The sequence below is a fragment of the Phycodurus eques genome, chromosome 22 (genome assembly GCF_024500275.1).
Source record: "Phycodurus eques isolate BA_2022a chromosome 22, UOR_Pequ_1.1, whole genome shotgun sequence".
NCBI classification, from domain to species: domain Eukaryota; kingdom Metazoa; phylum Chordata; class Actinopteri; order Syngnathiformes; family Syngnathidae; genus Phycodurus; species Phycodurus eques.
The window spans coordinates 3,325,603-3,447,498 of record NC_084546.1 but is presented as its reverse complement, the minus strand read 5'-3'; the positions used below and the strand labels follow the sequence as shown (position 1 = coordinate 3,447,498).

Below are 121,896 nucleotides of genomic sequence, written 5' to 3'. Positions count from 1 at the left end.
GGTTTGCCCTTTTTCTTCGGTGCCTTTGCAGAGGTCCACGTGCATCTCTAAAAATAAATCCCTTTAAAAGAAAGCAGAAATGCTGAGCATGTAATGAGGGAAAAAAAAAACAAGGAAATGTGGGCAGATGACACACCGCGATTCATGTTAGTATTTCATAGTCGCTGTCAAGCTATCCCGCCCCCGTCGCTCTCTCTTCTATCTCTTGCTCAGCTCCCCTCCCCTAGCTCTCTCTCTCTCTCTCTCTCTCTCTCTCTCTCTCTCTCTCTCTCTCTCTCTCCCCGGCAGTCTGCTGGAGCTCCACGCCAGGATTAGAGGGTTTCCGCCAGTGTCTGCTCATAGAGAAAAAGACAGAAGACCGAAAACAAATTATACGGAATATAAGACAGCCTTCACTTGACACATTTTGGCACTTCATCTCATTCCCAAGTGTCCGGCATCTAATTGCTAAAACATCACCTGGGGGGTGGATTAATCACCGCAGGGACTACCCTTCTGGACCTCCATACGGAGAGCCATGTGAGCTGCCCCCCATCTCACACTGCCCAACACTCTGAAGCTAAAGGGATCACACCTTGGATTCTTCCCCCTCCCTGGATCCTCCACTTTCCGGACTCGCCAAGAGGGAGTCTCCAGGCTCGGCGCTCTGCCCGCTGGAGCCGCTTGTCTTGGGGCGCCGTTAGGGCTGTGAGTGCCCCCCTGGTCCGGAGGCCAGCCGGCAGCACTCCAGCGCCATGGATTACCTGTTTGGCTTTGCGGTGCTGCTGTGCGGGGCGCTGTGGCCGGGAAGTGGACTCGAGCCCAAGCGCAATGTACCCAGGCTAAAGCTGTCATACAAGGGTAAGCCCATTTTGCTTTCACCCTCCAATCTCCTGGGTAATGTGGGACCTGGGCAGAGCGAGGCTCGTTTCGTCTCGTTTCCTTGTCAACGGGCACTCTGTCATGCTTTCTTTTCATCTATTTTTTGCTCATAAGGATTTTTTCTCTCCTCTAGTTTTGCATGGCTATTTAAGTCGCCGGTTGCCTCCAAAAGCATCTCCCATTAACTTCTCTGTGACTTTGCTTAGAATTTGCCATTCATGTTACAAATGCCCAGATTGGTTCCATATGCCCGAGGTAGATCGCTTGCCTGAAGTTAAATGTATATATTGGCCCCTGTCCCCACTGTGCAGCCTTGTTGAGTGCCCTGGACTGCCAGTAGAGCCTCTGTTTTAATGGCTTATGTCCCAAAATCTACCCTCAAAATAGGGCTGGTGATGGGGGGAGCTTCAGTTTTGACACAGAGCCTTTCTTTAAACTTGAAGCTATGTCTGAAATGTAACCAGAGTTTTGAATAAATATGTTGACAGGAGTTTTATTTTGAATGTTAAGTGGTGCGCATGTACATTTTTGGACGCACAAGGCAAACGTGTCATTCCCTCCCGCTGTGGTATTTTGAAGTGCGAGCGCCACTTCTTCCGAGCCTGTAGCCTCTTCCCTCCCGCTAAATCGGACTCTTTCTAATAGCAAACGTTTCCTCTTCGCTTGGAATAATAACATTGTCTGCATTCTTTCGGGAGGTTAGGAGGGAGGCTGATGTGGTTCTCGCCCGAAAATCCAAATCCAAATGATCCAAAGTGGCCGACATCGAGAGTGTGGTCTCTTTATTTTAGTCTCCCTCGTAAAACGTTCCCTTGGAAAATGTATGATCAATCGCCCTCAATTTGCAAGTGACAACAGGACTTTGTGGTGGATGGTTCCCTTGTGTGCTCTACTGCACAGACCAAATTGGTCCCTCGGATAATTTTACTCTTGTTTCGAAATATATTTAGAAATCTCGTGAACGGGGTAAATGTGATGTTTACCAGTCTAATTGATGTTCTATCTTTGGCTGACTTGTTTGCTGTAACTTATGTTTAGCGGCCTGCTCTATGACATGTTTCATCCTTCCGACGAAGCCCAGGTTGTAATTTTAGCGTGATATATTTCCCATTATCGCAGTTTGTGTCCACTCTTACCCTGCGCCTGGCCCCGATTCTCAGCCTTTTGGCGTGGACAGAGACGAGACGGCGACTTTTATAGAGTTGAAATAATCGCGGGCGGTGCAAAGTGGACGGTCGCCAAAGTTGAATTCTGTGCGGCTTGACTGGAAGAGAAGGACGACAGTAGCGGTGAGAAGTTTCGGACTGTATAGCTGTACATGAGGCATTACCTGGGTAACCGAAGCCTGGAAAGCTGACGAATGGATGGCTTCATGCGTGCATCTCGGAGGACACAAATAAATCTGCCAGGACTCACCTGATCCGAGTTAGACCTCCCCTGGGTGCCATAGCGGAGGCCGGCCTGCAGGCGTGATGGGAAAAATGTCATCCCTCCCTTGGCCATCTGTGTGAAGAGTGCTAGAATGGTTCCCTGACAGATACTCAAGAGAAATAGACTGTCATCCAGTATCTGTATTAAGTGCAGGAGTGATGAATAAGAGAGCACCACCTCTTTGTTTACATGCGATGGGACGCTGCACCCTTCCAGGGACTTGCTCGCGTATTTTTGTTTAGCAAGACGAAAATGTGTCCGGTCTTATAATTAGACACCTGGTTGCGTGTGCGTGTGTATCCGCCGACACATCTGTCGACTGATTGTGTGCGTCGCCACTCGCGTGGTGTCTCGGGCCCGCCAGGTCTCTCAAGGCGCTTTTGATGCCTGTCACGGGACTGGAGGGAGGGTTGCGGGCAAGAATTGGCAGCAAGACGGCCACAGACGGAAGGGAGGCTGGCCGTGGAGTGAGGTGTCACTCATCCCCTCTCCCAGGATAGTAATTAAGTCAAATAAACGACAAGGAAGAATCCTCTCGAGCGCAACGACCACACGGGTGCCGAGTGACGCCTCGCCGCGGTGGACAGAACAAGCGGGGCCTGTGATTTTGGGACTGTCAAATAAACAAGCCGGCACACGAAGCAGCTTCCTCAGAAGGGAGAGCCGGCCGACGACACCCTTCCAGTGAGAGTCGGGCGACGTCTCTGATTTTGCTCGAGCGGAAATGACACGGCGGCTAGCGGGCAATTGGCGACACAGAATGGCCCACAGATAAAATGAGCTCTCGCGGGACAGCTGGTGTGGCAAGTGCAGAGTGAATGATTTCCCAGAGGGGCCAGTTGGGACGTTGAGCAAAAAATGGCCTGGCTTCTCAGAGGGGATGATTGCGGGAGTTAATGATTTTCTCTCCTTGTGGATCAAGTACTTCTACTTCTGCTGACTAGTGCACAAGGGAAACGAAAGGAGAGAGCCGAATCCAAGCGGAGATGGTCTTGGGGATAGTAAACATAATGGTGGGCTTCCTGCTGTAATTAGTGACAGGTAGTGAGGACGGCGAGTGGAATGGAAAGGCGGTGAACCGACTGTAACAACATAAGTAACCTCGACGTGCTTATTCTTGTTCAGAAAAATGTGCAGCATGTGGAAGCAGCCTAGCGACAACAGAATTGATGCGCTCCTCGAACTGTGGGAACCTCACTCCATCCGCTAGCTCTGGAGGATGTACAGCGAACTTTTTAGGCTGGAAATCGTCTCGTTCGCTTCCTGTTTGGAAAGGTGGATCATTACTTTCTATCGGTGACTTCTCGTTGCGCTCGGCCGCTTCTACGAGCACAATGCTTTGCTCCCAGGGTTCCAAAGCACTCGTGCATTCCTCAACACAATGACCGCACAAGCCTCTCACACTGCGAGCTGCCAACGGGAGGAACACTGACCCCTATAGGTCAAGCAGTGCATCTGTGCGTGATAGACAAGCAAAGAGTTGACCCCCTTTTGATCCCAAGGCTAGAATGCTTTCAGAACCTGATCATTTCTGTCATCTTGGGTAATTATGGACTCCACCGCAAAGTAAAGAAGGCTGGGAATCTGGATCGGACTTCCAGCACTCCAAATAGACTCTCGGTGTGGAACCGCATTCGCTGCAGTCTGGACTCCATAATGAGCCGTTTTCTAGGATTGTGTCCTCGTCGGCCCCAAAAGAGTCTGGCGTACGTTTTGGGACGTCGGCTAATCGCCGAGCATCTTCCGTCTGTCTCGTCCGTACACCCTGCCCGTGCCGGATGCGGATAATTACAAGGTGTTCTCCGTACTCGCCCACTTGGGAGACGCCGGCCTCCGTCTCGCTCCTCTCGGCAAACCTCCTCTTCTGCACAAACCACAATACCGCCGACTTAAAGTACAATCTTTAAGCATGTTTTGGATTCTTTCGCCTTGATATGCTTGACTGTCATCTTGAGCGACCCTCAATTTTACACATTCCATGACACCAAACCCATGTTTTGCCGCAGCTTTTTAATTGTATTTTTATTTTATTTATTTATTTATTTATTTATTTTTACATGCCCATGTGCTCAGCCCAAATATATCACATGGTCGCCGTCTGATTCACTTGTGTATTTGGTCAGCATGCGCACACACCCTATGTGCCAGACATTCTACAATAATCTACTGGCAATGACTGCGAGAAGCAATGGGGAATCCAATGGAAGCGCGTCATTTGGAAAATGTCAAGTGTTTTATTTCGGTCTCGGGGAATGCCTCGTATATCTTAATTCACTCACGGTACCTAACCATTATTTGATGTCTGAAAATGAACATGATCCCGTGAGAATTTACTCGGGAATCAAGTTAATCCCAAAATGTCTCCTCGATATTATCGGCATTTCTATCCGTACAAAAATCCCACTGTTGGTTTGAGGGGAAAGGTAAAAGCATAGAATTCAAGTAACTTAAAAAAACCAAACAAAAAAAAAACCATCTTAACATATGCATATTAACAACAACTTGCATTCATTCACAATACTCAACATCATCCCATGAGAATTTAGTAGGAAATCATCCAAAAAATGTGAGGAATAAAAAAAAAAAACATTTAAGCCACAAAAATGGGGAAAATTCTATAATTTTATGAAAGGAAAACAGAAAATAAAACCTTTTGGGTAATCCTATAAGTATGTCAGTTATTTTGTACGTGTAAATGTTGTTAACGTGCCCTAGAAATAAAGATGAATTGAGTCAAATCTAATAAATTGATGTACAAAAATCCTACTGCTGGTAAACAAATAATCACAATGGCATAGTAATTGTATTTTCTTTATTAAGTCATTCAAAAAATGTTCAAGTGCGTTTCCTACTAATTACAATTGCTACCTTTCTGCGCTAATTCCTACTAAAGCCTACAGACGCGAGAACAACCCAATGAAAGGGTTAATGTGTTCAATAAATTAGCAGTCTGTATTCTGCTCCGCATGGCATCAACTGCAAATATGTCATTGAACTTCTGCATACGATATATATAAAAGTAGCATTCTGTCGTTGCCTGCAGTCTGGTGATGTTGTTGTGGTCCTTTGCAAACAAAGTTTGCTTAGAATGTTTGAATGACGGCGATTTGCAACGCGACCTCGCCGGCCACCGCGACGATATCCCGCGGAATGATACGCCCGACTACCGGAAGAAATGATCCACCTCGGTGCTGTCTTTGCATCTGCCGTGAGGGGCTTAGGTTACAGGCGAGGTGCCGATTTGCTGAACCGCGGGTATGAACGGGTGCTGCCACCTGCTAAGTCTCGTCAGTCACAGAGGAGAGGAGGGCGCACCGCTCGATCCCAGCAGAATCGGGTTGCAAATTAGTCGACGACGGACTGATGGACAACACGCGGACACATGGTTGATTGGAGGACAAATCTCGGACTCCTTTTTTTGTGGCGAATACTCGATTTTATCATCAAACTTTGATGCCTCGCTGTGCCCACGTTAGATGGCTTCGGCGAAAAAAAAAGAAAAATAAGAATTGCAATTTGGTGTCTTGGATCTCTGCTTCTGATTGGGACTCATTTGGGCGAATTGAGCCCCTAAAATGGCTGTTGCAAACCAAAATGGCTGACTTTCTGTACATATTCGGGCGTTGGTTGTTGAGACTTTTTCGTGCATCGTGCCATGATAGATGGGTCCACCAAATTTTGTCTCGCCCAGTGAAAGCGGCGTCAGGGGCTGATACACTTTTTGTAAGAAAGTACTCGCCCGGCAATTTGATTAGAAAGGCTGCTTTTTTACTTCCGGTTGAATTTCGCCCTTGGGCCTTGAGACTTTTGTGCGTCCTGTCCTGATAGATGAGTCCACCAAATTTCGTGTTGTTTAGTGCAACAAATATCAAGAGCAATTTTGTTTGTTTGTTTCCTTTTGACTTCTAACAAAGTGTGAGGCCTGCAGTTTGATCTGAAAGGCTTCTTTAAACCAAAAAACCTCTGTTGAATTTTGGGCGTAGGTCCTTGAGACTTTTTCGTGCATCCTGTCATGATGGCCACGTCCACCCCATTTTACGTCAATCCGCGAAACTGGTGTCGGGGGCAGGCAGATTTTTAGAATTTATGTTTGTTCCCCTCCAACTTTCGAGCTCTGCTTTTAACAGTCTCTCTTGAGTTTCTCCAGGCTGAATTAATTAGCGGCTGTTGCTATTTTGTCTCACCGGGCGCCCTCCGCCATTGTGTTTGCCGTCCACACTTTGCCCCGGCGCTCTCCGCAGCCTCGCCTCATTAGTCTGGAAGAAAATGTCAGCGGCGACACAGAGCAGACACACGTGACCGCGCGTATGTAACCGCAGCGTCCGCCTTCGATTCATCTGCGGAGCAGCTCCACGCCGCGCCGGCATTTGCATACAGACCCCATCTGTGTGTGTGTGTGTGTGTGTGTGTGTGTGTTAAATGAGAAGCAGAGAGCGTCGCATGAACATTGAGCGGTGTGCACGTATGGGCTCATTGCGGCGGGCGCCATCGGGCCTCCAGCCTGTCTGTGGTCAACGCGCTCGCTGTGGTCCCGCCGCGCAGTGACAGGAGGAGCCGCACTAATCAAATGCTTCCATAGTCAACCGCTATTTAGAACATGTGTGCGTGCGTGCGTTTTTCAGCTGCTCTCGTGTTAAATTGTCTCTCGTTTTGCCTCATTCGTCCATATTTGGCATAAACTAATGCTCGGTACCGTGTAATACAGGATAAACCCGGCGGAAAACATTTTGCTGCTTCCTCGATACACAGCATTGGGTCCACGGTGGTGTTCCTTATGTTTTGGCCATCCCATTCATGGTTATGAGAGTGGACTAAATATTAGGGACACCTCTCAACACATATTAAAAGAAATGTTCAAGAAATGCCCCAGAATTAAATATATATATATATATATATATATATATATATATATATATATATATATATATTCTAAATTTAAATATTGAATTAAGAATAAAATTTAACTCGGTTATAATACAGTGGGAGAAAAATGTTAATAATAAAGTGAATGATCACATTCAGGTAAAATAAAAGTAACGCGGTGATAAATACAATTTAAAGTAATATAGTGAAAACTAACAAGTAAAATAAATACAGAATAAACAAGTATTCAAAAAAAAAAATATTCAAAGTAACACAGTGATTAATAAAACTGTGAAAAAGAAAATAGTATTACGAAAGTATTATTAAAAGAACTGTACAAGTAGTCAAGTGAGATAAAAAATGTAAACAGTAAAGGGGAAAATATGTAAGTCATAAAAATAAAATAAAAAATAGATGGAAAATAAAAGATAATTTTAAAGAGAGAAAAGAAACAATGCAGTGAAAAATGTAAAAGGAAAATAAAAAGTACTACAGTGAAAAAGCAAATGTGAAATAATACGGTGACGAAAGATGACGTAAAAAGTTTTATCCTGACCAAAATTATTATTTGCATCAAACAAATTCATTTGATCATGACCAAAAGATCAACATCACTTCCTTGGTGTGGGTGTGAGAGAAAATTCATTTACTGTGTGTTAAAAAATGTATTTACACCTTGTTAAACACTGCATTGTAACCAATACGTTGCAAATGCACACATTTCTGACTGCGTGTGTGCAAACTCACGTGATCCACGCGACGCCAAGGGCCGAATGTTTCACTTGACGCGTCTCGTCCTTTTGCTGCGCTCTTCGCTCGAGCGCGCCCGTCGAGCCTCGCTGACGTCGGACACGCACTCGAGCTGCTCCCGAAGCTCACCTCGGAAAGTCCGATGCGCCAGACGTACGGGGACGAGAGTCGCGCGCGGGCCGTCGTCTTCGTACCCGGCGCCCGGTTGTGTTGTTCCCAGCGTCGCCACGGCAACCGGCCCACACCTGCTACTGTGCTCTCGCCGGGAAGGAGCGAGGAGAACTTTGTGTGGATATCCTTGAGCTTAGGATAATATTTGAACACATTGCGGAGCGCCGGGCACATTTTCCATACCTCTTTCTTTCTTTATTTTCTTTAATTTTATGCTTTTCCCGCCTCCCCGCACCTGCGTTTTGAGGCCGGAGCCTCGGCGAACACACAGCGAGAAGAAAAGGAAAGAGAGGCCGGCGTTCCTTCCGAAGCGGACGTTCGAAGACGCCAAACAAAACGCACGAGATGGGCACGTCTTTGCTTTTCTAAAGGTCGAATCGCGCTTGGAGGACGTCAACTCCCTTTTTTCCGTCCTCATCAGGACACTCCCTTCACTTGATGGAATCCTACTGCGTTTTGTCAAGTATATACTGTCCGCAATGAGGCCAAAACAAAAAATGCAAAACATATTGTGCAATAAAGTTGCCATTTCAAAATATGTAAAGAAAATGAGTACGGACGAAAACGTTATTTTATTTTAGTCCAATTGAGAAAAGGAAAAGAGTCAAATGAGAACATAGAGCCTGAAAAACGAGCAGAAAAAGTTCTTACAGAGAGAGAAAATATATTGAATATTAAGTCGCATGTAAAGTCTGAATATTATGAGTTACACTCAAGTCCTAATTTCAAGGCAAAAAAAAAATATTCTGAATGCAGTACTGGCATTTTGAAAATATCACAATGCAGCTGCAATTTCCAAAAATGGGGGGAAAAAGTCATGTACACACACATGCAGTGTGTACATTGTGCAGTGTGTGTGAGCATACGTGAGGTGATGCTTTCAACGTTGACGTGACGGTGTTGCATTAACCATCTGTTGAATCGCACTCCGCCATTCCGCGCACGCACGCACGCACGCGACACCCGCCGCTTCGCCGTCATTAGCGGGCGGCGTGCAGGCGTCGACGCCTGTTTGACAAATGGAGGGACCTCCGCGCAAAATGTCAATTCATTGTTTCCTCTTCAGCAAGGTGTGTGTGTGTGTGTGTGTGTGTGTGTGTGTGTGTGTGTGTGTGTGTGTGTGTGTGTGTGTGTGTGTGTGCGCGCGCGCATGTGTTTTGAGAATACAACAATGGAACAATAACGCTGTGGTTCACAATGAATGTCAACCATGTGTGTGGTTTGCTGCAGCTTTTGTTTTTTTTTTTGTTTGTTTTTTGCAACACACTACAGTACGTCCGTCATAATATCTCAGTCAGATGGCAAATATAGGTGACGTGTCCGTGTTTAGGTCGGAGGTCGCCCCACTTCCCTCCGACGCGCGCGCGCAAACAGGTGCGCGCGCACACGCGAGATCCCAGCCGTGATAAAGCGCTTCGGTGTTTTTTTTTTTGTGTGTTTCTGTCGTCGTGCGTTGTAGTTTTCAGTGTATCCGACTGAGAGTGGGTTTTCCTATTTTGACTGCCTCAAACCGCAATAAGAAGACAATCACAAATTGCAGCGCTACTGTATAGCGTAACATTGTTAGCGATAGCATGGAAATCTCTTAGGATGGAAGTGACGTTCTGCTGATTTGTGCTGATCGATGCGCATTTAAACAGACGGAACTGCTGCTTTAGCATGTTAGCACAAATGACAATAGTGTGCCAAAGTGGGGCTGTAAGAATAAAATGCACGCGGCTACACGCAGGTGTGCGAGGTTGTCCACATAGTTCTTAACGTGACCGCCATTTTACAGCAAAGCATCTTCCTGTTCACATTCTTTTGACCAATCGAATAGAATGTAAAGAATTAAACAGTGCATCATGATCGGTCAATGGGCATCGTGCTGCTACCTCTGTCATGTGCGCCTTGGCCACCAGAGGGCAGTATAATAGAGACACGTGTGTACGCAAAGAGAAAAATGCTCAGTAAGCTGCAGTAATATGAAGTAATAAAAAAACATTTGTGCTCGCATGTCTTTTTTTGTTGTTGTTGTAATTATTAATCACAAAATCTGGACTCAAATGTTCTCGTTTATTGGGTGGTGATAACATGTGCCACTCCCACTTCCTGCCGCATCTTTCCCAGCGTGAAACCCAAGACGACCTCTTGGGTTTCTGTTGACTGGAAACGGCATTTTCTTACACTCCTCTCTCCGACTCATTTCCTGCGTGCGTGTGCGTCATTGACCACGGCGTCCTTCAGCTGAGTGTCGGTGTGCACGGAATGTCCATTGTGGGAGCAAAAGCCGCAAACACACACACACACACACACACGCGAGCCCACACGCATACGCTTAAGCCATCTGCGGGCGAGTACAAAGCCTCACACACACACACACACACACGCGAGCTGCGAGCACCTTTCCGGGGTGATGCGCCTCCTCCATCTTCCCCCACGGTCGTCTTCTCGGTCGTTTGGTGTAATGTGGCCGCAGATGTCGGAGCGAGTGGGCGCAGATGGCTCCGACAGCGGCCCGACGATCACGTGGCCGTCGGCCGGATAAAACCGCGTGTGGAAATACGTGTGTGTGTGTGTGTGCGTGTGTGTTCTCCCATACGTGACGCAGAGCGTGATGGATGATGTTTCGCCGCAGAATGAAACGCACGTGCAAGTGAGGCGCGACCACGCCATTTGATTTATTCCGCCAGGCTCAAGTTTTGGATTTTTACATTTCACAGCACACCAGATGTCGTTACCACCCAGACAACTTGCAAAGAGTAACAAAAGAAAGATCCGACCGGGCTTAATTTTGGGCACTTGCAGATCCGCCTATTTGTGGGTTTTACAATTCATTTTCTAATTAAAAAATAAATTAAAAAAATGCTTTCCTTTCTCTTTTTTTGGGTGGGGTTTGTTTCCCCCAATGCAATTATAATGGGCAACAATTACCGCTCTCCGCAGAGTTTCACTGTTTGCTGTGTCGCTATCCCCTGCAAACAGTGGGGTGTCCACTGCATTATGATGATCACGATCTGTTAAAAACATGTCAATCATAATTTGTATATATTTATCTATTTTGCTCTTTATCCACAATACAAAGACATTCCACACGTTTCTTAGTGACGTCCTGTGAAAAACATGTACAGTAACCCGCGATTTGTATTCATTTGTTCATTTTTATCATTCAAAAAAAAAAAAAAACATTTTTTTTTTTACTTTTTTAATCGAAGTAAAAAAAACCAAGTGATTTTTCTGTTTTGTGTGTGTGTGTGTTTAAAAAACATGGAAATGCATGTATTAAGTCAACAAAATTAAGCAAAAGTTTTAAAACTCAGTCTGAAATAATACAATCTATATATCATTTATTCTAGAACATGTACAAGTTGATAGCAATACACAATGCCACAAACTCCCAAGTATTATTATCCCGGTTGAAGTTAGTGCCGTATTTGGAGGAGCGCTTTCTGAAGGTATGAGCATACACGCGTGACACGAATGGACAGAATGAGCTATGGCGTCGATTAAAAAGTGCTGGCGCTTCATTTGCGATCGCTACCGTTTGCATCCAACGCATCCATCCCTCGTGTGCGAAGGGCTCTTTTGCGCATGAAATCCTCTGCGCGCCCCGGCCAGCCTCGCCGTTTTAAATGTTAATCGGATGCTATGTCATAAGGTCGTGTCACACCGGGCTGCCGAGCGCGTGTGTGCGCGCGCAATCACGCTGCTTTGTCTTCATTTACGTCATACTGTTTATATACACACACACACATACAAGGATTGTTGATGAATTATTCAACCAATCACACAGATGAACACACGGAACCCTGATTGGGACGTGCTGTGATGTTCACGCCGGATGTTGCACGCATACCTGTCAGCTGTGCGTGTGCGTGCGTGCGCGTGTAATAAAACATGACACACAACAGGACCACTCGTGATTGACGGCTAATATTTACGTCGTTCCCCCCCCCCCCCCCCACCCCACCTCCTTCGGGGCAAGAAAAGCGGCATGTAAAATGTCCGCCCGCTTCCGTGTTGTTTCCAGAGATGTTGGAGTCCAGCAACCTGGCGAGCTTCTCGGGGCTGGCCGACAGCTCCGGCTACGACACCTTCCTGCTGGACGAGGAGCGAGGCAGGCTGCTGGTCGGGCGCCGAGGACCACATCTTCTCCTTCGACCTGGTCAACATCAACAGAGACCACAAACAGGTACCCGAGGCGCTGCGTGTGCCACCGAGGGGCTTCAAGGTCTATTCCTCTTCCGCCATAATTCTATGAGCCCACCTGCTCGAAGTTAACAGTCTTTTTATCTTATTTAAGCCACTGGAGCAGATGTGACCGCTTTTTTGGGGGGTTTTTTTTTGGGTTTTGCCTGCAGGCTGCACACTGATGAACAGAGGAACGAAAAGAGCATACTTTTCCACTCCCGTTCTAGTTGTCGTCAGTGCGGCATTACAATTTACAAGCGGCGATTAGGCCGGTCCAGACATTTGCAATGCGGATTCCCAACTCAGCTGATGGCCAGGATACGAGGCCTGAAAATAGACTGCAAGAATGTTTTCTTCACGGCGTGTTAACAACACAGGCCCCATAAATGCCGGGACGTGCCAAAGGCACAAATGTATCAAAGGCCAGACTCACGGATAAACATGGAGACGGTCACAGCTCCTCAAGAAAGCCGCAGCAAGATTACTTGTTCTTCACAGAGGATAAATAATATATGCCTATGAGTACTGTATTGTCGTGTTTGCGGTTGATATTTTGATACCACTATTCCATACAACTCTGCCTTTATTTGAATTGAATCAGTAATTTAGTTCTCGCGGCATTCACCCCACGGACGCAAACGGAGACGCTACGCTGACATGCTGCGCCGCGTGCTAACTATCGCCCGTTTCCGTCAGTAAATAAGGAGGCCGCTAACGACTCGCTCACGGCCTGTTTATAATCTGTCTGTTTATAATTCATGTGCGCACATATGGATTTGCCAAGCGGACCATTTGAATGCATTATTCATACTTTAGTGTATTGTCTGTTCCGAGGCGCTCGCTCGCCCGCCCGCCCGACTCTTCTCACGTCAGACGACAGCAAAGTGCATCCATATGTTACGCTACGGTAAAGGAGCGTTCATTAGAACCGTACGTCCTGTGCGCACACAGACGGCGTGCGTTCAGAGAGACTGCTGAGGTCAGACAGAAAAGAAACCCAGCTCAGATTGAACTCCCAAATTTTGCTTGAATTATACAAAGGTGACTCACGGCGTTCCTGTTTCATGAAACATTCAAACGCTCCCTCCTTCCTTCCTTCCCTCCCTGTCTTGTCTCTCTCTCTCTCTCTCTCTCTCTCTCTCCTCCTTTTTTTTTTTTTCCCTCCACTTTGGGCACCGAGTGACTTGGTGCACTTTGTCATTCGCTCAGATCACGTGGCCCGCCACCCCCTCCAAGCGGGACGAGTGCAAGTGGGCAGGGAAAGACCTCGGGGTAAGTTGTCTTTTTGCTTTTTTTTTTTTTTTTTTTTCTCTCAACCCCCCCCCCCCCCCCCCACAATGATACGTCTGCTCCACTGGACACAACATTAGGTACACATGCACACCATAATTACATCTCTTACAAGAGCTGCAACAAAATGACACCTTTCCAAAGAAGAAGTCGGTCATGTTCGTAATTGTGGTGGTTTTCCAAATGACACCCAAAAACAATAAACGCTTTCTCGCGATGCAATTATGCATTAACTGTAGTCCAGACAATTCATATTAGATTGTGCAGGTGTACCAATAAAGTGTCCCGTGAGTATGTTTTAAAAAAAATAAAATAAAATAAAAATTAAAAAGTATGTCGTATGTGCTGTGGGTAATTATTTTTATTTTAATTGGGAAAATAAAACATATTTTTTTGGGGGGGGGGGGGGGGGGGAGCAGGAGACAAATAACGATGTTTTTTTAAACATTTTATTTTATTGATATTGCGACCGCAAGTTAAAAAGGACTTGGGCAGTTTTGCTCTTAGTTTAACGATATGTTTTTTCACGTTTATTATGTGTATGCATTAACCAAACGCTGGTCAAAGAATTTATTTATAGTCAGAGTCATGAAAGCATTTTTTTGGGGTGTTTAATCTCGAAGTAATTACATACGTCTTCCCCGTGTATTGTGCATGCACGTATAATTCCCACAAGTGAATATTTAAAAGTACCACAGCAAAGCAGATGTTGTTTGTCAGTATTTAAATGACAAGAGGACGTTGCACACATTCACTCCCACTGAGCTGATTTATTGCTTTTGTTTGAGAGTATTTATACATGTATGCATGTTTCACGTGGGAGTGTGTTATTTCACTCGCAAGTTTGACCAACACATTTGCGGGCTTTGTTTGTGTCGTGTGTTTGGATATAGCTCCTCTTAATTTCACGCCTGGTTCGCGCGTCATCCGCCGTTTCTTTGTGCTTCAAAAGCTCGTGTCGGAGGGGGGGGGGGGGGCGGCACCTTTGCGGCCCCTGCGCCGTCGAGGCGTTTGCGTGCCGCGGCGGCGAAATGTTTACCCTTGAGAGGCAGCCAGCGGGAGCAGATGGAGCGGAACGCACCAGGCCTCCGTCGGGACAGTCCTCCCGACGTTCACGCTTTTCCAAAAACAATCCTCCACCGGCGCAAATTTACAGCAGCCTGCGGTTCGCACGGAACAGCTGCGGAAAATTGAGTCGGCTCATCCCAATATATACAAAATGATTTCCTTTAATGGGACGCTTTCGTATACAGTTGGATTTGAAATTCTCAATGGAAACTTTCATCATTGTTTAACTTCTAAATTGTGTACAGATCATGTTTTGAGTCACGTTTTAGCCTAGTTGAGTGGAAAATAAGTTAAAAATGATTGCATAAAAACAAACTTTGATGCGAGTGCATTCAAGTTTTTGCCATTTTCCTCTTAGCTTATCTCTGATACACTTGTGGAAAAAAAAAAGCAAAATGACTTTTTATTTATGACATAAAAATACGGGTGCCAAGTTGTCGTCTGGCCTTGTGTTGTCCATTTTGTTCATTTTTTGACAAATGTCCCAAACATATTTTATTTTATTTTGTTTTATTTCCTTCAGTTTTTTTTCTTTTCTTTTTTTATTTCAATTACAATTCAAGTTATTTCATTAAAAATTAAGTGTATGAATTCTTCCTATTTATATACTAATTTCAATTTGTGATTTCATTTGGTTCCGTATTTTATTAAAAAGAAAAATAGGGGAGTTTGCGAATGCCGAACTGCAAATATGTGGGCGTCCAGTGTAATTACAAGCAACTGGTTGAATTCCATTTTTTCCCCGTTTGAATTTACTTTTTTAAAAAATGTTTGAAGGCAAACTCCCATTTGAATATGTTTTCATGAATAGTTTTAGTATAAATGTCTGTGTCCGCATTCACGTTCAGGGTCCGTCTGCAGCTCCGTCTCAAAGATGATCAACTTTCCTCCAAATTGACTCATTTACGGCGTCCGCCGACGGCACCGCTGCCTCCCACATCGCTAATAAGTTCCACCCGAAGACAGCCGTGTCAAATTTTAAGAGGGGTCGACCGGGGGAGGTTTGATGTCTCAACGACGGCGCGAGAATGATGTCGAGCGCAGTCGGAAGCACACAGGGTAAAGTCATTAAGTGGCAGCGTATAGACTGCAGGTATATGCGGGGATGAGGTCAGCCCCAATTCATCAAGTGAGAACTCGGCAACGGCCGAACGTTTAGCGCGCTAGTCGGTCGTAAAAATGCCAAGAAGGTCTTATCTCGCCGTGGAACAAAAGTTTGTGTTATTTCATTTGCTTTCATTCCTCCATCTGTACTTTGACGTGTGGCTCGTCCCCATTGAGCGTTGTAGCAAACATGACGAGAGAACCGGCCATACGAATACAGTTTCCAAGAATTTGTGTCATGTGCAAAGATAAACGACCGTTGTTGAACTGTGGCGAGCACCCTGTTAGCGTTGTAACTAAAAGGAAAACAATCAAAAGTCGCCTCGTTCTGTCCAAGGCTTAAAAGTTGCTGTTCAAAGCATTTTTGCAAGAATCGGTGCTGTATATAAAGATAAACCGTTATTAAAAAAAAACAAAAACAGGGAATGCTAGCCGAGTTCTGTCCAACACGAACATAAAACGATTGTGGTCCAAGGTGTTCGGTCTCCACACGTTGCCCCCGATTGGCTTTCCCGGAGTTGAAACAGACGGGCCTGTGGTCCGATTGTTACCATCGGGGAGACTGTTGCTCGCGTTCACGCGACGCTAAGGGGGCCGTCTCTCCGAATTTAAATGACAGACGTTGTGCTTTCATGAACGAGGGCAAATGAGTACAACTTCAATGTCTTCAACACGTGCCCAAATCGACTCCATTCATAAACGGCATTCGTTAAACGACATGACCGCCGATTAGCATGACGCTAAACGGCCTCGCGCTGTTGGAAATGTCTCCGTGCGCCTTTGCGCCAAGCCAAGTAGCCCCAGCTAACTTCCAACACGTGGAACGTTCCTGACCTGAGGTGGATTTGCCGAAAAGGGAGCGGTATTATTTTGGAAAGTCCCCCCGTTTTGAATGGAATCCCACCTGAGTGTGTTCCAGGCCTCCCGCTGTCTCCATTTTGTAATACCACGTTTGTCTCAATTAGCCCGCATATAGTTTTCATAGGGGATCCCATTTTACGACTTACGCATGTGAATGTTTGCCTTTTCCAGAAAGAGTGTTCAAACTTCATCCGCGTGCTCCAACCCTACAACCAGACCCACCTGTTTGTCTGCGGCACCGGAGCCTTCCATCCCATCTGCGCTTACCTGGAAATGGGCAAGAAAGCCGAGGTAATGCGTTAGAATGCAATAGAACAGACTACGCACGCTGCACAAGCTGCGGTGTGTGCAACGGTAACTATCAGCAGGTTGTTTAGGGACCTTTTGATCCTTCCCGCCAACAGGACAACATCTTCCGACTCGCCTCAGATTTTGAGAACGGTCGCGGGAAAAGCCCCTACGACCCCAAGATGCTCTCGGTGTCGCTCCTGATCGGTGAGTCGGGTTTTGGGGACGTGAATATCGCAAAACCGCGACGTTCCGAATGACATCTCTTTTTTCCTCGCCAGACGGGGAGCTCTATTCGGGCACGTCGGCCGACTTCATGGGACGGGACTTTGCCATTTTCCGAACGCTGGGGGCTCACCATCCCATCAGGACGGAGCAGCACGACTCCAGGTGGCTCAACGGTGAGCAAACTGGAAATCGAATCCGGCATCAGAAGGCTTATTGGGCGCTATCGCTCAGCATCACGTAATAGAACCTTTCCCTCGAGCCGCGCCTCCCCCCTCCCCCCTCCTCATCCTTTTGCTTTCCCACACTGCTAATCCACTCTCAGCTGTTTTCCTGTTGTGGAGTCAAATTCCACTTCTTCTTCACCGCCTTCGACCATCATACGTGCCAGAAGCCTCCGCACCGCTGATGACATATTGTCTTGACGTTAATCCCTCATCCATCTTTCACCTTGTAATGGTGGGGATTACGAAAATCGGGGATATTCTATTTGGCATTTCTCAACGAGGGGTTCGCATGTCACAAGGGGGAACGTATCGGTCCAACCACAGGTGCTGAAAGTGGGAGAAAATAGGGATATGGATCATCAAACAGGTCCGATTTATGCCTTTATGGACCTTGCCCTGTGCACCCGGGAAACATAGCTTTCCCACAAACTCAGAAGCACACAACAACAAATTTCCCTCTCTGCAGGCTTGGGCCTTCAGTTTGTAATCACCCGCAACGAACTGTGCGACCTGCGTCTGTAATTTATGCAAGTGTGGCTTTAATGGCGCGTATTCGCGACGGGGGCGTGTGAGGTGTTGATTCACCGCAGAGGTCTCGCACCTGCCTCCAACGTGGGCTTATAAATCCCCGTCCCACTTTAAGGGGTCCGGCGCTGTCCCGCCTGCCTTTTTTCACAGCTCGTCTGAATCCCTGAGCGGCGTAACATGGCACCGCTTGTTTCACTGCGGCGTGCGACGCCTTTTTTTCCTCGCTGCTTACGAGCGGAAATCTCCCACCCTGGGCTTTGATTTCCTCCCGCTCTTAAAAGCTAAAGTACACGGTGCAATCGGAACCACGTGTCTCTGAGTGGATGCGGTTTGGATGCGCGGGTTCGCTGGGATTTGGCGGGCGGGATGTCATGCGGGATCACTTTCAGAGGTGTAAAATGGAGGTGAAATGTGTCCCTGCAACAGAGGTGTCTTTGTTTGACTCGTTTAATTGTCTTGAATGGCTCCTTTGTTCACTTTTTCCACGTTTAGACCCGAGGTTCGTCGGCGTTCACTTGGTCCCGGAGAGCGACAATCCCGAGGACGACAAGATCTTCCTGTTCTTCAAAGAGAACGCCATGGACGGCGAGCACACGGGCAAGGCCACCATCGCCCGGATCGGACAACTGTGTAAGGTAACAAAACCAAGCCACGACGGCGAGACTCTGCCCGTTGCTTAACCCTTATGATGAATGTACCCATAATACCCATGGCGATGAATGTACCCATAATAATTGTCGTTATCAAATTATCAACTGCGGATCTTTTCCAAATGTATCACTAGCCTGTCCGACATTAATAAACCAATGATTAGTGTTTCAGAGAAAGGGGAAAGTCTTTTTCATTTATGATTTACACTGCTCATTTTGAGATAAAAACATGTACTATCAAAAAATGTGGCGTCTCATTAAACTAAGACGTGGGAAAAAAGTAACAGCCATTATGATCTTGATACTCTTTCAGAGTTTCAAGATTCCCCCTTGAAACACCAGCAGGTGCACATTTCTTCGGTAACCTGTGGAAATGTGGTGGGAACGCATACAGTTCTTGGGACCGTTTCAAGCGCCTTCATAAAAACCGGAACCACTAAAAAATAACATATTTATGGCATGTACACCTGACCGGTTTCATGATTCCCAACAGTTTCCACGATGTGACACACATTGGTAAATGTAGAATCCATTTTAGTCGACACGGGTTCAACTTCATCAGAATCAGAATCATCTTTATTTGCCAAGTATGTCCAAAAGAAACACACAAGGAATTTGTCTCCGGTAATTGGAGCCGCTCTAGTACGACAACAGACAGTCGATTGACAGAGAACACTTTTCAGACATAAAAAGACATTGACAAAAACAGTCACTGAGCAATAAAGGTTGCTAGCTATTTGGTAATGCCGATACAATTTGTTATTTATTTATTTTTTGGACAATTGTGCAAAAAGATGCAGAGTCCACTCGCACTTAGAGCAGTTCGAAAGACTCATATTGCAATAGTCCGGTGCAATGACCATTGTGCAAAGGGCGCCGAGACTTCAAGGAGTGTATGCGGTTTAAAGTGACGAGTAGCAAGATAATCTGGGACGATGTCGATTGTGCAAATGGTGCAGATGCTACTCTGGCATGAGTGGCCAGTATTGGTCAACAACAGATATTCAAATAGTGCAGCGTGGCGAGACGACTACAGTGAGTGCACGAGTAATATATAATTGGCCCCACAGAAATGTGACAACGAACTCAAGACAAAAAAAAAATTGGCAGCATGTTGCAATGGAATTGGAGGTTAGGTGTTTAAGAAGTTGATTGCAAGAGGGAAGAAGCTGTTGGAATGTCTGCTAGTTCTAGTTTGCATTGATCGGTAGCACCTCGGGAAGGAGCTGGAAGAGCCGGTGGACGGTCGGAGAGGATTTTGCACGCTCTTGTCTTAGTTCTGGCAGCGTGCAAGTCCAGTAGGGGGGTACCGACAATCTGTGATTGTCCGTTGCAGTCGGAGTTTGTCCTTTTTTGTAGCAGCACCAAACCAGACTGTGATGGAAGAACGCAGGACCGATTCGATGACCGCTGTGTAGAACTGCCTCAGCAGCTCCCGTGGCAGGCCGCGCTTCCTCAGAAGCTGCAGGAAGTACATCCTCAGCTGGGCCTTTTTGAGGACGGAGTTGATGTCAATCGCCCACTTCAGGTCCTGAGAGACCCTAATTCCCAGAAACTTGAAGGTCTCGACGGTATTCACAAACTTGGTCGCAGCTGTACAAAAGAACACAAGTTTTAAATAGGTTTTTTTTGGTGTAATTTGCATCACATCAGTAAAGTTCATCCAATTTCAGGGTGAAAAAAATGACATTTTGGGTATTGCAGTCCAAATGGATCAAATAGTATGTCGATTCATCATCTGAGTCTTCGCTTACAGAACGACATGGGAGGCCACCGCAGCCTGGTCAACAAGTGGACCACCTTCCTCAAGGCCCGGCTCATGTGTTCCGTGCCGGGTGTCAACGGCATCGACACGCACTTCGATGAGCTGCGTGAGTTTCCCGCCCTCTTAAGGTTGACCAAAAAGGCTCTCAAAGATGTTGTTTACATATCCTTGTTTTTGCCTTTTTCAGAGGACGTTTTCCTGATGAGCTCCAAAGACCCCAAGAATCCGCTTATCTACGCCGTTTTCACCACGTCCAGGTACACCATAATCCAGATCTCCTCTTCTACGTGTCGTTTTACCACCAGGCGCTCGCCTTTGAGCCCCACCTCGAGACCTGGCTCCAGAGGGGGGCCCCGGTGACCCACGTCCGGGCAAAGGAAACCTCGATCCACACCCCAAAAATATCTGATTACGCTGTGATTTGAATACCTACACGTTAATTTTACTTCTTAGAACTTCTATTGTATATTTCAGACTGAGAGTCGCTCGTCCTGTGATACTTGTTTTTTTTGATGAGTTGCTAGGCGAATCGTAGCAGCTTGACATTTGTTTGACAAATGATTTCCTTCCAAAGGATTTTCCTGTTCCGTCTTTATTTCACATCCTTTTATTGTTATTTTAAGACCAATTCCCAGACGGTGCTCCTCACCCGTCCCGTAATCTGGATATCCTGGTTTACCTGCGCCCCGTTCCCGCCACCCCCCGCCCCGAAGCCCCATCAGATTACAACCATAATGGAGGATGTGCACACAGAAGTGAATGGCCCAGCTGGGTGCACTTATCGTGATGATAACTCATTTGCATATGGAGGAAACAAGGAGTCCAGTCCAAACACTTCACCATCAATCACCGCTAATGATACAATGGGTCTCCATGGAACGACAGAGGCTTTTATCAATTTTCTGACTTGTGTTTGAGTCGAGAGGTCAAGCCACACACGCGCGAGCGCACACAGACACACACACGCAGAAGCGCACGTTAAATTCAATTAAGAGGCATTGGGGAGTACGAGAGCCTTAATTGGTTTTCTAGGCGGCCAGTTTTCAGAGCTGAATAGAGCACAGCTTCTTTTAATATGGCTGCTAAATGGGGTGCCGCCATTGACAAATCAATGTTTGATTGACTCTGTGTGTGTGTGTGTGTGTCTGTAAGATGGAATTTCTGCACAAACAGATGTTCCTCTCAGGCAAAGACGCCACAGCGTCCTTTTCGTTAATTGAATTTCCTTTTAATCACCACCTCGGAGCGCTCGTCCATTCATCTTCCGCGCTTTGCCGACTCGACACGCGCCGGCTCGCATAATTAGTCCAACGCGTTTTTGAGACAAAAGAGCGGCACTGAAGGGTTTGCATTCCCGCCATCTGGCATAAAATTTGATGGCTGAATGGGTCGTGACTGTGCCACATCCACAGGAATAGCCCACTTTTGGAATATTCCGATTGCAAATATCGGTGCTTCTTGGATAACCTCGGACGGATCGTAAATCCGCAAGGAGTGCTTCCACTTTCTTTTCATAAGATTGACTGAGCTCACAAGTTTCTGGAGCAAGTGGAACCCACCGGAGTGACTTCCAGGGATGCTCTGGAAAGCAAAGTTCCGGGCCAGAATTCCAGTCCAAAAAAAATCATTCAATCTGGAAGCAATCAGAGACGTTCCGATCCCTCGCCGCTGTACTCACCCGCTCGTTTTGTCTTCTCTCCCCACCGCCCCGCAGCAACATCTTCAAAGGCTCGGCGGTGTGCATGTACAACATGGCCGACATCCGCAGGGTGTTCCTGGGCCCCTACGCCCACAGAGACGGACCCACGTACCAGTGGGTGCCCTTCCAGGGCAGGGTGCCCTACCCCCGACCCGGAACCGTGAGTGTCCTGTCAACTGGAATGTGAAGGGGAAAAAAACACACATTTTGGAGATGAAAAGACAATGGCAGAGCCTTGTATGTCATAGTACAATTTAAAAAATTCAATATCTTTTTGATGTTGAAATTGTTAAAATGGAACTCTGTTTAACTTTGAATGCACACTGATAATTATTCAGATTTCAGGAAAAACAACAATGTTAAATGTGATTAGCAGCAACAAAAGCATTAATGTGACTACTAAAACTCTCAAAACTTATCGAAAAATAGACGTTTTTGTTGGCATCTGGCCTGCACTCATCGTCTTCCTGCGTCTGCCCTCAGTGCCCGAGCAAGACGTTCGGGGGCTTCGACACTACCAAAGACCTCCCGGACGACGTGATCACATTCGCCCGGGGCCACCCGGCCATGTACAACCCGGTGCACCCCATCGGCGGGCGCCCCATCATGGTGCGCACCGACGTGGACTACCAGTTCTCCCAGCTGGTGGTGGACCGCGTGGAGGCCGAGGACGGCCAGTACGACGTCATGTTCATCGGCACGGGTACGACGTCCTCGTAGCTACCGCGTCTGAATGAAGAGTGATGATTAACCCAATGGGGATTACAGTATTTTATATTTTTATGATTATTTTTCTTGCAGATGTAGGCACTGTGCTCAAGGTGGTGACCATCCCCAGGGAGAGTTGGCATGACCTGGAGGAGGTGGTCTTGGAGGAAATGACCGTCTTCAGGGTATGATTGATAAATTACAATTTTGATGATGAAGCTGCGTAAATGCAATGATGCATCTGGTTTTGTTTCATTTCAGGAGCCGACCACCATCACGGCAATGGAGCTTTCAACCAAGCAGGTAAATTACACGAAAAGCTTAGATTGACGGAATTTCCTGTTGCATAGAAAAAAGCAAAAAAATAAATAAATCAGAATTTATTATGTACCTAGTTTGTGATATGGGTTCCTTTGGCTGAATTCGGTTGAATTACGACACTTGTTACTGGCCAAAAATGAAAGCTTTGAAGCAAAAGGCTGACTAGAAAATAAAATCCGCCCCCAACACCCGTGTGAAAGATCAACGTGAAATTGGGTGGACATGTCTGTAATAACAAGATGCATGGAAACATCTGCAGGACACACGCCCCAAATTAAAAAGGAAGTTGGCTATTTTGGTAAGAAGCAGCAGCTAATTCCATGAAAAAGGAGCCTGGAAAGTGAGAAAGGAATCACCCCCTGTCACCAGTTCCACCGATCAACACGAAATCAGGTGTCAAACATAAGACGCATGAAAAAGTCTCAAGGACCCATCCATCCATCCATTTTCTTCCGCTTATCCGAGGTCGGGTCGCGGGGGCAGTAGCTTTAGCAGGGAAGCCCAGACTTCCCTTTCCACAGCCACTTCCTCCAGCTCTTCCGAGGGGTTCCAGGCAAGCAGAGAGACGTAGTCTCTCCAGCGTATCCCGGGTCGTCCCCGGGGTCTCCTCCCGGTGGGACGTGCCCCGAACACCTCACCAGGGAGGCGTCCTGGAGTCATCCTAAACAGATGTCCGAGCCACCTCATCTGGGTCCTCTCAATGTGGAGGAGCAGCGGCTCTACTCTGAGCCCCTCCCGGATGACCTAGCTTCTCAACCCATCTCTAAGGGAGCGCCCGGACACCCTGGGGAGGAAATTCATTTCGGCCGCTTGCTCGACCCCAAGATATTTGAACTCCTCCACTTGGGGAAGGAGCTCATCCCCGACCTGGAGAGGGCACTCCACCCTTTTCCGACTGAGCACCATGGTCTCAGATTCGGAGGTGCTGATTCTCATCCCAGCCGCTTCACACTCGGCTGCGAAACGCTCCAGTGAGAGGTGGCGATCACGGCCTGATGAAGCCAACAGAACCACATCATCTGCAAAAAGCAAAGATGCAATACTTAGGCCACCAAACCGGACCCCCTCTACGCCTCGGTTGCGCCTAGAAATTCTGTCCATAAAAGTTATGAACAGAATCGGTGACAAAGGGCAGCCTTGGGGAAGTCCAACCCTTACCGGAAACGAGTCCGACTTACTGCCGGCAATGCGGACCAAACTCTGACACCGCTCTGTGGGGCTGTCCCAGCCCCGCAACATCCAGAGCCTTTAGGAACTCCAGGCGGATGTCATCCACCCTTGAGGCCTTGCCACCGAGGAGCTTTTTAACCACCTCGGTGACCTCAACCCCGGAGATAGCAGAGCCCGCCTCAGGTACCCCTGATTCTGCTTCCTCCTGGCAAGCTGTGTCGGTGGAATTGAGGTGGTTTTCGAAGTATTCTCCCCACCGACTCACAACGTCGAGGTCAGCAGCGCCGCATCTCCACTACACACAGTGTTGATGGTGCACTGCTTCCCCCTCCTGAGATGGTGGTGCAGAATTTCCTCGAAGCCATCCGGAAGCCTTTCTCCATGGCCTCACCGAACTCCTCCCATGCCCGAGTTTTTGCTTCAGTGACCACCAAAGTTGCATTCCGCTTGGCCAGCCGGTACCCATCAGGGGGGGCATTCCTCACCAATCACCCCCTTCCAGGTCTCACTGTCATTGCCCACGTGAGCATTGAACTCCCCTACCCTCTCGTGCACCGGGGTGAACCCCAACGTACAGGCGCCAAGTCGGGGGGCAATAAGTATACCCGCACCTGCTCGGCGCCTCTCGGTGTGGGCAACTCCAGAATGGAAGAGAGTCCAAACCCTCTCGAGAGGACTGGTACCAGAGCCCAAGCCGTGTGTGGAGGCGATCCCGGCTATATCTAGTCAGAACTTCTCGACCTCGCACGCCAGCTCGGGCTCCTTCCCTGTCGGAGAGGTGACATTCTACGTCCCGAGAGCCAGCTTCTGTAGCCGGGGATCGGATCGTCAAGGTCCCCGCCTTCGGCCACCGCCTAGCTCACACTGCACCCAACCCCATATGGCCCCTCCCACAAGTGGTGAGCCCATGGGAGATCTCAAGAACCCATGCGCGAAATTGAACAAGAAGACAGCTGTTTTGGTTGGAAGCAGCCATTTAGAGCCAATTTCACGGCTTTGACAAACTCCAATTCAGGAATTTGTCCAAATGAGCCACAATCTGAGTATTCCAAACATTTATATTTCAATAAGTACCAGAAATGTGATGAAAAATTCTTAATTCATCCATTCTAAACACTTAAACACGTATTTTTCTCCTCCTCCCCATAGCAACAGCTGTACCTGGGCTCGTCACTGGGCGTGTCACAGATGTCCCTGCACCGCTGCGAGGTTTACGGGAAGGCCTGCGCCGAGTGCTGCCTGGCCCGGGACCCGTACTGCGCCTGGGACGGCACAGAGTGCTCCAGATACTTCCCCACCGCCAAGAGGTACCAGACCGCCTCGCTTTTGACACCACACCTGGGAGTTATCAGTACAACAGGGGGGGAAAAAAAAAAAAAAAAAAAAATTTTTACAAATACAAAGCACGGCCAGAACATGACATGTCATTAGGTGTTGGGACATTGCGCAGGAACATCCCTACACGGCAAATTACAATGAGAAGCAGATGGGGCCAAGGAAGACACAAAGCGTGCAATTGCAGGGGTCCCACCCCTGCGGCCCCCCTCAAATGTTCTACTTTACATGGACCTTTTGGGCTCTGAAGTGCAATAATTATCTCTGTGGGGAGATGCAGTCGTACCCCTTTTTCTGAGCAGCTCTCTTTTATTTCCCTCACCTTTGGCTCACCCTGCCTTTCAATTTTTTTTACGAGCAACAGGAACAGTGCGGTAAAAGCTTGCCGATGACATTTCTCGCTATTGTCGTTAAAAAGAAAAAAAAAGAGACGACTTTCATGGAAGTGGCTCATCAGAGGCCACTGAAGGTTTACGGTCATTAAATTCAGCCCCCATTAAACACAAGCAGAGGAGGGACAAAAATGACACTTTCGTTGAGATCTTGCATTTGGTAACATTGTCCACTAGAGGCCAAATGGCAGCAGTGCAGGATTCAAGGCTGACATCGCTTTGTGTGTTCACAGGCGCACCAGACGGCAGGACATCAGGAATGGAGACCCGCTTTCGCAGTGCTCGGACCTTCAGCATCACGGTTTGTGTGGAAAACACACACACACTTTGGTGTTCCTCCTGGTCTAACGTTTGCGCTCCCTTCAGATGACGTCGACGGCCTGGGTGGAGGCGTGGAGGACCGCGCGGTCTACGGTGTTGAGAACAGCAGCATGTTCCTGGAGTGCAGCCCCAAGTCTCAGCGGGCGCTCGTCTACTGGCAGCTGCAAACGCCCGGCGGCGAACGCAAGCACGAGGTGCGCGCACGACACGGTCGATTACTTCCCGCCGTTTGTGTTCATTTCTAAATAGTCTCACTTCCTCAGGTCAAGATGGACGACCGGATTCTGCGTACGGACCAGGGCCTGTTGATCCGCAGTCTGTCGCAGTCCGACACGGGCGTGTACCACTGCCAGGCGGTGGAGCACGGCTTCATCCAGCCTCTGATGCGCCTCAGTTTGCAGGTCATCCCCACCCACAGGCTGGGCGACATCATCCCGGGGCCGCCCGGCTCCGGGGCGACCCCCGCGGGCAAGCAGCGCGTGTGGTACCGGGATTTCCTGTCCCTGCTAGATCACCCGGACCTCAACAGCGTGGAGGAGTTCTGCGACCGCGTTTGGAAGAAGGAGCGCAAGCCCAAGAAAGTGAAGGCGCCCGATGCCGACGGCCAGGCTAGCCCGCCGCCGCGGCCCAAAACTTTGGCTCTGAATGCGCAAAAGCTTCAGGCCGACCCACCGCAGGGCAAAGCTTGGCTCCAGCCCGGAGCCGAGGGGACTAACCAGAAAAGTCGACCCAACTTGGGCATGCTGAGCGTCCAGACGCCCAAGAACCAACCCAAACCACAGCAGAGCGGTCCGAAGGGGCAGGGCGCGGGCGCCCAGCACGCCGCCAAGTGGCGACGTGTGCAGGACAACAAGAAGGGACGCAACAGGAGAACCCACGAGCTGCAAAGACCCCCGAGGAGCATTTGAGAAGGGTGGGACACACACACACACACACACACACCAAAAGAAGCACAAAGACGAGCACATACACAAGCACGCACACACACACACACACATTCTGTAGATCGTGTCACCAGTGTAGGATTCAGTGACCTCTTCATATACACGCGCACACACCCATCAAGAAATGCACACATGAGCTGTGAATATTAGCAGCGGGAAAGCTAAGTGTAAAAACCTGTGAGGACGTGGCCGGTCGCCATGGATACGGCCCGACGGACACTTGCGCCTCCTTGTACATACATAAGCTAGTCCACACAAAAAGCGGGATTCAAGACGGGAAGACGGCGGACGATTCCGTAAGCGACAAAGAAGCACATTCTCCGCAGGACTCGAGCATGTGATCTCCACGGAATGAAACGAACTTTGTTTTGCTTGAAAGGAGCAAAGAACTTTCCACGTCGCCATTAAAGCATCACATGCGGTGGCAAGCATCGTGCATGTTGTTGTCCATCCATGTGTTAAATAAGCTGCTCAGTTTGGAAGCTTTGTTTTTGTTTTTACAGCCTACCTGAAACAATTTCTTTTTCTATAAGCCACACAACATGGCTGTAGCGATGTCATCGCTCCCTCTGTGTAACTTATTACATCTGCAACACACACACACACACACACATTGTTTAGTGTACATATATACGACAACCTTCTCTCTGTGTGTATATACAGTACAGGAAACACCATGTGATCTTTATTTATTGCTCGTTTTGTGAAAGGGTTGCATTTATTTTTTTATATTATGCTATGTGGGGGGGGGGGGGGGGGGCTCGTCGGTATGTTGGCGAAAATTAATAAAATCTTTGCACCAACTGGCTGGAATTATGTCATGGAATAATTTTCAGAGCAGATAGAAATACAGAATCTATAAGTAGCTATAAGGCCTAGCGACAATAAACAAATGTTTGTTTTATTTTCAGTACTTTAGTTGTTTTCTTTCCCCCAACATCTTTGCGCATCATTCATTTACATGTAAAATAATCCCCCTTTAAGAAAAGCAGTTCTAGCTGTGAATCTCTGTCAGAAATAGTGCAGACAAATGTCCAGTTCGCCCGACGAGAAGACATTATTGCATGTGAATGCTGCCTACAATACATTGCATCTTTTTTACTGTCTCAGTGTTTTTGTGTGACAGCGACACTTCCCTTCAAACGTCAACGATAATGTTGTTAAATAACAACGGCAAGGCATTATGAGCTGCCCCACCCCCCAAAGAAGAACAACAACAAAAAGTTTTCAGTTTGAACACTGAAAGAGACTGCAGCTGCTGTAACACAATTCTTTATGGCATGCATTCGGTTGTCTAAATAAACATCTCTGTTACAAACAAGTCAATGTTTTCTCTCATATTTCTGCCATACTTTAAGATGATACATGTTCATGACCTAGCGTGGACGGAATTTGTATTTTTATTTTAGGGTGGACTGTCTTGCAATGAGACAGTGCTAAAAAGGGCTCGACACAAAATTGCTATGGAATGCCGCCACCTTGTGGCTACATGGAGCAGATACAGCCTGCTGGTCCAAGGATGACGTCTATTAAAGAAGTATTTGTAGCTAACTGAGACAAATACGATTCAATAAAATACATTTCAGGTTCCGGTGAGTTCAATCCTCACTTTATACGCTATTTATATTCATAAAGACCATCCCAGGATAGTCGGGTGGTTTACGAGAATACTCTGAGGACTGAGACTCTTCAGGAGGACTGAGTTAGAAACGCTCTCGCTGCTCTGTTTATAGTTGTGCACCAATCGTCTCAGGTTTTTCGGTCTTCGTGCAGTGTTACGATCTTATTTAATTTGTTTGCGATCTTCATTGTTAAATAAAGTTTTTGGGGAAAAAAAACACAGGATGACGTCGTCAGCGGAAACCAATTTAAGATGCAACTAATTACTTGATGGGTTTTTTTGTTTCCTGCAGCAAGCTGAGCGACGGCATTGCGTCGCCCTCATCCACCAACTCAAATGTTTGCACTCTTCAGAGGTGGGAAGTAACCTACTGCACTCAAGTCGACTTTTCAGGGATCTGTATTTATTTTTGTGGCGACTTTTTAGTTTTACTCCTCACTCCTTTTTAAACAGAAATATCGGTACCATCTACATTTTTATAAAATGAGCTCGTTATTTTGAAAACCTCTAAAGTTAGAGACGACGCGACGTACAAAAGCAGGACATCGCAAAAACGGAAACCGGAAAAGAGCGAGTCGAGCGCTGTGAACATAGACATTATAGATACTTTGAGCCGCGTGTCTATGGCGTCGCTAAGGTAGTGGGGCAAGATATTTGGGTAGTGCATGTTGCTAAGCTAGTGGGGGCAAAGTGTTTGCTGGTGCAGGAAACATGGCGTCATGATCAACTTGCTGTCCAACATGCTGAGAGATGACGTCAGCTGCGAACAAGCTCAGGATATACGTTTGAGCGCTCACCTGCTTTTTCTTTTCTTCCCCAGTACAAACCCCGAGGAGGAGAACAACCCTGGCCACCAAGATCCTGTACCTGCTGAACAAGAGAAGAACATGAACATGCAGCGACAAGGAGACAGTCCATGTCATCCAACTTGTAAGCTGCTTTCTTTGGGTTTTGTTTCTGTTTGTTTTTTGGTGTGATGTCTGCCACTTAACATCTACTCTGCAAAACAAAATAAAAGCCTGATTATAACGAGAGCACATTTTGCCTGAACTCTTTATTCTGGTTCTTTAACATAACTCTTACGGGAGGAAGCTGGCACAGTAATGACAATTTTAAACTCGGCGAGGGTGCAGTAAAACTAATTATTACAGTTGAGCAAGTTATTGCACAGAAATGCTTGTTTTTTTTGTTTGTTTTTTTTTACATAAATATAGGTAATACTCGACTTAAATTTTACTATTTAAAAAAAATAGTTGTAAAAAGTTGCATATTTTTAGATGAAATTGGAAATATGAGAATAGGGGCATTTCATAAAAAATAAATCATGAGTTTGAGATTAGTTGAGAATACAGTTGTATAGTTGAGATTAAAGTCGGAATATTATGTGGAAAAACAAAAGTTGCAAAATCAGTCATGACTACAAAATTTAAGTAGCATATGTTCAATATTATAGTCGTAATACGAGTATCGTGGTATATTATTTAGTTATATAGGAAAATAAAATTGTCTACTTTGGGGATAAAACGTTTTAAACTTTCAAGATTGTTTCCAATATGATGAAAATAGATTAAAGATGAAAGTAAAATAGTCATGTAAAAAAAACATTTTCACTAGGAAAAAAAATAGTAACCGTATTTTTATATATTATTTTTTTACATGATTTTGTGTCGGTCTTTCTCGTGTTCCGTTTTTTTTTTTAGTTTCAACTTCCCTTCAGGGCTGTGAGACGCGAGTAGCGCCCTCTCCTGTTCACCACCAAATTTGGACTAATTTCCATCTCCAGCACATTTTCAAGTGACCTATCTGATATCACTGCGTTTACACAGAATGCATGAAACAACGCGCATGTGTAGATGCCCACATTCCACACAGAAGTACTGTAAACAATTACAAATAAATGATTCGAATATTAAATCTTAGTTTAGTTGAAATGGGCTTTTTTTTTTTTTTTTTTTACAAAAGGTAAAACAAAGTTGAAACCCAGCAACGGAACACTGAAAAAAAAAATAAAAACACTGATTGTCACTGAAAAAAAAGGTGCACATGAAGGGCCAATCTGAAGACTTACATTACGAAACTCATCGTGACATAAAAATACAGTATAACAGTATTTTTGTAGTCTGTATTTTTTCTATGCAATCTCTTTTACCGTCAATACATCTTTTTATGCGATGCCAAATGTCATTTTCAATCCCAAAAATTCATACTGCTTCAAACAGGTGTACCTCTTTTTGTTTTTAATGTGGAGGAACATGCTAAATAAAATACAATATTTGTTTTTTGCCCAAATAAAATCTACATTTTGAAGAGCATGCAAGTGCTAATGTGGAAAAGTGGAGCATGTCGCGATTTGTGGCACCTCGTCACAGGGCAGGTGCTGTTCGACTTGGAGACAACACTCTGTTCTTCTGGACTGCATGTTTCTGCTTGTGCCTGGAGAGTACACAAAACAACAATCAAGTCAGTGTCCTTGGTTTCCTTCCCCATGACATCTGTTATCATGATGGTGGTACTTTGATCGTTGTTGTTGTTATATTTGCTGGTACCTGGTGTAAAACATTTGAGAACCACTGAATTAGAGGAAGCAAATGATGTCAATATGCTTCTTGCTTGTGCAATGCGACACTTTTAACACCTTTAATTGAGTCATGAGTCAGTTTTGGGGGAATTTTTGCTACCTTGTTCGTATTAAAAAAAAAAAAAAAAAAAAAAAAAAAATTTATTTGTAACGTATCTTTGAGTATAATTTAAGTGTATAGTAATAATAAAATGCAGGTATTTAATAGAAATTATTATTAATCTAAAATGTATTTAATAGAAATTAATCATAATAATATGAACCCGATGTGTCTGGTACAAATTGTTTTTCAAAGACAACATTTACGTTTTCTTCATTTGAAAAAAAGTAATACGTGGGTTTATCACTCTACTGGTAAGCAAAAAAAACCAAAAACCTCTTATCTTAACGTCTTATTGGGTCGTTATTGATTTCGTCAATATCCAAGTTCCGTTCCGAGTTTGTTGACTTCCGTGGCGTTTAGCTAGCGTTAGCAATTATCTACCGTTAGCAACCGCGGTGGTGTTTGGCAGCTACATAGTTTGATTAAAGATTGCGTTCATGCCCACATTATTTGTTTTACCTCCGCTTTTCCACCGCTAAATAAAGGCAAAAACGGTGATGTTTAATCTGTTATTTGCACTTCCTACCGTTAGTCGGCAGCAACGAATGGAGCTCCGCGTCACACGTCACACCTGTCGTCCTTGCTACGTTGCCATTAGAAACAGCTGTGTCCCGATTCCTCACCTGAGAAGTGAGATAATTTAACGTTTGATTTGTAGCCCTTCTTTTTTTTTAAGTACGTAAATGCGTGTGCAAATGTAACTTTATTTCCGCTTTAATTTGCACGGTAAAAAGTAAAACAAATAAAATATATTTTTTTTAAAAAGCGTTCTTTTATACGGTGTGTTAGTGCCGCCGACCAGATGGTGGCGGTAGCGACTCCAACAGAATATACGGCATAGAAGAAGACAACGTCTGCAGTTTTGCTGAAAATGTCTGAAAATGTAATTCCAAATTGTAATTTTATGTCATTGTTGTTGAATTTGGCTAAATTAGCTCATTCATGCACGTTTATTTATTTTATTTATTTGTAAATACGGGCATGATTTGGTTTGTGATTGAGGTCAGTGTTGCGCATGCGCGACAATTCAGTCTAAACCAACAAGTGGTACATTTCCTTGAAAGATAAAAATAGCCACAATCCCCCATCACTTATGTTATTGCTGGGTGTGTGCTGGAACGATTCAAGTGGCACAATCAGGTGGATTTCGGCACTAAATAAACTGTTCTTGCTGCCATGGCAACCGTCCTTGAATGCTGCTCTCCATGAACCTGTTTCCTACAACAGTAAACACAATATTGCATTAAAACCTCACCAATACTAAACATTATGATCTTTTTAAAGGTGAATTCCTCCGGGGCATCGGGGGTCTCCGAGGTCCGGACATTATGAGCCGACATGCTGCTGACGTCACAAGTCGTCCAATCTGTCAGTCATGCTCCTCATTAGGAGCCCTGCAGGTGAGTGGCAGATGCTGCCATGGCAACCAATAGGGCTGGGTAAAATGACATTTCAGTCAAGACTAAAGGTTTTCTTTATGCACCCCTCTCGATTGTATTGTAATTTTGTAATATTAATAGACTGTTAAAAGTCATATTATTGCTATAAAGTTCCATATTATGGATCCCTCCCGCGACACGACCTCCAATAAGGTCCAGCAATTCTAATTTCAGAGCATTCTTCACTGAGAAAGAAAACATGCATTTTTTAGAAGATTCATGGATAGATACAAAAATTGTGAATTCAAGAAATTTTGGAATTTGTCAATAATATTCGATTAAATAATAAAAAGAGATAAGCACGTCCTCGTTGGAATTTTTTTGAATTACTCACCGAGAAAATTAGGGAAATGTTTTTAAAAAGTCTTCGAAATGTGATGGTTTTTTTTCCCCGTAAAATTGAATTAATGAAATTGTAACGCCAATACAATTTTGAATTTGCGATTTACATTACAAGGTACCTTTTCGAAACATTTTCTAGTCTGTTATTTGAATGAAAATAAATTGAATTGGCACATAACTGACGTGTAAAAAAAAAAAAAAAAAAAAATGTATGTAGCTATAATTAAATCTTATATTTTAATTAAATCTTACATTATAAATCTTAATTCTCATTCACTTGAATGTATAGGAGGAGAAAAATGGAAAAAAAGAATCCAAACACATACACAATGCAATATTGAATACTGTATACAGTAACTGTAATTGACCACCATTACCACTAGGGGGCGTAACTACACTCCAATTGTGCTTTTGTCCACTCGTGCATTGGAATGCATGGATTGTGGGGAATCCAGCTGCCCAGTGGCATATACTGTACTGTATTAAGGTAGTATATACGCATGTATTTCTTGGAGGGAGAGGTTTGTGCGGCTGTGTGTGTATTTTTGTCCCCAACTCTTGTCAGCATCACAATGCGCAGACGTTTTTGCGCTCTCGCAGGCGTGTGAGTCATTGGCGTAAGCCGCCGGGGACGCGATGACGCACCCACAGTGGTGACAACAGGTAGCAGGGGTTAATAATTCATGAACTTTGAGGAGGCTGCTTCACTCACTCACTCACTCACTCACTCACTCACTCACGCCGAGTATTTGTTTTGTTTGTACAGCCTCTTCGTCGGGATCAGCCAGTCAGATGGCAGCTCATAATCCCCTGAGAGAGTCAACGTGGAAGAGGAGCACATCATTTACTGGTGAGATTGATTTTCCTTGAGTTCTTAAAGAAAATATCGTAAACGCATCAACAACGAGGAAATGTGGAATCGTGCGATATTTCCTGAGAAATTCACAATATTTTTCACAGTTTGATTGTATTTGCCCATTAGCAACAAGATCATACAGACTGTATCTCAACCTAAAGAAATTACAGATTATTTTTTTGTTCTAAAAAAAGGTACAACATGCTACATGTTACCTTAAAATTAACTTCACTCGACTATTTTATTTTGATTCTTATTTTATATTATTTTATATTTTTCAATGACTATTTTTACTGTAATGTTATGAAAAATAGTTATTTTCAGTTAATTAATTTTTAGTTGAATTAGAATGTTATTTTTATTTTATTTCCAACGTTTATTTTATTTATATTATCTTATATTTTATTTCAATTATTTTTATTATAATTTAAGTTTCACTACTATTTTAGTTTAACTATTAGCATTTTATTTTTATTATCATTTGAGTTTTTATATTTCTTGATTTTTATGATTTGCTTGTATACAAATATGACTTTATTATTGTTTTATTCTTATTATTTCTTCATTTATATATATGTATATATTTTACATATTGACCCATGTCCATTTGCACAAACCAAAACATGCGTTTAAAAAAAAAAATAAAAAAAAAAAAAAAAATCAAAAGTGGATTTAAATTTGTTTTAAAATTATATATTTTTTAAAAATAATGGTTCAGCGATATTAGCCGTATCGATGAGGTCACGTGTAGAATCGGCAATCGCTGGCAGGCAAACAAATACATATATAAACCTTTACTGTATATCAAGTTGACCCTCAGTAATGGGATGAATGCAGCGAGTGCACAAGAAAACAGATTAGAGGTGTGTGATTGGCCTCAGGATAAAAGAGGATTAGGGACGCCTCTCAGTACGACTTCCTGTTCACCTCATTTTCTTACCGTCACGTGCCGCTGTTGACTTTCGTGCCGCGAGCCGTGTGGAGTCAAGTTAAACCGGAAGCCTCCTTTCTAACGTCACTTTATTTTTAGGGACAGAAACTGGCGGGCGACGACGAGGGCGGAATTAGCCGCTAATGGGGATGAGCGAGGCTCCGCCACAATGCGGCAGGGATCGCGCTCGCCCTCTCCCGGGAGTCGCCGCACGGATATCCACACATATGCAAGCCTGTCGGGAGTCCCAGGTATGTAAGTTTAAGATTGTAACCTTTTCGTTTGTTGTGATTGAAAGACATACGGTTTACAAACATATATGTCTGAATCTTTCAGTTTCTTCTTTGTCACATTGGGGCTATTCAAATTTAATGAACAGCGTGCGGTGTTTGTTATCGGGTTACCAGAGTCATGTTACACGGACACACACACACACACACACGCACTCACACAGTAGTGTGTCGAGTAGTCGCAGTTAGCTGGTAACATCATCCAGTTCCGTATGTTTAGTTGATAAATTGTGCGAGCAGAAAGGTTGGCTTGATCCTGAAGCATCAATACTGCAATACTAAAAATTCAATTTTATGATACAATGCTGATACTAAAGTAATCCAGCTATAGTTCCTGTACTTGTTTCAGATTTGTTTTACATAGAGTATTTTTTATCCTTTGCTGACAGAACCGCGCCATCAATGCTAGTTTCGTTAACCCGTCTATGGCGTTTCGCAATGTGTGTCAGCATTAAGCTAATGGACTTTCGTATAAAGCAGTGTGGTTGTTTTGAATGCCCAAAGCGTAATTGGATTTGTTCCATGTTGAGTATGACAGTAAACTTCAACGGCGCAGCAGGCGACTTGTTAGCATGCCAATGTCGTGGCGTTTTATGCTATAATGGCCACACAAAATGGACTTTTACTACGCTCTGACAGCCGATTCCCACCTCGAAGACCGAACAAATTGAACACAGAGCAATAGAACTTGTATTCATCCCTGGACCGTTTTTCACATTTGGCAGCGGTAATAACTAGACGTAGACTAGTCAGCCAGTGCGGCCTCCTTCGGGGCTCTGAAGGTCTCGAGCGTGGTGTGTTGCGTTCATGCATGCAGGACACGTGTGTCCTGCAGCTCCACACACACACACACACACACACACGCACACACACACACACGCATCAAATGAGCGTTCCTTCCGTGTCGTGTTGCATCACATCCGCTTGATGCTCAGTTGAGCTGGCGCTTTGTGTTGTTTGTGCTGTAATCTTCTCTGGATGTGAAATATGATTTCACCGCATTGTTTTATGAATGCCCGTCACTGTGTGATTAAAGGAATCTCATTTTCAGAGGAGATTGGGAATTCATCGAGATTGTGCTGCACATAAATATATTTTTGTCATCGCGAGCGGTGACACGTTCAATTGCACGCCCTCATCCAAGCCAAGGCGCTGAATTATTATTCATAATATGAGTCATCCTCTACAGCTACTGTGTATTATCTCTACTGTGGATATGCTGTCACTTTTGACATTTTGCTTTATTGCACTTCCCTGGCTCTTATGTGATATCCGCTTTTTTTGCACACACACTTGAGACTTTATATTGACTGCACATGAACTATTTTGCAGTGCCGTCCAATATTTCACACCCTTAAACATTAATGGGCCTCGTTCTCATGCATTTGTACGAGTTATTTCCCTTTAACGACACATTTTGCTCCACTGAAGAATGCAGTGCACCTGTCAGAGATCGCGCATGCGCAATCAGCACAGGGTGCGTCAAGCTGACAAGTGTTTCCAGGAAGAAGACGGAAGTGGTCCGTATCTTCAATCGTAATGTTTATTTGGGTTGGTCATGCGATTTGAAAATAAAATTACTGGAGCTATTATATGTTTCTTTACTGTGTAGCCCTTAGATTGGCTGTAAAAATATACATAAATGCGACTTAATGTAGGTTTTATTTTGAAATGACATCCGGATGTCGCCTTGAGAGGCTGCCCAGGGAGTGAAACGGACGACCCCCAGTCACGGAGAGCTGGTAGCTGGTGTGTAAAGCTGCAGAGATGCGCTACGGAGCAGCAACCACACGGCAGTGGTACGGCAGCTCTCCGAGGGAAAGTAGCCATTAAACGGATACAATCCGTGTGCGATGCAACCAGGCCGTTTCCGCTGCGCATTTCGGAGCTAAAAGCCGCGCCGCCAGGAGGGCTCGGGTCGCGGCGGCGCATCGATCCAGGACGGATACGGGAGGGGTCGCATCATGGGGAACGAGGCGAGTCTAGAAGGAGGAGCGGAAGGCCCGCTGCAGGGGCTACCCGAGGGGCTGGCACCCGACGGGGCCGGCGGCTTCGTGCGGGTCCCCGGCGGGGCTCCGGTGGACCTGGCGAAGCTGAGCGAAGAGCAGCGGAAGCAGCTCGCCGCGACGATGTCAAGGGCGCACGGCAGGCAGCCCGGGGGTGCCGCGGCTGCACGAAGGCAGGGCTTCTCATCACTATTTATACCTTTTCCTTTTTTTTTTTTTTTTTGGGTACCCAAAAATATCCACACGAGCAGAGCGGATGGATGTGTTGTGGCGGAGCAGGAGTCAGATGACGCCCATTTTTGTCATCCACCCAGGCGTGATCTCATGATTAAAGCCAGTTTCCAGGGCTTATCATCGACATCCGTGCTCATGAATGCATTAAAACGCCTCTTTATTCTTCATTGAAAACGATGCATTCGGCAGACTGCGCGCAGTTGTATGTCGATGCTGCATTTTTTTTTAAAAACAAAAAATTCTACAATGATGTCGGAGGCACACGACACGCGTAAATACGTTGAATAGGATGAAATCCGGATTGTTTATGTCAGATCAAAGGAGGAGACACACCTCCAGTATTCGTGCCAAATAGGTCGAAATGCCTGCTGGGTAAAGAAAAGTGTTTTTCTTTTTTTTCTCTCTATTCGAACGACATCACAAATGATAATACAAAATGGTCGCTTGAATCCACGTTAATGTTGCCAATTAGACTCTCATCTGCTAATGAATTTGGCCAGATTGGATTTTAATGGTGTGTGGCTGAAGAGGAGGAGGGGCTTGGAGGCTGCAAATGCCAACAAAATGCATGAAAAATGTCAAGAAATATACGCCACCCCCCCCAAAAAAAATGGGAATGCTTGATGCTATAGTCTTTCAATTGGCTCTATTTGAGAAATGTTATAAGTATGTTAGCTAGCAATGGGGGATGGATAGGATGCATCGATATTCATGAGTAAAAATCGAAGCACAGTGTTAATGTCACTGCCCTCTCAGACTTCCCTCTAATTTTTAGAAACCGGCTGTGGCCGCTGTCCATGGTGCTGAAATGTACATTGCAATGGGTTGCGCACTAGTGTACGATACAGCACCGGTAACGGAGGCCGATATGTTGCATAATGGCTACGACAGACAATTTGCTCCTCACACTGCACGGACATTTGTTGCCTCTCGCCTCAGAGCTAACAAAACCGCCTCATCCTCTCCGTGATGTACACTCGGTGTCATTCAGCCGTGTTCACGTACTCGTTAGCACTAGCCTGCGGCGACGGCGCGCTACAGATTCATGTTGACACGGCCGTTAGCTTATATTATTATTAGAAGAAGAGTGCTACATTAGACCTTTATGAACCAACTTTTCTTTTTGTCTTCCCCAGACCGTCAGAATCTGGTGTCCAGCAGCGTTCTCAGCAGCCAGGGGCCTCCAGAGGCCCGGCAGGCCTCAGTAAGAGTCGCACGGTAGACACCTTCAATCAGAGTCCGCCCGGCAGGCCCGCCGCAGGTCGCAGTCCCTCGTCCCTCAACCTTTTCGAATCCCGATTCCAGCAGGAGCCCAAAGACTCAGAAAGCAAGCCGTTCGGCATGTTTGGCTCCAGCTTCCTAAGCGGGGCTAAACCCCCTCAGTGCCATGTCGTCCATGACCTCCTCCGTGTCGTCCTCCATATCCTCCATGGGGGACTCGGTCAACATCCCCAAGTTTGGGCTGTTTGGGGATGAGGATGAGGATGAGGGTGCTACGCCTGAGTCCAATCAGGGAGGAAAGCCACCTAGGAAGGGCCCTCAACAAGGATCAGGTCCAAAGGCACCACAACAAGGAGGGCCCCAAAAACAGGGACAAGGCCCTACTGGACAGGGGCCCAAACCTGGGCAAGGACAAGTAAGCCCAGGACCTAAATCAGCTCCGGGACCTCCTGGACAAGCTCCCAGGCAAGGCCAGGGGCAGCCAGGACATGGGCCTCCTGGGCAGCAAGCACCTAGACCAGGTCAAGGACCATCAGGGCAGCAGGGACCCAAACAGTGTCAAGGCCCACCAGGGCAGCAGGGACCCAGACAAGGTCAAGGACCACCGGGGCAGCAGGGACCCAGACAAGGTCAAGGACCACCGGGGCAGCAGGGACCCAGACAAGGTCAAGAACCACGACCACCGGGGCAGCAGGGATCCAGTCAAGGTCAAAACCCTCTTGGACAGCAGGCACCAAGGCAAGGGCAAGGACCACCTGGTCAAGGTGCTCAACAGACACAAAGTGGTCCTGCGCAGCAAAAAGAACCTGACAAGCTTGGACTAAAACAGCAAGGACAGCCAGTGCCTGGGGCTCATCCCGGGGATGTCGCCAAGCCCACAGGGGGGTTCTGTCCGCTGTGTAAGACAACCCGGTTGAATACTGGATCGAAGGACCCGCCAAATTACAGTCAATGCACTGAGTGTAAGAACCAGGTCTGCAGCCTCTGTGGATTCAGCCCCCCAGACTCAGCAGTAAGATTTTGTTATTCTTGTTCAGTCGTAGACATACAGTATGTATCTTCTAACTAAGCCTCTCTCTAACTCACAGGGTAAAGAATGGCTGTGTCTGAACTGCCAGATGCAGCGAGCGATGGGGGGCACGGACCCCCCGGGCATGACAAATCCCAAACAAGGCTCGGCCCCGCCCTCGCCACAGAGACGGGCTTCGGGAAAGCCCGGCAAATTGCTCATCAAGCAGCAAAGCACCGCCGACCAAGGCCTGACGCCCCCGAGCACGCCGAGGCAGAAATCCCCGGGTGCGAGCTCACCAGGACCGCTTTCCCCGGGCTCCTCTATGGGAGGCTCTCCCAAGATAGATCCCAAGACCGGTCGGCCTATTCAGCAGAAGGCCAGCCCCCAGCAGTCGCCGGCTAAGGCCAAGCAGGAGTCCAGCTTCTTTGGGGGGTTGGGAGGTATCAGTTTTGGAGGCTTGACTGATTCAGCCAAGCCGGCCGGCGCTTCCTCACAAGCTGCCAAGTCCGTCACTGGGAAACTGTTTGGCGGTTTCGGTGGATTGATGGACTCGTCCAAGCCTCAAGCACCTGCGGCTCCGAAGCAGGAGGAGTCCGTCGCCGGGAAGCTGTTTGGAGGATTGGGCGGATTGTCAGAAGCGGCAAAACCTCCCGCCGCCGCCTCGCAGATGTTCAGCTTCGGCTCGTCCCTATTGAACTCGGCCACCGGTCTCGTCACCTGGTGAGGAAGAGAAACCGGCCGATTGTCCGCCGGGGTCGCCGCCGGACTCCCCGGCCGACTCCGGACCCGGTTCCGGCCCCGGCTCCCCGCCTGACTCGCCCTTCTCCGGTCCGGGCTCTCCACCCTGTTCGGATTCTGCCCCTGACACCCCACCGGCAAAATCCAGGAAACCCATCCAGGATCAAGTCTGTTGAGCGAGAACCTAGCTCGGACTTAGCATCCAAAACTAAGGAAAGATGTCCTCTCTGCAACACAGAGCTGAATGTGGGGACACCAGAAGCCCCGAACTACAGCCTCTGCACCCAGTGTCAGAAGAGTGTGTGCAACTTGTGCGGATTCAACCCCACTCCCCACTTAGGAGAGGTAAGAAACAATCACAAACACTACCTTTAACGCACACGTGTAACTACAGCGCGAGCAAGCATTGATGAATGACGCGGTGCTTTATCGGACAGTGAGGCCATAAGACAAATGAGCTTGTTTGAATGGCCATCTCGCTTGACACCCGACCCTAAGTGGGAATAGTGTTTCTGTGTCTGTGTGTTTGGTTAAACACAACTTTCGTAGTGTTTCTACGCGTCGAGCTGGGCGGACGGTGACACGGAAACCAAATGCCTTTGACCTGCTTCTCTTGTGTTACCACACTGCGTGTTGGCTCGCTAAGACCAGATAGAAGACGATGGCAGAGCATCAGTATGGAGAGGAAACGCAGGCCAAAAAGGGTTTTTGCTTGAGTGGGTTTGGCAGCATGCAGTCCCAAAAACATACTGACCTTGACTGTTTCCTGCATTGCAATGCTTCTTATTGTCCGTATCGGGGGATGTCCACTGAGGGCTGCAGACTGAAGAATGAAAGCCTGAATGAGCCTTCATCTGGAGCAAGCCTGGCTATGATGGGAATGACCTCCCGCAGCCAACACACCTCCGTCCTCACGGGAAATCAGCCCGCTCGTTCTCGCTTCTCCGTTAGCTTTATGGAAATAGGAATCATCAAGGTGTCCACGTTTTTGACTGAGTCAGCATTAATTGTCAGAAGGAAGTTGAGTTCCCATTCAGTTTAGCGCAAGTCTTTAATTGCAAATGTAATGAGGAGCCGAGCGATGCGATCAGTCAGCTGAGCACGATCGCGGTCGGAGGGAAAGTAATTGCGTCGGAGGAACGGGTGACACCGTAATTCTATCTAGGCCGCCACGTTCCCGCTCGGGACGAGTCTCAAAGAAGTGAAGCCGCGCTTGTTCTCATACATCAAATACATGCAGAATACGATTGCACCTGAGAAGCGCTCGTCATCTTAACTGATGGAGTCGGCGTGAAACAATGGAGGGGGCCCACGTACGAGCCACGTGGGCCGCTATAGGCGTAATCCCAGTTTCCGAAAAGGATTTAAAGGCCAATGGGAATCCTGTTATTTCTATGGGGGGTTGATCCTCCAGTCAGGTGTGTGTAATCCCCATCAATACCCTTTGTGGAACAAGGGAAAAGCACAGTCCGCCATACCCTTTTTTTTCCCGATTAGATTCTTACCTTTTTTCCCCGCATACAATCAATCCAGCTGTAAGGTTATCCTGCATCTGTCACCTTCCTCAAACCCTCCCCCTCTCCTCTCACGCTGCCTCACAGCACTTTCCTCATGTGCCCTGGAGGCCCGAGTGTATAAAAATAGTCGGTGGCCACAAAAGCGTAAAAGACGAGCGATTGCGGGTCAGCTCCTGTTACAAAAAACCCTGAAAAACACATACACACATTCTTTTCTATTGCCCCTTGCACTAATGTGTGCATGTGAGGTTATTTATGTCTATTCTATGCAGTAAATGTATTTAGCGGTTCGACCCCTTGGTGCTGGTGAAACAGAAGGCCTGTGCTTTGTAAAACACACACATTTTGGCACTGGTCACGTTTCGTTAGCACAGCCTGTTGTGTTTACATCCTGACCGCGCCACTCGCTTGCTCCCCCTCAATGCACTTAGCTGCGGTGGCAGAGCTCCCAGATTGGAAACAGTAAGTTTGTTGCGTGGACGGACTGTCTGTCATGCCATCCATCATGGAAAGAAACGGGACCGCGGCAAGCACAGAAATCGACGGAACTCTTTGCTAATGTCTAAATTTCTCTTCCCGTAGCTAATAAACAAGACGTGCGTAAGTAATGATAAAAGCTGTGGAAGAAACCTAAAATGTGAATATAGTACAGGTTTGCAGAGTTGGGCACTGAGAATAATCCAAAAAATGTAGGAAATTATTTTGCCTTGGATCACAACTAGGTGCATGGACATCTCCCCCGACCCCCCCCTCTACCCCCATCCCGCCACTCCCTTTGTAGTGCATTCATTTTGACTATATTTTGACGTGTGCAAGAGCTGTGGACATTGATGACAGATAGGACGGTCATGTGGCGTGGAGGAGTAGAGATGTTAAGGAGGATTGCAGGGTGTCAGGAAGGAGATGGAGGGCGGCCGCATTTTGCCTTTCTTCAGCAGTGGGCACCGCGACCATCTGACTGGTGAGTCACGTCGACGGCACCTTTGGGCAGCGCAAGCTGCGACATCCGCTCATGCGGAAATGGGAGAAATATCTGGGAGGGCCACATCACGCGGCGTCAAAAGCCATTCGATCCTACTGATCAACCTTTATTAACGGATAATGGTCATAACTTGCCACTTACATCGTTTTAAAAAACACCCCTTTTATAGTCTCTTTCACACAGCATACACGTTTGACTTGCATTAATCACATAGGAATTACATTAGCTCTATGCCGTATCCATACATTTTCAAAATTTATCAGCGTTAAGATCTTTTTTGGCCCATGCGTGTTTTCCCTCCGACAACCGCTGATCGAGATTTCAGACCCCGACTTTAGCTAGATTGAGTGCTGAGATGCTGCAGTAAGGACACAATAAAAAATTGCTGTAAAATGTTATGTTTCCTCTTGGCCCTTATGGTTCTGAACCGAAAGGCCATCGATTTGCGGATTAACAGCATCGTAATGTCGAGTGTGTGGAGGCACCCAAACTTTGTCCTTTAGCCTCTGTTCCATCTATTAATTTTCATTAATGTCATCCTCCCTGAGATCCTCATCTCACCCCTGTGTTGGTGCCAGCCTTTGTTTAAATTTAGACAGGTAAAATCCACACTGGATTCCGCGTCTTAATCAACAAGCTGAATCGACCTTCACCGTACTTAGTTTTATTTCAGATGGTCTGGGACTCTGACCGACCTGATGCGTATCCGGGCAGATTGAATGACTTGTCAGGCTTCTTATTGGAGCTCTGCATGTGTCATTGCTGTCGTCACAAGCTCCCGTGGGTGTTGTGGTCAAAACCCATGCATGTGGGATGCTGGGAAAATGTCCTTGTAGGTTGAAAGAGTGTGACTTTTCTTTGATTCATCCTCGCCCCAGCGACGGCGGAAGCTGCAGAACGGGTCACATATTAATAATTTTCTTGAGTTTTGCAGGAAGATAGCACTCGAGTCACATACAGCTTCAGGAAGACGTTAAGTGGCTTGGGCCTGGTATGCTTTAAGGCATGTCATGACGCTGCCTTAAAACGGACTTGTTTTACAGTGGCCATAATCTGTTCCAGGGAGCTGTTTGAACTTTGACTTGTGTATATTTTGATGTATGTAAACTAACGTATTTACACTTCCATCATTTTCATTGCAGAAAGAATGGCTTTGCCTCAACTGCCAGACGAAAAGAGCCAGTCAGCTAGACGACATGGCTTCCCCGAAGAAGCCAGCACCGTCTCCGGCTCCCTCCTTCACCCCCGCCCCTGCTGCTGTAGATAGCAAACCCGTTGTATTAGAAGCAGCAGCAGCAGACCAAACCCCACCCGCCCCCCAGACCAAGGTAGCAGCAACACCTACAGCAGCGTCACACGACTACGATGAACCACATCCCGCTGGCGCTTCAGACCAATTCCTAATAGCCGAGCTAGTGTCTCATTCTCAAGACAACTCTGAGAGTGCAGCTGCCAATGTAGCTGAAATCCAAGAGCAGCAGCAAGACAGTCCTGCCGAAACAGCGCAGGAAATCACAGCAATTGAGCAGCTGCAGCAGAGCAGCTCAAATGGTACAAACCCAGTGACAGTGCCGCCTAGAGATGAGAATCAAGCACAGGGTGATATTGTCATTCAAGCAACTGAGGCAAAGTCAATGACTTGTGAAGAAGGAGTAGGGAGCCTCTCTGAGGTTCAGCTGCCTAATACAGGTTTTGATGAGATGCCCATTGAGATAGAAAAAGACACAAATCACACTGTTCCTGAGAACGCAGCGCCCTTGTCAGAAAGCGGAATTAATTCGCGAGAGCCTGAACCTGCCTTGGTCACACAGGAAATCATTCCTCAATTGGATTCAGCAGTCGAATCCCGTGTAACAAAAGAAATAGGGAGTGATTTAGTTGATTCAACAGGGACAGCCAACTCAGACTTTAACAGACACGGTGGACAGCACTAAGAACACAGACAATACTCCAAAAACTAAGGCTGAAAGTGTCAGTCCAAAAACTAAAGCTGAAATTGTAGCAACTGAATCAACAGCAGAGGTGCATACAATCAAAGAGGATGCTTCTCCTCCCTCTGTTAAAGTAATAAAAAATGTACCACCATTATCTGAAATTGAGGGCCCTAAACATGACAAGATGCAGAATGAAATGCAGTCAAAATGCATAGAACCTTCTGTGATATCAGTTGGTAATCAACCTGACTCAGCTCTTAAGCAGAAATGTCTGGCTGATATATCAGAGCCGAAACTTGTAGAAAAAGAACTAGAAGCTAGCAGTGAGACAGAAACTAAGTCATTTCCAAAAGATACATTTGTAGAAAAAGCATTTCACAGTGCCTCAGAAAAAACTGCTAATCAAGAAATATCTCTGCAAGGCAATGAAGAAAAATCAGCTGAGCGAGAGACAATAAAGGACACTCCTGCAGTGATGAGTGTCAAAGAACAAACTATTGAAAAGGAGACAGGTGTTGTGACAAAGTGTGATGGTGCAGGCTCTGAAGAGGGAACGCTTCATGAAAATAGAATTTCCGAGGTGAAATCGGACACAATAAATCCGATTGAACAACAGGAAACTCAGGAGGTGAAAGAGCAGAAACCTGTTAGTGAGACAGAGCTAGTTTCCGAACATTCTTTTATTGAAAAAGAAAACATTTGTGCAATAGATAAAAGAGAATTGGAAAGTGCAGAAAAAACACTCCGTGACGCTCATAGTGTAGTCATACTTGAAGAGGCAGACACAGGAACAAATGATAAGCCAGCTCCTGTTCACGAGAGCCGTGTTCAAACAGCCTCCCTGCCAGAGAAGTCAACAGAGCCAGGAAAAGCTGTAGTTGAGGCTGAGAGTGTAATGCCGAAAAAGGAGCAGCAGCCACCTCCAGATATTCTGTCGAAACAACATGATTTTGACAAAATGGTGGTTCCAGATTCTGATGAGCGAGAAAAGGTCGAAACCAAAGAACCTTTCCAGAGTCGGACACAAGTCAGCGGTAAAACCCTTGAGGAGCTTGTCATCCCTGATGACACAGAATCTTGTCCTCATTTGACGGGCAGTCAGGAGAAGCCACTCGACAAATTGACTGGGGAAATAGACTCCATCAATGAGAGCAAAACCGGGGTTGACTCATTACCCGACTCGGGCAACATCGAGGAATCCATAGTTGGTGCCAAACATGGGACTGCTGAGTTTGATGAAGGGAATAAAAGCACATCACAGAGGGACACACAATTAGATTTTGAAAATGCCGACCTATCTATATTAGTAGCTTCAGCACCCGTAGCAGAACCCCAAATCCCTGGCTCTGTAGTTTGTGAGCAAAACACAGGCATGAATGAAGACGCTAATTTGATGCAGAAAAAGAAGGCCCCACCCGAGCATCAGGGCGAGCAGTGTGATGAAGATACAATGCCTGAGGTGACCATAGTGTTAATTATTAGTAGAGAGACTAGTTGTTCTGTGTGGTAGTGGTATATTGTTAAAAAAAACACTCACACAAAAACACTTGGTACAAGATATGTTGAAGTTCTGCTTTTTTTGACTTATCCTATTAATACCTTAATTAAATCCAACAGGTGAAAAAGTTGAAGACTCTAAAAGAACCTGGCAAAAGAGAAAGTCCCACCAAGGAGGGCAGTCCTACCAGCCCCTCTGACCTGGCCAAGCTAGAAAGCACAGTCCTGCCCATTCTTGAGGCGCAAGCGAAAGGCGATGAAGAGAAACAAATGGACACACTAAAGACCAGACGTAAACTAGAGGTGCTTCCCCTTTCTCCCGACTCACCCTCCTCGGACGATGACAGAGACGTTAGCAAAAGTAACGCAAAGAAAAAGCTGCTGGTGCCGCTAGACGTCAGGAACGATTCACTGGATGATAGCAGCGAAAGCTTCGGAAAAGAGAGCCCCGTTTCGGGAGATGATGAGGAATTCATCCGCAAACAGATCATAGAAATGAGCGAAAATGAAGACGCCTCGCCGTCCGATGAGGGAAACCTAATTCGGCAAAAGATCAGACATGATGAGAGAAAAAGAATGGAACAGAAGAAAACAGAGTCTGTAAACAGTACCACATCAGGAAAAGCCAAATGGTTATCCAAGAAGAACTCGATAAGTCCCAATGATGAAGAAGATAAAGAGCTGCAAAATTCTCTAGAAAAAGCTCAAGTCATCAAAGTGGATCCACCAGAGCTCAAAGAAAAAGAGGATCGTCAAAGCGGTACTGCAGTTCGCAAATTTCAAACCATGGAGCTGAATACAACCAGCAGCTCCATGTGTGTAACTCACATCGATATAGAGCCTGAGATGGAAAGTCTGACGGATTCACCAGATGATCGTTCTAAAGGGGAGGGTTCATCCAGTCTACATGCATCTAGCTTTACACCCGGAACATCCCCGACATCTCTGTCCTCCCTCGACGAAGACAGTGACAGCAGTAGTCCCAGCCATGTTCGCTCAAGTGAGAGCAAGCAGCACAGGAAAGCCAAACATAGACAAGCTGGACAAATGCTGCCGACTATTGAAGACTCATCTGAGGAAGAGTTGCGGGAAGAAGAGGAGCTACTCAGGGAGCAGGAAAAACAGCGAGGAGCTGGTAAAAAATCTAAGCGAGACAAAGAAGAGGTTCGAAGCCAGCGGAGACGTGACCGTTCAATGACGCCCCCAAGCAACCTTTCACCTATCGAAGACGCCTCACCGACAGAAGAATTGAGGCAGGAGGCGGAAATGGAAGAGATCAGGCGATCATCGTGCTCTGATTTCTCTCCAAGCATCGATTCAGACCCTGAAGGGTATGAAATCCACGCTGCAAAGATTGCAGCAGTGCAGAAAACATATCAATTGCCCACATCGGTATCCCTACACTCTCCAACAGAAGATAAAAACACTGATCAATCACAGAGAAAACCTCTCCGATCTGCTGATGAAGCTTATGAGGAGATAATACTGAGGGCTAAGTCTCCTACAGGTGAAAGTGTTGACTTTCCAGGAAAGGAGGCACTTTATGGAGGTATGCTTATTGACGATTATGCTTATGCATCTGTTATGGATAATTCAACAGATGATGTGGGAGAGATCGAAAAGATCAGCATTCCTATGCTGCCCAAGAAGCTAAGGTCACCAGATGAAGTTTATGAGGACATGATCAAGAAAAGGAAGGAATTTATGAAGTTAGAACAGGAATACCAAAACATGCAACCAAAAAATGAAAGTACAAACCCAGAAATTGTGTTGCAGCCCGATAAGAATACCCTTTCCAAAGTCACCACAGTAACTTTGGGAAAAGATGGAAAGCCATTGTTGGATGCTGAAAGTGCATACGACGAGCTCATGAAAAAGGTCTCGGCTCCTGGAACAAGTCCTACTCTGCGAGACCTTGATGTGAAAACCACTTCATCTGAAAGGGCTCTCTACCCAATCCCAGACCTGAAAGTCACAGAGTGTTCCTCAGGAGAGTTGTCCTCTGATGAAGAGAGTATCATTAAAAAGGAGGAAGAAATGGACAAATCAGAGACAACATCAGCTGTGGAAACTACATCTCCTCCGCCATCCGCATTAGACCAGCAACCGCACACACCCATCACAGCATGCCAGTCTGACATTGTAGACCTATCAAGTGCAATTTCAACGACATGTGCTCCTGTAACTGCAAACATTACTGTCTTGCCTACCGTCCCACAGTATGCACATGGCACTCCAAGCATTGTTTCAACCGCTCCACCTATCCCCCCTAAGCCAAATGTTCTGCGTAGGGCTAACTCTCAGGAAAAAGCAGATGCACCCGTCGAACCAACACTGCCTCCCCCTACCCCACAAAAACCGACAGTCTTTCCCAGGAAACCTCCAGTTCCACTCCCACCTCAGGCTTCAACCACGCTAGTCAGGCCAGAGACAGTAACCACAATTTCTCTTTCGAAACAATCAATAACTCCGACATACAAACCTCATGTTCCGCCTCCCGTTCCCCCAAAGCCTGTCATTCCTGCTGGCATCGGCGAAGGCCACAGACATGGTGTCAAACCACCCATTGCGCCGAAACCTTGCTCACAGCCATCCTCCCCTGGTCATGCCTCGCATCCAACAAGACCCACGGTACTTCCCACAGAGTCCACTGAAATAGCTTTGAATCTTAGCCCTTCATCTGAGAGCAAGCACTTTCAATCCTCGCCGAAGTCTCCTTCTTCTCCTAGATATGCAAGACACCTCCGTGATACGTACGTAGTTATCACACTCCCTTCGCAGCCGAGCTCGCCAGTGGACTGTATTTCAACTCAAGCCCCCTCTGACACTGACCCAGCATCTACTGCCCACCAAGCTCAGCCCCTAAGTTATCACCAAACACAGGCTCAACCACATTCATATCAGCAGTCAACACCACCTCATACAACTAGAGTGCCTCTGGCTTACACTAGAGTGACAGAATCCATTGAGAATCAAGAGATATGCGGCCCAGAAAAACATGTGTCAAGTTCTTGTCACATCATCGAGGCAGTATCAGCCTCGGCACAGCCTCCTGTGGTAATGCCAAACCTAATCTCTCAAGTAGTTACCACAGAGGTCCAAAGAACTACCGTCTCTGTTGTTCATGAACGGTCGCCTCCGCCTGTGCCAGTTCCGAGGGCAACTGGGATACCGATCTCATTGGAAAAACCAAAGACCCAATTCCCTGTACTGAATGGACAGGCGGTACTTCCTTGTGAGGTGGTGGATCTGAGGACCATGAAGGCCGACGCAGCGTCAGACACGAATGGAGTGGATCTGTCTGCTGGCCCGGACTCCAGACAGCAGTCTTTTGCAGCTGATGTCAGTCGCCAGAGCACTGCAGTACAGTCACCTGTCGTCAACCTCAGTTCTGAATCTTCCACTGTTTCGATCGTGAGTGACAGCATCACCATTGTGACATGTTCTGCTACAATCCAGACGTGTGACAGTTTGGAAACCTCTCAAGCATCCTCAATCCCCCTCCAGCTAACGAAGAACAAAGCATTTGAACCCGTCTCTCAAATTGTGTACCGGTCAGTGGAGTCTCAGCCTCCCACTCACTCTGGTGAAATCCCTATTAATCTCACAGTTGGTTCAAGCACAGGGGGTGGAACATTCCAAACACCCCCTGTAACAATGGCACCCTGTACTGTCGCTGGTTGTGTTGCTAATGGATTAACGACAAGCACCACGTCTGTGGCAGGAGCTGTTGACCTGAGCACGACAAAGCCATTCAATACTCTGGTATCCGTGGACGCCATTTCGACAGAGGTTGTCACAGCTGTAATCACGGAGGATGATAGCAAGCCAGTGGATCTGACTGCAGGGAAAAGAGTCGTATGCTGTGATGTTGTCTACAAGCTCCCGTTTGCAGGAAGCTGCACCTCACAGCAGCCCACCACCCCTCTGCCTGAAGACCGTTTTGGATACCGTGATGACCATTACCAGTACGACCGCTCGTCCTATGGCATGAGGGGGTTTGGCGGAATCAAACCATCTATGTCGGACACCAACCTGGCAGAAGCTGGCCTGTTTTTTTACAAGAGTAAGAACAGCTACAATTTCAGTGGCACTACAGATGGTGCTGTAGATCTTTCCTCTGCAAAGATAACTGATGCAGGTCAGTGCAGTGACATTGCAGACCTGTCTCTTAAATGTCGTTTTGAACTGCTACCCCTCATCCATGGCTAACATGGCTTTTTAAAATTTTTGCTTTTTTTTTTGCATGGAAATGTTGTTGTTTTTTTCCTTTTTTTGTGATTTTTTTTGTTGTTGTTGTTTTTTTTTTTTTTTTAGTGCCTGTATGTTTTGTCTTTATAGCCTACTTTGGAACTGTTTTTTCCCCCCTTTTTTCCATCACTTTATGATTTGGGTAAGGAATGGCTCACTTCATTTACTTTATTGACTGTAGTATACGAGCTCAACTGATTATTTTGTTTTTTGTTTTAATTCTAAACAGGTGAAGCAGTTGACTACTCCAAGAAAGGGGCATACGTGGGAATGACAATCCCCCCTTATTCCCAAACCAGAGTAACAAGTGGTGTTGGCACACTTTTTGGTACAAATAGTGTCCTGAGGTCATCCAATGGGGTGGTTTATTCCTCCGTTGCTGCACCAATTCCATCTACGTATGCAATAACAACCCAACCAGGATCCATCTTTTGTACATCCTACAACACTCAGTCGAGTATGCATACCAGTGGCACCATGCCATCGCTGTCGGACATTCAGAATTTGCCCCTGACGCGATCCCACAGCTTCCTGTCTACTGTCTCGATTACGACCGCAGATGAGCAAGGCGACTTACCGCTCAACCTCGAGATAACCAAAGAGGACGTTTCTGGTAATGCTGTCACCACAGCGACCACTTCTTTATCCCTCGACTACACGGATGAATCCCTTGAGGCAATAGCCGCCTCCCTGGAGGCTCTTTCCTCACCTATGCTCCCTGGTGATGGCCAGTATCACGCAGAGCGAGAGAGGCTCGAAATGGAAAAACTCCAGCAGCAGCACCTCGCCGAGGAGCTGGAATGGGAGCGTCAGGAGATTCAACGTTTTCGCGAGCAAGAGCAGATGCTGGTACAGAAGGAACTGGAGGAGCTTCAGGTCATGAAGCAGCAAATCTTGACCCAGCAGGAAGAGGAAAGGCAAGCGCACCTCATGATGCAAAAGGAAACCTACGCTCAGCAACAGCAGCAGCTTGAGCAAATTCAAAGACTCCAAGAGCAACTCCGCATGCAACTGGAAGAGCAAAAGCTTCGTCAGCTGTATCCAGGTGGGGAGATGCTCGGGAATGGCATCCAAGAGGCTATTGTCTTGGGTCCCGATGGCACCGTGCTGTCACGAAAGATCACAGACAGTGGTTGCCAAACTGATGAAGAGGACGAGACGGTAAACAAAGCTTACACAGCGGGGAGGAAAAAGAAAAGTGTCAAAAAGAGCGTTGACAGTTGTGTGCAGACGGATGATGAAGATCAAGAGGAGTGGGAGGCTCAGAAAAGCCGACAGAATCGGCCACGCACCTCAAGAGGGGACAGAGGAGGGCAGGCGGACATGTCTCTACAAGCGCACACTGAGATTTCTATACAAACGGATACAGATGGAAACATCAGGATGGATACGAGAACGGAGCTGTCCGACTCTGAAAGAACCTCGCCAAAGAAACGACCCACACCCTTGGAGATCGGTCTGTCTCGCGACCTCAAAGCTGAGTCCTCCACGCTTCAAGCTCCCCCTAAATCTCCCAACGTGCTCTATTCTCCCTTATCGCCCTGTGTTTCCCCGAGCAAATCACTTGAATTTGTATCTTATGATAAATCACTGGGTGATAAAAGCCCTCAAAAGCTCAGGGGAAGCCCAGATCCAGGAAGTCCAAGGGGACCAAAGCCCATGCAGAGATCCATGTCTGACCCTAAATCCATGAGTCCAACTGGGGAAGAAAGGACAACATCTGGCACCCAGTATGGTGATACTGTGAGTACACCTTCCTTTCATTGTTACTATAGCAAGTAATAGAGTACTCTCACTCCAACCACTTAGCATTTCTGATGTAATATCATAAATGTTACAAGCAAGAGCTATTCATACTATAGCTCTGATTGCGGTGAATGCCCGCTTTTGCAGCCTTTTTGCTTCTGGCTTACATATGCTTTGAAAGTCAAATCTATGCTTGGGTAACTTACCGTCGACTATCTCATACATGCATGAAAAGAATACGCTGGACTTGCAGGAATATATTCAGCAGTGAAATCCTCCATGTGAATAAATTACTGCTCTTTACACTACAAAGTGCATAGTTTTGACACCATATGGAACATACAGTGTGTGTGTATGTGTATACACTGTATGTGTATAGTGAGGATAAGCGGTACAGATAATGGATGGATATATATATATATATATATATATATATATATATATACATATACACACACACAGTATATATATGACTTAAATCTCACTTTTTTGGCAGGGGAAGGGCTCCAGTGGAACACCAACTGGCACTCAAAAGAAGGTCAAGAGGACTTTGCCCAATCCCCCATCAGAAGACGAGTCATCAACCAGTGGCCAGACCACGTACAGCACCGGTTCTGCTCGTCGACGAATGTGCCGCAATTCAAACATGGCCCGCGCCAAGATCCTGCAAGACATCGACCGTGAGCTCGATTTAGTGGAACGTGAGTCATCCAAACTGCGCAAAAGGCAGGCAGAGCTTGACGAGGAGGAGAAGGAGATTGATGCCAAACTGAGGTACTTGGAGATGGGTATTAATCGGAGGAAAGACGCCCTGCTAAAGGAACGGGAGAAGAGAGAGCTGGCTTATTTACAGGGTGTGGCTGAAGATAGAGATTATATGTCGGACAGCGAGGTCAGCAACATCCGAGAGACCAGAGATGACCACGGTGAGGATGAGGAAATAGAAAGCCATGGTCTGGAACGTCCTAGGACGGCTCCTCAATCAGAATTGGATGACTTAGTCCCACCTCAAACTAAACATGAATACGGAAAATACTCCCAGTACCAATACCCTCAAAGCCAATACCAGCAGTCTCTCTATCAGACCCCCCAGTCCTATCAGTCTCATTCCATGTACTCCTCTGTCCCCTCGCTCACCAGCTCCCAACAGCAAAGTTATCAGCAGATGCTCCTGTTGCAGCAGAAGGCTGCCAGACAAGCCGCTCTCCTCTCCGAACTGGATGCCACCAAATACGATGTCATTAGCCGCCAGCCCGATCCCACATCGTCGCCCTACCTCGGCGTGAAATATGACAAATATGGCAACCACCTCGACCTCAGAGCCTTGGAGGTGGGAGGTATAGCAGCTGATTCATACTACTCGGAAATTGATCACCACACGCCTCGGAGTTACCTGCTCCTGGAAGATGCGGCCGAGCTAGCTAAGACCTCCTCGGGTCTGTCGTCATCATACAGTCTTGCTGAGAGAGAGCTAGCCAAAGCAGAGAAGCTGCTCCACCACAGTGCTGCAGATCTAGGATCCACTGACTATCTTGGCTTCCACCTCCAGGCTGCATACGTATGGAAAAACTCCCGATGAAGAAGATCCAATGGAGGAACCCTACGAACTCAAGCTGTTGAAGCAGCAGCTCAAGCAGGAGTTCAGGAGAAGCACGGGTGGGACAGAAAGCTTTGACCCTCTGACAGCGCTGTCCCAGCACTACTATACCCCAAGTTCCAGCATCTCCAGCTACTCCCAAAGGCACTATCCAAAGTCAGACAAGTACAGCATCAGTCGGCTGACTCTCGAGAAGCAGGCAGCGAAACAACTACCAGCATCAATGTTGTACCAAAAACACAAGACTCCTCTACTGGAGCCTAAGATCTCCTCCAAGTATTCCTCAATTACTGAAAGCAGAGGTTTGGACATGGACTATACAAGCTATTTGGGGTCTACCAGTGGCTCCCCAAGATCCAGCCGACTCATGCAGGACGAGATTACCTTTGGCCTTCGGAAGAATATTGCAGAGCAGCAAAAATACTTGGGGTCCACCTTAGGGGCAAACCTAGGCTGGTTCGCTAAATCTGGGCCAGAGCTTGGGCTTGGACTCTGCTTACCCGAGCGGCAGCCGCTCAAGACCATCATCCAGGCCTACATCTTGCTATGGCCTAGACCTGTCCATTAAAAGAGACCCTTCCAGCTCATCGCTGAGGCTTAAAGGGGACGGTGAAGCCTCCACAGACGGGCCCAGCTTCCAAACTCCCTCTGGTCGGACCAAACCCACCAGCCTCCCCATTGTGCAAAGCGGGCGTGGGAGAATCCCCATCGTAGCCCAGAACTCTGAGGAAGAGAGTCCACTGAGCCCTGTCGGGCAGCCGATGGGCATGGCCCGCGCCTCCGCAGGGCCTCTGCCGCCCATCTCGGCCGACTCCAGGGACCAGTTTGGTTCCTGTCTGTCCTTGCAGGACTCTCAGCAGCAGCACATCAGAGAGGAACCGAGCAGGGGTAGGGCTTATGTGCTGATGGATGACCTTCAGGGCACCATGTCAGATAGCGAAGGTAAACGGCACAACCATCCTGTTAGTATCTTTCTGTTCTTATTTTTGCTTTCCTTTTGCATGCGTTGGCTGCCACTCTGTGGAACTTTCAGGACTTGTGACGATCTGCATGTATCTGTTGCTTTTTCTTCGTGCTGTCACGCTAATCAAAATGTTGCCCATGTTGTTCTGTGTTCACGAGCCATGCTTGAATGTATCGTTTTATGCATGTCTGTGCTTCGGTCTGTACTTCCGATATTATGTAATATGTGGGCATAACTTTATGTGACTGTGTGGGAGGTGTTCTCCTCAAATAGTGATCTAACTAGTACAGCATGTTTTTTTTTTTTTTTTTTTAATAGAGGGATTCATCTCGTCTTTTTGTCACCTTTTAAATGAGATATTTGACACTGGAGGAATAATTTTTTTCAGTCCTGCTTTTGAGGCGGACAAATCTCGGGTTAATCCCCCAGCATTCTGTTTCCCACCAGTGAACTGGCAAGTGCCTCCCACATCTTGGAAAATCTTTACAATTGCTTCCTTTTACAGTCACGGAATTTTAATACAAGCTTGTGTCACATCAACTTAAGTCAACCATAGACTTTATAAAAACATCCACCGAAAAATAAACACATTTGTCAACAAATAAAAGCATGACAATGCCATTAGGGGGGGAAAGATGTGCTGGTTTTTTTGTGTGTTTAAAATGCATGTTTGTTTAAAGCAATAATAAATATAAAACTTTGATGTTTGTATGCCGTGCCTGAATACTTGCATGTATGTCTTCTATTTATTGCTTGCTTTATCATTATATACAGCTTCTGTAGTATTTTTAAAACGTGCTTATGGCCCCACACGTCATATAGTACGTTTACTAGTACGTTAAACCTGGCGAAAATGTGAAAGAAAAATATTTGTTTTAAAGAACATCCCTTTTTTTTGTCCCTCCTGCTTTACTGTATATTAGGAATATTTTATTGAAGGGCTGCTCAGTTGTAAGCATATGTTTATCTGTTCGAAACCCTCACACTCCCAGGTCTGAGTTTTCTTGATCGCATCATCAGGACATACTGTATTGATCGATTTGATATGGATTCCGCCATTTCGCCGTGTAAACTCGTTTGCCTTGATTGCAGCCCTAAGTGATTCCCTGATGCCTTTGAACAGAGACCATGCAGCCAAGGGTAGAGTATTATTAGTTCACGACATATAAACATGACATATTAACCTACACAGCAATTATTCAACTGCACAATCATCCGCATGATATGATGTTTAAATGTTGGGAAAGTTTAAAATGTACTTATTTCTTCTGTGAAAGCACATGTGTGACTTACGTTTGGACCAATTCGAAAAACAATGAGAAATGCATACAGTGCATACCCAACATTTACAGTCATAGATATGTATCACTGTAGGTTTAAATAACACTACTCCTAATTAACTCTACTTACTGTGTCAAACGACATTCCTATAATCCACTTCATTTTGTAACACAAGTGAGCAAACACCCTTCATTGCTTTTCATTCTTTTCTACATAAAACATGAATTATGCGACATTGACGCTGGCCCTTGTATTGCCATTCACAAGCTGATGTTACCTTTCCATGAATAGCATGCATTTATTTTTGGAAATCCTCACTAGTGTGCCGTGTTAAGGCAAACGTTCTTAGACTGCCTCTGCTTCTTTGTCGCTGAAGCCTACCAGCTGAGACGAGAGGAGACCGACTGGTTCGACAAACCCAGAGACGGACGCTCGGAGAATGGACACGACAAGAGACCGGTGACAAAAAAAAAAAAAAAAAAAAAAAAAAACAACCTTTTGTATACCTGCCAATCAACATAAACAGTATGTAATGTCATGATGATTGTGTGGGCCACAGGATAAAGGTCCATACTACCCCTTCCCTCACCTCAGGGTCAAGCTGCAGAGAGATCCCAAAGACCGCAGTGTCTCAGGTAAAATAGCTCCGTTATTGACAAAAGACAGTTTTCTAGAAATATAAAAAAAATAAAAACTAGGTCGAATACGAAATCTTTTGTTACTTGCAGAGTGGAGAAAAAAAAAAAGGCCTCAGTCGTGTCCCGTTGGTTGTTTCTTGGAATTGAAATCAGTCATGATCAGCTTTTGGGATCAAATTAGTGCAATCAAATGTGTGTTGTGCTCCTTGATGCCTCTATTACCAGTCATGATTCCAGGCAATGTTTCTTAAGACAGAACAATCTGGATTTGGAGGAAGTGCCCAAATCAAGATAACTATCAGGATTAGAAAGGAGATCTGACACAATATTTCACTGATTAAAGTACAAAGGCTGCTAATTTTGAATCATATCTGCGGTTGCTGTGGTTTTAGGCCATATCTGGACATTTTGGTTAGCAGTCTATTGGTTGAAAGGATCCTCAAACCGGGACCAGGTTGGGATCAGTTTGACTAGTGCACCACATGTCCTTTTTTTGGACTCCCATCTTTTAAACAAACTGGCAAGCAATTTCACCCGTCATTATCCTTTGTCAGTCCGTTTAAAGCGTGAAGCAGATACAGTATTTCATCTTCTGGCATCCCTTTCCGTTTGGCTCGCCTCCAGGCCCGGCAGCCATTGCCGTGCTCAAAATGGCGCTGGGCCTCACACTTAGGATTATGTAATTAACACATGGAACATTTGGAACAGAGCTTTTGTGCTTGTATTACGTGCCATCTTTCTGCGTTTGTTAGGGAACGGTCTGGGTATCCGTGTCGTCGGCGGGAAGGAGGTGCCAGGCGGTAACGGAGAGATCGGAGCCTACGTTGCCAAAGTTCTACCCGGTGGAGCAGCGGAACAAACGGGGAAGATTCTGGAAGGTGAGTGCCCTGACTCTTATCATTCATACCCTAAACCAGACATGGGCAAAGTATGACTAAGGGCTATACAAATAAAATTAGGGTTTCAACCTTAAATGTGGCCCTTGAGGACAAAAGTTTGCACACCCCTGCGCTAGACATTCGCAACCTGCCTTTAGACGTGTAAATAATAACAACCAAAATTCGAATCACGGGTCCTTGGCGCATGGCTCTGAAAAGGCAAATGACCTTTTTGCTTGACCCTTACACACTTCTGGCTTGTTGCCACCATGGGATGAGCTGCCGCTCGATACGTTCAAATCAGCGGTTATTGATTCTACACAACGGCAGTCTGGGAGCAGTTAACCCCTCCGTGCCTCTCCCCTCACAGTCCATCCGTCTGCTCGCGGCCGGACTCTTATGTCAGCGCGGGGTCAGCATCGAGCGTGTCGGGACTTTACGGTCTTTCGCCGCTGATGTATGGCCGCGGAGAATGACACTAGGCCACTTTGAAGCTTCCATAGTGAGCCATCCATCTGTGGCAAGTGGTAGATGATAGCGCTAGACTCCTGGGATTTCACACCATACAAATAATTTCGTCCCTGTTCATCAGACAAAACACATTCGAGCTGCTAATTGAAGTGATAATATTGCTATTGTCGTCAAATCGGCGAGGACATCTCCAGCGCAACCCTGCACAAAGGCTGCGGAACATTCCGGAAGGTGCGAAGATGGCAACGATGTGTTTTGTGTGTGACGAGGCCGCTAATTTGTGTGCAATACACGCAGTGCGACGCAAGCAGAGGACGCTACTGATGAGCTGCTTCAGACCGTGTAAGTTTCCGCAGCCTGGCTTGTGCTGTGCTGTGTGAACAACGAAACGCCTGGCGTGTCTTTGCACATCTTTGTGTTTTTGTTGCCGTGGGGGTTTGGGTTGTTTGCGTGCAACTTCATGTCTATAGTGTCACTGCAAAAACTCTAATCTAACCCAGTCGCAAATCAAGGTGAACTATGCTTGTTCTTTGTCCTCCAAGATGTTTCTTCTTCCCAGGCCGTGTCTGTGTAAGCATTTCAAGCATTGCAATGCTTGCTTCAAGCATTTTTTTCCCCCCTTCAAAAATTAGAATTAGGTTTTGTGGCTTGTTTTTGAGATAGCATTACTAATTATGAATAAGTATAGTTTAACATGATAAGAAATACCACAATATTATATGTACATAAGTTTTCTTTTGGCAGATCATTTCGTTACATTGAATAACATATTCCTTATTTCTTTATCCCCCCCCCCCAACCTTATTGTTTTTCAAGCTCCGTTTTTGCAGTGTAGTTATTTTTCCCATAAAACTGTGGTGAAAATCTGCACATGAATCATGACAAAATATCCCCTAGTCACCTGAATCTAATGTCTGTTTTCCAACAGGAATGCAAGTCCTGGAGTGGAATGCCGTTCTCCTGATGGGAAAAACATACGAAGAGGTGCAAGGGCTCGTTGGCCACTCGTGCAGCGAGGCCGACTTGTGTGTCAGACTGTGAGTATAAGATCAAATCTCGTATTAAAGTGTTGCACAGGTACCTTTTCTGAGCGTTGGTCTTCTTTTCTTTTCAGAGATCTCAACATGCTGGCAGAATCCGAAGGTTCTGAGCACCTGTCCTTCCAGGAGCCAAGTAAAAGTGAGCCGTTGTAGTCAGACATGCAGTCAAAACAAGATGAATAACTATTACATACGTACAGGTGACAGGCCGCCCAGGTCTCCGGGCGTGGACCCCAAGCAGCTGGCGGCGGAGCTGCAGAAGGTGTCCCAGCAGCAGGTCCCGTCCTCCGCCGCCTCCTCCGCCAGCCTCACGGCGACCACCTCGGCCACCTCCAGCCCCGCCCAGCCGGGCTCGCCGTCTGTCAGCAAGAAGCGGCACAGTAGCAAGGCGAGTGCTCAACGAGGCTTTCTTGGTTTCTCTCTCTGTGTCTGAGTACCTTTTCTTCCCTTCCAGGCTGCAGATGGAAGCAGAACCCCGTCACACCTCATCACCGGTGACATACAGGTCGGTGACGTCTGCTTATTGCAAGACTTAAAAGTAACGTTGCTCGTGGAAATGCTAAATCTATCAAACGTTACCTCAAAGATTTCTCGCAGCAGACGAGCTGGGCCTGAATTCATTGGAATTCCTATTGGCAGAAAAACATTGAAGATGCCTCTTTTTGTTGCAGCTTCAAATCCACTATGACAAGCAGCTGGGCAACCTGATCGTGCACGTGCTGCAGGCGCGGAACCTGGCGCCGCGCGACAACAACGGCTACTCGGACCCCTTCGTTAAGGTGTACCTCCTGCCGGGGCGAGGGTGAGCGCAAACCTATATTTTCATGCGGGCTGCTTATCCAAAGAAAAGGCCCCGTTCATATTTTTGGCTTCCGATCTCTGCTCTCAGCACCGTGCCGTTGTACTATAGAGGTGTAAAAAAAAAAAATCTATAGCGCTGGAATACGAGCGCCATTTTCACTGTAATTGCACTGGAGGGTAATCGAGCCGCTACCCGTTTCCACGCTCTTGCTGGATGGAGGCAATTTTGACACCCACATGAAGGGGAAAAAAATGATGATTGCTGTTGTATTGGATCTTGTCGATGCAGGTGTCCCTAATGAAATGGCCCTTGTGCCATGCCCCCCACCTCCCTCTTGACACTGAACGCAGACCCCAACCCACACTTCACACACTCACTCCCTCTGACTATTGATTTTTTTTTTTTGTATGTTCTCTATATTTAATGCATGCTGGACCCCCCCCTCAGTCAGGTCATGGTTGTCCAGAACGCCAGGTATGTGATTGATTTTGACACTTTTGTGTTTTCTTGGTTGTCAGTTTGGTGGGGGTAAAATAAAAAAAAAAAAAGAATAATAATACAAATTGAAAAAGCTCATTGTGATCAAATATAGGTCACCCTTGTCCTAACCAAACTAACCCTGCACTCTACACCCCAAAAAAAGAATTAACGCTAACGAGCTAACACTTGTTTCTCAATCATATTGCTACATTTAGAATGAGCTTATAGCAAGCTAGTGGATTTAAAGGTGCAGTCTCTTTACCAACCCCGCCATCGCCGCACGCCACATTGTGCAAGTTCCCTAACGATGTGCATCCCGTCCATTCTCACCCCGTCCGCCCCAGTGTCACGTGGGTCCGTTGTGCTGCGTATGTTTTGCCCGTAAGTAATGAAATGGACGGTGTGTCTGCCCCCCCACCCACCTTCCTCTCCTCGCCCCCCACCAGTGCTGAAAACAAGAGGAGGTCCAAGCATGCGGGCAAGAGCCTGAACCCCGAGTGGAACCAGACGGTCATCTATAAGAATATCCACCTGGAGCAGGTAGAATATGGTCTTGCACGTGCCCCGTTGAGGAAGCAGACAAGTCGGGCTTGAATTTGCTCTCCTCCTTAATGGTTGCTCCAAGACATACTAATATAACTTTGTTGATATGAATGATGGTTCTATCACATTTTGTTAAAATGGTCTTGCTTAGACTTTGGAGTGCATAAATTGTGCCCTCTCGTGGTTAAGAATTAGCAACGTGGCTGTTGTTCCAAACGCTTGATTCATCAACTGTAGTTTTTGGCAACAAAACAAGTTTGGCTTGAATTCAAAATGCTCCATATTGCTTTCTTCAAGGTCCTGCAGCATAACCTTGTTGGTCCAAAAATTAGAACTGTCAAAATGTGTTAAAAATGGCCTTGAAGCAACCTGTTCAGGCAGAAAACAATTAGATATACTTTCTGTGGCAGTGAGTTAGCATTTTCTGACGACTGTTTTTTTGTGGTTGAAAGCGCATAAGCAAGACGTTGCCCAATTTTCAAAAGGCACGTACAATTCTGACTGTCTGTGTGTTCAGTTGCGGAAAAAGATGCTGGAGGTGAGCGTGTGGGATTATGAGAAGTGTTCCTCCAATGATTTTCTCGGAGAGGTAAGTCGTCATCCATCCAATTGGTGCCGATTTCTCTTTTCACTGTTTCATTACCTGATTTGTTTCGCTCACGGACGTCCAGGTCCTTATCGACCTGTCCAACACGGCCCAGCTGGACAACGTCCCGCGGTGGCTCGCCCTCAAGTCGCAGACGGAGGGGGAGCACCACCGCCGCTCCCACCAGGGCCGACACGGCTCCTCCAAGGTCTCTTCGCAGCACTCGTCGCCTAAAACCGCAGGCTCCGCCCAGGAGCAGGACTCCCCCAAATCGTCGGTGATCAAAAGCCGAAGCCACGGCATCTTCCCGGATCCGGCAAAGGGTAGGAAAAAACAGGTGTTCCCGCTCGCTCACACCTCCCGCTTGATGTCTGCACTCCCACCATCGTAGCTTCAGCGTCATGCTTTTTGCTTTCCCATGGTCTGTCTGTCTTGGTCGCCATGGTCACCCAGCTCCGAGGCCTCGCGTTAGCCAGCATCAGGGAAGGTTTTGGACGCTCGGAGTCAAATTTGACACCGATGTTATGTAGATGCCCCGTAACGATTGGCTAATGAGGGCTGTATTGTTTCGCCTTTAACTTTGGCAATCTAACCTTACAAAATAAACATCTATCTAAGTTACCTTCAAATTGTCTCGCAGCAGAAAAGTTGGATCTCAATCCCGACAAATCAAATTTTAAGAAGTAGTCCTTTTAGGCAGCAAACAAATTGGGCCTGAATTCACGGCGTCTCCTATTGTTTGCGTTCAGACTGAGCAGCATAACATTGTTGATAACCACATTAAATCCTTCAAAGTTACTGCCCAAAGTAAACATCATCAGCAAACAAATCAGAAAAAAAAATAATAATAATTACTGTCTCCCTTTGGTTACTTTACATAACATAATCATGTTAAAACATAACTCAGTTCATTACAAAATGCTCTCGGACAATCTGAATTCTGTCTTCTTGAGTCCTGTAAGACTTGGCCACGTAACTTTGTCGCTACAAATGGTAAATCTGTCAAAGTTATTTCAAACTGGTCTAATACCCAATCCCATTTCGGTAGCTTTTATTTTTTTGGTTAATTTGGTGAATGTGATTGTTTTAGACACGCAGGTGCCCCCACTCGAGAAATGTCACAGTAGCCCCGGCAGGTCGAAGCCGTCCCCGTCCGAGGGCCAGAGCCAGAGCCAAAGCTCCAGCCGCGGACACGTGCCGCACGCTCGCCCGCGCTCCTCCAAAAGCGCCGCATGGCAACAACGCCATCAGGACGGCGGCGTCGGGAGCGACCGGGGCGTTGCCGTAGCAACCGCAGCAACAACGGGCGACACGGGCCCGACGCAGCAGCAGCAACCGCCGCCGCAACGCCTCCAGCCAAGTAAACCAAGACGCAAATAAACGCCACCGCAGCATGGCCGCCTCGCACTCATCGACCTTTTATTTTCTATTCTGTTTGATTCTGTTTTACTTTGTTTTTGCCCTCCCCTAATTTCACTTGAGTGGTGGTTTGGCACCTGTCAGCCGTCACCTCCAGAAGCGCCACTAGAGGAAGCCAGAACTTTGTAGAGACACCATGATCAATTGTAGCAACATAAACGTCTTCAATTCGTAAAGCCCCTGCAGAATAATCAGGTTTTCTAAAGTATAGATAGATAATTAATCATGTGCTTTTATCATTTATTTGAACTTTTATGAACAATTTAGGTTTCCCTCTTTTTTTTTTTTTTTTTTTTTTTTTTTTTTTAAATATATACCAAAAACATGTCCAAGGCTCCTCCTGAAGGCTGTGCATGCAGTCCTCCTTTTTTTAATTTAATTTTATTTGTTTTTATTTGGAAAAACTACGGGACCCACAATGCACCTCTTCAGCAGCTGCCTGCACACCACTGTGCATGTAAATGACAGACAGACAGACTGACAGATTCTCCTCCTCTTCCCATCTTCAACTTTGACCCACAAACTTTGTATCCTGGGGTCGGACCACCCTCATCCCCCGTCCCAACAACTCCCCACGCCGCCCCCCCAAAAAAACAATCACCTCCAGGCCCACCAGGCCGCCAGAGACACAGCGTAGTCGGCGTGCTCACCATTCAGAGAGGCCAATCCGATTGGCTGCCATCGCCGGCCAACGGGAGCAGAGCGGACGGCCGTCACCTGACCCTCAGGAAGGCCGTGTCGGAGGAGAGGCCGCACGTCGCCCGAGGTGAGCCCCACCCCCCACCCCCCCCACCCCGAAAAACCCTCCCCTCCCCTCCCTGTGGTGTGAGAGGATGCTACTAACCTGCAGGCAACGAGAGAGGACGGCAAGCTGAGATCCATGCAGCGAGATGCACGCTTTGTTTCGTGAGTCAGTGTGTCGTCGCCATGGATAGCGCTCAGCAACACAACAAAAAAGCTCAAATGTAACCTAGCTGACGAATGATGTCCTGATTGTTCTCACGTACATTACATAACGTGCGTTGTATGTCGTCCATGTTTCATTATTACCGTGCTTTTCATTACCAGTCTGTCTACGTCGCTCTCCTCCCGTTTGACGTTAACCGCGCTCACGGTTTGATTGTATCCCGTAGCGCGCGCCAGCTACAGGTCGGGCGAAGCCCCCATGACGGCGGCTTCGCTGGACAGCGGCCTGAGCGGCAGCGCCTACAGCCTGCTGGACGAGGACGGAGAGATGAACGAGGTGGACAGCGCCATCTTCCAGGTGCCCCGATTGTGAGTCCCGCACTTTTACAGCTTTAAAAAAAAAAAAAAAAAAAAAAAAAAAAAAGTTATTTATAGTTATAATAAAACTTTTTTTTTTTCATTTTAAATAATAGATTTAGAAATATTTTTTATGACAGTTATAATTTTGTTATAATATATATTTTTCTCTATTTAGTGGGAAGGATTACAAATGGAACAGATGGGATGAAATCATCCTTGGGTGATTCTGACGGTAAGACAAAAAACATTTTTAAAAAAACAAATGTAATTACCAATGTTAGATGAATGGTGAGTTTTTTCCAATTGAAATATTTTTTTGTAATATTAACTTTGCTGCATGCTAAAAAAGAAGAATTTAATATAATTTAAGATGATGATTACTATTTTGTTCCTTTTATTTTTCATCTGATACCGTAAAGGAATTGCCTGTAATTTTTTAAAGCCAAATGTGAGTTGTTGCGGTGTGTTGTCATTGACGAGCTCTGGGATCAATACATTGTATGAATAATATCACATTAATAACTTTGTCCATGTGTAGGTAAGTCGCAGGTGATGGGCGAGATAAAGATTGCGCTGAAGAAGGAAGTAAGGACGGAGGGAGACCACCTGGTCCTGGAGATTTTGCAGTGTCGCAACATCACCTACAAGTTCAAGACTGCAGACCACTTGCCCGGTAAATATCCTTTTTTTAAAAAGCATCATACCATTTCTTACTCTGATCAAATAAACATTTCGATGTACAGTATGTGTATATTATGAATATGTCAATATTTGTGTGCGTGGGAGGGTTGTTTGTGCCGAACTGGAATATATATAAAGTCTGTTTCATTCAATAAAATGATGAAAACATGAATTAATTGAAATGTGGGAAAAAAATAAATCATTAATTCAGGACTTTTTTTTTCGCAAGTAACTTATGAAATAAATACAAATTTTATGAAATAATTAAAAGATCAATTACATGGATAAAAAAAATTCACCAAAAAGTATTGTACTTCAAAATGTAATTTATTAATGGCCATTTTAATTATTTCCTACAAAATAAAGATGTAATCTTTATTATATACCCTTTTGTTTTATTGATGATTGTACACAATGCTAGTGTTTTTAACAATAAAATCCTAAACACAAAAATATAATATGTATACAATAATTCATACATTCAATAAATTAAACATTCCAACAATGTTACAGCAACTTAATATTTATACTTTAAAAACTGTGTCAGTTTAAAATATTTTACCTAAAGTAATGCAGCTTTTACATTTATAGATATAATTAGATGTACATTTATCTAACGTTGCCCCCCCCCAAAAATAAATAAAACACCCCTTCATCCGTTCTGTCAAAGGCTGGGAAATACTTAAAAACAAAACTTTATTGCGGGGAACACACATGAAGACTTGTATTGTCCTGGCCCACGCAGACCTCTACGTAAAGCTGTACGTGGTGAACATCGCCACGCAGAAGCGCATCATCAAGAAGAAGACGCGCGTGTGCCGCCACGACCGCGAGCCGTCCTTCAACGAGACCTTCCGCTTCTGCATGAATCCGGCGGGGCACTCCTTGCAGGTGAATCCCGCGATTTGGGCCGGAGGGTGGGGAGGGAGCTCAAAACAAAGCCAGCCACAGCGCTTGCTTTGCTCTCTTTCCTTCGCAGCTTTTCCTGGTGTCCAACGGCGGCAAGTTCATGAAGAAGACGCTGATCGGCGAGGCCTACGTGTGGCTGGACAAGGTGGACCTGCGCAAGCGTGTGGTCAGCTGGCACAAACTGCTGGCCAGCGCCACGCACATCCACTCCTAGGTGGCGCGCACCATTTGGAGACACAGGGAGGGGGGGCGGTGGGTGGGGGCGGGGGAGATTAGATTCATTTAACTTGCAGAAGTCGCTGCGAACCCGAACACTGAAGTGGACCACGCAAGCAAGCAGGTAGAAAACACTCGTCATCATCCACGTACTAAATACAGGGACACACATGTACAGTAAATGCGCCTTCACCCCCTTTGAAAGCATTTGATCAGTGACTCAATGAGGACTCGTATTTATTTTTCTATTAGAAGCATCGATCTCTGTTGGTTCTTCATGTGTGCAAGAAGGGAATTCATTTATCGAATACGCACTACCTAGCTTTCCACTTCGGGACCTCGTTTTATGTGAGCAAACAGAGTTCTATTATGATTTATTTCAGAATATTGATTTATATCTCATTGGAAGAATTGTGCGATCCGGTGGCACATACACCTTGTACAGAGCAAAATGTCTTAGCTGGGATGATTAAATATATAGATACATATTTATATAAATATAGATATAATGATCTTTATCACAGACAATCAAGTCTTGATGATTGTGACGTTCAAGTCCTCCCCAAACAGTTTCTCAATTGACAGTCGTGTGTCTTTTTTTTGTGCACTTTTCCCCCCTCGAATGTAAAAGCGACTTAGCAGTAAAAAAAAAAAAGAAAAAGGTGAGATTTAATTATATTATCCATGTTCTAACATATTGCGCATCGTGTTCCAGAAATATTATCTTTTGATTTCTATGCAACCTCGACAAGTAACTGCGACAAGAGAAGGATTGAAATATGACAAATTGACACATTTTTAATATAATTTGCTATTTATTTTTTTTACTATTTATTTATTTATAACCATTTAATGGTATTTCATCTTTTTTTATTTAATTGTATTTTAGCATTTTAAAAGTTTTACATATTTTATTATATTTAATATAATTTTTACTTGTATGCATTTAGGTTTTCATGTATTCTATTTGCGTATTTATTTATTGATTGAAATTTGATGGTATTATATCATTCCAGCGAGACCATTTATTTCCAAGCAAAAACAGATCTAATCTACTAGCAAGTTTTATTTATCTATTTATTTTGTATGTATTTATTGCATACAATTGTGTTATTGATTCCCAGTGAGAGCAAGTATTTACCACTTCTCAATTTTCCACCAACAGTGGACTCAAACGACACAGAATTTTAATAAATCCATTTTTAAATTTTGACTTGATTTTTATGGATCTGAGTTTCCTTTTTAATGGTATATTTCCCCCCCCCCCGGTAAGAGCGTTTATTATGTCTACAGTGCATATCGAGTGTGTTTTCTGTATACACACATACGTAGTGCTTGTTTACAAAGTTTAAGTTCCAAAGGTCTGAAACTCAGAGAATATTTCCCGTTTACAGAGAATTCCTCGCTTAATTTCCAGCAATGACCAAAAAGACACTTTCCCGATTTTAAGGTCACCGTGAGTGTGCGTCTTTATTGATTCATTTTTTTTTATCGATTCTGTGGCATGTCGTTGGTCTGTCTTTAGGAATGATCTATCAACAGACACACTCGCACGCACCTTTAAGCGTGTAAATGCATCGCCTTTTTTTGTTTTAAATACACCGGGCTTTGGGAGCAGCAGGTCTTTTAATGGACGAAAAAAAAATGAATAAAAAAGACCAATGTGTGCGCTCATTGATTTTTCCTGAGATCGATGTACAGTACAACGTTTACTAACCACACACAAGCGCGCGCACACACTTGGACAGCTGGAGTAGTCGCAGGAGAATCGTCAATGTGCTCACACTGGATGTTGCATGTTTCCTTGGTGGCTCATACTATTTTTGTGTCCATATTATGATTAGTAATAATAATTAAAAAAAAGAGAATGACGTGTAGAGAAGGATCTCGAACAAAATGTTATTGGTGAGGCAAGGGTCGGGGGGGCTATTGATGATATATGCTCACTGTACAAAGATAATGATCGTCCGGTTCTCCCCCCCCCACCCATTTGTAAGTATACGGGGAAAAAAAACTATCTATACTGTCATGGTTTTGTGATTGTATACAGGAGGTATTGATAAATTATGCAAATTGTGCTGTAAAAAAAATGGCTGTTGCCCGCCACGTCTAAATATTAAATATGAGTACAAATGAGGGCTTGTTGTGTTGTTATTTTATGGGTGGGGTAATGCTGTGTTTAGAGGACAAGGGTGTAGGGTTTAGGGTTCTTCAGAAGACTGGTTCTTAAGGTAAGGTTTCAGGTGATTTGTTAGATTTTGGGGTAGGGTTTTAAATCCTCCAGATAGTTAGGGTATAGGGTTCGAAGTTTGTAAGAAGTTTATGGGTAGGTTTTCAGGTGAGCACTAGGGGTAGGATTATGGTAGATAATAATTTGCCGAGGACTAGGGCTAGGTTTTCAAGCTCTTCAGCGAACTAGGGAATGTGTTGGAGGCGCTTTATATGAATTAGAGTAGGGTTTTAGGTGTTTCTTTAGAGGATATGGGTAGGGTTTGGGGTTTTCCAGATCGTCAGAGGTAGGTTGCAGGTTGCTATTTATTAGATTTGACTGGGGTTTTAGGGTCTCCAGATATTCAGGGGTTAGAGTTAGAAGTTCTTTTGAGGTTTAGGAGCAGAGTTTCAGATTTTTCAGAGGATTCAAGCTAGGTTTTGGGTTCTGCAGACGACTAGACTTTGTGAGAGGTTCTCCAGAGTCATAGGAGTAGAATTTCAGTTTTTTTTCTAAGAAGTATGTTCGGGGTACGTTTCAAGGCTCTTCAGAGGACTCTGAGTGGGGTTAGTGTCTTTAGAGGATAAGGGTAGGATTCCAGACTGTTCCTGAGAGGATTTGACTCGGATTTTCTCATCTGCCCAGAACTAGAGGTCATGTTAAAGGTTTTCCACCGTACTAGGAGTATGACTTCAGGTTCTTCAAAGGTTTAGGGGTTCGGCCATAAATTATTTGAAAGATTAGAGCAATGATTTAAGGAATCGGCAGATGATTAGGGGTAGGATTTTAGATTATTTTGATGGTTAGGGCTATTTTATAGGTTCCCAGATAGTCAGCTTTTAGGGTTAGAAGCTCTTTAGAGGGTTAGGGGTGGGATTTCAGGTCTAAAATTCAGATTCAAATTATGTTCCAGGATCTACAGAAGACTAGAGGTAGGGTTTTAGGTCCTTCAGAGGACTGTGGGTTACGCTCAGATGTTAGTCAGATAGCTAGGGCTACTTGTTCTTCAGTTCTTCGGGTTTGGGTATGGGATCAGGTTTCGTTTAAGACATTGGGGTGGGCAGTCCATGTCTGCTCTTCAGATGGAAATCCGCAGATGTGAGGTAACTCGTTGATCAAAACACGATGCCAAGTGGTTTCGATTTGACCATTAAAACTTGGTAGGTTCACTGTGGACTGATCAGACTGTGTGGAGGATTTGATTGACAGCTTCTCTGCCCGGTGGAAAAGCGCCATCTAAGAAAGGTGAGGGGAAGCAAACTAAAAAACTTTGAATTCTGTAATTTCAGTGAGCTGCTTCCCCCAAAATCCTTGCAGGATTCTGGATCGCCACCGGGAAGATTTGATTGCCCTGCCGGCCCACATGGCATCTCCTCAGCACAGTCACACTTCTAGAGTTCCGCCAGCAGAGGGTATGAGAACCAAATGTAGTGTTCATGTCTTTGAGACCTTTAACCATGCTTTATGTGGGTCAGCCCGTGCCTATTGGACTCAGCCGCTGTGAATCCAAACCACCAATTCCATCAAGTGCCCTTTCCTATGGGCACCAAACTCCAAAACATTGGCATATTCTTGTCTTTCAAGGTCATTTGGACATTGAGATGTGGAAATACAACAGTCGCGGTTGGTTCAAAGGACCTCTAATCTCTCTCTGTTCCCTCTTTTCTTTTATGTCTGCTACATTGTCATTAATTCCTTCTGGCCTCTTTCTTTCTGATCCATCCTTCTGATCGCCACTTCTGAAGATGTTTGTTCTCTGTCGCCTACAAAGACATTGCTTGAAAACGCATCAATAAAGTCTACTTGAGTTGATAGCACTAGAAGAACAAATACGAATGAAACTCCTTGAAAATCATAACAATGATGAGAATCAAACCAGCGTTTCATCTTTTACACTAAATTCACGATGGACGCCAACTGATGGTTCCATTTTGCTTTTGGTTTGAACATCCTAAAGCAAAACACTGACGACGGCGCTGAGCTTTCATGTCCAATCGCCTCCGATTCCCCCTGTGAGCCAGCTTCCTGTCACGGGACACCGTCGGCCGGCCCAAACTTTCTCATCCTGACAACTCTGCTCGGTCTCACCGTAATGCGATCAGTCGGCAGGCAGAACCCAGCGAGGCCAACGACATCCCGAGACGAGACGTCATATCGCACACGAGCGCTCGCTATCGCTTGCATGTCAACGAGGCGACATTATGACAGATGCAAAAACTGATATATATATATATATATATATATATATATATATATATATATATATATATATATATATATATATATATATTTATTTATTTTTATTTTTTAAAAGATGACCTCCAAAGTGTCTGATAGCGATCAAGTCAGCACTGAGTGTCACGTGCAATGTGTCACAAACCAGACAGTGTCTGAATATGAGCGGATGCTGCGTTTGATTTAGAATTGGGTAGGGAATAAAGATTGAAGACTTGATGGATCAGATTTAATTTTTTTTTTTGTTTCATTCCACAAATGAGATTTCTAGAATTTTAAAATGTCAGCAGCTATAGAATGGAGTGGTTTCTTAAAAATGTTATTTAGAATTTTGGCTCAATTGAAAAGACCAAAATGTCTTCAAATTTATATATTTTTTCAAATTTGAATGTTTATTTTTCTTATTAAAATAGTTTATTTCTAATTGCAGATTCTTTTCGATAAAATAATTTCTATTTTCTACATAAGGTTTAGTTTTTATTTTGCCCACTCAAAAAGACCAAAAAAACAAATCAGATGTTTTCAGATTTTAATGTTTATTTCATAATTCAATAAAAAAAAAAAAAAAAAATTCAAATTTAAATAAAAAAACATTTTGAAATAACTTTTTCAAAAAACGTTTTAGTTTTTTTCCCCATTTAAAAATTAAAAAATGTAAATAAAAATAAAAAAATGTAGATTTTATTTACGTCCAATTCTTTCAAATTTTTTAAATTTTATTTTACAATTTAGTTTGAAAAAAAATCTTTTACCATTTTGCAAAATAGAAAAGCTCTTTTTTTTTGTTTTTTTACCATATTTATTTTGAACATTTTTTCAAAGTCCCCTTTTTTTTTCAAATATTATTTCTACCAAGCAGGATGCTAGGAAAACACATTTAGGTTATTCCGGGCCAAAAATCCGATTTGACAGCCAGATATGACAAGAAGCGACCCAGGATGCTGCACTCTGGAAGCGCTCGTTGACATTTTTACTTCAGTGGCTCCCAAAATGATCACAGAATGCAGCATGTTCTCACATTTAAAACGTCCAAAAGGTCGGTTTGCGGACACTAACCTCTGATGTGATATTGAAAATAACTTTATGTTGACTTTCTTTTCTGAATTGCAACTCATACGTTTACTATTTTATATTGAAAGCAACAACAATAGACGTGAGGAGTTGGCGTGGCAACGATGTACGCATGTAGCCGTTGCTATGGCGACAGCAGCTGAGCCATTCCCTGGAAAGGTAGGTCGAGTCGGAGGCTGGTGACAAGGATGCACCTGCACGCCACACAATCATTGCCAATTCGCTCACAAATGCGCAGCTTATCTTTCACATGCACGCTCACGTCGACCTTTTTGAGAGACTCGACATTGATCACTCAGCAAGGTCAACGCTTTGTCAGTAAAAATAAAATGAAAATGAACTTTTTAAACTATTTTAAAAAATATATATATTTTAGTCCCAAAATGGAAATGTGTTGTTTATTAGTCCAGTTTCCAGACTTCCGTCTGCCCAGGCACTTTCCCCAGCTCTTCCGAGGAGATCCCGAGGCGTTCCCGGGACGTGCCCGGAACACCTCACCCGGGAGATGCTCGAGCCCACTCATCAACATGTTGCAGAGGCGTGTCAACCAGGACAGCCCCAAAACATCCAGAGCCTTTGGGAACTCCAGGCGAATCTCATCCACCTTGCCACCGAGGAGCTTTTTAACCACCTCGGTGACCTAGGAGAGCCCGTCTCAGACACCTCAGACGCTGCTTCCTCATGGGAAGGCGTGTCGGTGGAATTGAGGAGGTCTTGGAAGTATTTTCCCCACCGACTCACAGCGTCCAGAGTCGAGGTCAGCAGTGTCCCATCCCCACTATACACAGTGTTGATGGTGCACTGCTTTCCCCTCCTGAGACGCCGGACGGCGGACCAGAATTTCCTCAAAGCCGTTCGGAAATTGTTCTCAATGGCCTTACCGAACTCCTCCCACGTCCGAGTTTTTGCCTCAGCAACCACCAACGCTGCATTCCGCGTGGCCAGCCGGTACCTATCAGCTGCCTCAGGAATCCAACAGGCCAAAAAGGCCCGATAAGACTCCTCCTTCAGCTTGACGGCATCCCTCACCGCTAGTGTCCACCAACGGGTTTGGGGATGGCCGCCAAGACAAGCACCAATGGAGGCGCGGAACATGGTCCACTCGGACTCGATGTCCCCCGCCTCTCCCGAGATGTGGGTGAAATTCTGCCGGAGGTGGGAGTTGAAACTCCTTCTGACAGGGGATTCTGAGAGATGTTCCCAGCAGACCCTCACAATACGTTTGGGCCTGCCACGTCGGACCGGCATCTTCCCCCACCATCGGAGCCAACTCACCACCAGGTGGTGATCAGTTGACAGCTCCGCCCCTGTCTTTCCCGAGTGTCCAAGACATGCGGCCGCAAGTCCGATGACGCGACCACAAAGTGGATCATCGAACTGCAACCTAGGGTGTCCTGGTGCCAAGTGCACTTGTGTACAGCCTTATGCTATATGATATGACTATATCTCGTCTGAATTTTATGACCTCGCACGCCAGCTCGGGCTACTTCCCTGCCAGAGAGGTGACATTCCACATCCTTTGAGCCAGCTTCTGTAGCCGGGGATCGGATCACCAAGGTCCCTGCCTTCGGTCACCGCCCAGCTCACGATGCACCCGACCCTTATGGTCCCTCCCACAGGTGGTGGGCCCATGGGAAGGGGGACCCACGTTACCCTTTCTGGCTGGGCCCCATGGGTGCAGACCCGGCCACCAGGCGCTCATCTTTGAGCCCCACCTCCAGGCCTGGCTCCAGAGGGGGGCCCCGGTGACCCGCGTCCGCGCAAGGGAAGACGTGATCCAATCATTTTTCTCATCATAGGGGCTCTTTGGAGCGGTGCTCTGTCTGGTCCCGCACCGAGGAGCTGTTTGTCATGGGTGACCCTGCCAGGGGCATAAAGCCCCAGACAACTTGGCTCCTAGGATCATTGGGACACACAAACCCCTCCGCCACGTAAGGTGATGGCTCAAGGAGGGGCTAATTATGACTTTTTTTTCTGTATTATAATAAAATTACATTTTTTTTCTGCTTAGATTCCGCCAGGTAGAAGCAAAGAGTCGATTCAGTTCTGCTTAGCAACAAGTGACCACATAGGAAGAGGAATCCGGGCAAGCCTGTTGGGCATTTTTTTACAGCGAGTTACGTTTGATGATTAAACTTCTTATGGAGGATAATTCACAACTTTAAAAGTAGTGATGTTTTTCCGAATACAGTCTGTCGCCTCGTTTAGCTGTTGGTGGTTAGCCATTTTAATTTAAAAATTACAAAAATATCGCTCAAGCTAAAAAATTGTAGATCATTTATGTACACTTTTGTAAAAAAAAAAAAAATAATAATAATAATAATAATAAAGTGTTATTTATTTATTTATGTTTTTTTTAATATCCAACAGTTGTTTTGGGTGAATATTATTGCAGCAGGCATCAGCTGTGTGAGCGGGGGGCGGGCTGTGTGGAGAGATTTGTCTCGCGTGTGCGTGCACACGTTTGGCCGACGAGCAGCAGGACGCGCGACGCCGTGGATTTGTGCAGCTGCTGTCCTTTTTATTTTCCCTTCTTGTTTTTGTTTTGTTTTTAGGCTTTGCTACGATGGATTACTGCGTGTGCGTACTTTTGCTGCTCTCCAGCGTGTCCTGCGTGTCCACCGGCCAGTTCCCCAACGCGCACATGTGAGTACTATAGTGACATTCGGTTGTTTTTGTGGGAAAATGTTCAGTACATTTGGGGCGGGAGGTGGGGTGCCGGGACCCAACTTGTGAAATGTGATATTTGGGTGGGGGGGGGCTATTTTCTGCACAGCGACGATCATGGGTGTGTTACTGTAACTTTATCTACTCGCTGGATTTTGGTGAAATGTGATTTTTGTTTTAATTTGGACCCACAAACTGAAGCACAAACACACTGCATATTGTTTTTTAAACATGAGTGTGCTCGACTCTGTTTTGGGGTGTTTATTTGGACCTAGAAACACACACACACGTACACACACACTGTATTTTTTTGAAATGGGTGTGCAAGTGTGTGTTTTTGTGTTTATTTGGATGCGTAAACACTGTATTTTTTCCAAACATGACTGTACAAGTGTGTGTATTGTTTGTTATTGTGTGCTTACTTGATGCACACAATAATTTCACAATTTCTTTTCAAACATGAGTATGCCCGTGTGTGTGTGTTGTGTTTTTCGTGTGTATTTGGAGCCACAAACAGACACAGACACAGTATTTCTTTTCATATGAGTGTGCAGGTTGTGTGTCTTGTGTTTTTGTGTTTATTCAGAACCACAAACACACACATACTGTATTCTATTTAATTTTTAACTTTTTTCTTAATAGCTTTTTTTAAAATTAGTGTGCACTTCTTGTGTGTTTTTGTGTTTTTATTTGGACCCACAAATATTTTAACAAATATGGACGCATGTGTGTGTGTGTGTTTTATGTTTTTGTGTGTTTGGACCCACAAACACAGTCACAAGCTGCATTTTTAAAAAATATGAGTGTTTCAAGTAGTGTTACTTTATTGTGAGTTATAATAGTAGCAGTGGTGTTATAATATTACTAATATTGGTAGTCATTTTCCCTATTAGTTAAATTTTAGCACGACATACTGGCAATATGTGGACACCACTCCACCCACAGCAAGTGGAACATAAACAGAATCTGCTTTTTCCTCACCAAACTCATCCGAGTTTTGTTCTGTTTCATCACAGAACGAATAAAGTTGACTCAACGGGTTAAAAAAAAAAGATCGTTGATTCCGAGCCACCGCCCTTTGTCTTCCTCCCGTCCTCTTCCTCATCGGTTGTGGTGGTGAGCCACCATGGCACCCAGCCTAATGGCCCAAGTGCGATGATGTCAGACTTGCAGAGTATATTTTGCTAAGTGGATTGATCCGTGGCTCAGTTGCGCAAGACGGGCACTCAACATGGCCGCTTCTATAGCTGTATTATTTTTATAACTTGGCTATTTACGCTGTTTGATAGCAGCTTGACAAAACACGTCAGGCGGATTCTCGAAAATGATGTATGTAACATACCGATCTAAGCTAATTTAATGTAGCTTAGCAGTGCTAGATAGTATCACTTTTTAGAACAAAATGTAAGGCGGAAAAAACATGTAATAAGCACATTCATACACAAACTGACAGCCACAACTCACGCCGAGTCACTCAACAAGCAGACTTGATAACGGGTTAGCCAGTTAACACATTCACTGCCATTGACGGCTTTAGAAGTCAAATATCCATGTTAACTGGGAAGGCTGGCAATGAATGAGTTAAGAGCCAGCCAAATCAACGCTCTCATTTGCTGATGCCACGCCAGGTCCCGCCTTTTAAGCCATACACACTCAAAGTCACAGATACTACAGTAGAATGTGAGGATGGCGACCCCAAGTGGACATAAATAATACCTGCACCTCACCTGCAGATATTGTGTTTGATTATCATTATCTAAAATAAATGTGTATCCGATTAATCGATGGGATAATCCGTAGAATCATCGATTCCAAAAATATCCACACTTCATCCACTCTGAGAAGTCATGATGTCATTGACCTGCCACGCAGTGGGTCAAATGATGAGGACACATGACTAGAAGACGAGACATTGTCTCCTTTCTGCATGTTGTGGACACGGCCCTGTATTGATTCTCACTACAAAACAAGACCGGATCCTCTTCTTCTCGCAGCCATTTCTACCACTCACCCCCCCCCCCCCCCCCCCCACACCCCCTCTTTTTTTTTTTTTTTTTTTTTTAAAGCCTAACTCGATTTCATGCTCAGCTAAAGAGCCATGCCTCTCTGGTCGCTGTCTTGTTTCTGGCAATCTCCACTGTAATGTGAGGAGGCACTTTATATGAACACAACAACCCCGAACAGGGATGGGTCGGGTGGAGTCAGGTTGACCACATTTCAAACATGGCGACAGGAAGTTTAGGGTGAGATGATCACAAACTGTGTGTAGGACTACACCAAATGATCATCTTGACCTCAATCTTTGGTAGGCTGAAAATAATGCCGGTTACTCTATTGTTTTTATGTCTGAATAAACCTTCAAGCATCTGATAGAAACACAGTAGCTTTGGCTGACTTGTCGTAAGGAAAGAATTAGCAACCAAAAGTAATTCATGAACTTTCTCACACTCCCACTTGAATCCTCTTTGCCCTCGACTGAACCCGGTGGGATTTATTGAGACGAGCGCCCGTCTTTGAGGAAGCGGGCGTCGACCTGAACCTTAACTCGGAGGGGCAGCGGGATGTTGTAAGCCTCAAAAGTTTCTCATGGCAGATTTTTATGGGAAGCAACCCATGTGCGTACCTCACATCCCCTCTCCGCACGAAGGGAATTTTTCCACTGCTCCGTTACCAAGGCAACCTGGGGAATGGCTAACAGCTGTTTGGATGGCAGGCCTGTCCAGTGCAGGAAGCACACTTGTATACTCTCATATAAAGCGCGGCAAGGTTTTCTTCTGCAACTGTGTTTTGTTGACTGTCCTGACCCGAACACTCTTTTTTTTTTATGTTGAGATTTTTAATCTCACTGAAGTTTTCCTGGTTTAATAAAGGTTGAATAAAATGAAAATGTACCGCCATTGAGAGTTGTGCTGCTTCAGTGGAGTGGATACTCAGATGTCAAACATGATCCAGGAAGTTGTTTTGTTGGCTTTCAAATGAACTTTCCTGATTAAAAACAAAAAAAAAAACATACTGTTTTAGTAACATTTTAACATTGGGAACTATCAGGTAAGTGTAAAATGTTATGCAAGATGCTCTGGTTAGTAGTCACACTTAAAAATGGGAAAACCTGTTGCTGGCCTTAACTTTTGCTGAATACCGCTTACGGAGGTTATTACCCGTTTTTCGATGTCACTTATCATCACTGATTACAAAAGGGGTCACGGAAAATCTAGAAATTGTACGTTGAATTATTTTGCCCTAAAAAGTTTTGCATGAACTTTTAGCATGTCCACAGTATGTCCCGAAAACGGAGGTACCGTCAAGCTTTACATGTCGAATCAGCCCAAAATATCTTTTGAGTAAATTGAGGTTGTTATCGCCTAATATCCGCTCAAGCGCATCCCATTAAAGCATCTCGTCAGGCACTCGAGGCGTTAAGTGCTTAAAATGTCTCTGGGGTGCTCGTGGGGTACGCAAACAGAAAAGTGGGCTCTTGACGGTGCGTGATGGCTTCAGCGAGAATCCCCCTTAATGGATCAGTAGTGCCGTTTAATACTAGAGCTCACGCGTCAGGGAATGAGTACCCACTACTGCACGGACGTGTAGACTTGCAGTTAATTGGACATTTTGGCCAAAGAGGGTGGATGGACGAGGCAGGTTCTCTAATCTATTTATCCACATGGGTGGAAATGGTGTGTTTTTGTATATGTAGCGGAGAGCGGCTAAATGCATGGATTTGTGGTGACATTAAGCCGAATCTGCAGAGGTGATGGGGAGCCTGTCCCCATGGTGTTCTCGGAAATGACACGCAGCAAAGCCAAAAATGGCTGCAGGACAGAAAAGAAGGCAAAACCGTGGCCCTGTTCACATTTCACAGAGCTGGCAAGGCACATTTCCCCATGAACTCATTCACTGCCGTGAACTCGAATCCAAACGTGAGTCGCCACTGACGTATATAGACGTCAAGTACGGTTTTCAACAGGAAGACGTGGAAGATTGTCTCGCCCAGCTTTTTCTGTGAAATTCAGGCTCGAAAAGTATTAGTATGAGCATTTATCTGCTTGACATGTTTCTTGACACAAAAAGTCAAGAAACAGAAACAGTTTTCGCCACTAATTGGCCAGAAACAGATGTTTTTTTGTGCAGGCAACTCATGTTCTACTGCTGATTACTAAATGTTCTACTACTGATTACAACGGTAGACTCAAACAATTTTCTCTGGTGAAAGAAGAGAGCCTACTCTTTGGTAGAGTCGGTGCTTATATTGTCACACAACACAATATTCTGTGGATATTAAAAGATCAGTTAAAATGATCGAAAACGGCTGGCAATTTGGGGAAAATAGCAGGCAGTGAATGAGTTGAACACCTTGTATCCCACTGCAAAACCGACAGGATGCTTGCTTTGGCTACTGTTGACTCATTTCAAACCAATAGAGAGCTTCTACCACCACATACAAATATGGCCTTTGAAGTCCGCGTCCATTGGGTCGCTGCTGACGTAAGTGACCTAAAACCTTTGACATCGGAAGATAGGTTGCCAGTTGTACTTTCTTCCAAGACAGTCACCCAAAGCATTTCGTTTCTTAAATGATGGGAAATGTCTGGTGTAAGCCTAAATTTGGCTTGTCCGCCTGGCTGATTTGTTGAAAGAACATCAGTTGTTTTCCGTCTGGGATGATAACAAGGCCGTGAGACATTTACAAAGGTGGCAATTACTGTGTTATTGACCTTAATACAAAAGGTAGATTTTCTTGCTCGTCCCTTGGTTATACTTGTACATGGCAGCTTTTATTATGCACACGTTCTTGCTATATCGTGCTAAGATTGGCCTTAATTATGTTGACTTCTTTTCAATAAAAAGGTTATAGTGCTAGGAAGCAAATACCCGAGGACCATGTGTGTTTTTGTCTCCCCTAATTTGGATGGCTTGCGGTCTGAGCTCTTTTTAGGGATCCCCAAGTGGCTCTGCTACTTTCATCCCCATCAATCTCCAAGAACTGATGAGGAGTCTCAGTTAGAATCATCAGACGAGGATTTCAGTTTTCAGACCGTCCCCCCCAGGAGCCGCCGGGAACATAAAAAGAGTTTACTGTCTCTGTGACATCAAAAGCAGTGTCTTCTGAGTATAAAAGTATGAGGTAGTTGGAGTGGAAAATCCCAGATTGGATATTGAGTCTTGGCATGTTTTTTTTTTTTAACTTCGAAACAAGATGGCTCACAGTGTTGTGGTGTCTAGCTATGACGGATCAATACCGTGGTCATTTGTTCGGCGGCGAATGTTTACAAGCGGGGTCGATCGCCACCCACGTGCTGTCCGTAAACCGTGGTGTTGCGGTTGTTGTTGTAGAACTGGGGGTTGTCACGTCCAGAGGGCGTTCCTTGGAAATTGTTTTGATCGTTTGCGTGGTAAACAATGGTTATGGGTCAGTACAGCTGCTCTTGTAGACTACAGCAGGTGATGCTTTGTAGTCTACGGACATTTGTCTGCAGTCATTGACCAGAACTAAAACACTTTGATGGAACAAATATTTTATAAACCCGACATTTTCTAGCTTCTGTTGTCATAAAACAGATGTTGGTAATCATCGCTCATAATTGACAAGCCTTAAAATAAGTGTACCAAACGTCCGAACAGTGTGACCCACACCAGCAATAAAATCCCAAAGATCAAAGTCCGACGTGGTGGAGATCGTCGTCTGGTTGTCCCATCACTCAAGTGGATTACATAATACTCCCCTCCTGTACACTAATTAGTTCCACCCATCTCATTACCTTAAAAGCTTCTCTGAAGAGGCGACACCTGTGTGGACGACCTTCGAACCCGGTCGGTTTAGCAGAAAGCTTCTCGTCACTGGCTATTTGCATGGAGTGGGAATCATAGACTAGCCTTCAATACAATATCACCGTATTTTGCCGTCGAGACTGATATTATCACAATACAGTGATCGTGTGATAAACCATAGAAAACCTATGAAGGTTACAGCATGACATCAGAATAGTACTTGAACATTGGACAGCTATAATATTGATATTTGACACATGTATCATGAGAGAAAATGATATCACATTATCAATATTTTGCTCCACCCTTTCTATTTACTAGTGTTATGATATATTCTCAGATCTTTCTGCCTGCAGATGGTCAAATAAAGGCCTGATGTAGGCCGCGGATGCTTCATAAGTTGGCGTCATTAGTGACTCAGTGACAAACATGCGAGCGAAAAGACGCCTAGCGGGTTGCACGCTCCGATGACTTTCATACGGATGCCCTCGACGTAGCTGCTAGCGCCTTTCCTTTCGTTGTCACCTTCCCGATCTCGCCTGAGGGAGAAATTCCAGCGAAGGGGGCAGGAGCGTGAGGCGGGGGTCGGGCGTGAAAAGAGCTGAGCAAACATTCAGACAAAACACTCACAAAAAACCCTCCCAGTTTCCTTTGGTGCGCTCTCACAGCAATCAGCGTCCACCGGGGAAGTCACACATCCCGTTGTTACACAAGTGGCGTTGATGGTTATTTGTGGAAGTGGCTAATTAGTCCACTCAGGATGGAGCCTATCCAGTTAAACACATGCCTTGAGGTGTTACATTTGCCGTCACAAAATACTACTTTTGTTTTCCCTATTTGCAATTTGAACTTGAACCGTGACGTTTTGACATCTGAACCCCGACATAATTCTGAGGTGACACCACCGGTGGGTGTTATGCGCTGACGGGACAATCTATCCTCTATCTGCCCCCAGCAACAAGCAGCTGTCCCCCTGCAAGGCTAAATATTGCCGGCTCGCGTTACACTGTATTTGCTTTAAATATAATAACACGGTCAGTCAGGGGTCCTGTGTCAAAGCCACACAAATGGTGTGCGCGGGAGCTGAGGTTAATTTTTCTTTATGGAGTACGGTAACATTTTTAGCCAACAGTTCTCATAGTGAATGGTAATATTTTAAGTTAGTAGTTCTTATCGGCGGCACGGTGGACGACTGGTGAGAGCATCTGCCTCACGGTTCTGAGGACCCGGGTTCAATTACCGGCCCCGCCTGTGCAGAGTTTGCATGTTCTCCCCGTGCCTGCGTGGGTTTTCTCCAGGCACTCCGGTTTCCTCCCACATCCCCAAAAACATGCATTGTAGGTGAAATGACGACTCTAAATTGCCCGTAGGTGTGAATGTGAGTGCGAATGGTTGTTTGTTTGTATGTGCCCTGCGATTGGCTGGCAACCAGTTTAGGGTGTACCCCGCCGCCTGCCCGATGATAGCTGGGATAGGCTCCGGCGCGCCCGCGACCCGAGTGAGGAGAAGCGGCTCAGAAAATGGATGGATGCATGGATGGATAGTTCTTATCGTGAACCTGAACATTTTTAGCCAGCAGCTCTTATAGCGAACACCATCATCTTTAGCCAGCTGTCCTACGAGAGAAGGCTAACAGTTTTAGTCAGCATTTCTCATTATTTATTTGATTCTTTTTAAATAAATGCTACGATTTGTAGCCAGCAGTTCCCATGCTGAACATTTTTAGATGTTTTTTTCGATGCTCCAAAACAACACAACACCATCTGAAGCTTTCATGCTCTTCTGCTTGTTGTCAGCTGTTGTCTCTGTGTGTCCTCTCGTTTCTTTTGGGAAGAATACATTTGGCGGCCGCGGCATCCCACCGCCCCTGGACGTGACACTCACACTGTCAACAATGAATAGCGCTCTCCTTCATGCACGTGCAGCTTATTCACTCGGCTAAACATTGTTATTTCACGCTTCCCCTTCAATACATGCTAGCATACTGAACACTGTCATGCCGTGCGGACGGACGCACACAACATGTCATTCATTTCAGTGGCCTGATGAACGAATTGAATGTGCTCTGTGTGTGTTTGTGTGTCCTCAGGATTAAAGAATGGGCGGACCAGATGCAAAAGGACTTGATCGAGCTCACGGACAAGGCGAGCGGCATACGAAGTCTCACTCAGGTGAGGCGGGTCAATCAAAGTCTAGCCAAAAGTGCATTTATGAATTTCTACGTTAATTACCCTTGAGCTCTCTTTCAACGACCTTCACGCCGATACATTATACCACAACTCTATATATAGACGCTTCTCATTAGCGCTAATGCTGCACTTTAACTCACCTCATTCTTGCAGACCGCACTGATTGAAAAGCTAATAATAATAACAGTGTGTGCTTGTAAAAATGCGCTGTTGTTAAGAAGTCATCATGAAACGATGCAAAACTTTCATTTAGAATGTATTTGTTAATAGTGTGCCAGATTTCAACTTGCACAGCATGCAGAGTTTAAAAGCGGGCGGCTTGAATGTTAATTAAAGATCAGGAATGTCTTCCAAAAATTGTTTGGTGGGTGCCCAAGGTCCCTCATTGTAGGAAGTCTGTAAAAGAAATAAAGAAAATGGATTCGCCTTAACTACTATGATATAATCAAGTAAATAACAAACTCAAAGAAAACGGTGATAATGGTAATGTTACTAAAGACATCAATACGGTAAATATGAGCTTTTTTGTGCACGTTTATGTTAAACGTTGGTGGTACAATTCAGGAAGGCAAATAGCCCGCAAAAGCACTGTGGCGTCTGTTTGTCACTGCAAATGGCATCAAACCCAACTAAAACTGGTTGTAGAAAATAGATAAAATAGTAAATAGTTCGGTGACATTGCATCGGTGATAACATTGCTTATGCCGCAGTGGAGTTGCTCTTTCATATTGTTCACCACCGAGGGGCGAGAACCAATAGATGCACTTGCCGTCTTGAACGCTGGACATTGAAAAGGCCTCCAGGCTGCAAAATAATTGTCTCGGTTTGGCATTTGTGCGCTTTTCTTTCGCTTCTTTTGCTCCAGCATATTCCACAGCATACTAAATGTCTTTTAGTATGATGACGTAACCTGACATTGCCGTTCAATCACTCCCTCCCCTTTTTCGTTGGTCAGTAAGGACTGATTGAGACTGTATGTAAATGTCTGCCTGGTTCAAAATATATGCAGTAGGGTGGAAGGAAATATTCTGTAAAAGACAGAATATCCTAAAGTTTGGGATCATTTCACACTTTTTCACAAAAAAAAAAAAAAAAAAAAAGAAGATAAAGTGCAATCTTTACCACAACAGCACGCTGTCCAAGGTAATGCATTGATGTTAGCTAATTTCATATAGCCTAACATCGCTACTTACGCAAAATCAGTTTTTATCTGATTAATCGATGGTATAATCGGTAGAATACTCAATTCTATTTCTGCTGCTGACCAAACATCTCGCCTTTGAGCTTTCGTCCTTGGTGGAAGTCAGCGCAAGCAGATTCTTCATTGATACCTCTGACTGACTGTTTGATGGTTTTTTCCTTGGCCCTTCCTAAAATTTCCATGGAAAACGTTTCAGGCTAGTAATGCTAACAGTAATAAAAATAAAAAAACAAAAAAATAACATCAGCAATCCTTTTGTCATCAGATCTACAACAAACATAAAACGCACTTCAGCGTGGAGACCAATCGCATCGAAGAGCTGGTGGCCACGGCCGCCGGGAATATCGAGAGATTGCTGGAAAGCCGCTCCAAAGCCCTCAAGGTGACTGCACGCACGCAGGTGTCATCATAAAACCTTTGGTTCTTTTTGTGTTGACGGAGATTTGACTCGCATGTCAACGCCGGAGGGACTCCCAATTCAAGCCCCTGTTTCCATGGTTACGTTTTAAATGATTACGCCCATCAACCCAGCCGAACGGTATGCGACACAGAAGCGAGAACGCTTCAATTGGATGCTTTCTTTTTTCGTTATTTGTTGTGAATCTCATTGTCTTTCTTTTTGGTTGACTCTTGAATGGGAAACATAAAAATACATTAAAGGAGACATATCGTGATTTTTAAACAGTCCCCAGGGGTCTCTGTGTGTTTTTGTCAAAATACCACCAGGATCAAGAGTTATTAAGCACTTATCACCCAATTTTCTTGTATCTTATTTCGCGGAACTCTGCCTGTTTTGAGGGGGCGGTCTTGTCTCATGCAAATAAGCCTACTGCGGGACCAATGCCGAGTACTACCGGGGTGGAGCTGAGGTGTTGCCACGAGGCAAGCGGCTTCAAATTACGGTGGCTGGATCCCAGAGTCTGATGTGACAAGTGAGGACCCATAAAGAGAATAAAAGCATGGATTGTACTTTCACTGGTGGAAGCAGCACTTCGTCATCAAACTGTTGGACTCAGTCAGGGTCAATTTTCCACATTTAAGTTGTTTGGCATCTGTAATCACAAAGTTTCTCGAAGAGAGAGAGAAACAAAGACAAAAGACAAAGCACGAATTGTAAACAGGATGAGAGAAGTAAATCATTACATTATCTACAACAATGAAACATTAAATATGAGTGTTGCATGGGGCTGTAGTGCTACACCCTGTGAGGGAAGGACAGGACAAGGTAGAACAGGACAAGGATAGGAGAAGAAGCATGCAGGACAAGGGTCGTGAACCCGGCTGTACAACTGAAGTGTGGTGGCATTAATTATGTAAATTATAAAAGTCTACAGGACGAGAGTATAAGTGAGGGGATACTCAAGCGATTTGCATATTCATGAGTTATTTATTGCAGTAAGTGTGTGACCCCACACCCAGTGAAAGAGTCCTAAGGGTGTGTGCCTGCAGGTACATGCAAGTAAATTGATACCGTGCACAGACTGACAGAAGTGTCCTGTGATTGCTGTGGCCGCACCACGGCGGCTGAGGACCCCACCTAATCAATCGAGGGGCGGGATCAGGCCCAGGGGTCCACCCGAGAGCAGCCCGGCGGATGGGACACGTCCCACACCGAGGGACCCGGAGCGGTCCGCCGGCCCCACCGAGGCGCCCCGACAACCGGCCACCCAGCGGGGGCCGCAGGGACCCAATGCCACCCCTCCAGCCAACCACCACATTTTTCCCAGAAGTGGTGTGTAATTTAGATTTGTTAGCTCTGTGAGTTTTGACAAAATATTGATACCTAAACACTTATTTCCTATAGGAATAGGGTACTCTTGGATTTGATCTGCAGTAGTCCGCAGGTTTGCTGTTATTGGGAGTATTGTTGATTTTGTCCAGTTAATGGAGTCGTCTGATATTTGTGAAAATGTTTTAATGAGATTGAAAACTGCCTGAAGAGTGAATGAGTTAATAGTTGGGTTCCTGTAAGTAAAGAAGAATATCGTCAGCATCTAGATTGAGTTTGTGTTCTGTCACTCGTGAGCAGATACCTTTTAATGTTAGCATTCTGACGTATAGCGCCAGCAAGAGGTTCAATAAATATTGCAAATAGCATTGGTGAGAGTGGACATCCTTGTCTGGTTCCTCTTTTTGAAGTGATCCTATTTGTGGTGACTGTGGCTTTCGGCGAATTGTATAATGTGGCTATCCAATGTATAAATAAATCTCCAAAGCCAAATTTGCGAAATATTGCAAACAGGAAAGCGCAGTTAACTTTATCGAAAGCTTTCTCTGCTTCAAGTGACGTGATGATTGCGTTTAGATTTTTAGGCTGCGACATGCTTATTCAATTCAACAGACGTCTGACATTATTTGTGGAACTTCTTCCTTTAATGAAGCCTGTCTGGTCATAGTGGATTATCGACGGAAGTACCTTTTCAAGTCTCGCTGCGAGGGCTTTCAAGATAATCTTGATATCTACATTAATCAGTGATAAGGGCTGATAATTGGCCGGGAGAGTGGGGTCTTTACCTGGCTTTAGTAATAACTTAATTGAAGCTGTGTTCATATGGCTACTAATTCTACCTTTATCCTTTAACTCATGGACTGTTCTGAAAAATAGAGGCGCTAGTATTGGCCAAAAATGTTTAATGAATTCAACAGGGATTCCGTCCGGGCCAGGCGCCCGTCCCGGTTGCATGTTTTTTCATGCGTTATGTAATTCTGTGATAGTTAAAGGAACATCAAGGCTGTGTTTAATTTGTGTATTTAATTGAGGCATAATTGTGAGGATAAGCGGAATGAAAGATGAATGAATGAATGAATGTTTAGATCCTTAATAAAAGGTTCAAATTCTTTTTGGTCTGGGTTGTTCGAAGATGCTTATGAGCTGCTATAAAAAAACATTCATTTCATTTATTTCTCATGGTGACTGTGTACAGTTGCCGTTTGAATCTTGAATGGCTGTAATTAATGATTTCTTTATTGCGCTGAAGTTGGTTCGCAAGGGATTTTCCTGACTTATTGTACTCAAAGTTAGTGTATCTTAACTGTTGTTGCAGAAAATCAGTTATTTTTTACAAGCTAACGTCTAACTGATGTTTTGCCTTTTGAAGTTGGTTTCTAAATGTATCTATCGGATTAATTGCATATTCTTATTCAAACGCTCTCATCCCTAACGAGTATGTTTTTATTTTTACACCGTTATATTTAATACAGTTTGGGAATCCTTTGTCTCTAAAACGTGAAACAAACACTCCAAAAATTCCATGAAATATACACGGGAACACCTTGTGATATCACCATTTGATCGATCAAAATGTACATCATAAAAAAAACATTTTTATTAAATAAAAGTAAAAGTCAACACATTTATCGGACCCCTCGTTAGGAGACTATTTTACGATCCTAATTTTGTCTTTGAGGCAACCTGAAGGTCATTCTTTACAAGAGGCCGCTCAGAACTCTCGTTCACCTTGAGGAAGTCTCGTCGTCCTTTTTGGGATTGGCGGCAGGAGCGCCCACACAGACCAAGACGGGCAGCGGGAGAAGATGGGCGAGGGAACAGAGAGCAGACAGCCAAAGATGGGGCTCTTTGAATAATGATCGGGGTTATTTTAAGGTCTCGGATTGCATTAGAGCTGGCAGTCGATCCGAAAAAGGCTTTGGCCGCCCACCGGAGGCCGGGCCGCAGTCGGCGGCCTCTCTTGGTGGCTCGCCATTGATGGAACGCCTCTTCATCTCTGATGCGTGGGCTGCCAGGGGAAGCAGAGCCCGGAGATGCGGCGGGTTGCCACGACGCCAGGCAATCCGGCATCATATAAACGCAGAACCCCCCCCCCCCCCCCCCCTTCGTCGTTTAATCAGCGGCGAAAAGTTTCCCCGCGAATCCTCGCAGCTGCACTCGGGTGCTCATTAGGGTGTCACCTGAGTCACGTCCCTTTAAGCGGCGAGTTGTGTAGTGGCGCGTAATTACAGTGGAGTCACTGATCTCTTCTATGTGTGCGTTATTAAACTGACACTAGTCGACATGCCTTGAGTCGTTAGACGCGGCTGTTTGGACGCCTTAATCACAGGCCATACACTCATACACAAACACGACGACACTAGCGCATCGTCCACTTACTTCATATATTGCAAACACATGAAAATGACTGACAAACAGGAGAGTTGTGACTAACATGTTGCCAGTCACAACAGCAGATGCTTGGGGTTTGGTCTCCCGAGCCCCGCCTTGCACACTGGCAGGCAGGGGGGGGGGGGGCTTTGAAGTGTAGACGGGTGCTCGGGTTGGAATTACTCGCAAGGCGATACCTTTGTGAGAGCCAAAAAACAAGTGGCGAGTGTCGTGGTACATGCTGAAGCCAGCCAAGATTCCCAGCCAGTGCCCCAAAGTATTTTTTAAAATACAGATGCGCCTTGACTTCAGAGTTTCCAGTAATTCATTTCAAAACACTCTCAATCATTTATCCTTGTAGAAATGAATTGGAAATAACATGAATTTGTTCCAGCCACTTTAACCACCAGGGGGCAGTAGATTCCAGTCATACAGATGTAAACAAAGAAGAGTTTTCCAACTGGCTCAGTAAGCTGCAGTAATGTTCGTCATTTTATGGCGGGGGATAAAGAATATATGCCTGTGAGGATTGCTGTATCGTCTGTCTGCATGTCATGTTGGACCGTTTGTTCCAATTTGCCACATAGATTATATATTCATACATTCATTAGCCTACGACATTTTGTTAGAAATCAATTTGAGGTAGAATTAAAAATATACATTTCTACTGACCTTCATTTTATAATTGTTTCCATTTATTGAAATATGCTGTTTATTTCTTTTTCATTTTTCTTTTTTATTTGAGTCAGAAGTTCACTTGTCAATCTGTCTCTTGACCCGGTTTTCCCCGGATTACATCCTTGTTTTTAGATTTGAGTTTTAGTTTTGCGTTCAATATTTTCAAACCCTCTTTTTCCAGTAGCTTCGGGCAGTTGTGTTGAAAAGTCACACCAGTGCATCGCGTATCTGCCTGGTAATCAGCGATAGGTCGCTCACATGCTTCGGTGTTGGAGTGTTTTCTAGCCCCAATGCCTTGCTTGTCTCCTCGGACGAGTGCAATTTAGCATTTTGAGCACAATTAAAAGAGCCCAATGGAGCCAAGAGGCACAAGTTGTTTGCGCTCGTGCCAGCGCCGACTTTGAGCGGGTGACCGATTTAGCCCAGACGTCACTTAAGCGTGCCACCACGAATTACAATGAATTATGCAACGATCACAGATAGCCATAATTTATGTTGTTTCTGTGTACTTTCTCATTCACCAGTCGAGTAATTTTACATGTAAGTGGGACAGTGGCTTCATGAGTGAGGGAGAAGAAACAAAAAAGCGCTCGAGGGTTGCGTGTTTGACGTCCGCCGAGTCCTAATGGGACGCCGTGATATTTGCAGATGTCTTGTTGAATTCCACTCGACGACTGATGATGATTATTTTTTTTAACCCTCTTCTTTTTTTTTTTTTTTTTTTAAAACACCCACTCCCTTTTCAAGTTCAAGTCACCGTCTTGCCCGTGAGAGTTTCTCACGGGAAATTAATAGTACAGTGCCTATGTGGACCAGGTACAGATTAAAAGATGGGTGCATTATAAACCCATTAATCAAGTCATTATGCCCAAATATGGGAGCGTGTACAATAGTTGTACGAGGAGGGGGTTTAATTATAGCACGCGGCGCGTTCTAATTTACAATGCAAGAGCTGCATCCAGAATATTAGTCATATTTATTTTTGTCTTTTTAGCGACTGGCAGAAGAGGCCGAAAGCCTCCAAATGGCTCACATATGGCAAGTCAACAGCGAGGTGAGTCGGGAATTTATTGAAAAATTGCTAGTATGTCGACGCGAGAGTGTTTGACGACCCTGTGAAGTGAATTCGGAGATTTGTTTGGAAATACATGATTATACATGATGTTGGAGAGTAATTGATGATTGAGTGATCATGTGCTACTCCATGTATACTCAAATTTGGAGATCGCGTTCTTGACCTTCAATTTCTACTTGTTTGTTATTTTATTTATTGAACTCTCCATTTATATTTCCTCTTTAACGGTGAATGTAGTTCTTAAGCCTCTGGCCTTCTGGCAACCTCTTTAACCAATGACCAATCATATTTTGTCTCCCACTTCACCGTTTGTCTTACGAACATGAAAAACAATCCATCTTCAGACGAAATGAGCATTTTCCATGAAAAGTCAATTATCTGCATATGATTTCCTGGGTGCAATATGTCTGCCGTAATACGATTGCAAATGTAATTCATTTTTTGTTTTGGTCTATCGTCATTTCCCACTTGTCTCCCGTCTTTTCACAGCCCGACAAAATCACCTACTACAACGCCAAAGACAACGTGAGTATAACATTGAAGTGTTGTGTGGCTTTATTGAGGATTTGGATAACTTTTAGTCGCGTTCGATTCGCCTCCCCCCTGCGGCCTCGGACGTCATCTGTCGCCTCCGATAAGCCGGGATCGGCGTCTCGTTCCCGTGCGCTGTCGCGGTGAGAAAGCAGCGTGCTCACCCACAGCACACGCCTGTCACTCTGTATTTGACGGACAGAACACACCCCTTACCTCTCTCTCACGTTCACGAGGTCACATTTCGATTTCTTAATACCATGTCTGCAGGAACTTGTAATTTACTTTAATACAAATGTAATGATCCCTTTGTTTTGTTTGTTTTTTTCCAGCTCTGGGGTCCAAAAATTATGAAATCCTATTCAAGTGCATGGCAAGCAACAGGTGGTGCCATCAACTAAAAGGCCATTTTAGCCAATCAGACGCATGAGGAAAGTCACTTCTGGAAAAGACGCAACAACAACATTGGCAATTGGAAGGAAAAAACACTGAGTCTCTTTTGTGATAAACTTATGAATAAACTTGGAGAAAAATGTCAGTCGTGTCGGAATGGATGGATGCCCAAACTGCAAATTTGAAAAATACTCATCGGTAGATGATTCTCGGGGAGCCGGGAATCGAACGCGCGTTCGATCACAGCGCCCGACAAGAGCGAACGTGCGTGCGGCGATATGTTTTGTAACTTTTGAAATCATCGTTCTTGGTGCAGCTCAATCAGACGGAGAAGAAGAACCGCTACGTTCCCGAGGACTTCCACGTGGACCCCGACTTCCAGCGTCTGGTCTCGTACAACACCACGGCCGTCCACATTCCCACCGACATATACGAGGGCTGTAAGTGTTGCTGCCTATGTCCGTCATCACTGCATGCGCCCGTGTGGGATTATTTTGGTGCCGATGTTAGCGTTTCGCCCAAATAGTCTCCATAGCCATTTCGCCATCAAATGTTAGCATTTAGCCGAACTCATCCGTACCTATTTTTGGTGCTCATATTAAAATTTGGTTCAAAGCGTCACAGTGCCTTTTTTACTATTTTATTAATTCATATATATATATTTGTTGTTGTTTTTTTGCTCACGTTAGCGTCATCTCAACTGAATTTTTATCGCATGGCATCTCCTTGCCGTACTGGGGCGGCATTGGTCCCTTTGTTCCCTCCCCGGGAGGACAGGCAGCCGTATTGACACCACTCAGGAGAGCTGGCGTTTCCATGGCAACGTCACGAAGACGTCCGCTAACTGGATTTACGACGACTTTGTCTAGACCAGGCAGGCGTCCTTGTCGCCGCGCTCCTCCCTTTTCCCGACATTTGCCACTTTCCTCCACAGCTAATCATCTTCTCCAATCATGGTTATTAATAGAGGGAGACAAAGTTGCCCCTCCTCCCCCACCCACCCACCCCGGCCTCACTACTAATATTCCATCTTATCCCACATTAGTCGTGCTTGATTGGATTCTATTTCCCTCCTGATCCAGCGAGAGGAATCCATCTTCCCTTTCACGCGATGAATCCCAGCGTGTGCGTGTCACGTTCCTCGCACGGTGCCCGTCCTGTGCCCTCTCCGCTCATTAGGCAGATCGGCGTGGACGCACGGCGCGAAAGGAGGGCCTCGGCGGCCCCCGCGGCCGCGTATCTGATGCCCGTTTGCGCCGACGCTGTGTGGCACCTGTCAGGCCGAGGCGGGCGCGCGGCGGTGACGTGCCGCGATACTGCCACGCCGCCACTGCGTGTTCCCGAGCCGCCTACCCGCGGCCCGGCTCGCGGCGTGGAAATAGATTTTTCCTTCTTCTATGTCCGCTTTCATTTGTGACTGAGGCTAAACCCGGGCAAAAATATTGGGCTCCTTTTGACGGTGACAAGTTCACCCCAAGTGTGTCCAAATGTTCTTTTTTTGAAAAACATATATCTATGTCATGTTTTCATTTGTGATACAGCTACAAATTGACAAAATATTGGGACACTCAATGGTGGGGAAGAGTTTGGACAGATTGACATAAATATTGGGACACCTCCACGTGGTGACAAGTCGAGGGGACGTCCCAATACTTTTGCCCCTCCCGTGTTATGCAGCGCTTGGCACGCCTGCGGCGCGTCCTTGCCAGGACTTGACCTCATCAGCCGACGGACACGTTTGAACTCTTGAATTCACGGCCCCGTAGCAGTCGTGTGTCTTTCTCCGGGATTTAAGATCACGTGACGGGCTTTTTAACACGGAGACGGCGGCAGTGCACGGCGTCGTGATTGCGGTGGCTGACAGCGAGCAGACGTGACGACGGGGCGCCTTTTGCCACTTCCCTTGCCGCCGCCTAATTGCCGTCAGCAGCGCGTGGGTGGGCGACAACGCGCAGACAGACGAGCGCCCCCCTTTTGTTGACCTCAGTTGTAGTTTACGGTCGATAAAGCGATGTACTGATTGTCCAGTCGCACTGTTCCAATGTTGCTGTGATAATTCTGCATTGAAATGAACTCAATGCTGATTTATGACCAGACTCCGATGCAGCAACCTTGCCACGCGGTACCATTTGTTGGTATTTGTGTACTCATCTTGTGCGGGACTGCGAGTGAGCGTGATGTCATCGGCGCGCATTCGTCCGCAGGGAGCGTGGGAGAGTCCAAATTGCTGAGCGTTTATCACAACGGGACGCACGCTCTGCTCCACGGGGAACACTTGAAGGAGGGGCCTCGGGTGTTTTTATACCCTACAAAGCATGGAATGTCAGCCTGGCTCCACGGTGGCGAGGAGGAGGATTCCCCCACGGAGAGAAGTGGAAAAAGATGATATTGTGGCGCAATTTAGAGCCCGGTCCTGCTTGTTGTGTGAATGCTGAAGCAGTCTACATTTCTGTGATCAGGTTTCAATGATATATATACTGTACGTCTTTCTCGGGGGGGGAACGACGCAAAACTACACTTTTTAAATTAGCACAGTGGGAGCTGACTCACGACTCGCAACGTAACCATCGATCAAATATGTTTTAGGGTGTTTGTGTCAGCTGCCTGCATGCGTGTGTGTGTGTGCATGTGACCACGTGTGTGTATTAGAGGCGCCATCATTCGAAATGAGTTGACTTTAGCATGTGTCGACTTTCTGTCTCTGTCGGTATATTCCAACCACCATCATTATGAATGAACTCAACTGGATCAAGTGGGTTTTTTTGTCAGTTGTGTCTTTTACCATGTGTCAACTGCATGTCTGTTTTCATGCTTGTGTATTGCAGCCACCATCATTCTGAATGAGCTCAACTGGACAGAGGCCTTGGAGGAGGTTTTCCGGCGGAACAAAGAGGAAGACCCCACGCTCCTCTGGCAGGTGTTTGGTTCCGCCACCGGACTGGCTCGCTACTTCCCGGGTGAGCCCCGAGACGGAAGCCGCCTCACCGACCTTGACCTCGGCAAAGTCATCTCAAAGACTGTACAGTGTGTCATCACGTTAGTGGCGCGCAAACGCCTCCGTCTTGTGACTTTTGGCACCGACGGCTCACATTGTGACTCATTCGCAGTGTCGAAACCTCATTTTCTTTTTTCTTTTTTTTCCTCCTTGCCGCTGAGTTTTTCAATTGTGGCCTCAAAAGTCCAAAAGAATGGAAAAACACGTCAACAAAACTGGCGTTGGGGCTCCTCATGGCCACGCTTGAAACGAAATGACTGTTTCTTTCTGTCAAAACGCAGCATCTCCCTGGATCGACTCCAGCAAATCGGCCAATAAAATCGACCTCTACGACGTACGCAGGCGGCCGTGGTGAGTGCGGCCCGACGTATGCTATGACGCCGGATCAAAAACCGAAACTGTCATTGTCGTGTGATTACCCACCAGGTACATCCAGGGGGCAGCGTCGCCCAAGGACATGCTGATCCTGGTGGATGCGTGAGTGAAAAGCTTATGATTCAACACGCACACGCTCAGAGAAATGCTTTCCGTTGGAGTCCCTTTGACTGTTGACCTTGCGTCAACCAGCGGGCGCACACGGGGCGACTCGGCCATTTACAGTCCACACAGAAGAAAAAAAAAAAAAAAATGCCCTCAGGTAAAATGCCAGGTTATTTTTGGACAAGCGAGAGCATTTGAAGTGCAGACCTCTGAAGTCACACAGTACCATTTCGATGGCGAAAATGAGGCACGGCTTGTGCGACACGTTAGCAGTTTACATGTGAGAAGATTGAACGTTGTGGTTTTTTTTAATGCATTCAAATTGATACAAATCTGCAAAAGGGATTGGTTTTGTTTTCAATTTGTTTTTATCTAAATCTATAGCTAAACATTAGTTCTGACTCTGACTACACATACAAATTACATAGTTTAAAATATATGTATTATGAAAACATTAAAATACTGTTTTATGTACTTATTTTATGATGTAAACCATTTCAGATATATTTTTTAAATGGAAAAATACTTTTCTACACATTATATTAATCTGTAAATCACTTGCAAAACTGTTTTTTTTTTTTTTAACATTACAAAACTAGGGATTATTGAAATATTTATTTGTTCATATACATTAATTGGTATATATCTTTGAGGTATTTTATTTTTTACATTATCAAACTAATGTTGTCCACCTTTTACATCCTCTGTAAATCACCTACACTATCTACCTGCACATAAAAAAAGGACAGTTTTTCAGCACATTACAAAAAATAAATGGAAAACATGATATTGCTATATATTTGCCATTATTTTTACTTTTTTCCCCTATATTTTCCCTTCATTTTTTTAACCTTGCAAAACAACTTTTGTCCCACACCTTTGTAAACCATTTCTTCAAACTATAACATCTTCACTTCAATAAATGCTCACAGCTAAACTGCGATCACGTCAGTCTTCTACTGTAAATCCAAATCATATCTTTACCACGCGGCATTCAATATCAATTCTGTCGTGTAAAACGCGACGATGTCGGCTCCCTGCAGGAGCGGCAGCGTGTCGGGCCTCACCCTCAAGCTGATCCGAACGTCCGTCAGCAAGATGCTGGAGACGCTGGCGGACGACGACTACGTCAACGTCGTCTATGTGAGTACTGCGTCAATCATTTTATTCACATGTGAACGCTTAGTGTATGAATTTGCGCAGAACTTAACCCCCCCCCCCCCACCGTAAAACGATCAAAGCTGAGTAGGGCTGCAGAAATCAAATGTTTTTAGAATCGGTTATTCTACCGATTATCCCATCAATTCGATCCAAATGGATTTTTCATTATGAAACAACAAAATGTGCATGTTTTGCGCAGCCATGAGTACTGTTGACTTGAGGTTGGTCGTCCTCACGTTCTACACTTATTTGTGTCTTTAGAAGGCGGGGCCTGGCGTGGTGAGTGACATGGGTGTCGGCGAATGAAAGTAGAGTTGTCTATTGCGAGCTGCAGTAACACTAGTCGGTCATCAAATAATTGAAGTTACTCGATGAATCGTTGCAGCCCCTATCGAGCATTGTCATCGTGCTTAATTTGGGTCTGCAACAACATCTGTCGTTTAATTTCGGATCTCTTTGAGCTTTCTCGTTGAATAGCTTTCAATTGCCGTTTGATTTTCGTGTGTGCGTGTTCACATAAACTGCGAGTATGCGAAGCAAGTTATGTACTGGCATCTCATCGGCCCAATAGATGACAAGCCAATGACCCCGCATAGCGTGCGTCCAATGTAAGAAACACGCTAAGTCGGCCACAGATGCGTTCACCGACACTGGGAATATTCGTCATTTGAAGTGATTTTTTTTCAAATACGGCGCCTCCTTGGAACGGGCTTGCGGGTGGAAATAAATCCGCAAATCCCCTCGTGAACGCCAGTGACGTTTATTTCCGTTTGCGCATCAAAGCAGCCATTGATCAGAATTTCCTTCGCTTTGCCTTGATGGAGCCATGCTTTTTGTTTGGATGTGTGTGTGTGTGTGTGTGTGTGCGTGCGTGGTGCCTTCAAATCAGCTAAGAGCTTTTCAAAGTAATGCAATTAGTCAGCACTGCAATCACAATATTGATGCTTTTTTTCCTCTCTCTCCAACCTGCCGCAAGCTGTCGTAATAGAATAGGCTTTTGGTGTGAGTGTGCGTGCGTGCGTGCGTTTGTGTGTGTGTCGTGTTTATTCATTCACTAAAAAAAAATATCGATATATTGTTTATTAAATGGCATCATTATTATGAGTACACTCAAAAGATCAGTGATAATAACATTAAACATTCCAAATACCTTTAAGAATAAAAACAATAAATTACAAATAACACAAATATATTTACGATGACGCTCAAAAATAAAGGAATTGAAAAATTCAGCATCCTGTACTAAATTTCCCTTCAGGGATGATTCATCTAATATAAACATCATAAATGCCGAAATTGATAGCAGTCATGATAAAATAAATAAAATGAATAAAAGATACATTGAAAAAAAAAAATTGCAATTAAATAAAGTATATTTTAAAGTGCACTCCAAAATAAAATGTATAAAAAAAGAATAAAAAATATGTACATTCACAAATGAATTCAATTAGTTCGGTGGCCACAACATTGGGTCCACAGTTTTGATTGACAACGTCAAGGATCTATTTCACCAAATTTAGTATGTCCTAATTAATAGTACGTCATTTATTATTGTGGTTGTCTTGTAATTTCTCGAGCCGAACTCGATAAGACTGCCAAAATATTAGGAACACCTCTCAATCTGATGCAGAGCAGTTGTAACATCATTTCACCATAATTCCTAACTTGCGTGTGCGGAACTTGACTCGCTGCGCATCTACCTTGACCACTGTTGAATCGTTTGAGCTTTCCATCATCAATATTTGTGTTGTTTTTGCTCTTGGTTTTCCTTCCCGTTCCCCTCGCCGTCCTTCCTTCCGCTCCTCCAGCCTCCTTCGGTCTGTAAACCTTTACCTCACCTCCACATTTGATGACAAACACAGCGCTGATAAATCATAACTGTGCTCATACTGGAGATATGACCCAGTTAATGTTCCACGAGCTGACCCAGAAGCAGTCTTTATTGTGCATGATGAAGCCCCGCCACATATTTCCGTGACAAATATGTGCCCGTGCCTCTCCTCCACGTCCCGTCATCCCGCGTGCCGTCTCCCTCTCTCTCCCGTCCGAACTGCAGTTCAACGACAAGGCCACGGACGCCGCCTGCTTCAAGAACCTGGTGCAGGCCAACGTGCGCAACAAGCGCATCCTCAAGGACGCCGTGCAGGGCATCAGCGCCAAGGGAACCACCAACTATGGGCGCGGCTTCGAGCTGGCCTTCAACCAGCTCGCGCAGGTATATGGAGAGGGTTCGCATTGAAGATTCTACAGAAACGCAACAAAATACAAGATGATGTGATGAGAGTTTTTGCATATTTTGTATTAAATGTGAAATAAGTAGGAATCTTGATGAGCTCTGCTTGATATTATTCTAATTTTAATTAGATTTTTGATTGAATACATTTTTTATGTCATACATTTATTTATCTTTATCCTTGCTTGAAGAACTTACCGAATTCAGTGCAATTCATTCGATTTTAATTTATTAACTATTATTGAAGTCATTTTATTCTCTCATTTTACTCTATTTTAACTAAGGATATTTTGTTATTTAGTCCAGTTCTTTTAATGTCTTTTTATTCAAAATCTTTTGAAAATATTAGTGTGAGCATTAAAATCCAATTTGACAAATAAATCGTATTAAAAATGTAATTAATGACATTTTTGTTCCCCTATTTTTATTTATGTTCCCCTATATATATGTATATATTTTAATGGTTTAACTGTCACCAAATGATCATGAGATTATCCTCCAAAAATATCCTCGTCAATTTATCCTGTTGCATCCGTGAGCCTCTGTCTCCCTCTTGTGGCCAACACTTGCATGCACCCACAACGCTCTCCCCCACCTTCCGATTGTTTTCTTCCTCTTGCAGATGAACGTGTCCAGGGCCAACTGCAACAAGATCATCATGCTCTTCACCGATGGAGGCGAGGAGCGTGCCGAGGAGATTTTCAAGACGTACAACCCCAAACAAGCCGTGAGTGACCAAACAAATGCAACTTTTTCATTTCATTTGAACGACATTCCAATCCGATTGTTACACTTTCCTCTCGACACAGGTGCGCATATTCACATTCTCAGTGGGTCAACACAACTACGACAAAGGGCCCATACAGTGGATGGCATGCACTAATAAAGGTATCGTTGCACTTGGGTAATTTTGACCCCAATTCTTCATAATGACACAAATGTGCTCTCAGGTTACTACTATGAGATCCCGTCCATTGGTGCAATCAGGCTAAACACTCAGGTAAAGACACACACACTTCTGCAATGTGGCCACTAGGGTACACTAAATGTCATGTTTGTGTATTGTTTGTTGTTGCTGATTTGCAGGAGTACCTGGATGTTTTGGGCAGGCCCATGGTCAAAGAGGACCGCAAGGCCAAACAGGTCCAGTGGACCAACGTGTACCAGGACGCACTGGTGCGTCACATCGACTCTCGTAAACTAATGCGGATCAGATAATACTGGAAGTAGTACACGCTCAGAGAAAAGCGTTCACGTTCATGCTGTTGTCCACATAAGTGGATGATAAATAATAATCATTTAAAGTCATATTTACAATGAAATGCAATGTATTTTAGTGAACTTAATTCATCCTTTTATCTCATTCTATTTACTTGTATATATTTGAATTGTATTTAATTTGAGATTGGTTCCATTTAATGTTTTTTCTTTTTTTTTTTTTATTATACTTAATTTTCTTTACCAATACTTATTCACATTGATTATGATGCCTTTATATTTATTTTAATTTCATTGGATGTCATTTTCTCGACTTGTAATTATTTGATTTTTTTTTTGTTTTATTTCATTTAATTTGGTTGCATTCCATGTTATTTATTTTTATTCCGTTTTATTTGATCACACTTGATTCTCCGCCATTGTATTTTTTTTATTTACTTTCACTTTTTTTTTTTTTTCATATATATTTCCTTTGATTCATTTTTGCTGCTTTTATTAAGCTGCATTTCATTATATCCAATTATATGTTTGTGTCTTTTATTTTTCATTTTCTTATGTATTCAGTCGTTTCGATTGTCGGTATAATCGATTGTATTTTGAACAGCACGTTTGCAAAAGAATGATTGAAGAATAGAAAAAAGAAACGATGCCGTTTGCGCAACTTGCTCCCACTTTTCGGCACATTTGTGTTCCAAATTGGCCCTAAATGCACGAAAGCCGACAAAGAGTTCTTGCCGACATGTAACAGACAGAAAACAGATGACACAGGGCAGTACCGTTTCGGAGAGAAAAACAAAACGTCCATTTTTAAAAGTCCAAATATTTGCTGTTTGTTATCTGGCTCAACTCGCTCTCAACCCTCCGACAACCAAGCTGATGGATGAACTTTTTATTTCGCCGCACTGCGTCCGGCGGCGTGTTGCTCGTTTAAAAGCGACATCGCCGATAAGAACGCGGCGAGGCGAGATGGAGGCCTCGTTCGTTTGGACTGATAAGACTCTGACACAAAACGTCTCTGGGCTTCATTACTGGGACAAGCAGCTCCTTTTGTAACACTCAACATGCTGAGAACTGCTTGTGTTTTTTTCGTGTGTTGGTGTTGTGTAACTTGTACGTGTTCAACAGGAGCTGGGACTCGTCATCACTGGAACCCTACCCGTCTTCAACAAGACCAACACCGGATCCAAGGTACGAGGTTTTCGTATTCTGTCAATGCCACGAGACGCGCATTCACGCTAATGCTATGAAGTCAGATTTTGATTTTGATTTAGATTTTTTTTTTTGTTTTGTTTGTTTTTAAAACTAGTAGACGGGTGCTGATTCGACGCAGATCTAATTGTTTTGGCTTATTCAAACGCTGCAAGACGAGCATTCACACAAATTCTTACCTCATCAGAATTTTGAGAAAGTTGTTCTACAAATGCTGGGAAACGAGCATTGAGTTGAAGACATTGAGTTAAACTTGATGCCATGGTGTGTGTGTGTGTGTGTGTGTGTGTGTGTGTGTGTGTCAAAAAAACAAAAAACAAATCTATTTTTGCCTAAATGCTGGGAATCAAGCGTTCAGCATCTGTCAAGCATCTTGTAGTGGACGAGTGTAATTTTCATTACATCCAGTACATGCGATACTTGGACTCCGAGGGGACGTTTTAACTCGTCCTTGACGTTTCCGAGCGTCTCCCCCCGCGCGTTCTCCCGCTGTCGAGGCCGGCGGCACAGGACGAGGGGATCAAACCCCCGGCTCAGCGAGAGACAAATGACGGCGCGACTAAAGTGGGTCAAGATGAGTTTACGCGCCGGGTTCCTTTCCGCCGCCGCTTGGCTGGAAATACCTCGGCGCTGACTCATGGCGGCATGTTAGGCTTTTGGGAATGAAACTTTCCAGATTTCGATTGCAGCTCATTTCCTCGGAAGGAGGACTCGGAGGAGCTTCGTAATTAGGGGCTAATCTTGCAGTGCGTCGCGGGACTGACTTGTTGATTTATTTGTTTTTTGATAGAAATCTCAGAACCAGCTCATCTTGGGCGTCATGGCCATCGACGTCTCCCTGGAGGACATCAAGAGGCTCACTCCGCGCTTCACTGTAAGGAGGTCAAAATACGAGAGTATATGAGATGCAAAACGACCGCAGTTGCGACGTAGCGCTGCACGTAATAAAGATGGAACGCAAAACACAATCAATCATAAAATCGTTGTTATAATAACAACGACATAATAACAGGGATGACATAGTCTCGAAAAGCAGACTCCTGCAGCGCCTCCTCTGTTTCTTCGACCGAACTGTCACAGTTCAATGTTCGCCGCCTGCTGTTCCGCCAGCATCCTGAGAGCTGGATCGCCGCAAATCACCATAACGGGGCTCCGATTTTGATGAACACCGATGATAGTGAACCCCCGGCATATTCCGATTTTTTTGTCTTCTTTAATCTCCGGCCAGAGTAATGGAAGTATGACATTCGCGCCACTTGTCATCTTGGTGCCAGGGAACTTGAAGGGAATTGAAGGGCTTCATTGAGACACAATGAGTGCTTTGCCACCTTCTCGTGGCATCCAAGGAATTGTGTTGAAATCAGTTGAGGAGCTTCATTTGCACAAAAGTAGTGCTTTGCTACCGTCATATGGCATCTCGGTGCCAAGCGACTACGTTAAAGTGAGTTGAGGAGTTTCACTGAGCTAAAAGTAGTGCTTTTCTGCCATTTTGTGGCATTTATAGGCAATTATAAGCCATTTTGGGGGTGTGAATTCCATGTGGATTTCCGCGATTCACGGCAGGTCTCGTTATATTTGGAGTTGACACCATTCCTCTGAGATCACGCGTGATACGCTGTGCTGGTCCCCCCCACTATTGGATCCGGGGTGTACCCAATGAAGTGTCCTGCAATCGTAAATAAAGTAAATTAGCCCGTGTTTTCTTTCTGCTCCAGTTCGGACCAAACGGCTACTACTTTGCCATCGACCCCAATGGATATGTGCTGCTCCACCCCAACCTCCAGCCGCCGGTACTTCCTGTTCTGCGGTTATAACAACAGTGCCATTCGGCTGATGTTTCTGGTGGTTTGCCGCAAAATTGGCCGATTGGACGCTGATTAGTTCAAACAAACAATTGCGGAAACTCTGGGACTTTTCTGCGCAGACAGCCGAGTTCCACGAGCCTGTGACGTTGGACTTTTTGGACGCCGAGCTGGAGAATGACATTAAAGTAGAGGTATCGCATCACACGTGCGTCAGTCACACTTGGAGGTTTTAAATGCACATTTTTCCGCGGAATATTTACATTTCCAGATAAGGCGGAAGATGATTGATGGCCTCACGGGGACTTACCCCATATCTGCTCTGGTCAAATCGCAAGATGAGGTAACTTTGTTGAGAATACGTTTCATAACGATACGATTACCAAACTATACCTGACTCGTGCTGCCCTCGTAGCGTTACATTGACCTGGGCCGGAGGACCTACGCTTTTGCGCCAGTCAAGGGCACCGACTACAGGTAACAACACCGCAGAGCACACGTCCACTCTTTATTTAATCCAGAAAATGCAAGAAATAAGCCTCATTTTCAATTGAGGGAAAATTAAGTTAAACCAAGCGGGTTTTTTTTTTTTTTTTTTTTTTTTTTAACATGAGGTTTTGTTTTTTGTGCCAGTCTGGCACTGGTCTTGCCCGACTACAGTTCGTATTACATCCGAGCCACCATCGGCGACACCATCACCCAAGCAAAATGTAAGTCTCCCGTTTCCTGCTCTTTCTTCCACACTTGAGGCCTGTACGGCGTCTTAACGACGGAAAAAGCGTTGACGCTACCGTTCGCCGTGTAAGGCGGCGGAGTCGCTTCAGCGCCTCATCCGATGGTCGCCATCCATCACTTCCACGCACACTGTATACAGGTCGCCTCTTGTGTTTGGCTGTTGGCAGAGCCAGGCTTGGTCACGGTGCGGCTTCAGAGTTGCAGACAAGTGTGTCTCCTTCCACACACACGGAATCGCTCACTCGTCGTTTAGTGTTACACAAAAGACACTTGTAGTGTTTGCGTGCACCTACTTAGAGCAGCAAGTAGCCAAAACAGAAGGACTCGGCCGCTGTAATTCCACACAAGAGAAGCTTGCTTTTTATCGCATTGGATTTTCCTAGAATTCCCGCCAGGTTGTTGCCAAAATCAACTGGCACGGGTTCTTAGGCAGCGCTCGACACTGGTAAATCCTCTCAGCGCAGCAGCTTTCCATGTCCTCCCCTTTCATCACCTATTTGTTTGGTCTAAATCTTCTTCATTGGCACCTTCGACATCGGCGGAGGAAATGTATTTGCGCAACGGGGGGAAGGAAAAAGGGTGCTGTAAATTCTACGTTTCCACCGAACGGTGCAGTTCAGTCCATGCGCCACGGTACGGTTTGGAATGGTGAGTCCTGCTTTGGCTCTTAGTAGCTAGCTACGGCTAACGTTGGCTTCTTGATGTTATGGCTCTTGAATTCAAGCTCCGCCCCTTTCGTTGTGATTCATTTTATAACCTTTTGGGAACACACAGTTACATGTACCTTTTGGAGCCGGAAAGGAACAAACAGTGCAATAATTAGTCCTCTGGAGTACATTAGTGTGTAAAAAAAAAAAAAAAAAAAAAAAAAATTCTTACTTGCTTTTTAGTGTTATTTTTCCCACTTGTGTCTCCAATATTCTTATTCACTTTGAATAAAATATTGTTTAACCCTATTGTTACCCCGCTCTCCTTTCCTCCCTCTTCCTGACCTTCTTCTCATCTCCTGACCCTGTGGCGTGCCGGGATGCCTGCAGCATTTTTGGGCAAGTATTCTCCCCCTGACCTCCATCCTGTTTTTTTCATTTAACAACTTTTTCCCGGTGATGAATAATGACAGTTTGTTGCGAGGCCGGCGTCCGCTTGGCTTCGCATGCGAGCGCTGCCCACACAGAGCGCTGAGTGTATGCGTGTGTTGAAACCCCCCCCACCTCACTCTACCCCACCTGTTCCACGAGCCCTCAGATGTGGTTTTGGCGCAAGCGGCAGGACAAGAGCGCAGGATTTTTGCCTTACTTCAAGGTGCAGCCGTGAAGGAGAAACACTGGAGTTATTAGTTTCTAAACATTTTCACATGTCATTAAATGTTAACTGTCTCTTATGGACACTTTCGGGACATAAAAATACATACATACAAATGTTCCAAGATTTTTGGTTTAAGGGAGACAATCTAGTTCATGGACCCTCAATTGACAGATAAAGTGTCCAAAATGCTAAAAACCAAACCAAAAAAAAAAACAAGTTAGGTGGCTAACACAACTATTAATTGCTTATTCTTAGTCATTATTGCTGAATTGAGTTTTTCATGTTCAAATACATCGGCGAGATGCCAAGTGCAGGAGCGAGCAGCCCGCCTCACCTCAGATTGCGCAATCCCTCACGAAAAGCAGAGATAGCACAAGGCACCAGCAACGGAATGGGGAAAATTACAGTAGTAATTCATTCTCCGTTGTATTTTGTTTTCCAACACATTTAATATGGACAATGGAAAATCTCCATTGTCCGGCTAATGTGTTTCATATTTGTTACATATTTAATTTGGCTGATGGCATACAACCGCAGATAAAAGCTCAAGGTGAGGCAGACAGTTTCCTGCCTCATCAAGGCGGACTTGTCATCAGACAAACACATTTGATTTCCAAGGGCCACAAAGATTTCACAAAAACCAACAAATAACATTTTCTTTGATTTAAAGCAATTATTATTGTTTTCGTCTTAATTCACACGCTTAAAACAAAAAATACTTCGTCATCATCACTGCGAGTGCTCCTCCCTCGTTTTTCGTGCAATGGACTAGTCCGTCTTCTGACAGTGCATGTTCAAATATTAGTTCAGAAAATACCAGTTTACCTGTATCTAATGTCAAGCTGCTAATTTAACGGCAAATACACAACTCTGTGTGGCCCGTGGATTTGTAAATCTGACATTGTCAGTGTCTCACCAGCCATAGACCTCAGCGCACGTCACTGGTGCCGTATACATGGAATTAAGGCTGGAACATAGGCAGGCCACAAAGGGTCCAAAATGTGAAACAAATTCAGGTTCAAGGGCAATTTAGGGGCCTAGCTCAACCACTAATTGATTAAAAGCCATGCCCAAATACTTTTTTGGTTCTGTTTTTGTGTTGTGTGTCGTGAAAGAATGCTATAAATGAATGCTCAAGGGCAAATAAGTGGCGTAGCCTGCAACATCATAGAACTGATGTCTGCGGTGGGCGTGAAGACCCGCGCCTTCAGTCGAATGCGTCACTCGTCGTCAGTCCATCACGGCAACGCATGAATGAGTGCGGCCGGCTACGAAAGGAGAAAAGCACATGGCTGCAATTACTCGCCGGTGACCAGCGAGGACAACAGATTGGCCGTTATCGTCATGAGAACTCGACGTGCGGTCGATGCCGCGTTTTCTATTATCATGCTAATATGCCCGCTTGCCGCTAAATGCTCAAGGAACTCCAGACCCGCGTTTTTATTTCTTTCTTTTTTTCATCTTTGCAATATTTCTATTCAGGACTGGCTCTATGAATAAAATATTGTTACCTTTGATCGTGTTGTGGTTTCACCCATTTCCTTTTCTCTTCCCTCTCGATTCTCCTCGCTCACCTCTCCCTCCACTGCAGGGAAAGATGGCAAGTACAGTATTTTCCTTTTCATTTTCTTTATTAGTTTTGTTGAGGCCAGTTTGAAGCCGTACATTTCTCTCTCTTCATTGTTGTGTGAATGCTTGAAGAGCCATGCTTGTCCTTCCACATTTCTCAACTCACTCAAACTTGAAAAACCAGGACATCCCGGTTATGACTTCCCACATTCCAAAATGTCCACTTTTCCCACAATTCTCCCCCACCCCAAACTAAATCAATAAATGCATTTCTTCCGGCATTTCTACCGTTCCAAATTCAAACTGTTCAGCTTACTCGGAAGATCCGTGCAACTATTTTCCACGTTCCAAAAATTCCCACGTTCACAAAATGTAGGAAATCTTTGGAACTCTTTATGACATTCCCAAAACTCCCACATTAAAATATATTTTGGATTTGTACCTCCTCCTCCCACATTTCTTGACTGATTCAAACCGTTCCAGCTTCAAACTGTTCAGCTCATTCAATATATACATTTGCCAAATTCCCTACCTTTTACAGTAAAATTCCCAAATTTAGAAATTCTTTCACATATTCACCGAATCCGTCCACATTTCTTGACCGATTCACACGATTCCGTCTTCAATTCTCACATTCTACATTTCAACGATTCTGCTCTTCAGCATTCGCAAGCAATTTCTGCTTTGCCACATGAATTGCATTTTAATTGACATACGGTATCTCAACATATTTCCGCTGAGTTGGCAAAAAGACAACTCCACGTGTTCCAAAATTCTGCCTCCTTTGTAATATTTCACACCTTTCACCAGTTTCTGAGAGCCTGCTGGCAGACAAGTTTGACGAATACGGCTACACGCTCATTGCGCCAAGGTAAGACGGAGCACGTTTCATTTTCTAATTGACATGACATTTATTTCTCCACCGTCTCGGGTTTCTGTCTCGTTAATTACCCTCGCCGGTTTTCCGCAGGGTGTACTGCAAGGATCTGAAGCCGCCCGACAAGGACAAAAGCAACACGGAGTTCCTCATGGAGTTCAACAACTACATCGACACCAAGACGCCAAACAACCCGATGTGTGAGTGCGGACACTTGGCCGAGCGCTGACGTGCGCCATCAATAACGCCGTGTCCCCGGTGGCCAGAGAAAAATAAGCGCAAAACGTGCTGATTCTGCTCTATTCCCACCGACTGTTGCAAAAGTACACCGTATGGGCAAACGTATTGGTCCCCTTTAAGGCGCCTGTAAGAATACGTTCTTCTGAGAGGGACATTTTCGAGTCGGGATTTTCAGCCATTTGTGGTTTGTATTGCTACGCTACCAACCGTATGATAGTCATGATACAGCTGCGGCGATGCGATATGATGCATTTCACTCCAATTGTGAGACATTTTTCTCCAATTACGATGCCATATGTTTTTCTCTCATAGGCATACAATTGACTCCAATGACAGTATAATGTGATACAATTTGCTCCAATTGCGACGTGATGCCATATTGTGTGAGTCACTCCAGTTGCGATACAATACTGTTTACTCCAATCAGGTTACAACATTTGTTCCAAATGACTTGCGATACATCCAACCTCAGCACAATACGATACAAAAAGAACGATTTGATCGAATTACGAAACCATTTACTCAAATTATGATACAATACGATTCACTCCAATTACAATCCCATTTACTCCAATTACGATACAATACAACATGATTTACTCCAATTATGGATCCAGTTACTCTAATGATGATACAATAAGGTTTACTCCAAATTACAATACCCTTTACTCCAATTACAATGTGATGTAATTTACTACAATTTTAATGCCATGTGGTACAATTTGCTCAAACTACGATGCGATGTCATAAGATCTACTTCGATTTGATTTACTCCAATTTGCCTACACTTTATAGCACCGTGAGTCTTGTCCACTCTGTTGATGAATCCCAAATGTAGCCAAACACGTAGTGTCGTTTTACTTATAAATATGTCCAGGTGAGACATCTGGCTCAAGCCTGTCGAGGAGGACCCATCCCCTGAGCCTTCATCCCCACCCCCTCATATTCTCGTGGTCTGGCGGTACAGTTGGCTGTGCATGACCAGGCAAAGCTTTTGTAAAGTGGACCCCCCCCCCCCACACCCCCCCCCCCCCCAACTTTCCTCACGTCGCCCATTTGATGCTAACTCTAAAGGTCTGACCATCACATGCCTGAGCGCACATGTGTGAAGCACGCACACTCCACCTATATGGCCGCTCGACCCCATCCAATTATCGTGTGTTTTGTGACAAAGAGCAGGACGCGTCAGGCCGAGAGCACGAGTCCGGGGGCCGTAAAACACAAATCAGGGGCCAGCGGGACATCTGACCAACGCATTAATGACCGCTCGCGTCCGCATCGCCTTGTTTGTCAGCATTGTCGCGGCTCGGGCCCTCCAAACACGCCTCCAATAAAACGTCTCACTCCATTAAGTGATTACTTTCACCGTTATTAGCTGCGTGTTTAACAGGGGGGTACGCGGGGAGCGTGGGGGGCCCGCCGGCGGGCCCGCTTTGCCTGGTTAAGCCACCGCAGTGGCGAAAATAGAGTACATTAAGAATTCCTGGGCTGCCTTCAATAAAGGCCCCGTAATGAAAACCACCGCGGGCGAAGGGGTGGTGGAGGGCCTCGGAATAAAGCGTTCGAGCAGCTGTTCTCTGATGTGTGTGCTGTGTTATAAGGCTCGCATGAGGTGGCGGGGGTGTATCAGCGAGCCTCCACGTTAATGGGCTGCAGCGGAGGTTTCAAAGCGACTTGGAAAACAACAACAAAAACCAGAGCCTTTACCGCCTGTTATGTTTGTCATGTGGTCTTGTCGGAGGTCTCGGCAAATCATTTGTTACACCGAGCGGCCGCCTGCAGCTTGGCAGCCTCCTCGCGGCGATGTGTTTTGCCGCTATCGTCTTCCACGAGACGTTTTGCTAAATTCTTACTCCGTGGCTCCAATATTTGTTGACATTTAACAACCCGCAGATTTTTATGTCGAGAAAATGTAAACCCTGGCTTGTTTCATCGATTAAGTCATTCACTAATCAGAGGTGCTTTAAATGAAAGTCAGTGTAAATACAAAGCTGATTCCCAGCTTTTTCCCCGTCCCTTCTCGTATCGTTTATAGTCCCGTTTATTTTTCTTTCTGGTTTTATTTTATTGCTTTTCCATCGTTTCTTTCCCCACACATCATATTTCATTCCATGTTGGCTATCGATACTCTGCATGCATTTATTTAACACATTCCTGCAGATAGCTGTTACGTTCCGGGCCATTAGGTTCCCAAACCCAAAACTACAACATTTCCCTCCACCGTCCCCACAAAGATGTACAATCAAATACATTACATTTGACAAATTTTTGATCTGTCAGCAGTACAGGCGCAAATGGCTCTGGCAGATGTGGCTGATGCTGTTTTTGCTCTTTAGGTAACGTGGAGCTGGTGAACCGATTGCTCCTGGACGCTGGCATCACATCAGATCTCATCAAGATCTGGAAGGGGAATACGTTGCAGTGAGTACAGAAAAAAAATATACTGTCATTTCATCACTGCAGAATTTGTGTAACTTTGTGTTTTGTAGGCCCGGAGTCACCGCCAGATTTGTTGCCACCGATGGAGGGATTACCCGAGTCTACCCAAAAAGGTTGGAGAAGCTTAATTTTAAGTTGAATACTTGGCTCAATATTGACCTGGTCATACTACATATTAGATGACGTCACTCGATGTATTGTAGGTGGTGGATAATAACATTTTCCAACATTAAGCCGTCAATTGCCCGTCATCTGAGTCTTGGAGTCATTGAATCCCCAGTATGATGGCTCTTACATCGCTTATCTCCTGACTTTTCTGCGATCAGATAGGATGTAGATCCCTGGCTGTTTCTGTCCATTTTCCACTTGCATGAGGTTTTTGACCTTGACTTGTTTCTTCCAATGCGCATATCCCCTGTGAATCCAAAACAAATTGAGAATGCGGTCTGGATAAATGCTTATTTTTGTCCTGTAATTGCATAAGGGATGGTGCTCAATGAAAGCCACAGTGGTTCTAAAACAGATCCCTGAGGTGTACCCCCAAAGAGAGAGGTGTCAAAAAAAATATATTTTGGGATTGATTTGGAACCCTGATGAACACACCAACTAAACTTTTAACTACTTCACTGGTTTCTTTCTACCAATGTCCATCCATTCACGCACACCACGCCACAGCGCTGGCCTGAACTGGAGGGAGGAGGCTGAGACGTACGAGTCGAGCTTCTACAAGCGAAGTTTGGACAATGACCTGTACGTCTTCACGCCCACGCCGTACCTCGCAGACAACAGTGAGTACACGGCGACTCCATTTCGTATGCGTTGGATAGAAATACACTGTGCAGGTGTATCTAATGAATTGTCCTGTGCATTTGGTCGTGAACAACGTGCATTTTTTAAAATATATATTTTTTTATCCCTCCCCCTGGTAGCGAGCGACAACTCTGTCCTCGTGAGCAGAGCCGTCAACCTCAAGATCGACAACAAGCTCCTCAAGCCGGCAGGTAAGACCACACTAAAAACGAAACTAAAAACGCCATTTGTCGTGTTACATGTCAACGCACTCGCACTTTAGAGGCTTATATTTTTGAGCCGACTTGTCACCTGCTGCTTGACACAGACACCCATCACACGCTTTGTCTACTTCCTGTGACACACCCACACAAACCGCACATCAAGCTGTCCGCTCCCTCTGTGATCCCCGGCCAAGTTTTCCCCATTACCTCTCTCCTCTGTTCAGGGAGTAAAGTTGACACTAGGGTCCGACATGATAGAGGGTGTCTGGGTGTTTTGTGTGTGTGTGTGTGTGTGTGTGCGTGTGTTTGATCCCCAGTGGTCGGCGTCAAGTTGGACGTCAGCGCCTGGATGGCGAGCTTCATCAACACCACGCTGAGGACCAACGTGAGTTAGATCTCAGCCACAAAGATCCAAAAATGAGAGTCTAAGGTTGTTGTTTTTTGGGGTGACAGTGCACGGATGAAATCTGTGGCTGCCAACGCAATAATATGGTGAGATTGAATTTTTTTTATCATTATGACTATAAGTTTCGTGTTCAAGCATCTCTGTGATTTCAGTATGTGGACTGCGTCATTCTGGACGATGGCGGCTTCCTAGTCATGTCCAATCAAGACGAATACATCGATCAGGTCTGCTATTGATCCACATGTCGAAAAATGTGCTTTTATGTGTAAAAACATAAACTTATTTCAAATATAACATTGTGTCATGGAACATTCATCTAGATCAGTGGTCGTACTCATGTACGCAGGCTCCCTCTAGTGGTATGCAAAAGAATCACTACTGAACTACAGTTCAGTTGTATTTAACTTTTAAGCTCAAAACATTAGCATTTAATCTAAATAAATATTACACACTGAAGAACAAAAAATAAACATTGCATTTTTTACTCTTGTACTTATTGGTAAATATATATATATATATATATATATATATATATATATATATATACATGACTCTATATTAACTATATGTTCGCAATTTTATGTCTATTCTGAAGAAAAACAGCAATTCCATTATATCAATTGACGAAGGTATCGGGACACACTTCGTAGTTAAATTACTCAATCGGGCCAAGTTGAAGACATTTTGTACAATTGTTATTGCTAACTGTTTTATGGAAGGCCTTTTGGTCCCACATGCTCGGATGACTTTAGTGTGGAAGATCTCGAGACACCTGACCTCAACCCACCAAAAGAAAGTTCCAAAATTGCTTATAAAGTCTCCCAGTTAGTTCATTTTCACAGTGGGATGACCAAGTGCCCCAGTACTTTTGTTGTGCATGTGTGATTGGTAGGGAAAAAAAGAGGAATACAAAGTCCACCTGCCGTCTGTGCCATCAAGATGGTAGTGAAGCTTAAAAAAAAAAAAAAAACATCTGCAAATAAACAAACCACAGCACCCGAGCACAATCTGACTAATTTGTTGACATGCAAACGTACCCTCAGCTCCACTGGACTTTTCTTAAAAAGCAAAAAAGGCGCGCCGGGCCCCCCGTTGCGGTTTGCCTAAATGTTTTTTCATGCGCTGGCTAATCAGCGCCGGGCGTGCGCTGGATAAATCAGGCGCTCTCTGAAGTTTGGCAGCAGCACTAAAAGTTGAGGCCTCGTGTGTGCCCTTCCGTCATTTATCCAGCGGGGACGTCTCGGCAGGCTTTTCTCCGCCTCTTTATATGCGACCCGCTGCCGTTTCTTTTTTCCTGGCGTGTCCTCGGGGAGTCTGCGGGCCAACAGGGCGGCGACTGTTCATTCATTGGAAGTGTCGCGTGCGTGCTGGGTCGAACCGAAACCGACTTAGGCAAAGACGTTTAGGGGTCGCGTTAACGGGATGACAACAAAGTCCATCATGCGTTTGCTTTTCAGGTGACACTGTAATTAAATAAGTCACTGCCAGGCAAGGCGCAAAATTGCAACTTTATTTGCATAATTTCTTGGAAAACGATTAAATATTTGAACATGACGTTTTCCAGTCAGAAATAAATGCCTTTTTTTTCCCCCCCGTAAATCCACCGTTCCAGCCAATCGGAAGCCTGAAGAAAGTCACTTCCGGAAAAGGCGCAGCACAATTACTCTGGGAAATGCAGTCATCAAATATATTAAATGTGATGTTTGCATCCCTTCCCTCTCCTCTCGTCGTTCAGATCGGTCGCTTCTTCGGCATGATCGACCCCATCCTGATGGTCAACCTGGTCAACTCGTCGCTGTTCACCTCCAAGAAGTCCTTCGATTACCAGTCGCTGTGCGATCCCGCCAAGGAGACCAAGGCGGCGGCGGGCCTCCGATCTGTCTACGTTGTCAGTCACATAAGCCAGAGCCTGTCTACACACACACACACACACACACACACACACACACACACAAACCGAAAATCGCTGGGGTGCCATAAATCGACACGGTGCAGATGAGAAAGGGAAGCAGAGGTCCGGCGAGTGGGAGTTGTAACGCTAACAGGATTAGGTGGTCTCGCATGCTCGGCCGACGCGCCAAGCGGCAAGCGCTGCTTTTCATCAACCGGCCGTTTTATTTCCAAACGCTGGACTTGGGAATTCTCCCAATTTCCCCTCGGAAATATTACAATACAATATTTCTTGGGGTTTTTTTTCATCACACGACAAACTTTTTCTTGAAACTGACTTTTTGAATATAAGTTATAGTCCTGCGTTTTTTCGTAACATGACAACCTTTTTACGTTCAAATATTACTTTGGTTTTTATTGGTAACATTTTTACTTGTTCCGTGAAATGACAACTTTTTTTCACGTTAAAATAGGGCTTTATTTTTATAACCTGACGACTTTATGGTCTTGATTTGAATTTGTTGCCATAAATTACAATTTTAAGAAAAAAACGTGAAAGAAACAAGCACATGCTATAGCACCCTCCACTGAGTTTTATAAGTAGTTTTAGAGTCAACATTTAACTTCCTGCCTCACATTTATAACAAAAAAAAAAAAGGAGAAAAAAAACCCTCAACTGCCTGCAAAGGTTACCCTGACACGAAAAGTCAAAGGATTAAGTGGCGAATGCAGCACGCGAAATAAGCAAGCACCTGGGAACTTCCCGATACGGCTCACAAATGAGTAAGAGCGTTCACGTATCATCCATGTGATCAAAGTCAACCACGTTGACTTCGCGTGTGACTCAACATGCTTGAAAGCTACGTGACTGATTGGCCACAACGACGTCCTCGCATGCTAGCTGTAATCAAAACAACATGGCCAACAAGCCTTTTTATTCAAACCGTCTGTTTTCGGTTTTTGTTATCTGTTTGTCGTAACTTTCATTGCGTTTGCTCCTTCTTAGCCCTCCGTCGCAGATATTTTGAATGTCGGCTGGTGGGCCACTGCTGCAGCCTGGTGAGTCATTTTATGTAGCTCATGCCTTTATTTGGAATGATACATTTGTGGGGAAATTATACATAAATTAAAGGGCACACAAATATTTCAATCCTAATAAAAAACAGCCCGAGGCCTTCTTGAGTTAACAGCTTGTTTTACACCAAGCACACCCATGCTTTCTTTCGATGACATTTGCAATTCATACTGTATGTGTCAGTGCATTATTTTCCCCCCACATTACTAAATTTCAAACTTTATTCCAATAAAATTACCACATTGCATTAAATTGCAAACATTTTGTAATAGTCATTTTATTCCCATGAAAATATAACTGTAAATGTTTTTTTGTGTCATGACTTTTGAATCTCAGAAAATGTATTTGCTTAATTTAGTTTTTGCTAAGAATTAGTCCGTAAAGTACGTAATGGCGTACTTAAAGTAAAACAACGTAACGTATAAGACTTGTTTTTTTCAGTAACATTACTACTTTGGTTTATTTGCGTAATTTCTGTTGGTAGTATGACTTAATTATTGTGACATTCGGACTTTTAGCATAAAAATCTTTGCTTTATGTTTCTTGTAGAAACACTATTTGCATAACATTACTGCCTTTTTTTTTTTTTTAACTTAAATGACTTTTATTCAAACTTGCCTAAAATTCAAACTTCATTTGCATAAACTTGCAGCTATTTTTTTGTTTGTTTGTTTTTTTTCCCATAACACTCCAACTTTATTTTTTCCTCAGGTCGATCATGCAACAGTTGCTGGTCAGCATCACGTTCCCAAATTTCCTGGATGCAGGTGAATCCCTTCCCAGTCCGCCTTCAATTCATGTCACGCCTCTCCGACGGCGTCGGTCAAAGCTAATACATGAACTAAAAAAGCTTTGTACACAGCCGACATGGAGGAGGACGTGTCCGACGACGTGCATACAGAGGTGTGCATCACGGAGCAAACGCAGTACTACTTCGAGACAGGCGGCCTCTCCTTCAAAGGAACAATCGACTGCAAAAACCGCTCCAGGTAAGGAACATTCCGCCTTAAACGAAGTCCCCGTCAACGCTACGCTTGTAAAAAAAAATCACATGCCACGAAGGTGAAGTCAAGTCACTTGTGTGCGGACCACCGACCTGGCACGTCGCCGCCCCACTCCCACAGACACACACTAGCCCCTTTGCGTGCGTCGTTTTAAGGCCCCCTCGTGCCGCATGCGGCGCGGCGTTCCCGCACATTAGCCGCACACGTTTCCTCTTAACGAGCGCCATAAAAAAAGCAGAGAAAATCATTTGTGCACTCCTGACATGGGGATTATTTTGGGGGGAGCTGGTGTTCCTTTGAGAAGGAAAGCATAAAAAAAAAAAAAATCACTTCCTGTTTAAAACGATGTCACTTCCTGTTTTTGGGCCATAAGCGTTAAGATGTGAAATGAAAACTTTATCCCCCGTTAAATAAAAAAAAAAAAACTTAAAAATGCTATTTATTTGCAATTGTTTTTCTTCTTGTGAAATTATAAATAGGTTCCAATTTTACAATAACACATCTATTGTAAGATTAGACATTTCCATTAAATTACAAAATATTTATTTGCATAAAATAAAAATAAAATTTTAAATGACAAATGCATTAACATGAAACAAATTATTTTTCTTACAATTACAGATTGATTCTTTTTTTTTTTTAAATGCACGTAAAATTGCAACTTTTCTTTTTTCTTTTTCTACTCCTTTTTTTCTAACTGCACTTTTCGCAAAAAGTCGCTGTGTTTTTGTTTTTTTTTTGTTAAAATTATAGCTTCATTTGCATAAAATCACAACAGTTTTTTTTCCCCCCTACCACAGTATTTCCTCGTTTCTTCTGTTGTGATGGTCATTTTCAGACTGTACCACGCCGAGAAGCTTCCCAATACCAACCTGGTTTTCGTTATTGCCGACGCCAAACTCACCTGCTCGTCCTGCGACACCAAGCCGCTCGTACAGGATGAACAGCAGTGTATCCTTTCGCCTACTATTATAACCTATTGAAATGAGCTCGGGGACTCCATCGTTCTGCTGGGGGACTTCAATGCTCACGTGGGCAATCACAGTGAGACCTGGGAGGAACGGCACCCACCGATCAGAACCCGAGCGGTGTTCTGTTATTGGACTTCTGTGCTCATCACGGATTGTCCATAGCGAACACAATGTTCAAGCATAAGGGTGTCCACACGTGCACCTGGCAACAGGACACCCTAGGTCGCGGTTCGATGATCGACTTTGTGGTCGTATCATCGGACTTGCGGCCGCATGTCTTGGACCCTGGGGTGAAGAGAGCGGCGGAGCTGTCAACTGATCACCACCCGGTGGTGAGTTGGCTCCGATGGTGGGGGAAGATGCCGGTCTGACGTGGCAGGCCCATACGTATTGTGAAGGTCTCTTGGGAACGTCTGTCAGAATCCCCTGTCAGAAGGAGTTTCAACTCCCACTTCCGACAGAACTTTGCTCATGTTCTGGGGGAGGCGGAGGACATCGAGTCCGAGTGGAACATGTTCCGTGCCTCCATTGCTGAGTTGACCGACCGGAGCTGTGTTCGGTGCCTGTCATGGCGGTATTCCCCGAACCCGGTGAGGGATGTCGTCGAGCTGAAGGAGTCCTATCGGGCCTTTTTGGCCTACTCAGGGGTGCCGGTGAGGAGGGTCCGTCGGGAAGTCGAATCTCAGATTTAGGAGGAGCAGTGTGGTTTTCGTCCTGGCCGTGGAACAGTGGACCAGCTCTACACCCTCGGCAGGGTCCTCGAGGGTGCATGGTGAGTTCGCCCAACCAGTCTACATGTGTTTTGTGGACTTGGAGAAGGCGTTCGACCGCGTCCCTCGGGGAGTTCTGTGGGGGGTGCTTTGGGAGTATGGGGTACCGAACCCCCTGATACGGGCTGTTCGGTCCCTGTCCGACCGGAGTCGGAGATTGATCCGCATATCCGGCAGTAAGTCGGACTCGTTTCTGGTGAGGTTTGGACTCCGCCAAGGCTGCCCTTTGTCACCGATTCTGTTAATAACTTTTATGGACATATAGGGTGAGATCTCAGAGTAGAGCCGCTGCACCTCCACATCGAGAGGAGCCAGAGGAGGTGGCTGGGGCATCTGATTCGGATGCCTCCCGGGCGCCTCCCCGGTGAGGTGTTTTGGGCACGTTCCACCGTCACGACCCAGGACACGCTGGAGAGACTACGTCTTTCGGCTGGCCTGGGAAGACCTCGGGATCCCCCCGGAACAGCTGGGTGAAATGGCTAGGGAGAGGGAAGTCTGGGCATCCCTGCTAAAGCTTCTGCCCCCACGACCTGACCTCGGCTAAGCGGTAGAAAATGGATGGATGAAATGAGTGTAAATCCCAGGCTTTGGTTGATATTCCTGAATTGGCGATTTTAGCTAATGGCCCCGATCCCTGCGAGCTAGCTCAGAATCCTCGCTACAGGAAAGGACCTGCAGTGTGCTTCGATAATAACGAACACGTAAGTCTTAGCGCAACTCAGCTGCTTGTTTTTTCAAACAAACCGCTTGCCTTGTGTGGAGTTTTGTGCTTAATTGTTTCCTGCCAAATTTGCTTGTGCCTTCACTGTATGTTAGCTAACATGCTGAAGGTTTCTTATCTTTCATATCCTGCTTTGAACTCTTTTTAACCTCAAATAAAATGCCTAAGATTAATTCTGCCCGATATTGTCCACGAATTGTGTATTAAAAGTAGTGAAGTCAGCATTTTTTTTAACTTTTTTGCTGTGGTACATTTACGGTAAGGTTGAGTTAATCACGTAGTGTTTGCACATATGCTAATTTTATTGCCATGTAAAATGCTAACACTTGTTAGCATTTCACATGGTAGTCAAATGAGCATTTTTTGTTGGTAAACATGTTTTAGCTACAATGGTTTCAAGTTTCCGTTTTCTAGTAGCTTGTTTTTCAAAATAATGGTGTCTAAAGTTATTAGCGCGACAGTTGATTTAGTCGCACAATTGGGATAGCCGCAAAACGTTTATCGCTAATGCCGTTAGCTCCTCAGTGAACACAATTTCTTTCAATATTATTTTCATGTGCTTTTACTCTGAAGTATTCTCAGTGTCCATGACTAATACCGCCACATTTGCAAAGCGATAGTTTTTGCTTGTATTTTTGTGGCCGACACATTGGACCAGCTAAGCGCAACATGTGCAATTGAATGTCGTACTTTATTATTATTAACCTGCTTTGCTTCCCACTAAATCTCATTTTCATTGGAGCGCTTTGCTGCATGATGTATGCTCCTGTTTTCCGCTCTGTGATTGGCCGGCTGCTTAGGACGAGGCCCTGTGCCGGCGTAGCGCTGGCTCCCCGTCGGCGTCCTCACTGCTCGTGTTACTGCCGCCACTGTTCGTGTGCTTTGCCGGGTCAGTCCATCTTTTCTCCCCGTCATGTTCAACCTCAAACCGTATATCTTTTTCACTTTTTCCACTATTTTTTGTTTTATGTCTTGTGTTGCTCTGCACCTGTCAGCCTCTCTCTTGTTCTACCGGCATCTGTTTTCACTTCTCTGCCTTCTCCTGCTGATGTTTTCCCCATCTTCTTGCCCAACTTTGAACTACCAGCATGTTTTCCCTTGTATCGTAATCCTCAGATGCCAGTGCTGAAACCGCAATTTGAAGCAGTAGAACAGTTGCTAATCCTATTGTGCCTAGGATCTGATGAATGGACTGTAATAACGAAAATGTTGCATTTACCTATGACAGAGTTGTTTCAATCTGTATTTAGAAGGAAATTCTACGAAAAGCTAATCTACAAACTTGACTATTTTCCTGCAACAATGTTACTTTTTGCTATTTTAAATGTTAGAGGTTAATGCCTCCCATTTAATTTGTCAAACAGGGTTTGCCACACTGGCGTTAGCATTTTCCGCGGTAGTAAGGGTAGCATTTTTTGACAAACTTGACTATTTTCCACAAAACGTAGCTACACTTGCACTAGCCTGCAACGCATACGCATAATTGTATTATAGTCACGTTTTTTTTAAATGGCCAAAGGAAAAATTAACGTTTTGAATGAATTACTTTGAAAAAAAATATTTTGGGCTAATGTCATTAGCTTCACCGTTGAATTGGTCACATTGTGTTTGCCACACTTGCGTTTCCATGGACCTTAGGTTAGCATTTTATTGTTAGCATGTTTATCTGGTTAATTTTTTTTAACTTCTCAAAAAAATATCAGAACGCTTTCTAGCTTTTGCATTGTGCTAGCTATTATTTGCTAGCTCTGTGATTGTTTACATTCCCATTAACTGCATTTGTTACAGCCCCCATGATTTAGCATTCATTTAAGAGGTTTACCTATACCACCAAATGGCAATTGTCAGATGTAGCATGACGACAAGTTTAGCTAATGTTAGCTTTGATGGTGGCAACGATTCCAACTGAGTGATCTAAAAGTGCAAGTCAAGTCTAAAACCGACAGCTATTACTCAGTTGCCTCGTCAAAAATCCAGCCTATGTCTTGGTGAGATTTGACAAAGTGATGTCCAGGGATCTCGCAAACAAAGTCAGCCGGTCACTAACCCTTGTTGTCGGTTTCCTTCCTGTCGGAACTCCAGGAGGAGGACCCTGACTGTGGCGGGGCGTCCGGCTTGAGTCCCTCACTGTGGCTCACCTTGGCCCTTCAGTTGGCGCTTTTCTGGGTTCTTGGCGGGTCCGGACATCACGCCGTCCCGTCATGACCTGCCCTTACCCCACCACCATCTCTGTATACCAGCATGCCTCCGGAATGACGACTGAGAAGAGCTTCAAAATTTTTGACTGAAGAACCCTTGGATGGTCCCAACCAGAAGAGGACTTGGATTGGTGGTGCCATTGTTCAGAAGTGGGGGCTGCCTTATCGGACTTGGTTGAGGAGCTTGAGCTGTTTAATTCAACACTGCCAGAAGCGAGCAAAAAAAAAAAATAATTTATTCAGTTCCCTGCTTGTTAGTTTAAGGCAAAGGAAACGGCTTCACAACAAACCTTTGCCCGCAGTCCGCCCCCGCCAGGGTGCAGATAATTCCTTTATTTTTGTCTGGATTCTTCCCCCCTCCTGTCAGTGTCTCTGGAACTTGTTTACTTTGTGCTCTTGGTCAAATCCGAATCCTCAGCCTCCTTCCGTCTGGAATTCTTGGATCGAATACTGCCATGCGTGCTCGTCAACCAATCAGGACGAACCTGACTGAAAACTCTCTTGTGCCATGTTTGTGATTCCGATGCTAGCTTATTTATTGGACTTTTTATTGAAGGTTTGAGACTGCTATCTTCACTTTGTGTGTACAGCTACTGAAGTCCACTTTACCGTCCTTTCTGTGCTTGCATCTTTGCAGAACTAACAACAAATCGGATGCAAAAGGAGCGTTCTATTAATCGCGCTGGGTTTGTGCTTGTGGTCGGATTTCGTGAAGTAATTGGCTCCGTTATACGGTGCACACAGTGGTTTTATCGGGCAGAGCGCCCTGAAAATGAGAAGATTTTAGATAAAACCACACAGTGTGGTTCAACACCAACCCCACTACTTTCACTCTTGGTCATTTTCAGTGAACTCCTCAGTGAACACAATTTCTTTCAATATTATTTTCATGTGCTTTTACTCTGAAGTATTCTCAGTTTCCATGACTAATACCGCCACATTTGCAAAGCGACCCCACTACTTTCACTCTTGGTCATTTTAATAGAGCTTGGATGTAGCGAATCTCCGACGTCACGCAAGTGTTGGACTTTATAATTCAGCCATAACATCGTGCTCGTGTTGGAACTAACGACATGGTTGTCATTTACTAACCGTGGAGAGAGAGAAAAAAAACAAGTGCCATAACCGAATTCCTAATTTATGCAAGGTGACGACGTCAAGTATTGCGCGATGATCAGCTGTTACTGCCTTTGTTTTCCCTTGAGGCGACAGCATCTACAGTCTTTTGCATTACAATGCATGCCAATGTTTGACATAAACTGCAGCATTGCGGTACTGAAAGGTTTTGAATTTAAAGTGTTAAAATTCGATGCTGTCCCCTCGGGAATAATTTACATGTGATACGAAGTGTTTCAGATTCCTTACAAATTGCAGGAATCTTATGGATTGGCGTGTGTTTGTTTCTTGCGTGCGTGGGTGTGTGTTACCATCGGGTCCACCAAGGCCTGTTCTTTTAAGGCGACGTCCACATGTACGTGGGTATTTAAGAAATGATATTTCGTACCACTGCGATACTGGCACTCCACATTGCAACATTCTGTAATCCAGTGAAACTCGCAAATTTGCATATATATGGATTTTGCGGGGGGGGGGGGGGGCATCTTGTGGCCAATGGGAGGAGGATGTAAGGGGAGGAGCTGTAGTTCGTCAGGCCATATCCTTGTCTGATAGATTAAAATTCGTGTGGCATCTATCGGCAGTTACAGGCCTTTTTGTGTTGGTGTCATTACTCGCCGATTTCGTTATTCGCGACGAGGCTCGGTCCCTGAACACTGTAATTATTTTAGCCAATCAAGAACTCTGAAGAAAATAATTGAGGGAACTGGTACAATAACAATATAACGCTGCATGCAACAATGCTGAGTTTTCTGAAAAGTCAGTTTTCAGTGACCGAAAACTGTTGCAAACAAATCCATTTTTTTTAAATACCGTTAATTGTGTGGACATTGTCTTAGTTTCCCTTGATTGTGCTTTAAAATGTTACACTTTAAAAACAACAACAACAATTCGTACAAAAACCAAAGTTCTGATCAAAATGTGTGTTCATCCATGTGCAAATATTCAGAATAAAATTTTATGATAACAATCTGCTGCCTTTGTGGATGTTTTTTTTCACCCCTCAACGGATCACATGCCCGTACTCTTGATGGTCGGCCAACGTCAACGAGGACGCCATGTTGGCAAATGTTTACACCAGTGTCTCCTCTGGCTCGTCGATCAAGCTACGATTGAATTCTAATCGTTAGCGACGTCCGTTTTGCACGCGACTGCAGCTGTGGCTCACCCAAAAATAAAAAGTGTCAGTTTACGCTTTTATGGCACGCGTTAAAAATGGAGCGACACGCTGCGAGTAGGAAAAAAATAAATAATAATACAATCACCAGGGACATTTTAAACGTGGCCAATTACCACCGTCTTATAATGAAATAGTAGCCATTTTTCTTCATTTTTTTTTTTTTTATTGCTGGTAGCAGCTGGTGAATTACTTCTTGGAGACCAATCGTTGTGAAATTATATCATATATAAACAAAATACAAGCACAGTTTAGCGAAAGATTTAGTAGACCGTTGACTAAATTCATTAAAAATTGTTATATACAGCGGTATGAGGGACCCAACGTACGAGTTTTTCAAGTTGTTCGGGAAAAACAGTCTGGACACAAATACAAAATGAAAACACTCGCAAGAAGCATGGAGAAGATGCTAACACTGAATGAACCGCAGGGTCAAATGGCGGAACCGGCGCTTCTGTTGTCACTTACTAGGCCACGCCCCTTTAAAGGCATTCACAAATACTGCAGTGTCTTTGTGAACGTTTCAGCTGAATTACACTTTATAAAACAAACTAAAAAATTCGATATCTTCACTCTGACAAAACAAGTTCTTTTTATTGGTCCTGAAAATCTGTGTCACTGCTGCTACTGAGTTTATTGGACCACTTCCCCACAAGATTAATTCCAGTTCATCTGAAGTACAGCATCTTGACGCCGAACAAGAACTAGCCAAAAGTCCCACATTACCCTTGTCCTTGCATCCTTCCATTGCCTTCCCGTAAAATCCTGAATAAACCACAAGGTCCTGTTGATTACTTGACCTCACCCCTTGCTACATTTCCCAGCTCTTAGATCCTCATTCCACTGCACGACCTCTCAGATCCACAAATCTTGGCCTTCTGTCTTTCCCCCGCACAAATTGCAAATCAAAGGGTAACTGCTCATTTGCATTCCTCGCCCCAAACTCTGTCAAACTGTCTTTCACAAT

At 45.0% G+C, this 121,896-nt stretch overlaps 3 protein-coding genes across 4 annotated transcripts; all 3 read left to right on the top strand.

The window, feature by feature from the left end:
• The first annotated feature begins 300 nt into the window (after positions 1-300).
• sema3aa (sema domain, immunoglobulin domain (Ig), short basic domain, secreted, (semaphorin) 3Aa) lies at positions 301-27,896 on the top strand. Its single transcript, XM_061667337.1, is given in 18 exon segments — positions 301-840; positions 12,086-12,186; positions 12,188-12,247; positions 13,456-13,518; positions 16,741-16,860; positions 16,974-17,064; positions 17,139-17,258; positions 18,330-18,472; positions 20,244-20,358; positions 20,440-20,509; positions 21,967-22,111; positions 22,435-22,654; positions 22,753-22,844; positions 22,921-22,962; positions 25,300-25,457; positions 26,111-26,178; positions 26,244-26,392; positions 26,462-27,896. Coding segments are annotated over 18 exon segments (2,508 nt in total). The 5' UTR covers positions 301-734; the 3' UTR covers positions 27,107-27,896.
• A 1,586-nt stretch (positions 27,897-29,482) lies between these two features.
• On the top strand, positions 29,483-64,418 carry pcloa (piccolo presynaptic cytomatrix protein a). Its single transcript, XM_061668455.1, is given in 29 exon segments — positions 29,483-29,693; positions 35,167-35,263; positions 38,679-38,913; positions 38,915-39,775; positions 39,852-40,493; positions 40,495-40,676; positions 40,678-40,858; positions 44,155-44,340; positions 46,564-50,584; positions 50,924-52,437; positions 52,937-53,977; positions 53,979-54,488; positions 54,490-54,979; positions 56,094-56,141; positions 56,659-56,741; positions 56,842-56,917; positions 57,673-57,798; positions 59,198-59,306; positions 59,384-59,448; positions 59,510-59,697; positions 59,764-59,814; positions 59,981-60,111; positions 60,559-60,585; positions 61,038-61,131; positions 61,652-61,723; positions 61,806-62,043; positions 62,811-63,080; positions 63,747-63,905; positions 64,273-64,418. Coding segments are annotated over 29 exon segments (12,054 nt in total).
• Positions 64,419-74,166: 9,748 nt separating this feature from the next.
• Positions 74,167-120,716, top strand: cacna2d1a (calcium channel, voltage-dependent, alpha 2/delta subunit 1a). Of its 2 annotated transcripts, XM_061667235.1 has the most exons (39): positions 74,167-74,372; positions 82,249-82,330; positions 83,815-83,931; positions 89,321-89,380; positions 89,891-89,926; positions 90,642-90,765; positions 93,151-93,282; positions 93,602-93,671; positions 93,747-93,797; positions 94,844-94,943; positions 97,018-97,176; positions 97,817-97,921; positions 98,004-98,082; positions 98,145-98,194; positions 98,281-98,370; positions 99,538-99,600; positions 100,412-100,495; positions 101,337-101,411; positions 101,546-101,617; positions 101,695-101,766; positions 101,839-101,900; positions 102,057-102,133; positions 105,843-105,903; positions 106,003-106,109; positions 108,486-108,570; positions 108,639-108,701; positions 109,264-109,376; positions 109,518-109,589; positions 109,919-109,986; positions 110,055-110,093; positions 110,160-110,231; positions 111,743-111,895; positions 112,904-112,956; positions 113,684-113,739; positions 113,835-113,961; positions 114,815-114,927; positions 116,336-116,418; positions 117,239-117,327; positions 118,521-118,652. In XM_061667235.1, the coding sequence occupies exons 1-39, from the start codon at positions 74,293-74,295 to the stop codon at positions 118,555-118,557; spliced, it is 3,231 nt and encodes a 1,076-aa protein (XP_061523219.1). In that variant the 5' UTR covers positions 74,167-74,292; the 3' UTR covers positions 118,558-118,652. The 2 variants fall into 2 exon arrangements, with proteins under 2 accessions (XP_061523219.1, XP_061523220.1); XM_061667236.1 differs by lacking the exon at positions 117,239-117,327 and having other exon boundaries at positions 118,521-120,716.
• Positions 120,717-121,896: the final 1,180 nt, after the last annotated feature.

Excerpts from the sequence above, each read along its gene's own strand:
- cacna2d1a (XM_061667235.1), top strand. The coding sequence starts at position 74,293 with ATGGATTACTGCGTGTGCGTACTTTTGCTGCTCTCCAGCGTGTCCTGC. Across the intron at positions 90,766-93,150 it reads CACCGACATATACGAGGGCT|CCACCATCATTCTGAATGAG; the intron begins GTAAGTGTTGCT and ends TGTGTATTGCAG. Across the intron at positions 97,177-97,816 it reads CCTTCAACCAGCTCGCGCAG|ATGAACGTGTCCAGGGCCAA; the intron begins GTATATGGAGAG and ends TTCCTCTTGCAG.